This window comes from Prunus avium, chromosome 3 (assembly GCF_965620075.1).
Source record: "Prunus avium chromosome 3, drPruAviu1.hap1.1, whole genome shotgun sequence".
NCBI lineage: Eukaryota > Viridiplantae > Streptophyta > Magnoliopsida > Rosales > Rosaceae > Prunus > Prunus avium.
Window position 1 is genome coordinate 28,510,729 of NC_142286.1, and position 104,659 is coordinate 28,615,387.

The 104,659-nt window shown below is 36.9% G+C and overlaps 9 protein-coding genes, 2 long non-coding RNA genes, 1 other non-coding gene and 1 pseudogene across 17 annotated transcripts in view; 6 read left to right on the top strand and 7 right to left on the bottom strand.

The window, feature by feature from the left end:
- LOC110755148 (receptor-like protein 43) overlaps window positions 1-2,724 on the bottom strand; it is a 4,214-nt gene extending 1,490 nt beyond the window's left edge. The window contains exon 1 of the mRNA XM_088250630.1: window positions 905-2,724. Within this exon, the coding sequence (XP_088106756.1) occupies window positions 905-2,029 (1,125 nt within the window). The 5' untranslated portion in view covers window positions 2,030-2,724. The remainder of the gene's footprint in view (window positions 1-904) is intronic.
- Window positions 2,725-24,162: 21,438 nt separating this feature from the next.
- LOC148295887 (receptor-like protein 6) lies at window positions 24,163-28,533 on the bottom strand (annotated as a pseudogene).
- Window positions 28,534-32,384: 3,851 nt separating this feature from the next.
- On the bottom strand, window positions 32,385-33,924 carry HIPP21 (Heavy metal transport/detoxification superfamily protein). Its single transcript, XM_021956347.2, has 3 exons — window positions 33,797-33,924; window positions 33,609-33,684; window positions 32,385-32,843 (listed from the first exon to the last, which is right to left on the bottom strand). The coding sequence occupies exons 1-3, from the start codon at window positions 33,866-33,868 to the stop codon at window positions 32,548-32,550; spliced, it is 444 nt and encodes a 147-aa protein (XP_021812039.1). The 5' UTR covers window positions 33,869-33,924; the 3' UTR covers window positions 32,385-32,547.
- A 1,218-nt stretch (window positions 33,925-35,142) lies between these two features.
- PDE194 (formyltransferase) lies at window positions 35,143-42,059 on the bottom strand. 2 transcript variants are annotated; one of them, XM_021956274.2, is made up of 11 exons: window positions 41,781-42,057; window positions 41,612-41,674; window positions 40,805-40,939; window positions 40,368-40,470; window positions 39,316-39,386; window positions 39,093-39,197; window positions 37,171-37,204; window positions 36,412-36,512; window positions 36,209-36,268; window positions 35,946-36,149; window positions 35,143-35,435 (listed from the first exon to the last, which is right to left on the bottom strand). In XM_021956274.2, the coding sequence occupies exons 1-11, from the start codon at window positions 41,910-41,912 to the stop codon at window positions 35,316-35,318; spliced, it is 1,128 nt and encodes a 375-aa protein (XP_021811966.2). In that variant the 5' UTR covers window positions 41,913-42,057; the 3' UTR covers window positions 35,143-35,315. The 2 variants fall into 2 exon arrangements, with proteins under 2 accessions (XP_021811966.2, XP_088105944.1); XM_088249818.1 differs by lacking the exon at window positions 35,143-35,435 and having other exon boundaries at window positions 35,964-36,133; window positions 41,781-42,059.
- A 2,739-nt stretch (window positions 42,060-44,798) lies between these two features.
- Window positions 44,799-47,652, bottom strand: LOC110755168 (disease resistance protein At4g27190-like). Its single transcript, XM_088250050.1, has 2 exons — window positions 45,209-47,652; window positions 44,799-45,096 (listed from the first exon to the last, which is right to left on the bottom strand). The coding sequence occupies exon 1, from the start codon at window positions 47,550-47,552 to the stop codon at window positions 45,372-45,374; it is 2,181 nt and encodes a 726-aa protein (XP_088106176.1). The 5' UTR covers window positions 47,553-47,652; the 3' UTR covers window positions 44,799-45,096; window positions 45,209-45,371.
- A 3,287-nt stretch (window positions 47,653-50,939) lies between these two features.
- On the bottom strand, window positions 50,940-54,992 carry LOC110755182 (glutamyl-tRNA (Gln) amidotransferase subunit C). 4 transcript variants are annotated; one of them, XR_015834803.1, is made up of 5 exons: window positions 54,781-54,992; window positions 54,608-54,684; window positions 53,107-53,900; window positions 52,132-52,285; window positions 50,940-51,569 (listed from the first exon to the last, which is right to left on the bottom strand). XR_015834803.1 is itself a non-coding variant. In XM_021956355.2 (4 exons), exons 1-3 carry the CDS (start codon window positions 54,867-54,869, stop codon window positions 53,107-53,109), a joined length of 960 nt encoding a protein of 319 aa, XP_021812047.2. In that variant the 5' UTR covers window positions 54,870-54,992; the 3' UTR covers window positions 50,940-52,285. The 4 variants fall into 4 exon arrangements, 1 of the variants encoding a protein (XP_021812047.2); XR_015834802.1 differs by having other exon boundaries at window positions 50,940-52,285; window positions 52,395-53,900; XR_015834801.1 differs by having other exon boundaries at window positions 50,940-52,285; window positions 52,381-53,900.
- A 719-nt stretch (window positions 54,993-55,711) lies between these two features.
- On the top strand, window positions 55,712-57,053 carry LOC110755146 (mitogen-activated protein kinase kinase kinase 20-like). Its single transcript, XM_021956315.2, has one exon. It carries the CDS (start codon window positions 55,907-55,909, stop codon window positions 56,918-56,920), a length of 1,014 nt encoding a protein of 337 aa, XP_021812007.2. The 5' UTR covers window positions 55,712-55,906; the 3' UTR covers window positions 56,921-57,053.
- Window positions 57,054-60,424: 3,371 nt separating this feature from the next.
- On the top strand, window positions 60,425-62,508 carry LOC110755145 (uncharacterized). Its single transcript, XR_015834654.1, has 4 exons — window positions 60,425-60,549; window positions 60,688-60,886; window positions 61,344-61,567; window positions 61,709-62,508. It is a non-coding gene; the product is annotated as an uncharacterized LOC110755145 (long non-coding RNA).
- Window positions 62,509-66,206: 3,698 nt separating this feature from the next.
- LOC110755143 (mitogen-activated protein kinase kinase kinase 20-like) lies at window positions 66,207-67,709 on the top strand. Its single transcript, XM_021956314.2, has one exon. The coding sequence runs from the start codon at window positions 66,537-66,539 to the stop codon at window positions 67,542-67,544; it is 1,008 nt and encodes a 335-aa protein (XP_021812006.2). The 5' UTR covers window positions 66,207-66,536; the 3' UTR covers window positions 67,545-67,709.
- A 1,936-nt stretch (window positions 67,710-69,645) lies between these two features.
- LOC110755142 (uncharacterized) lies at window positions 69,646-76,093 on the bottom strand. The gene is made up of 2 exons (XR_015834414.1): window positions 75,956-76,093; window positions 69,646-69,995 (listed from the first exon to the last, which is right to left on the bottom strand). It is a non-coding gene; the product is annotated as an uncharacterized LOC110755142 (long non-coding RNA).
- An 88-nt stretch (window positions 76,094-76,181) lies between these two features.
- LOC110755150 (GDP-mannose transporter GONST3-like) lies at window positions 76,182-79,054 on the top strand. Its single transcript, XM_021956322.2, has 4 exons — window positions 76,182-76,451; window positions 77,043-77,312; window positions 77,472-78,634; window positions 78,761-79,054. Exons 2-3 carry the CDS (start codon window positions 77,283-77,285, stop codon window positions 78,615-78,617), a joined length of 1,176 nt encoding a protein of 391 aa, XP_021812014.1. The 5' UTR covers window positions 76,182-76,451; window positions 77,043-77,282; the 3' UTR covers window positions 78,618-78,634; window positions 78,761-79,054.
- A 2,132-nt stretch (window positions 79,055-81,186) lies between these two features.
- On the top strand, window positions 81,187-81,258 carry TRNAW-CCA (transfer RNA tryptophan (anticodon CCA)). Its single transcript has one exon. It is a non-coding gene; the product is annotated as a tRNA-Trp (tRNA).
- Window positions 81,259-82,659: 1,401 nt separating this feature from the next.
- On the top strand, window positions 82,660-84,522 carry LOC110755151 (amino acid transporter AVT1I-like). 2 transcript variants are annotated; one of them, XM_021956324.2, is made up of 4 exons: window positions 82,661-83,003; window positions 83,165-83,775; window positions 83,896-84,168; window positions 84,296-84,522. In XM_021956324.2, the coding sequence occupies exons 1-4, from the start codon at window positions 82,844-82,846 to the stop codon at window positions 84,326-84,328; spliced, it is 1,077 nt and encodes a 358-aa protein (XP_021812016.1). In that variant the 5' UTR covers window positions 82,661-82,843; the 3' UTR covers window positions 84,329-84,522. The 2 variants fall into 2 exon arrangements, with proteins under 2 accessions (XP_021812015.1, XP_021812016.1); XM_021956323.2 differs by having other exon boundaries at window positions 82,660-83,003; window positions 83,896-84,522.
- Window positions 84,523-104,659: the final 20,137 nt, after the last annotated feature.

Sequence of the window (104,659 nt, forward strand, 5' to 3'; positions counted from 1 at the left end):
CGGTGGCGCCACTTGCACCATGCTAGGGCCGTCCCCAGCCATAATAATAATAATGTCTAGATTATTCTCAACATCCCCCCCTTAAGCTAGACTTTTTTCATGCCTTAAAGTTCTCATCTTATTGATGAGCAGGTCTTTCTTCAACCGTTTGGTGAACAAATCTGCCAGTTGGTCTTGGGACTTGCAATACAAAACCTCAACTTCTTTGTCTTTGATTAGCTCTCTAATAAAATGGAACTTGATCTTGATGTGAAACATTGGATTTTTAGAAAGGCATATAGCTAATTTGTTGTCACATAACAGTTTTGAACTTGATTAATCTCTTCTAGAATATACTTTTCAGTCACCTAGCTTGACAACCTGCTGATGCTATAGCTTGACAACCTGCCGATGCTAGAGCAACATACTCAGATTCAGTTGTTGAGAGTGCCACTGTAGATTGCTTTTTGGAAGACCATGATACAGCACTTTAGGCAACGCTAAAGAGATAACCAGAAGTGCTTAATTTTGAAAGTGTCAACAAATATGTCATTAAATAATGTAATGACTTGGCCAGGGTTATCATCTTCATATCATATCTATGTCTAAGATCTACCCAAGTTTAAATATATTTATTTCGTGTTTATGAGCTGAAGTCATTAAGGCTGAAAAGTCTTGAACCAGAGTTTATAAGCCATGGTCCACACAGAGACATTCTTGTCAAGCTAACCATTAATCAAAAGTCTTTCAAAGCTAACAACAGATAGACGACAGAGAAATGAAAGAAACTTATCAAACAGAAAAAGGAAAAATGTAGTTCGTTCCTACGTAGCTAGTCGAGAACTTACACTCAAACATATTACAACAAAAAAATTACACCACCACGCTTACAAGAATTCAAAACAAAAAAACAAATACTAGTCTAATTTCTGTGTCCCCTCCTCGCCCTTGTGCCTCTTGGCTTCTTACTCCTGCTAATCGTCTCTACAAACCATTCATGATTCTTGCTTGTCCAAAAGTTCCCAGCAACCACTCCAACTATTAGACCACTAATAGCTCCTGGCAGAACCACATACCAATCTAGTTCAATTTGAAATCCAGAGTCTTCATCTTCTTCGAAGATTGATGGCGGTAGCGATATTGAGCTCTCACATTTCTTTGACAACGCCTTTCCACACAGACCTGAGTTTCCTTGGTATGAATCTTCTAGGAATGTTTCAAATTGTTGGCCACCTGGTATAGGACCCCGAAGATAGTTATGGGATACATTGAAGTACTCGAGGAAATTGAGTTTTGCCAAATTACTGGGGATCCTTCCTGAGAGCTGGTTTCGGGAGAGATCCAATGATTCAAGATCAGTCAAGTTCCCTAAAGATGAGGGGATGTGACCAGTGAGAGCGTTGTTGGAAAGGTTAAGCGAAATAAGGGCTCTTAGATTCCCAATGATACCTGCTGGAATCTCTCCTTCAAATCTATTACTTGAGAAATCTATCAACCTAAGCAGATAAGGGGTCTGAAAATAATCCAACTCAACACCTTTTTCAAAAGTCGTGATCGAGTATACAAAAGCATAGCCACCTGAGCTGTCTGACGTCGAAGAGACTACAAAATAAGCTTGCTCACTACTCTTGTCAACAAATTTCATGGAATTCCAGTTCTCTAAGTAGTTAGAGGGCAACATACCTGAAAAATCATTGTTAGATAAATCAATGATGCACAACTTTGGGAAGTCATGGTTAGTTGCAGACTTCCCAATCATGCCATGAAATCCATTAGACCTCAAAATGAGAATCGACAATGCTGGAAGTGTCCCTAACCAAGAAGGGAAGATGTCACTTATCTGATTGTTTCCAAGGTTAAAAAACTCTAATAGAGTGCAATTTGCTATTGATCTTGGTACCTTCCCCTGTAACTGATTGTAACTCAAATCAACCATTTTCAAACTACTTTCGCCTGTTGGACATAATTGAGGAATATTGCCGTGAAAAGAATTGCTGTTCAGCGTAAATATTTCCAAACCACTGGAGTTACCCAAACACTGTGGAAGCATGCCACTCAAGTTGTTGTTGGACAAATCAAGAATGTGTAAATGATTCAAGTTGCAGAACGAGGGCGGAATTTCTCCACTATAATGATTTTCTGGGACAATGTAATTTCTGATTGATTGTGGTGGAATTGGCAGTGAACCTTGTATCAGATTTGACCAGAGATTTGTTGAGAATTAATGACTAACTCACTGCCCTTTTAAGATCTTGTTGTTGATGGACTTTGGACAAAGAACTCAATGATGGATGAGTCTTACACACACACACAGAAATTAACCAAGCACAAATGACACAAGTGTTTATAGAGGTTCAGCAAATTGCCTACATCCTCTTTGGTGATCACCTTGAGAAATTTCACTAATGAAGATAGGTTACAACTTTGGTTTACAAAGGAAACCCCCTTAGAACACTACCCTCACAATCTGTTTCTCTCACACCCTTGCTCAACACCTTGATACACTTAGAGAACTCTCTTGCTCTCCCCTTAGTTTTTTTTTGAACACACAACTAAAACTTCAGCTCTAACTCAACTTGGAATACCAGCTTCTTCCACTTACAATTATTCAACTTGTTTTCTCCTCTTGTGTTATCTTACTTCACCCCATTTCCTACACAAGCCAATAGACAAGAGATAAGATATCAGCTTGTCCTCCACGTTCTTCCCTTTAGTCACCACTTAGACTAAATGTCAGATCAAGTAGGTAAATAGAATCCAACTCAGCCACCTCCCACTTACACCAACAAAATGGAGAGTGATATCTTTGAAATAAGATAACCAATTAGCCATGAGTGCTCTCCCAACTATCCAGCAGGTAGTCAACGTTCATTTAACTCAGAAGTGACCCACTAAGCCTCTGAAATCTTGTGGAAAGCGATAGCCATTGAAAACACTGTTGAAAACGCGTAAGAAATCGTCACAGCACGACTGGGACGACCGGTCGCCAGGAACTGGCGACCGGTCGCTTTTGGTTTTTCCTCCAGACCTTGAATCTGCTTCTAAACGACCGGTCGCAAATGCTAAGCGACCGGTCGCTAGCTTCCTGCGACCGGTCGCAAAGAACTGGCGACCGGTCGCTCGTTGATGTTGCTCCAGACTTCGAATCTGCTTCAAAACGACCGGTCGCAAATGCCTAGCGACCGGTCGCTTTTAGGCAGATTCAAAATCTTCCTTTCAGCGCCAAAACCAACCTTGTATCCTTAGGTGAGCCATTTTCCCAACAATCTCCACCATGGCGAGCCTAATACTCCTTGTGGACATCATTGCCTTCTAGGACATCTGTAATGTCTTGAGAATCGTCCTAATAACTCTCAAGAACTCCACCTCAATCTTTAGCATGTAACAAGATTGAGCAAGCTCAAACAATGCTTGAACTTAGCTGTTGTGACTGGCTTTGTTAGGCAATCTGAAGCGTTCTCATTTGTATGAACCTTCATTATTGTGATGTCTCCATCATTCACCCAATCCCTTATCCGGTGGTATCTCACATCAATGTGTTTGGACCTCCCATGGAACACTTGATTCTTCACTAAGCAAATAGCACTTTGACTGTCACTTAGAATCACCACCAAGTCTTGAGCTATCCCGAATTCCTTTGCCAATCTCTTCAGCCATACCGCTTCTTTTGAAGCTTCCGTTAAAGCCATATACTCCGCTTCCGTAGTAGACAAGGCACTAACCGATTGTAACACTGCTCTCCAACTAATCGGTCCTCCACCACAAGTGAAGACATATCCTGTGGTGGATCTCCTCTTGTCTAGATCTCCTGCATAATCAGAATCTACATACCCCGACACACATGCCTTTCCTTGTTGTCTTTCAAACAATATCCCAAGCCTTTTGGTGCCCTTCAAGTACCTGAGAATCCATTTTGCTGCTGTCCAATGTTGCCTTCCAGGATTCGCCATATACCTTGACACCACACTAACGGCTTGGGCTAAGTCGGGGCGTGTGCACACCATTGCATACATGAGACACCCTACCAAGCTTGCATATGGAACTTTACTCATTTCCTCCTTCTCCACATTCGTAGAAGGACATTCTTTTGCACTTAACTTAAAATGCTCCGCCAAAGGAGTAGACACCGGTTTGCAATCCATCATATTAAACCTTTCAAGTACCTTGGAAATATACTTGCTTTGTGACAGCCACAACTTGCCTTCCATTCTGTCTCTCCTTATCTCCATTCCTAGGATCTTTTGTGCAGCACCAAGATCCTTCATGTCAAACTCCCTTCCAAGTAATGTCTTCAAATTCTGGATTTTTGACATGTCCTTACATGCAATTAGCATGTCATCAACATAAAGAAGCAAAAGGATGAAGTTACCATCCTTGAATGCATGAGAGTACACACAACAATCAGATTCACATCTTCTATACCCAATCTTCATCATGTAAGAATCGAAGCACTTGTTCCACTGCCTTGGAGATTGCTTCAGTCCATACAAAGACTTCTTCAACCTGCAAACCAGATTTTCCTTCCCTGCTTCAATGAACCCTTGAGGTTGGCTCATGTAGATGTCTTCCTCCAATTCACCATGAAGGAAAGCAGTCTTCACATCCATTTGCTCCACCTCCATGTCCTCTTGTGCTACTATGGAGAGTAGTAGTCGTATAGAAGTATGTTTCACCACCGGAGAGAAGATTTCATCATAATCAACTCCCTCCTTTTGCAAGAATCCTTTTGCCACCAACCGAGCTTTGAATAAGGTGGCACCCTTCTCATGCATTTCTTCTTTCTTCCTAAACACCCATTTGCAGCCAATAACCTTGCGACCTTTGGGTTTAGGAACTAACTCCCAAACTGAGTTTTGGTGTAGAGATTCCATCTCTTGCATCATAGCTTCCATCCAACTTTCCCGTTCCTTGTTCTCAACAGCTTCTTGGAACGTGGTTGGTTCTTCTTCACTAGCATTTAGGGCATAGTGAACTGCATCCATCTCCCATCCAAACCTTTGAGGTGGTTTGATGGTTCTCTTGGGCCTGGACCGAGCTATAGATGATGGCTCCACCTGTTCTTGAGCCTCTTCTTCTTCTTGAGTGTGTTGTTGATGCTGCCCAGCTTCTTCCTCTTCAATGTCGGACTCCACCTCCTCCTGAACGTCTTCAGTTGGCTGTTTCTGAGTAGTCTTTCTTGACACCTTCTTGAGTGGAACTTCAAAGGTTGTTTCTTTCTCAACAACATCCTCCTTTGCCTCTGAATTCTTGACTTTGTTCATAGGTATGGTCTTCTCATCAAACACAACATTTCTGCTGAGTATCTTCTTGTGGTTCACTGGATCCCACAGCTTGTAGCCCTTCACACCACTCTCAAATCCAATGAAAATACATTCAAGAGACTTTGGCTTCAACTTGGATCTTTCATCACTAGGAATAAGTGCATATGCACTGCACCCAAACACCTTAAGATTCGAATAATCGATTGACCTTTTAGACCATACCTCCTCTGCACACTTGAACTCAAGATTTCTTGAAGGCGATCGGTTAACCAAATAGGCAGCGTGGTTAACCGTTTCTGCCCAAAAAGATTCGGGCAACCCTGCATGAATTCTCATACATCTCTCACGCTCCATGAGAGTTCGGTTCATCCTCTCCGCAGCTCCATTTTGTTGGGGTGTCTTCTTCACGGTAAAGTGCCTCTTAATGCCTTCACTTTTGCAAAACTCAAGGAACTTGCTGTCCTTATATTCACCACCATTGTCACTCTTTAGGATCTTGATCTTTCTTCCGGTTAGGTTCTCTACTTCCGCCTTCCACTCTTTGAATTTGGTGAAGACCTCAGATTTCTCCTTCATGAAGTAGACCCAAACCTTCCTGGAAAAATCATCCAAGAAAGTCACAAAATAGCGAGCTCCACCCTTCGATTTAACCGGTGATGGCCCCCATACATCCGTGTGAATATAATCTAGCACACCCGTGCTTTCTTCCTCTTTGTTTCGCTGCTTGAAAGCTATTTTTGATTGCTTTCCCATGGTACAAAATCTGCAGAACTCAAGCTTGCAACTTTGAACACCTTTCAACAATTTTCTGTTGTGTAGTTCCTGCATGCCCCTCTCACTCATGTGCCCTAGCCTCAAATGCCAAAGCTGAGTTTCATCTTCCGAGTCCTTGCTTGTAGATACAGCTGCTCCACCTATGATTGTTGTACCACACAACCTATATAGACAATTAGGTTGAATCTCACCCTTCATAATCACAAGTGAACCTTTTGAGACTATGAGTTTCCCTCCATTTGCTTTGAATGAATAACCATTCTTATCAAGAGTTCCAAGGGAAATGAGATTCTTACGCAACTTTGGAATGTGCCTTACCATTCCAAGCGTCCTAACAGCCCCATCATGCATCTTTACCTTGATTGTACCGGTTCCTTTGACTCTACACATTGAGCCATCCCCCATCATCACTTCACTGCTATCTTCTTTCTCATACGTGTCAAACCACTCCTTGTTTGAGCACATATGATATGAGCATCCGGAATCCAAAATCCAATCGGAAGAGGAACACCTTGAAGAATTAGCCAATGCATTTGTTTTAACATTGCTATTAACACACAAAAGCTCACCATCACTTTCCGTGACATCCTCCGCTGTGTTTGCTGCATTCTTCCCTTTGTTCTTCTTCTCCTTCCATATGGGGCAATTCTTTTTCCAATGCTCCTTTGACCCACACTCGAAACAACCATCTTTCGCCTTGGATTTGGACCTTCCTCTATTGCCTTTCTTGCCTTCACGCCTCTTTGAACGACCTCTCTCTCCGGTCTTTGCAACTAGACCTTCACCTTGAGAGTTTTCTCCCGAACGTTGAGTCATCCTATGGTGTGTCATGATGTCTTGCACCACAGGCTCAAAATCAAGAGTAACCTTTCCGAACATAAGAGTGGTTCGGAAGTGTTTATAGGACGAAGGTAAGGATGTCAACAACATGAGAGCCTTATCCTCCGGACTATAATTCACATCCATTCTCTGCAAGTCAGCAACACATCTATTGAAACTACTTAGATGTTCCATTAGATTTCCTCCCTCCTCCATCTTAAGATTCAGGAGTTCTTCCTTGAGGAAGAGTTTGTTGGACAACGATTTCCCTGCAAACATCTCTTCGAGCTTCTCCCATGTTTGCTTCGCTGTATCCTTTATCACGTTGATGAGCACCTCATCGGAGAGATAGTTTTCGATAGCTCCTCTGGCTAACTCGTCAAGAACTCCCCACTCATCATCCGTCATGCTTGCTGGCTTCTTCTCCTTGCCAACCAACACTACATGGAGCTGTTGTTGTGTAAGAGCTGACTTCATCCTTCGTTGCCAAAGAGTGAAGTTCTCCTTCCCTGTGAAAGGCTTTAACTCCACCTTCATACTTGCTGCCTGTGGTGGCTTCATATGCTGTGAACTGCTACCACTCTCAGCTTCCATGTCACTTGCCATCTTCAACACACTAGCACTCCAAGAGAAGAACTAGCTCCAGCTGCCAAACACAGCTCTGATACCACTTGTTGAGAATTAATGACTAACTCACTGCCCTTTTAAGATCTTGTTGTTGATGGACTTTGGACAAAGAACTCAATGATGGATGAGTCTTACACACACACACAGAAATTAACCAAGCACAAATGACACAAGTGTTTATAGAGGTTCAGCAAATTGCCTACATCCTCTTTGGTGATCACCTTGAGAAATTTCACTAATGAAGATAGGTTACAACTTTGGTTTACAAAGGAAACCCCCTTAGAACACTACCCTCACAATCTGTTTCTCTCACACCCTTGCTCAACACCTTGATACACTTAGAGAACTCTCTTGCTCTCCCCTTAGTTTTTTTTTGAACACACAACTAAAACTTCAGCTCTAACTCAACTTGGAATACCAGCTTCTTCCACTTACAATTATTCAACTTGTTTTCTCCTCTTGTGTTATCTTACTTCACCCCATTTCCTACACAAGCCAATAGACAAGAGATAAGATATCAGCTTGTCCTCCACGTTCTTCCCTTTAGTCACCACTTAGACTAAATGTCAGATCAAGTAGGTAAATAGAATCCAACTCAGCCACCTCCCACTTACACCAGAAAATGGAGAGTGATATCTTTGAAATAAGATAACCAATTAGCCATGAGTGCTCTCCCAACTATCCAGCAGGTAGTCAACGTTCATTTAACTCAGAAGTGACCCACTAAGCCTCTGAAATCTTGTGGAAAGCGATAGCCATTGAAAACACTGTTGAAAACGCGTAAGAAATCGTCACAGCACGACTGGGACGACCGGTCGCCAGGAACTGGCGACCGGTCGCTTTTGGTTTTTCCTCCAGACCTTGAATCTGCTTCTAAACGACCGGTCGCAAATGCTAAGCGACCGGTCGCTAGCTTCCTGCGACCGGTCGCAAAGAACTGGCGACCGGTCGCTCGTTGATGTTGCTCCAGACTTCGAATCTGCTTCAAAACGACCGGTCGCAAATGCCTAGCGACCGGTCGCTTTTAGGCAGATTCAAAATCTTCCTTTCAGCGCCAAAACCAACCTTGTATCCTTAGGTGAGCCATTTTCCCAACAAGATTTAAAGTAATTAGATTTTTCCATGGAAGAATGATTGGATTTTGCTCAAATCCTGTTAAGAAGTTGTCAGAGAGGTCAAGAGTGAACAAAGTTTCTCTAGTTGCGTTCCACAACCATTTTGGTATTCGCCCATGAATATTGTTTTGACCAAGGTATAGGTCGGTTAATTCGTATTGACTTCTTAAAAACTCTGGAAGCTCTGTTAAGTTGCAGGAACCCAACCTTAGAACTTGAAGCTGTGGAAGAGTAAAACTCAAATTGGTTTTGATATGCAGTGATAACTTGTTGTATGATAATCGAAGTACCTTTAACTTTTTGAGCTGGAAAAACTGATCAAACTGAACTAAACCACTCAAGTTATTATAGGCAAGGCCAAGAGATTCAAGATTTTTGAGCTGGAAGAGAGACCTAGGAATTTCTCCTTGCAAATTGTTTTGCCCGAGCAATAGAGTACTTAATTTGGCCAACTTCATAAACCAAGATGGGATTTGACCAGATATTTCATTAGTGGCCAAGTTTAGATGTTCAAGTTTTGTCAGGTTAGCCATAAAACATAAGAATTTTCCAGTTATGTTAGTTTCTGTAAGGAGCAAAGTGTGGAGCTTGGTTAGCTTTCCAACCCATGACCAAGAATCAATACCTTGGCCTGTGGAAAAATTATTTGAGACTTCATAAAATGAAGACATGTCAAGGTAACGGAGCTGGGTAAGGTTTCCGAGTGAAGATGGAACATGGGGATGAAATTTACAGTTGGAGATGTCCAAGAAATTTAAGGAAAGAAGGTACCCCAGAGAAGTAGGCAGTTGGCCAGAAAACCCGGATAAGGAAAGGTTGAGATATGTTAGGTTGGTGAGATCATGACCCAATCTTGATGGTATTTCAGAGAAATGGAAATCATTATCTGAAAGGTCAAGCCTCTGCAAGTGAACAAGTTGGAAGAGGCTGCTGTTGGAGTTGAGAGAACCATAGAGACAGCTGCTGCTGAGGTCAAGGCCAACAACATGGCCAGACTCCTCATCGCACTCAACACCCTTCCATGAGCAGCAATTGCTCCGATTCTGATCTCCTTCTCGCTTCCAAGATGCAACCTTCGGAAAAGCAAAAAGATGTACAGAAGCAGACTTGTTTACCGTGAAGCTTTCCTTGAATTGAAACAAGGCAGAGCACTCATCAACATGGCCACTTCTCTCTACTGTCTGCACAAATGAAAAACAGTGAGTAACATTGAGTAACAGCAAAACTATACAATGTGGAGAAAAAAGGTTGCCCCATGAAGATCCCATTCCCGTGGAAAGTTTCGTTTGTGATTATCTGTGTTTGTGGATCTTGCAATATTAAGGTGGAGAAATGAACCTCCTTTTATAGACACAAGACAACAACTCATGAAAAATAATCAAAAAAGAGGAGACTAGGAATTGAAAAGAAAAATGAGCCGATCACTAGAAGACTTGGAGTCAAGTCGTCTGCGAGTAGGTGAAGTGATTAAGGCATAAAAGTCTTTAAAGTCATAACTAATGGTTGAAATTTATTATTTCGTGTTTATCACGCTGAAGTGAGTAAGGAATAAAAGTCATTGAACGAGTTTATAAGGCACGGATCACCACCAAATACATTATTGTCAAGCGCATCAAAGTCTTAACGTCCTTCCTAAACCTTTTCAGTATTCTCACTCCATTCTCAAAAGTTAATTTTGGGGCACAAAAAAATATTAGATCTAAACACCTAGGGCCCATTCAGTTCACGGATTGAACTTCTTAAGAATGAACTTCCCATGTCTAATCTCATAAGATAGGAATGAAGGATGTTCATTCCCATGTTTGGAAACGCTAGGAAATTAAGACATGGAAAAGTAATTTTATCTCATTCCCATGTTTGGTTTGTGAAGTATTAGGAATGAAACATTGTTCAGTTTTTCAACAATACCCTTACTTTTTTTTAATATTAGAAGTTATTAATATTTTAACAATAATCTTTTTCTGCTTTCAATACCTGCAAAAACATAAACAAAATAACAAAAACAAAAGTCTAATCATGTGGCCAAATGGATCACAAGGACTATGAAATAACCATGTTCCTATTCAATCAAACTCATATTGTTTGTGCAAATAATGTTGGCCAAAGGCCTTCTGATGCCTAAGTTAGTTCGAGCGTTTGTAGGAAAACGAATAGCTAACAAAAGGGTACGAAGATGTATGTATGGTGTGAACCGGGTGGCCGGAGCCGTGTGGAGAAAATATGGAGAGTGAAGAGGGAGAGAGCTTCGGGTATTTTTCTCGGGTTTTAGGAGTAGGCTTAGATGTACCTTGAATGATGAATGAAGTCATCTATTTATAGGAGCCTCAGAGGCTAAGGTTTCATAGAGAATAAAACTCTTATTAGGAAGGAGTTTATTATTTACCTAAATTGTAGAGATTGAGTCCATTAGGGATTTGATTGGGATCCAAATCTCCTAATTTGATGATGACTATATCTTCTTATTAGGATAATATCTGAATTAATGATATTATCTTATTAAATAAAGATAATATCCTATAATTAAGATATTATCCCTATTTATTAATTGGCCAAATAAATTGGTTCAATTATTAATTAATTTAAGGGATAATCTTCTTTGGGAGTTTCACTAAAATACCTAAAATGAGGGCTGAAATTATAAAAATACCCAACACCCAAAACACTTTATAAACATACCCAAAACTCATCATTACACACACTCAAAACCCATTTATAAACATACCCAAAACTCATCATTACACACATACCCAAAACCCATTTTGGATATGTTTCTATGTTTAAATAGTGATTGGGTATTTTTATAAATACATGTCTAGGATTGGGTATTTTTATAAATATCTAATCTTGTTTTTCACTTAGCGTGCTATGATTGGAGACGAAAATATTTTCTTCTACACATATTCTATATCATATATTATAAAAATATAATACGGAATGTTACGTATTCAAACCGTCTATGTTGTAGATATTCAGTCATATAATATAATACGGAATGGGCTCTACAAGGGTGTCCCTCAAATAAGCTTATTTGAGAGATTCCCTCAATGAAAGCTCTCTCTCTCTCTCTCTCTCTCTAATAAGCTTATTTGAGGGATCCATCAATGAAAGCTCCCTCTCTCTATATATATATTATAGATTTGTTCTTGATTCTTTAGCATTAAAATTGCAATTATATGTCCATTTTTATTACGAGGGGAAGAGATGAGATAACGGCATAAAAGAAAAACAAAAAAACTCTCTCTCCAGAAGATGCACATGTGTGATGAAGAAAAGCAAAAAAAAAAAAAACTATTTTAACTTGGTTGGGTTTGAAGATTCATACAACCATGAGGGGTTGTCCAATTAACCCCAAAAAGGGAGAAGGCATCAGTCAGGGAGAATGAAGAAGATGACGTGAACGTAGAAAGAGATAAAAAAGAAACTAACAGCAATGATTAACGTCTGTTTAGAGAAGAAAAAAAACTTAATGATGTGTCATATTTTGAGTGGTTAAATTACTATAATGGCTAATGCGTAGTCTCTAAATGCTGAGACTCAGATTCCGAAGTAATAATGGTCCATGCTCTCAAGTTATACATTCAATACAGAAGCCAAAAATCCTATTCATTGGTTTTGAACTCTAAGAACACTGAGAGAGTAGAAGATCTGTTATTTTTTGTGTTCTCTAGGAATGGTTTCATCAGGTAATTTTTATACTCATCTTGTATCAATTGGTTCTTGCGATTTCACAAAATTGTGATTCTAATTATCATATTGCAGCTTCCTTCATTTTAGCTTACAACAAACACTATTGAACAAAGTAATACAACCACCACAAACTAATACAAGCAAATTAAACCACCACGCTTATTGTAAAAAAACAAAATGCACCAGGCCCCATGCAAGAATTCAAACAACATCAGCAGCTGCAAGGTACATGGATTTGAAATAAATATTAGTTTATATGTCCCCTCCTCCTCTGTCTTTGTGCCTTTTGGCTGCCTCCTGCTAAACGTCTCTACAAACCATTCATGATTTTTGCTTGTCCAATAGTTCCCAGCAACCACTCCAATTATTAGACCAAAATTAAATTCGACTCTAACACTAGTGATCAAAATTATAATAACCAAAAAAATAAAAAATAGAGGTTAACCAATTTTAAATAATGTAATAAAGATGTGGACTCAAATTATGAGTTTGCATGGTTGGAAAAAAAATCCTATTTGAGTCCAGGCAATACATGAATAATTGTATTTTTGGAGAGTGAAATTTTTAGTTTAGCCCTGACATGGTTGGAGATGGTTTAACAGAATAAAAACAAAATTGAAAAATGAAACCCAGTTTTCTTTCCAACAAATTGTTCTACCTTTCTCAATAAACAAATCCCCTTGATCAAACTTAACCGCAAAACTATTAATATTCAATAAATTGAAACGATAGTTTTTCTACAAGAATAATCACCCAGCCTACGAGAATCAACCCCAAACCAAGAAAAGATTTTTACTTTTTCGAAAGAAATAAAAAGCCACAATTCCACAAACCCTAGATCAGAAAAAAGCAACCGTTTTGTAGAGAAGAAAGAAGAAACCACCTAGAGGAAATGTATAATTTAGATTGAGAAAATGTAAAATTTACTGATACACCTACCTGCAGATGGAAATGTAACAAAAGATTTCGTGGAAATTTGGGGGTTTATATTTACACAGAAAAATGTAATTGACCAAAGAGGTAAGAGCATTTCCAACCGATATGTTAAATTGCCGCACGAACATGAAATGGCAAAAATTGAAGGTTAAAGTTGTGTCACGCCCCAATCCATAAATAAACAATATTCCTAAATTAGGGTGCGTGAATTGAACGAAATAAAATAACAATATTGAAAAATTGGTTAAAATACATTACCCTTACATATATATAAAATAATCTTACAAGTGTACAAGATATAAATAAAAATTTATCACTCTAAACTAATCCAACTTCTCTGGTTTCGTCTTTGTCTTGCCCACTAATTGATTTGAAAGAAACAAAATAGGTGAGGGATGAGCAAACCACCACTCAGTAAGTAGATTATGTAATATGACAGTCAAGTAATGTCAATTTACACATTCTAGAAAATATAATAAAAAGATACACAATCCAAATTATATCACATCATTACTTCATATCTTGGTTATCCTTCACAAATTGTACCCAGCACGTGACCCCTATCGGCCTCACTGCCCTATGTCCCTGTCTGGTACATTTATCCTTCGAATACCCTGTCATTGAAGTTCTCATGTTCCATGAATAATACGCACTTCACAAAAACTCCAAATAATATATATTGTGTGAAATATTGCACAAATTAGACATGATTGACTAGGAAATAGAGAGAAATTTGTAAATAGAATAAATCCATGATAATCCATGATTTTCACATTTATCACAAAATAAGAACTTTTAGAACACACTACATAACCCACTCATCATGATAAGTATGAAATATTACAAGACAAACACACACGTTCTTCATCTTGTTTCTTTTTCTTCCTTCTCTCTCCCTCTCTTAAACACTACTTCATGGTAGAAATCTATTCCAAAGAATTGGAATGAATGATTGAAGTAAGGAATGATGATACTTATAGGAGAGGCTACGGATGCAACCAAATAATATTTATATATAATATTTTAAATCACCAAAAGAACTTGAGGCGTAATAATCTGAATATCAGATTATGAATATTATCTGAATCCTGAATCCCAGTTGTCCATGACCTCAAAGAGATCAAGGAGGAACTTCCACGTTTGACAAATAATATTATACAAATAATATTCCCTTAATTCAATTTTTCCAAATATCTATTCATATTATAGAAGATAAACTCTCAAACATATATTCCATAAAGAAGCAAAAATAATTCAAATAAGAACCAAAATTTGTTTACACATAATTTCTATAAAATACTAAATTCCACAATTAAAATAATAGACTTTCATAAACAACCCTCTATCACCCAATCCATATACTTTAATAATAATCATAATAATATTAAATAATGCTAAATAATAACTCTTAGAGATCCCATATCCTCATTAACCCAAATTAAATCAATTTTCAATCAAAACTTATTTATGCAAGAAATTTCCATAATAGAAGTACGAGGTACACCTGAACACAAACGTTCACTCATTTCCTAATAATTATAGCCGAGCCCAAGGCTCGCTTTGACAACCCACCAATCAAGTATCCCATGCTCATCTATTCCATAATTTCAACTATCAAAATAATATCCAAGAATTTCATAAGATACTATACAACAATCTCATAACCCCAACATAATCAAGATAACTTAAATAACGGTCAAGACACGTTTACACGGTCATTCTAGTACTACCTCGGAAGACTCACAGTCAACTAAGGGTCAAACTGTCCAAACTTGGTCAACCCGGCCCGTGGGGCCCACGGCCTCCGATTTTAGATCTGAAAGTTCCTACGGGTTCAACAAGGTTTAATATACATGTCCTGCAAGTTTGGTCCAAATCAAACGGTCGAATCGCTCGCGATCACACAATCGAATGATCGAACGGTTACCGTTTAACCTAATCTTTGAATCATTGAATTGAAGCATCCGGGACCCCGATTCACGATCCGCGAATTCCTACACGATCCTAGAGATGCCTAGATCAACATATATGAAAATGGAGTCTATCCAACGGTCCGAACATATCGAACTTGGATAACGCCCAATATGCGTTATCCGATCGACAGTCAAACGATAACCAATTTCAAATCCAAGCATACCGTCGTGCTCGGGACGACATGGGGATTATTTTAGGACCCAATGGCCAGCCACAAAGTAGCCCACGTGCTACCGGCGCTTGGGTGCACAAAGTAATTCTGGCAATCGAAAAATCTCCAAACCGCCGATCAAGACCTATACCTACATGATCAGGACAATGAGTGGAGCAACTTTTGTTCTTGGACCATGGCAAAAAGTGACTGGAACTTGCCAGAATTATGAGCCGAAATTCGGCCAAATTTCAAGCGATAAATCGAGTTACAAAACGCAGAAATCGATTTTATTCAACCCAACCATCAGCTAGAATTCATTGAGAGGATAAAAAAGCATACCTAGATCGGAATTGCCGGAACAAGTCGAGCTTGATAGGAGGCGGCAGTTGGGGCGGCGAAGGGGTGGAATGGAGAGAGGAAGTCGAGCTTGACATTTTGGTACCGGTCCCACTGGATTTGGTGGCCGGACGTGGCGGTGGTGGCCCAAAAACTTGGTGAATGAATAGTAACAAAGGGGCTGTTTCGTGCGAAGGGAGAGAGAGTGAGGGAGAGAGAGAGGAATAGGGGTGGCAATTTCCGACTCGACCCGTTACACGACTCGAAACCCGCACGGGAAAAATACGACCCAAACACGGCACGATTATAAATGGGTAATTTCGGGTCAATCCATGGTTGACTCGTTTATAAACGGGTGGGTTTCGGGTCAACCCGTCAACCCGATTAAATACCTGTTTAACCCGTTTATTAAACGGGTCGTGTCATGGGTCGTGTCAACCCGTTTAATACCTGCCAACCCGCGAAAAAAATTAAAGAAATTGAAGCTTCAGCACACCCAATGGGTTTCGAACCCCAGCCAATTCCACCTCTCCTTGCACCTTATCCATCTTGGTGCTGATAACTTTGTGACTATATGTTACAACATTTGATATTTATAATGTCTTTACAAACTGATGAGCACTTAATTATTACATTTTAATCCCTAAATTATATTTGTTAGTAATTATTCCTTATAATTTGAGTTAATTATGTATCTAGGATTTAGGGTTTAATGTTTTAATCCCTAAACCCTAAACCCTAGTCCCTAAACTCTAATCCCTAAACCTAAAACCTAAACCATAAACTCCAAACTCTAAACCCTAAACCCTAAACCCTAAACTCTAAACTCTAAACCCTAAATCCTAAACCCTCAAGGACATGTAACACATCCTTTTGTGAACATTGCAAACGAAATAATCAAGGACATGTTACTAGTGAGGATATTTAATAATTTCATTACTCTATTAGCTTAGCAAAAACCCCAATAAGTATGTGATGCATTGATATGTGAAGAATACACAAATAAAATCCAAATAAGTTCATGGTCATCCTTGCCGAATTGTTGGAGAAGGCTATTTATAATAGTTAAACACTAGGTTCTCTCTTTGATTTCTCCCACTAAAAAAACAATTGATGGTGTTGTTCAAAGTGCAATAATTATTTTCTTTGTTCCTTCTTCATTTTCTTCATTTTTTTAATTTTTTAATTTCTCTTTCTCAATTTTTATATATAGAGAGAGGCAAAATGAAATAACTATTTTATATATTAAAAAATATAATTACTTGATTAAATTATCAACATTTAGAATTTTTTATTTTTTTAAATTTGCTATTACTTAGCGCCGTTAGCGGGTTAATAGGTTAACCCGAAACCCGCACGGGAAATAAATGGGTCGACACGAAACCCGCACGATTATTAAACGGGTCATAACGGGTTGACCCGAAATTGACACGGGAAATAAATGGGTCGACACGAACCCGACACGAACACGACTCATTGCCAGCCCTAGAGAGGAATATGATATTTTTTAAAACCCATTTTGAAATATTTACGGTTATGCCACTATACTTCCTTTGATCGTAACTTCTTCGTTTCAATTCCAATTTGAGCCCACTATGTGTTTACAGACTCATCTCGACTTGATCTACATCACGGTGCCAATCATTTCCCCAAAATCCTTCTGGATTAAAAGGTGACCAAAATACCCCTCCCCATCGGGGGCAAAATTGTAATTTCATAATTTAAAAAAATTAAATAATTTAAATGGGTTTTAATGAATGATTAAAATTTGGGTCGGGGTGTCACAACAAGAACCATCAATATCAAAAGGCTCGATATCAAATATTTTTTTAATATTTTTTTAGTTGTGGACCCTACTATCATTTACTCGCTTTAAAAACTTTATGCATCATATGGCTCCCAGTTGTTTTTAAAATTATAATAAAATAATATGATGTTTGGCACTTCAGTGGAGTTAATTTTTTTTCGAATCAAATTACCACATAAGCCATCTATTTCAAATGAACGCTTGGCATTTAGGAGGGAAGGAAGAAGAGAGTTTGGCAAGAGAAAATGCGGCAGAGGATGGCGTGTGGTGAGCGTGCTTGCCTTTGAACCCGTACACGTGACTCACCACGTGACCTTCCTTGTTTTTTAGTACTTATGATTTTTTTGTTTGTGTCTTTTGGTCAAAGTAATGGTTGGGTTTAGCATCTGGGCAACATGACATCTTGTTTTTCCCGTTTGAAAATATAAACAGGTCCTTCTACACAAGGAGGCATGCGTATGATGGTATCATAATCTGAGATTTTGTAAGCTTTATGATATATGTTTGCGATTATGCTTGTGAACTTTTCATAACGTCAATTTCTTGAGCAGCAAAGTTGAAACCTGTGCATACACCTTCATTTCTTCTATGCAACGCAACAGTCAACACACATACACATCGAATCCTCCGCATCAGATACCATGTCTTATTTTGCACTCACATTGTGAATGCTTAGTTTTAAAAGAAAAAAGAATTGGAGAGATCAAATCAAATGTATCATATCAACTATCACCTAAATATAACAATCAATAATATCGTTTTTCCCCTATAACACAAGGGCCTATATGGCAGTCAAACGCCTTAATAATATGTAATCCAAGACGGATTCCCTACTCCTCAAGTACTTACATTACAATTTACATGTTTTCTGAAAGAAACTTTTTAGTATTTCTGTTGGGTTCATTTTTACACATGATTTATCATGTTATTCACCCATTATTTGAGTTAGTTCTTGACATTTTATAGCTTTTTACTTTTTTTTTTGTGTTTTCATAGATTTTACCTTGGTTAGAATGAAAATGAGCTAAAAATGCCTTATTGGTTATAAATTCTGTTTTTGTTCATTTTCGTAGGTCAACTTCTTGGCCTTGGATCAACATGCTTCAGTGCTCGGATGAAGTGAAGATCTTCATGAAACTTGTTCCAATGGATGTTGACTACAACATATCCGAAGTTGAGCTCCGTTGAACAAGTATAGCCTATCCAAATGATCCAGTATGTTACCACAGCTCTAGAGATTTGTCTTGGGCCAGTTTTTACCTCCATGATGTCATCTTGATTCTTCTTGTTACCATACCATTTGGTAACAAGAACTTACTTTGATGGAGTGAAATTTTCTAAGACAAAGAGCATCTTTGTGAAGACAAAAGCCAAAAATCCCATCATGACATAAGAAAAAGAATGAATATGTTATTGATGGGTGAGTTGGAAAGGAGGAGAGAGAGGGGAGCAAAGAGGCAATCAGCCATGGAATGGGATGAGAGAATGAGTAGACAACAAGTGAAGCGTGGTGCTAGCACCTTCACTTGATGTGATAGATTCAAGGGATTAGGGAGAGAGAGCTTGATGTTTTCTCTCTTCCAATTTCACCAACTTGAAAAACCCTAGGATGATAGGATTCCATAGCTAAACACTTATAGGATAAAAAATGTTACAAGAGTGAAAAAAATGCCCCCAAGCCCTAGTGTAGCCACACCCCCTTTTTGTGTGTCATCTTTTGCTATCTTGGTCCAACACATTAATCCTATAATGTGTCACATATGTGTCTAAGTCCATATGGTCAAATCCCTTTTGAATTTCCAAGTCATATGGTGACAGGACCTGCCTCGAACTCCTTGGAATCCGGGACGAATCCCGTGAAAGTTCCGACATCAAACCAATGTCGGGCCCATTTACTAAGAACTGAGACTCTCTGCCAAAAATTCAGCAGAGTCTCCCCTGAAAATTGGACTTTTCCCAAATTTTTCAACCTGTTAAAAACACATTTAAACATATCCCAACAGGCAGCATGCTTCATAAAAGTTTACAACAAAGGCCTCCGGCCCTACAAATCAAACCCTAACAGGGCGATAACAAAGCATATCTAACTGAGTTCAGAATACAACAGAAACGAAATTAAACAGAAATAAAAAGTGGATAAGAGAGCCCTACAAAGGCTCCGAGCTCAGAAGTTGACTCGGTCACTCGGTTCGAAGATAGCTACTGCCTGAGAGGCACAAAACAGAAAAGTGTGAGTGGACAAAAATAAAGTTAAATTCACAATTGAAACTAATATAGTATAACCCCATTGTTTAGAAAACAATGCCGAAAACTAATATATATATGTACATAAAGTTTGGTCAAAACCAAGACTAAATCCGAAATCCCACAATGAAACTTTATTAAACAGCCCATCCAAACCTTTCCTCATAGTACCAAAACTAATCCCTCGAAATGCGTACCCGTTAGTACGACGAGCGAGGAAGTATCCTCACCGATAAATAAGAACAAATGAATATATATATATATATATAAGAAATTTCATAATTGAACGATATCAAAAATTGCACAACGTTAAAAAAAGGGACTTAACAAAGTTGGTAACTCCAAAATATCATGATATCAAAAACATGTTTTAGTATAAAATAATCAAGATATTGTAATATAATAAACTAACCATAGCTATATACAAAGTTGGTGACTCTCCTATATATATAGGCGTGTTGCCTTGAACAAAGAAGTAAGCTGAAAACTACTGATGTACAGTCTCAAGCAATAAGCCAAGAGTAAAAAGGCCAATAAGCCAGCAAAAGAGTGAAAAGGCTGATAAGCCTAGTAAACAGTTTCTAGTTGTTGAAGGCCAATAAGCCTAGTCTTCTATAAAGCTTTGTACCCATCTATTGTTGAATAAATAAAATTACTCTTTTGTTCACCCATAAACCAACAAAAATGTCTAGGTAGGTCAATTCATATTGATTTTTCAAGAATTATGGAAACTCTGTTAAGTTGCACGAACCCAAAATAGAGTTTCAAGCTTTGGAAGTGTAGCACTCAAATCAGTTCTGAACTGCAGAGATAACTTATTTTTCGATAATGCAAGGACCTTCATTCCAAAGCGGGAAAAATGATGGACAAATAAAGGTGGAGAACTTTTTTTTTTTTTTTTTTTTTGAGGTCCTTTCTTGTTGAGAGGGACGATAGAATACTAAACTCACACACACTAAACGGATGCTAGTACTCGAACCCAAGACCTTGCTTGGAATAAATACTCCAAACCACTACATTAGTAGGCCCGTTGCAAGGGTGGAGAACTTTAACTCGCTTTTATAGACACACAACTACAAAATAATCCAAAACATGTGGATGAGTCAATTATTTGGAAATGCGAAAATTAAAAAAATTAATAAACGGAGAAGGTGAACAGAAATTGCTTGAAGTCAAGTCGTTTGCTCAGAGTCTGTCTGCATGGGGTGTATTCAATTAGGATTCTAGAGCGTTTAAAAAGATTTTGTTTAAGTGCCAGCTTTCATAGAACTTGATGGAACTTTATAATTTTTATAGAACTTGATAGACTTTCAGAAGACTTCTGTATAATTTTTTAATACGTTTTCATAGAACTTATATTGCTTTTATTCCAGACTTATGTAGACAGTATATTTCATTTTATCCCCATCCTTAAAGAAAGAAACTTGAATTTTTTTCAATCAAATTTGTTTTTGTTACCCAAAGCAAAAACAAAAAGTACTTGTTTGCGATGGAAGAACATATGCACAGTTCAAAATGAAAAGAATAAGAAGCAAAGTACCTAATTGACCAATGAATGCTGTGTCAACTAGAGAAGCAATTGGATCGGCTGTGAAAGCCAGTGCAACAAAAACCTGCCCAAAGAAAAGAGAATCCAAGCATTGGTTGTCCAAATTGCAATAAAAAATATTTTGAATAATGGCTCTTGCAGGCAAAGACCACATAAATTCTGAATTGGTCTAGCTTGAATAATAAGTTTAGATTAGCCGATGGATGAAATAAAAAACCAAATTCATAACATCTTTTCCTTCAACAACATGAAATAAAATTATGTTTAACAAAAAGCAAAATTCATAAGAAATATAGTGACAAATGTATTACAAATTTGAAAGAAAAGTTTAAGAAAAATATTTAACGTTCATTCATTATCCTTGATTCTCATTGTTGTCATTGTGCCCAGCATCTCTCCACATATCCAAAGCTATACCAACTCTCCATTCATTAGCATTCTGTCGTTGCTGTTCCTGTGTTTGGAGAACTAGTTCAGGATCCCCTTCATTAACCGGTAACAATGAAGATGAAGAAGATTCATCCTCCAATTCAACAGGAAATTCATCAGATATACACTCTTTTTGAAGAAAATTGTGTAGTCCTACACAAGCTAACACTATCTCTGTTTCTGTCGCATATGGGAATGGAGGTGCATACCTTCACAGATGGAGGAAGGAAGCTGTTCGTCTTCGCAGAGAGAAAAGCTAGGGCAAGAGAAAAATGTCTGATGAAATACTTGGGGGGGAGGTTGGATTTATTTTGGTCTTTGTTATTTATATATAGCTATCCCCTTAAAACCTACGAAAATTTATCACTTAATGAAATCCTTCCAAACATATGACTTTTTGAATACACCTAGATTTGATTCAACTTTTTTATAATCCTAATTGAATACACCCATATTTGAATGGACTTTTTAAAAGTTCATACAAGTCGGAATTGAATACACCCATACTTGTAAAACCTCTTTTAAAGTTTGTATAAATCCAAATTGAATACACCCGGATTTTTAAAATCTTTATAAATGCTTTATAATCCTAATTGAATGCACCCCCCCTACTTTAAGCCAGAGCACATCTTTGTGACGCTGAAGTCATTAAGGCTAACCATTCAAAAGTCGTTAAAGTCTTTTCTAAGAACTTAAATTTCAGTTGGCCAAAAGTTGATAGCAATTTTGTTTGGGATTTGTGTCACGCCCCGGACCCGGGGGTAGGTGGAAATCCCGCGCCCGGTGCGTGAGTAAAATAAAGTAAAAAGAAATACAAAGAAGGGTTTAAAATAAACTTCTGTTATAAAAATAGCTCCCAAAATCTTACAACTTTACAATTAATAAATAAAGCTCTATCACTCTCATCTAATTCAACCTCAACTGGTTTAGTCCTTGTCTTGTCCATTAATTCATCTGAAAAATTAAACAGGGTGAGGGGTGAGCAATCACCGCTCAGTAGGGACATGAGACCTTACTACAGTAGATTGATATAACTAAATTAAGTGACATGCAATCACATAGCCAAATATCACATTATTAGTAATAATGCATGAGTGAATGCTCTTCATCTACTCCTGTTAATTCATATAACTGGACAAGCAGACCTGCACGTCCCATACCATGCTTATACCACTTGGTCCCGAATGCCCATTTATATGAACTAACACCCATTTCAACCGTCCCATAATTCCCCTTTTGTTAGTCATCTTGTCTAACTCCCTTTCGCCAGTCCCGAATCACCCAATAAAAACCATGTGCACTGTGGGATCCCTGAGATCTGGTACCTGCCAAGAGTTAGACTCAACTACACAAAAGATTCTTCCCATTACCCTCTTTTCCATACTTTCTTTATCAATCCAAGAATTCCAACCATCACTGATAACATATGACCATGTCAATATTAATAATATAGATAATTAACAACACTTCAACACCCAATATCAATAATAATCAAATAATAATATCAAGCATAATATAGTGCTCATGAAATTTAATTAGATCAATCCCCGTAAAGGCCCTCGAGAAATCCTTACCTCGATTCCAAGGCATTGCTCCAAGTTAAGAAAATACAAGCTAATTCCTATATCTCTTCCAAAAATTTCATCACTTAACTCTCTCTCTCTCTCTCTCTCTCTCTCTCTCTCTCTCTCTCTCTCTCTCTCTCTCATTTCTTCCCTGTTTCTTACTCTTGTTTCAAATATGAAAGGTCCTATATATACTAGCATAAGTCGGCAACAACAAAAATAATCCTATTGGATAATTGTTTGGCGGCTAAAGGAGATATGCATGGAAAACATATAATATAAAGTAATATTAATCTTATCACAAAAGTAGATTAAGTAACTAGAAATTTGACACATCAATCCTAAGAGATAAGTGATAGATGCATGTGCTCCAGCTCAATATGAAATTGACACCAACATCCATTTAAAGCCACCTCTTGCCAATATTCTAACACCTCATCCAACTAACTCCAACTCATATTAATTCTCACATGTAGTTGAATGTTTTCATTATAAAGATTGATGCCACGTTTTCTAGTTAAAATAATTATAATTAAAAGCTAGGAAGAGAGAGATTTGTATATAATAGAGTAATATATGTAATAAAATAAAATATAAATATTTATTAGTCACAAGACAATATATATATAAGTTATAAACTAAATACGTAACAAAATATTTAATTCCTGAAATATAAAAATACGGGGTTTCACAATTTGCACTTCACCCAAACTTCTACTCCCAATCCAATACGAAACAAAATTTATGCAACACATGTCAAATTTAATTTTCAATTAAAACTAATAACCAAATAGGAAAAATTACAGTGCAAGACGGTGTTGATGAAGCCCCCCCGGCTGATGATGACTCAAAGATTAAGCTTAGGTTAGCTTATTACTGAAATATATAATTTGTTAGCCTCTAAATACACATTACAAATTTGGCTACATATTTGAGTACTAGTTGAGAAATACATTACAAATATATTATTGAACATCTACAAATAACTTACACCACCACATATGCAAAATATACTACACAATTGGTACCACGAAACTTCACACCACAACAACATAATATTCTTTGAAGGCTCAAATACTTCCCTTATGGACACACCAAACATGCATACATAAACACAGATACATGGCCTTGGGCTAAGTTCTGCGTCCCCTCCTAGCCCTTGTGCCTCTTGGCTTCCTCCTCCTGCTAAACGTCTCCACAAACCATTCATGCTTCTTTGTTGTCTATATGTTCCCAACAACCACTCCAACTATTAGACCACTAACAACTCCTGGCACAACCACGTACCAATCTAGTGCAATTTGAAATACAGAGTCTTCATCTTCTTCCACGATTGATGGTGGTGGCCGCGTTGAGCTCTCAGAATCTTCACATTTCTTTGGCAGATACATTCCACACAGACCTGAGTTTCCTTCGTACGAGTCCTCCTGGAATGTATTGAATTGTTCGCCAAGTGGTATAGGCCCGGAGAGATAGTTATGGGATACATTAAAATATGCAAGGAAAGTGAGTTGTGCTAAATTACTCAGGATCCTTCCTGAGAGCTGGTTCTGGGAGAGATCTAACGATTCAAGAGCAGCCAAGTCCCCTAAAGATGAGGGATGTGACCAGTGAGAGAGTTTTTGGAAAGGTTCAGCACAACAAGGCCTCTTAGGTTCCCAACGGGACCTTCCAGAATCTCTCCTTCAAATATATTACTTGACACAGATCTATGAGTCTGAGAAGATAAGGGGTCCTTTCATATTTTAACTCAACACCTTTGCCACTTATTGTAATTCCGTATACAACATTAAAGCGTTTTCCACCGACCACATCCGTATATACTTCAAGATAAGTTTGCTGGTTTTCATCAACATATTTCATGGAATTCTAGACCTCTAAGTAGTTAGAGGGCAACATACCCGAGAAACCATTGTTAGATAAGTCAATGATGCGCAAATTTGGGAACTCATGTTTAGTTGCAGGCTTCCCAATTACGCCATGAAATCCATTAGACCGCAAAATGAGGATCCGTAATTCTGGAAGCGCCCCTAACCAAGATGGGAAGATGTCACTCATCTAACTGTTTGCACAATTAAGAACCTTCAACTGAGTACAATTCATCACCCCTCTTGGTAGCTTCCCCTGCAACTGATTATAACTAAAATCAACAATTCTCAAACTAGTTTTGCTTGGACATATTGGAGGAATATATCCATTAAAAAAATTGTTATGCAGGGCCAATACTTCCAAAACACTAGAGTTACCCAAACATTGTGGAAGCATGCCACTAAGGTTGTTGTTGGACAACTCGAGAACTTGGAGATTATTGAAGTTGCAGAATAGAGGTGAAATTTCTCCAGTATATTCGTTGTTTTCGACATCATATAATTTGATTGATTGCGGTGGAATTGGCGGAGGTCCTTGTAACATGTTAAACCCAAGACCCAGAAAGATCATATTTGTCCATGGGAGAATGCCTGGATATTGGTCAAATCCTGTCAAAAAGTTGTCATATAGACGGAGTGTCAACAAAGTTTCAATAGTTGCATTCCAGAACCATTTCGGTATTGGGCCGTGAATATAGTTGCGAGAAAGGTCTAGCTTAGTCAATTCGGATTGATTTTTCAAAAATTTTGGAAACTCCGTTAAGTTGCAGAAGCCCAGTGCTAGAGTTTCAAGCTTTGGAAGAGTAGCACTTAAATCATTTCTGATCTCCACAGATAACAAGTTGTTCGATAAATCAAGGCTCTTCAACTTTTTCAGCTTGGAAAACTGATCAAACTCAACCAACCCACTCAAGTTATTACTGGAAAGAAAAAGATATTCAAGATTTTTGAGTTGGAAGAGCGACCTAGGAATTGGTCCTTGCAAATTGTTATCACCAAGGGTTAGAGTGGTTAACTGGGTCAACTTCATAAGCCAAGATGGGATTTGACCTGATATTTCATTAGCGGCCAAGTCTAGATATTCAAGTTGTGTCAGGTTAGACACAAAAGATAGAAATTCTCCCTTTATGTTGGTATCTCCAAGGCTCAAGTGGTAGAGTTTGGTTAGTTTTCCAACCCAAGAAAAAGAAACAGATAGCTTGCCTTTGGAAACGTCATTAAATGAATACATGGAAAGGTAACTGAGTTGGGTAAGGTTTCCGATTGAAGATGGAACATTGGGATGAAAATTGCACGATGAGATGGCAAACACAATCAAGGAATGAAGGTTTCCGAGGGAGGTAGGCAGTTGGCCAAAGAAATTCGTGCTGGCAACATCCAATTTCTTGAAAACATTGCACTTGTTAAAGGTGGGAAAATAGCCTGTTAGGTCTGAGTTATAGCTCACATAAAGAGCCTCTAAGTTTGGTAGATGGAAAATGCCAACTGGGAATTCCCCATACAACCCACAATTGTCAAGTTGAAGAGATGTAAGAGAAGATGCATTTACCAAGATATCAGGCACAGTGGAGTATATGTCTACCTCTCTAAGATGAAGCTTTTTTATGTTGGTCAAGTTTTGAACGAGGCTTCTCAGGTTTCTCTTTGTCCATTTTAAATGGCTACTATAAGAAGAGAGATCAAGAGTAGACAACTTGGATAGCTTCGAAATTTCTGACGGAATTTGGCCGAAAAAGGCTGAATATGAAAGGTTGAGATATGTTAAACTCGTCAGATCATGACCCAATCTGTATGGTATTTCAGATCCATCGAAGTCATTATCTGAAAGGTCAAGCCTCTGCAAGTGAATAAGGTAGAAGAGAGTGATGTTGGAGTTGATGGAACCATAAAGACAGCTGCTTCGGAGGTCAAGACCAATAACATGGCTAGAGTCCTCATCGCACTCGACACCGTCCCATGAACAACAGTTACTCCTCTCTCCACCATGTTGAGTCCAAGATGCAACCTTTGCACAAGACAAAGGTTCCCCAAAAGCAGACTCGTCAATCAAAAAGCCCAAAACCTCTCTTATATTAAAATATCAAGGCCCAAGACTTAATAAACATGTGGTCCAATATATAAAGCCTTAGATTTTATCCCAAAATCATATATTAAAAAATTATTGAAATAGATTATGTGTTATAATATATATAATATTGCTATGAAAACCTAGATTTTGTAGGAGTCAGCTATGAAATTATTTTTTACGCCCCCAAATGGATAAATGTCTGGGTCCGGCACTGATTGAGACCCCTAAGATAGAAGGTTTAACTTGATGAGTAAGAATTTATTAAGTGACTAGGAACTTAGCTAGTTCTAAGAAAAATACTAAATTGCCCTTATGAATATGAATTCAAGTTTCGGAAATTTAAGTGGGTTGACTTGGTAAGGCCCAAATCTTGGAAGAGGCCATTTGCCCAAGCCTACATATCATTTAAATGGTTGGTTGGCCCAAATAATTTGTATGCATGTAGCCCATCAAATTCAGCAGTCTCTTTGCACAAGTAATTAAGATTTGACGCATGGAAATGTCTTCTGCTTGGCAGGGGCTGAGTCTTCTGTTTTATCTTTTTCATGTGAAGTTCTTTTACATTTTTTAATTCTGCTTTTCTTTTTGTCTTTTAACTTTTTTGTTTTGGGTGTTCAGAAATTATTGTTGCATGTCCTCAGGATCACCCTTCTTTTGATACACAAAACGGGTTTGAACTCTTTGGGCTTGAACTTGAGCCCTTCCTTAGTACTTAATGCGAAATTCTATAATGAGTGTTATATATGAACTCTTCATGTGGATCTTCATATTAGCCATAAGATTATTTCATTATTCAGATTAATCATGTAGCTAATATAAAAATCCACATTTATGATGACCCTCACCATAAAATGACTCAGTATTTAATTTAGACCTCTAATTAACAATTTTTGTGAGTTCGCCCAACATTCTAGTGCACCTCACTTTTTTAATTAAAAAGTTTATCATTTCTAAAAAAATTCAGCACGTCTTCCAAAGTTGGCTTTATACAAACATAGTCACTTCATAACACACGCTTCAAACGCTCCAAAATTGTACAATTTCTTAGATTACAAATATAAATCAAAATTTTCAACTTTTTTAGATTACTATCATCAGTGCTAATGTTCTGTTGCAATGAGAGTTTGCTTTTAATGATTTTATATATTTTTATCATGCAACAAACAGTCAATTAAAGTTCATGGTTTGTCTATTAAAAAAAAAAATTTTAAAAAAAGGAAGTTAATGATTCCTCTCTTTCTAGACTTGAGGTGTGTACCATAGAACTATGAGCTAAAGATTGCTTAAAGATACACAAAGGTGCTTGGCAAGTAAGTACTTTGTGCCCTTCTCTGGGTTCATTTCAGTTTTCAAATGAAAGGGATCTTTCTTCATCATGATGGTTCAAAACCCTAGTGAATATAATCGCTGGATACATCAAAGGAAAAGAAGGCAATAATTCCTTCCCCTGCCTTCATATTGTGGGCCATCTTTTTGAGTTTTTTGAATCATGAGATCCTGATTGTGTTAAGTTATCACATCAAACTTTTGGGCCAAAAGAGAGTGGAGAATAGAACACAGTGGAGAAAGGAAAAAAAAAGGTATGTTGCCCTAAAGCATTGGGATTAGGGAGAGATTACTTTGTGGCAAGTAGAAAAAAAAAACTTTGTGACATGTCATATTTTATTGAACCATGACAGCATTGTTTAGGGTGTCAATTCGTATTAACGAGTCGTTTTGTGTTACAAATTTGTGTACAAAAGTAGTGAACGTGTTTAAGAACTCAACATTAACCCAACTCGATTATAATCGTATAGTTCACCTAAAAATCTATAATCGTTTGGTAATGTCAACAAGCGAGTTTGGGGGTGGACTAAGGTTGGGTTATTAGTCATATTTAGCAGGTCGTATCATAATCATGCTCAAGTCAAGTGACGATCAATCAAAACCTACTAACTTCGTGTCGGTGGAGTTCGAGTTATACGATCGCTTTGCTGTGTCAAAAACTGCCACTCTTGATTTTCCTTACCAGATTAGATAACATAAACATAATCAATTATTGTTCATCTTCCTTTAATCTTTGCATAAGAAATAATAGATTATATTTCCTAAAAGAGAAAACCACATCTATTTCCTAGAAGGTCCCCACCCCCACCCCCCCGGACTGATTAATATAATTAGTATTTGGTTCGGTTAAGAAAAGATTGTTTTCAAAGAGACATTCGTACGTTTGAACGATATATTTTCAATCTTCTTTGCCATCCCCTGAATACATGGATGTTCCTAGGATCATGTTTTATTTTTATTCATTTTGGATATCAAAGACAAGAACATAAATCGTGTTGACTTGACTTCTGGTCAAAGAAATTCCCCGACATCGGCCGATTGGACGGTGCTAATGATCATCAGTATATCTTATCCTCTTCTGGTAAGATTAATTACTCACAAAATATATTGGAAAAAGAAGAAGAAGAAGATGAATGAATGACAAAATATAATTAAAGTCAAATATCCCAAGAACATATATTTCTTTAATTCATCTAATAATGCTTTTCTGAGATTAAAAAAAATATGATAACGACTTAGTGGGGTGCGGCTTATTTTAATGTCAGTTTGATTGGTAAAGGCAGAGCTGAGATGGCTTTAACAAGGATCATGAGCCTAATAGAAGTTTCCTTTTTCTAGTGGCCTAAGATTTACTCTAATCTTTGTTTAAAATAATTAAAAGATTATTCTAAACAAATGGTGGTGCTTCCTATAATCATTCTCCTTTTTTGGCATTAAGTGAGTATATATCTATTTGCTGTCTCCAATTGTCATTATTTAATCATACTTAGCGGCGACATGCAGCATGCGAAGCCAAAATGTGACACTAATTAAAATGTACTTACCTAATAGCTACAATGATGTAGTGAAGATAAGGTAAAAACTAGAAGCGAAAGTGTTATCAAACGAGCCTGAATCCTTTGTGTTTCGAATTTGTATTAATAAAGCTACTAGATCTTTATCAATTTATATTTTCTAAACAAATACCATGATGTCACTCCATTTATGTTAAAGCCAAAACTCAGGGATGTGTCGTTGAAAGATGAACACCGTGAAGCACATTAATTATTAGGCCAAGCAAAGACTTTTTGTGGCTTGAGTAATGCTCCTTGTTTGAGGTGTAAATTTGTTTGGTTTAAGTATTATTTATGATATCAAGTAAATTAGACAAATCGGAAATCGTTTTGACATCCAATTGTGTCATACAAAATCAATGAACACGGTGTTTTAAGAAAGTACTAAAATTTCAATAACTCAATTGAGTGGTCAAATGATATTCAAGTGATTTTTTATAGAGATAATCTTTAAATGATTATCTAAAAAATAGACAGTTTGGATTAACGGAATACAATGCGGAGTGGGCCCTATAAGGGTGTCCCTCAAATAAGCTTATTTGAGGAATCCCTCAGTGGAAGCTATATATATGGGGGCGGATCCGTGGCACCACCAATTTGACACAAATTTTGACACAATTTTATAGCCTTTAGATGCAAGCACTTTCAAGGGCTAAGATTAAATGTGATTTTATTATTTATTTATTTTATTTCGATAACATAACAAAGAAAATAAAATATTGAACTCACCACTTTTCAAGGTAACATAAATGTAGGCTAAAATCTCTCCATCTTCTCCAATCTCATTTATTCTCACGTTTTGAATTTGAACTTTTTTCTGATTTAATTTTTTGTTCCTTTATCTGGAAACAAAGTTCTGAGTTGATCTCCAAACACGCAAGGATCTATTCCAGATTTTTCCACTCCAACACTTCATGCAATTTTCGCTAAATATTCTGGAGATTGTTTGAAAATCTTAATTGTTAATTGTGCTAAGAAGCTATGGATACTTTTTGCTGCTGTTAGATGCTAAACTGTTTGAGAATGAACTTGAACTTCTCATGGTAAAAGACATTAAGAAATCCACAAATGTAAGAGGAAAAAGAAATTCAAATAGAAAGCAATCCAAGGATTTAGAGACTCAAAGCTCAAGAAATTAACAAAAGAACCAACATACAAGACTGCAAGATAAACCTCTCCAAATTTTGCTGCAAGATGTACAGTAGTTGAACCAAACGCCAAACGAATAAAAAGAAAGGATCAGAAAATAAAAATTCATACTCAGAGAATTAAATCATACCATTTATTTATTATATTGATTGAAATCTTAGGGGGAAAAAATTAATGGCTAACATGTGAAATATGGGAGGGAGAAGAGCTACTTGTTTAGTGCTGGTAATGATAGAAACTGTCAAAGGCAGAAAGAAAAATTGGAAGAAGAAGAAAAAACAGAAGTAAAGGCATGAAGAAGAAGATGACGTGAGAGAAAATGTTAATGCTTTTAGGAAGTTGGGAAAACATAAATGAAGGGAGATAAAATATTATAGTAAGTTAATTAAAATTAATTTCAACTAATAATTATTTAAAGAAAAAGAATCAATTTGTTTAATTTTAACCATTCATTGTAGCCTAATCTAATGATTAAAAAATTGTGTCAAAACTTGTGTCAAATTTGCGGTGCCATGGATCTACCCCTATATATATATATATATATATATATATATATATATATATATATGATATATGTGTTATTCTGCACTCCAAATTTTCAGAACCATCTTGTCCTTAATTAGTTTACCCATTCCATTACCTACACGTAAAACAAATGTTGGTGTGTTTTGATAGTAATAGCCCGTCCAGTAGGATTAAAACAGACCAAGTTAAATGCAATGCTTTTCTTTCTTTTTTCCTTTCTATTTTTGGGATCAAAGCAACATTTGAATGGAAATGAAATAGATTGATTCTTAAACCTTCAATTCTTTATCAATTGGGGAGAAGAAATTCGAGCTTAGGATATGTTTTAATATTAAGAAGAAAAATGCGAATAGAGCTATTCGGTGAATATATACATTAATTAATTGCTCTAATACCATATTGAATATCCATCTTAAATACAACGTATCAAGTGGAGAGACGCGACGATTATATTATATTTTTATTATAATATTGTAAAAATGGAAATTATTATTTAGTATCAGAACACATTGTCACGCTATGTCACAAGCCACTCATATATATATATATATATATATATATATATATATATATATATATATATATATATATATATATTAACCCGTATTTTTTTTTATTAATATGAAATCATAAAATATAAACTCGTCGTCGGCTCATATTATAATACGTAGATCATCGATAACAACACACGACAATTACACACAGACAATTCCATTGCCAATTGTACAAACTAATTAAAACTAGAGTTTACAAAGTGCATGATTATGCAGTTGTTGCCTGAATGAATTATTATTAGGGCTTACTACATTATGGAACAAGCATTGACGTTATCATCACTGAAGAGGGAGACCATGTTCTCCTCAGGGCCATTCATGGAGGCCGGAAAAGCTTGAACCACATTTCTGACGTACCCATTTGGTGCCCTTCTGTCATAAACTCCAGAGGCGTACGGATAGTGTACCAGATGTTGAGGAATGTACGGCCAAAACTCAGCTCTCTTGCCTGTACTTTTTACCCTCTTCAACACCTTGTTTGGTTCAACATACCCACTCACAATCACCCGGCTTTGTTTTCGGTTCACCTCCACGGCTTTTACACCTAAATATTATTATACACAACAGATAAAATAAAACCCTATTAATTGTTAATTGAGCATCGTCAGTTACTCTCTCATCCGGATGTCTGCTCTTTAATTATATCCGTGCAAACGCCATAGTAAACATGGAGGAAAGATGGAGGGATAGTACAAAATACATGGTGACCGCACAATAATAACATCCAAACATCCTCATAGGAGAATTTTCGGTGCATCTGTATGATTTTACAGTTACATATTTTACTTTATATAGCATAGAACAATGAACAATCGAATTAATTTAATAAAACAGTTCTGTAAGAATATAGGAACAAAGCAAAGTTGCTCTTAAATCTTTTTATAAAAGGCATAAGAGAATAGAAAAAAGGAAGACTTATTATTAACGCGCAATTTGATAATGAGCGTGATGATTAATATTTCCTAGGACAATTTGTTGAACACATAATAATTCATTGTCGAGAAATTTTTATATGTTATGGGTAGACCTTCCAAGGATATTTAATTATTTATTTATTTAAGCAATAAAAGAAACTCAAACGAACTCTTGTGTTTTCTTTTTATTTCTCAACTTTAATTAAACCCACCTCCGACTTCTCCAGGTAAGCATGAAATTTGACATGCTCAGTTTCACCATTTCAGAGACTTCAACCTAATGGTTTTGTTTTTTTTTCTTCAACATGCATTTGTTCTGATTGCTTCTCTGGACATGCCACAAAACTGCAACTAAAAGGACAAAAGTAAGCTTTGATATAAAAAAAGGAAGGAACCTTTCATGGAGGTAACAGCGTTCTTGACTCTTCTTTCACAGCCATCACAATCCATTTTGACTTTGATCTCAACTGTCTGAGAGAGTGAAAAACAAAACCCAGATATCTTAAGGATATTCTTCAAAAAAATAAAAAATAAAAGAGGCACTAATATAAGGGGCTTGGTGGGTGATAATAATAATGAGTACCTGCATTGCTTTGCGCTTGCTCCTTGTGCTGGTGACAGTGCAAAAGTTGGAAAGATAATCAAGAGCACCCATTTTTTCTTCTCTGTAGGAGAAAGCAAAGAGAGAGAGAGAGAGAGAGAGAGAGAGAGATGATTGATATGCTGTGAGAGTTTGTATTTATATAGTCACATTCTGGAGGAAGCAATTCTGCTCTCTGAAAAATTGTTTTTATTAAACGTCGTTGTTGGTTATCAGAAAGTGCTTTTAGCATTTTGAAAGCACTCTTTGAAGAGGCTTTGAGAAGATGTATACGAAAAACCAGTACTTTTAATCGGAAATTTTTGTAAAGTACTTTTATGTATGCTTTGCATTAATTTATTCTGTTCAATGACTGTGGCTTTGCTTTTAAATTATTTATAAGAGAAGAGCCCGCAATAATGGGTTCCAATGGTACAATCTATCCAGAATTATAGGGAAAAAAGAGATGGGTTGTAAGATTTGTTTTCTCTTTTTACAAATTTAAAAATGTTCGAAATATCATTTGTGAGACATGCATATTCATCCAAAGGACTAGCAGCAAATGTTCTCTAGAATTTGCTAGGATAAAAATCACATTTAAGAAAATGCGTATAGGCATTTTATATTTTGGGATTTGGACAATGGAAATGTCCATTATTTTGAAAGCATGAATGTGAGGATTGTATCGTTTAAATTTTATTTAGAAATAACAATATGGCCACCGGCCTGCCAAGCTAGCGATACTTTTAACTACTTAAAGAGACACATGAAGCCTGTTAGTGTTAAATGGCATGACTGAGTGACAAAACAATCTAGTTAAAATATGACATGTAATATACCGTTTACGTTGTGTGAGGAAATTCCGGCCAAAGTAATGTGCTCAACTGAAGGGCTGAATTTCGGAGAACTAAGACTTTCAAACCATCGGTGGTTGCAGACGAGCGGTGGATGTACAAGAGGAAGTGAGACAGAGCGACTCGGAATGTCCTCTTACTAAACATCCTCGGTCCCTTCATCAGATAAGCCAGCGGTCAAAAGGGCCAAATCCACAAGAAAGATAAAGCCGGTGGCGTTCCCTTCTTGCTGCCAGCAAGTGGACACACAAAATGTTGCCTCTAAATGGTTGCTTCCCAAGTTAGAGAAAGATGTAGATGTTACATTTGATCAGTTTTATCTCTAGAAAAATACTTGGCTTCGTACACAGAGAGTCATTGCTTCTTACAAAAGTTTGACATGCGTGCTGAAACTTGTATTTTTGTATGCATCAACCTTTGATTTACAAGTAAAGATGAAAGATAAGGAGCCAAACGTGTGCTTATCTTTGTCATTTGCTAAAAACAAAATCACCATAACTGAGAAGAATTACATACATTTCCAATGAAATTAACTTTGAGACAAATACAGGAAAGAATTTCAGTAGATAACATATTATGTTACATGTATTTCCAATAAAATTAATCAAAAGAATTAAATTACCGATAATGACACAACATTACTCGATGAATTTGCTCAAAATTGAAAACTAACTTAAATGATCGTTTACATAAGCAGCACTTAATATCTTCAGCTTTTGACCCCGTACACCATTCCAGAAGGCAGCTGCACTCATTACCTTCTTACCTGGAAGCTGAATCTCCAACACCTAGATAAATTGTCAATGCACGAAAATTATCAGGTCACAAGTATAGTGCACATTTTGCTCGAAAATTGATAAAAAACGCTCATCATTGTATATATGCCTTTTCCAATATGTATTTTAGATTGAAGACGAAGACAAATGCAGAAGATGTATTTTTGGATCAATAATGTTGGGCTCACCAAAATGAATGAGGTGTTCACGTATCAGTAAAAAAAAAAAAAAAAGAGGTTCGAAGTGTGCCCAGATTTGGAAACAAAATTTGGTAAATATAGGGAGGTTAGCAGTACTCTTTTCAGTTTGATTATAGATCCCATAATTCAATGGTAGAAGATTTTTTTTTTTTTTTAAAAAAAAACACTCGAAGACGGTGTTGGAATATAAAACCTTGGACAACAAATATATAGCTCAAAGAGAAATCAGTTCAGCAAATAAAAATGCAAGAGCACATCGACTGCATTTTGACCTCTAAGCTAGCAGAAATACTAGACGATAACAAAAATTGACAGAACGCACCTCAAGGGCTGTGCCCCCTCCACATGGAAATACTAATGCAGGCTTTATAAAAGTGATCTCATCTGCTTGATTGACCTGAATATTGCTACGGCTGCAAACTTTCGTTGTGACAATTTTAAGCTCCGTGATTTTGTCTTGACCACTTTTGTTGTCAACAATTACAACTTTAGCTCGAGTTCCAGGCCACCCTGCAAATGCACGAACCTAAAGAGGTTGCATGTCATGACTCTGTAATCCAATTTAAGGAAAAGAAGAGAGCATACCTTATTATGTAGGACTGGAGCTTCCTCATCAAAGGATAGCCACGACTCCTCAGAAGCAATCTATGTAAAACAAAAAATGAACTTAAACTTAAAATAACCTGTGACCATAGAAAGCATATTGGGCCCCAGTCTGCTGCAGCAGAATAATTGGTCAAATATTGATTATCCAGAAACATACTAGTCATTTCAACTGCAAGGTTTACCTTGGGAGCTAAGGTAGCTTTGGAGTCATCCTGGGGCTGTGCTTTCACTTTAGCCAATCCATCAAATATAGAAGGAAGCTCACGAATCAATAGTTTAGATCCTGCATAATAAAAGAGTAGGTTACGTCATTGAAATGTAGCTGAACCAAAAGATGCACAAAATTGGTACTGGCATAGAGACTAAAACCATGTAGCACAAAAGTGACTTGCTCTTTGAATTTCCTCAGCAAAACGATACATGAGAAACAATAAATGCCAGAGACTAACACCATAACTTAAGTGGCTGACTTTTGATCAGGACAGTTGCACAGGACAATGGCTGGATGTCTTGCAGAGCAAAGGAGGTATCCATAAATTAAGTCTATTTCAGTTTGGTAAGACACCTTTTGTATGGACACTTGAAAACTTCATTGGAACTTAATAATGAAAAAGAGAAAACAAATGGCAACCTTCTTAGAAAGAGGACGGTCACAATAATTCAATTGGGGCCCCAAAATTTGAAACAAGTGGGGGCTCAAATGAGGACAATACGGGAACCTAGAAACAAATAATAAACCAGCTTCAAACCAGAGAACAGACACTAGGATTATTTAGAAAGTTCTCTAATACATGATACCATTCCCTTTGCACGATAGATAGGTGAATAATTGTAATCTGCCACTGATTACAAAAGCACCAACCCACTAGACTCAATATTAAACTATAGTAGAAATAAGTTATAAACTAAAAGATAAGTTTCTTATGAAAAACAAAGCACACCTTCATAAAATAGCAAATCAAGTAGCTCCGGTGCCTGCATGCAAACCAGAATAAATATTATTAAGAAAAAGTTTCTGAACTGGCGGCAACCCTAAAATTATATTGAAAACCATGAACAATTGAAAATGTTCAGATCCAAGACAGAGTGCATTTCGGAGTAGCAGTACTGCCACTCACAAAAGCCAAGCAGAACTATAAAGGAAAAACCCCTCCCAACCCTCCACACCCAAAGGAACGGAGCCCTACCAACCCCCCACACCCAAAGGGAAAAAAAATCAAAAGCATCTTGCTGAAGCCAACGAGTGATGCTGAAATGCATAATATAATAAGGTGAAGAAAATCATGAAGAATTCCCTCCATTCTTACCAAGAAGAGGCTCCAATTGGAAAGCAAGGGAATTGGGGTTATAATTTTATATAATGAAATAAGTCAAGAAATCAGCCACTGCTGCTTCCCCAATGTCGAAAGAAGTTAGTAAGCTGCTGCGGGACTTCTCCTATGTGAATCCTCAAGAACTACCCAATTAACTTCCTCTAGTGCATTATATCAGAGCATGTCATCAACTTTGTACAAGACTACAACTTCCAAAGGTTGCAGACGATTTTATGAATCCAAGTGAAACATGCGGAGTTTAATGGTCTAGTAGATGACTTGCTGATCAAGGATTGATTTATACCAATTTTAGTCCATGTGCTCTCCGCTCCTTGATGATACCGAAATACATGGCATCTGGCGTACGTTTATAAGAAGTTACACCATAAATAACATCAGTATGATTATGCTGGACATGATGCCTGCATTTTCATATGTGCCCAGGGAATAGGTCAAAAGGTTACAACACCTTTGACATAGTGCATTACTCCCTCGGAAGCCCATTGACTTAGTTCCTTTACCAAAGGAGGCATGACCAAATGTTCAAAAGCTCATCTTCCATCTCCCCACAAGTGAATAAGAAAATTCAGGTGTGGGTGATCGGATTATCTCAACTAGAGAGGGTCACCAAAAGTATCTTGTCAAACGGAAAGGTGGACCCCTTTCAGATAGCACTTCAATCATAGATGATAAAAATCATCAATTGAATAATGACATAAATGAAAGATTTCTTGCCCCCTTTTAGAACTTATGTTACCTAGGGTTTTTCTTAGGTTTTGCTTCTAGAAATTGCATCGTTGTAGTTCCTAATAATTGTTGGTGCCATGTATGTATCATTTTATAGTTGGGATTCATGAATAACATTTAGCAGCCAGCCTAGTAAAACTCTATATAATGCTCGTGAACCTTTATTTTGAGACATGAATATACTTACAGAAATTTCCCGCAAGCATATGCTTCTCTCTAGGATTCTGTGATGCTTTCTAAGCCTAGTTAGATGTTCATTTTAGCCCCTATATAAATTTTCCTTCTCCGTAAACCAAATTTCCGAAATTCTCATTGTTACTATTGCAGCTATGTGTGCACACGTGTGTGCATGTCTGCACATTGCATTCATGAAGATCAACCTTTTCCTCCTTTTTGGCTGGGAAGTGCAACTAACTTGTAGGCACCAAAATATATCACAACATGATGTACACAGAAACCATGTATCATGGATCTTGCACCTTAAGGCATGTCAGCTATTACTTGATCCAGACAAATCATTAGACTCAGACACCTAAATAACACAGGTCAGATGAACCCAAAAACATAACATCAAACAGACGAAGATTAATCTTTTCTCCCCTTCTTTTTGGCTAGGAATTGCAATTAACTTGTACGCACTAAGATATATCATAGCATGTATAGAGAAATGGTGTATAAGAAAATCTTGCCCCTCAAGGGCTGTCAGTTACCAACTTACTACTTGATCCAGAAAAATCATTACTGAATCAGACCCAGAAATAACACAGATTAGATTGATCCTAAAAATTTAGAATCATTCATACCTTAATTTGATCTTCAATTTCCATTCTTTCACAGGCAATGACAGGTCCAGCATCCAGTGCACGGACAGTGAATACTAAGGATACTCCTGTTTCTTTAACACCGTCCTAATTCAGAAATTCAAACATGTAGACTTACTTCTTATTCTGAAATTTACAATGTGACTATAAAATAAAATGCAAATATTTTTAACATACGAGATAAGGAACATCGAAACAAAGAAACCTGCAAGGCTCTTTGAACGGGGGCAGCACCACGATATAATGGCAGAAGACTTGGGTGTATATTGACCGTGCCTGAGACAATTGTCACTTTGGATTGAGAAATAATGCTGGCACCAGATCAAGTTTCAAGATAGCAAATATCTCTCAACTTTACTGTCAAGTCATTTATGTTCACTCAAGATATGCAACTAGTCAGTTCACATTTTAAATCAAAGATGTCATATTAAAGGAAAATATCAATATGGTAGACTAAATGCGTACACTGCAGAAATCAACTACATCAATTTCCACATTGAAATAAAACCAGTTTGATTACGAAAATGCCATTGGACAAAATAACTTATACTTTTTGTCAACTACTAAAAATATTTCAAATGCCAAAAGAAAATTTGATTATAATTAGGCTACCACAATATCTTTCAAAGAAAGGTTTTTTTTTTTTCCACTGTTTATTACTGCTATATTTAAAATAAAAAACTTACTATCCAAAATATTCTATAACTATTACAAGAATGTTTTTCTACAAACTAATTTTATATATTTATAATTAATTTTTGAAAGTATTTTTCTACAAACATAGAAATAGAAATTCCTGTTGCTATTGAAACAGAAGGACTATGAAATGCATGATGCAATTGTTTCCTGTTGCTAACATGTATTGGGTTATGGATTAATACTGATGTTTTTGGTATTATTAAAATGACAGGTCCAACTGCTGTATCATAAGAAAATGTGTTCTTTCCTGGTGGGTTCATCCCATTCCCAAGTCTGAAAACCCTGAAATGGGTGTCCTGATTTTATGTCGGATCGATGGACCCCACATTTCTCCTGATTCTTTTACTCTAAATAAATGTTGGAATGAGGAGGAACGTAAATGGTTCCCATTCCGGGTAAGCATGCCCAGATGATAACCATAATTTCCAAAGTCAAACGCAGAATTCAAATATAAATGCACAAATATATTAGTTCAACAAATAAGCACGGCCCATTTTTGTTCATGGAAATTAATTTGTAGCAGAGACCAAAACTTTCAGGAAAGTTGATTCAACTAACCCGATGTCGGGATATTTAGAAACTTGCTAGGTAAAATATTCCCATATGCAGCAGTAATGCAAAGTTCTGGCTGCAAATCTCTTAAGTTGGATAAGAACACATCCTGCACAAACAGTAGATAAAAATGAACCCTTTTCATCTAAATTCTATGAAAGAAACTTTTAGAAACAATGGGAATGCATGGAAACCTTTTTTAATCGTTCCAGTGCAATAAGAAGCAGTATTAGGTTATTGCTTATGGTAACAATTGTTAAGTTATGATCTTCAGCATCAGAATTGCAAAAGTTGCAGCTCCACATCAGGTATACCACCCCAATATAGAAGATACCTACAGTTAAGTCAAGGGCTCTCCTAACTACATCACTAGTGACTACATTGCTCACTCGGAAAGAATAAGTAGGGAAATCATTTCCTACCAAATTATGATAGCAAATTACCTCTCCAGCCCGTTCAGGAGTAAAAATATGGTTGGAAGGGAAGCCTCTGTCAAGAGCATGCTGTGCTAAAGGAGAAGGCATCAACTTTTTCCCCCTAGACTTTCTGGATGGCGGCTGAGTAACAATTGCTGCAACCTAAATCACAACAAATTCAACATTCATACTGCAAGCAATTACTCAGTGTTTCTGCACAATCTAAATAGTATCATCTTTTTGACCGGCCAAGATGAGTCCCTACTGAGATTTTTTATTTTTTATTTGTGTGTACGAAAGATTATTCCTTCAAGGATTGCAATATTAGTAAACCTATACACAATATGCCAAAATTTTAACAAGTTTGACATAAAACTGAACCAATCGATCCCTTAGCTATGCCTGATGACCTACCAACACAATGAAAAGGGATAACTGCAACACAGCCAAACTGATTAAAACTTAACTCCAATTACGATTTTTAACCATCCAATATGACCGCCCCTTCCGCATAATGTACTAAAAGGGCAAGTTACATCTTCTAAATTGTATACAAACCGATAAGACAAACACTAAAATCATCAAAATGAGAAATGCTAGTGGCATCCTAAGATGAAGCCACCATAAAGTGCATCCCAAGCCAATTTTTTCATGCCAACCAAGTGCATTTTATTAGAAACCTCAATTCCCTTAAAGACCAAACATGAGAGTAACATAACAAAAAATAAAAAGTCGAAAGATTTTACCCAAGAAATAGAAAGAAACCCCATTTTAAGCTGAGAATAAAGGGGGCAATTATATAGCTCGACCCAAAGGAAAATTTGTTTCAAATACCTCAAACAAAGAGTCCGGAGCAGTGGATGCATTGAGAAGGGCATCAAGAACAGTTGCAGATACCTTCAGAAAAGTAAACATTTTATGTCATCATGATGACAAATGTACGCATACGTATATATGTAGAGAGAGAGAGAGAGAGATAAGCAGAGACAGAGAGAGATGAGACCTGAGGAGAGCCTAAGAAGACGAGGGGCTTCTTGTTGGAAGCGAAGCATAGAGTAGAAGAAGCTGAAGAAGAAGAAGATGAAGTTGCGGCATTGAAGCACCAGAAGCGACGAAACACCAGTGACGAATTCATTCCAGTTCCTCAACTTATTTTCAGTTTTTTCTCTTTGGCACCTAAGAACAGAAGAATGCGTTATCCGCTTCTTCTAATTTCAGTTTCACCAATCTGCCAATTTGCTCCCTCAACTTAAACTTCTTCCTTACTGTCAATTTGGCCCCCGATAAATTGTTTTTTAAAAACTTGAGACTCGAACTATTTTAATTAGCCAATTTATACTTTTAATTTGGAACTGAAACTGATTTTAAAGGTTTTTATTTTTTATTTTTTGCTTAAAGTTAAGGTCAAAACTGTCCCTGTATTTTATTTATTTGGCCCCTTTTTCTTTTTCTTTTTTTTTGTTTTCTTTTTTTTGTTTTTTTTTTTGGGGCGAAACAGTAGAGATTCATTTAAAGAACAGGACATAAACCTAGGATACAACAGTAAGAACACAGCCCCCGAATGAGGTTCTTGCACTACAGAGACTGTAACAACACCACCAACTAAGCACAAATATTACAAGATAGTTAGCAAACAAATATACAACTTGAAATCCAGCTAATAAGGAGTTACAGATGAGGAGGACCCTAATTCTACAGCAACTAGTGCTTAAATAAGATCAAGACAGAGAACAATCTCTCAAACTTCATGGGACAGGAAACACCCCAAGAGTGGAGGGCATTACCCCAACGGAAAACCTGTGAAACATTGACTGTATCGAAGGGAAGCTTGGCCGGTTTTTAAGCTTTTTATGGCGACTCCGGCCATCGTTTCCGTCGAGTTAGGTATATTTTTTAATCAATTTTCCATGCTCTATCCGTTTATATAAATAGATTGGATCAACTTTGTGGTTTTACGGGTTGATTTAGGCACCCAAATTAGCCGGCTATAGGGTTGTTTTTCCGGCCACTCCGACCACCTTTTGGTCTGGGTCCAAGAATTAAAAAGACTCCCCTTGATAGTCTGAACCAAGGTCTTAAATATCGGAGGTATCGGAAATATCGGAAGTCAAAAAACACGGAAATATCGCAGGAAATATCGGGATATTATCGGTATCGGAAAAAATTGAATAAAAACCACGGAAATTGTAAGAAAAACTTGGAAATTTTTATTGAAACTTTGCAGGATGTTTATTTAGTCAATTATCTATTAGTTTATCACAAAAAAAATTGGAAGGAAATGCATTGCATGATGGATTTAACTGATTTAAGTTGATTATATAGCGAGCTAGCAAACACCGTAAGTGTAGAAAATATGTAGTAATTAATGAAAGAAGATTAAACACACCATAATCATTTATATAAAATGAATTACTACAATATTTTACACTTTATACATTGCATGGTAAGATACATGAGTGACTTAGTACCACATAGAGTTCCTATGATGTTCAAAATTTTCATTATCTTCATCATCTCTATGTGTAGAGTAAGTATATTTTGAAGAGTAGTCATCAAATGATAAATCCCCAAAATAGTTTTGCATGTAATTGTTAACATGCCACTCATATGGATCCGAGATTGGTTGACGTTGTCCATAAGCAAAATCATTTGAAGATTGAGTCTCGGATTCTTTCCATGAGTCGCTTGATTCCATCCCAACAGGAATGAGATATGAAGGGTAGGGAAATGGTTGGTTATGAGTATAACCATAGTTACTACTCATCTCATGTGAAAATTTGTTTCTTGCAAAAAGAATTCAAAACAAAATCATGTATATATATATAAATATTTTAGTATTTTCACAAAAACATAAGTGATATGGTGGTTAAGGTGTTGAAGGAGTAAAATAGTTTTCACAAATACCATGTATATAAATATTTTTGGGTTTCGTATCAGGATATTATCAGGATATTATCGGGATATTATCGATAATATCTCGATATATTGCCCAAATCATTCATAAAAATGTTGAAAATATCTTTCCGATATTATCGGGATAATATCGGGACAATATCGATATATTGACGATAACACTATGGTTAGTTGTTAAAATATCGAACCCCCAAAAATCAGATATTATCGAGATAATATCGGAGATATTATCGAGATAATATCCGAGATATTATCGATATTTAATACCTTGATCTGAACATATTGGTATAGGTATTGCACGTAATTTTGAGAATTTTTCCGTCTTCGGGAACCACCCTGAAGCACCGCCACTGTATACTTACCACTTCATTACTCACAAGTTACCACTCCTCACTCACAGTTTGTATCTTTGAAGGAATAACTTACCACTTCTTAATTTTTTATCCTATATTCTAATGCTTACCAGGTCATCAGGTCAGCAAATCCCAATCATTGAATCCATTTAAGTTCAATCCAAAGGTTATCCATGCCTTTGCACTCAGTGCACGCACGCACTGAAGAATTTTCCGTATTGCCAATGCCTTTCTTATTTGGGAGCATTTTTGCTTACCACTTTAATCATAGGTGTACCCTCACCACCATCCTCAATGCTTGATACGTGTCCATAGATATAACCATAGTTAACTTTTGCTTTGTATTTATGGAATTATGGTTATGTCTATGGACACGTGTCAAGCACTGAGAATGGTGGTGAGGGTACACCTATGGTTAAAGTGGTGAGCAAAAATGCACCCTTCTTATTTCTCTCACATGTCAGTTTTCCTTGAAAATTGAAAAAAAAAGCCTTTTTTTTATAATTATTTTTATATACAAACAATGGCTGTTCAATTGGTATTGGTATAAATTTCTCAATATTTTATTTATTATTTGTGCATTATGAAGTCGTCTTTCTAAATGACAGAGTGTGTGGTGAGAAAATAACAATAAATTTTAACGAACACATTAAACCCTAAAAATGCTTATTGATTCTCGCCAAGAACAGAGAGCCCCCATGCTTTGGTGATTCTCTAGAATGAGTATAGCAAAGAGTAAAGGGCTTTATGCCTTGTTCATTTAAACATAATACGAAGTTGATAGAAAAGAGAGTAAATTCTCCTCAAATTTTAATGCGATAACTGATTCATAAGCTGTCTTACATTACCACTTGAAACAACTATAAATAGACAACATGAAAAGACATCTATTGAATACACATTTACTATAGATAATTACATTAATCCCCTGAGCTTCCACATGGTAACACTAGCACTAGGTATAAACTGACTATAAGAAGTACAAATAGTGCTTTTTCCAAAAACGGCTGCTTAGAAACTTTTTCAATTTGCACACGACTGAGCTTCCACATGCTAAAACAAATTTCAATAAAAGAAGCTTCCTCAACTGATGAAGACATCACAGATGTATGCCTCAAAAATCAAATATAAAAATGCATTTACTTGAATAGGAAAAGGGACAAACCTGACAAACAGATCTAGAATTTCCAGGCTTATCTGCTTCACCTGTTACGCATTACCACTGCAGGCGACTGCAAATCTAATGAACTCCATGATTGGAGGATTGTTTTAGCGATTGACTTCTCCTTCCCCATTAACATGCCAAGAGTTGAATCATTTATCAACACTCAAACAGGGATGAAATGCGCTTCAAGATCCAAAAATAATGAACTTCCATCCCACTGTAATGCATCCCACCAATGCTTCTCTGCTTTAATCTCCTTCAAACTGTACTTTAACTTCGAGTCCATACCAAGCTTCTTCAGATTTCGGCACTTATAAAAGCTAATACATTCTAATGATGGCCAAGCACCTTCCCAAATATTGACCAATCTAGGAAGATGATGAAGTGTTAACTTCTTCAAACTAGAGAGTAAAACAATTTCAGAATCCATGATGTCATCCTGGTAGAGTACGATTACTTCAACGGCTGGACAATCTTCAACTACCAACTCTTCTAGATTAGATACAAATGGAAGCATGGAGCTTGTAAAAACAAATTCCAACTTTGGACATGAATGCACCAGCAAAATTCTTAACTTACTGAAACTGCCATATGGTATATTACCCTTCCAAATCCTCTCCAAATCCCGTAAGTAATGAATACTCAAATACTCCAGAGATGGAAATACAGTTTCAGCAAGTTTATTTCCATCAATAATTGATTGAATTCTAGGACATTCACTCACAATACATAATTTCAATCCATTGATATTACCCACCCCAAATTCAAATAAACTCAGCATGCTAAGGTGATGATCTAAATAGAAAGCAGTAGTACGAGCTAATACTTCACAAACCACATGAGGTACAATTTTAACATTAACAAATCTCAAGCACCGACCGTGTTGATTATAATCGAACTCCACAGAGCTTGGCACCCGTGACACGATGCGCTTGACATCATAACCAACCACAAACTTAAACTTAGTTAAGAGTTGATCATTCCATTTGGGGCAAGTTCGAAGAAAGAGATCAAGAAGCTCTACTTCTGGGAAACAAAAACTGAGAGAAGTCAAATTTTTCAAGCTACAAACCTCCATTGTGATGGCTTTTATGCTCTTGTTCCACCTCTGATCTCCAGGGTAGACACCAATACTAAGCGTTTCCAAAGAAAAGAGTGTTGACACTATGCCAACTGAAAACAATTCATGTGGTAGATAAGCATACTCGTTGGGACTAATAGATCCATAAAAGCATACTTCCAAGTACCTTAGAGAAGCCAATCTACAAATCTCATTAGGTAAGCTGTTAATTTCAGTACCTCGGAGATCAAGCACCTCAAGCTTTCCAAGGGATCCAACTTCAGATGGCAGTTCAACTAAACAATCACAATCACGTAGAATAAGAAATTGAAGTCGTTTTAGCTTTGAGATTGACTGAGGCAAGCAATTGATTCTGGTCTTAGATAGGTTCAAGAAGCTGAGACAAGGCATGGAGTCAAAAAAGGATGAAGGTATCACTCTTAAACGTCTGTTTCTCTCAAGGAACAACACTAGGAGATTAGGTGAACTTGGATTTTCAGGTAGACGCTCATTATCCATCAAAGCAATAATCTTTCCTCGTTCCCATTGCTCCCGTTTTGGAGGTAGCTCCCTCAGACCTACACCGCCTTCCAACAAGAATCCACAACCTTCAGGAATTGACCTGTTGCTTTCAGGGCTTTCAATTGGCTTGTACGATGGATTGGTTCCTAGATTTAATGACTCTGTCGATCTTGAATAGAGTCTCAACATAAACTGTAAGCCTTCTGCCCCTGACATAATCGCTGATGCTAAATCTCTAACCACATCATGCATTTTGATCGCAAGACCGCCGTTAGTACTCTGCAATAGAGAGGCACCTACAAGGGTCTTAACTATATCATGCCCCCTCTGATATGCTTCAGACCAATTTCCCGAAATTAAACCTTCTTGGATACAACATTTTACCAGTTCAGATATATCAACCTCTCGATCTTCTGAAAACAAGGCACAATAAAGGAAGCAACTCTTTATGTCATAAGCTTTCAATCTGCCATAACTAAATTTCATACGTTGCACAACAGCTTCAACATCATATATCTGAGGTGTGCTAGGCAATAAAAATTCCCTTGTTGCATCCTCCCACACTGAAGCTTCATTCACCCCTGCCAAGGCCCTTCCAGTAACAATGATCAACAACGGCAAACCACCACACTCCTCAACAATAATTCGAGCATAGGGTTGTATCTCTGGAGAATCAACAAGTTCACCCACTTGTTCACGGAACAATTTCCAAGCTTCTTCTTTAGAGACTTGTTTCATATCAACCACCCTATCCACTGTCATATCAGCACAAATAACTTACTTGCCGTAGAAAGATGAAGAGAATTCTTGAAATTAATGGAGATTATATGATAATGTTAGGAATTAGGGTTGTACAATATATATATAATTTCATGTGTTAATATATTAATTTAAGAGAAAAAAAAAGAAAGAAAAAAAAGGGGGTAAGTAGAAAAGCTACGGCTGGAGATAGAAAAGGCAAGAATTAATCTTGCCTTAAGTTTAATACAATAAGGGATAGCATGTTTACAATAAAGGGAAGGAAAAAAAAAAACAGAAACTAGCGTGTTTGCATTTTTTCAGAACACTACGTCGTTTCACTTTAAGTTTTTTTTATAAAACACTTCAATCGAAACGACGTCGTTTCGTTACAATAAACCTAAAATTAAAAAAAAAACGGAGTCGTCTTCCTCGCGAAGTCATCTTCCTCGCAGAGCCGCAGCCAAATTGCAGACTCTCAAAATTTCTTCCGGTTCAGATCAAGCGCGCCTTGCTCCGCCTCGCTACGCCTTGCAACGCCTCCTTACGCCTTCCCCGCGCTAAACGTGCAACTCGCTAAACAGCCGACCGCCTCGGGCGTTTTCCTGCCGCCTCGCTCCGACGCGCGCTCCGAAGCGCGCTCAGGCATGCCTTTGAAAACACTGGCACAAACATCTAATTTTCTTGTAGTTAGTATAATACTGCAACCATAACTTGGATTAGGAATACCCAGTGCATCTAGATCAACTCGCTCTCCCGTACATTATCCATAAGAAACAAAAACTTCCTGCTTTTTAAAACTTGAAACAGTTTCAGAGTCTGGTGGGCACATTGATAACTGTCTAAAAACTTCAGTTTGTATCTTTCTTATGCTCCAATACCGCAACATAGTCACCCAAATGATCACATCATACATGCTGTTTCCTTTAAGATGATTGAGCAAGGCTTTCAGCACACTAGTCTTGCCACTGCCACCAATTCCGCAGATGCCAATTCTTCTAACTGTGACATCATTCATGCATCTCAAGACCTCATGTACAGTCAAGTCAATTGAACTCTTGGCATTAACTCCCGGTTCAGGCAGCTCCTCAACTTTTTCATTTTGAAAACAAGTATGAATTTCTGCCTGGTTAATAGTTGGCTCGCTTGATTTCTTAGGCTTCATCCTACCTTTGTCATTATGAGAAGGCAAATTTGTTTGTGCTTCACTTGTTTTCCATGGATTCTCCTGTTCTCCCACTAATTCAGATCCATGCAGGCTCTTTCTATCCCAAATAGATGCAGCTCCAGCTGATGCTTTTGGGGTCTTGACATATTTGTCTTGTTGCATTTCTTTACTATGCACGAGTTCCTTCGCATGTGTTGGTGACATTCCAACTTTTACATTTGCTTCACTTATTTTCCCTGGCATTTCCGTTTCTCCCACCAATTCAAATCCTTGCAGGCTCTTTTCATCAGAAATGAACCTCGATGACGATGATGATTCTGGGGTCTTGACAATGTTGTATTGTTCCATTTCTTTACCCTGCATAACTTCCTTCCCATGTGTTGGTGACATTCCAACTTTTATATTTGCTTCTCTTATTTCCCATGGCATCTTCGTTTCTCCCACCAATTCATATCTCTGCACATCTTTCTTCACATGTGTTGGTGACATTACAATCGTTGCATTTTCTTCACCTTTTGATTCAATTCTTGCTTCCTCGTGCACATAATTATGTTCTTCCACCGGTAGATAAGTCTCATCTTCAAGTACAACCTTTGATACACTATCAAGTGGTTCATAATTCTTTGAAACACGCCCATATGGAGCTTTCTCCAAGTGATCAAAAATGCCACTGAGGATACTCGTCAGATGCCCATGTGGTTGCATGCGGACGTGCACCAAAAAGGCAGAACTCTCCTCTTGTTTCTTCAACATGTCATTCGCTTGGCCTTCAATTGCTACACCAAAATGTGTCCAACACACAACCTTCTGAACAAAGATGGTCTCCCTTGTCCTCCAAGTATTTAGCTCCATATTTCCAGTTGAAAGGAATGGACGTGTGTTAAACTCTGCCTATGTCCTTACTCATGTAACTCCTTTAGCTGTTTTATCTTTGGCACTAACAGTGTTTTGCTTTTGGCCCATGTTAAATTTGGTTGGTTTTTAACCTTGGGCACCATGTTGTTTCCCTTTGTGGCTGGGGCCTCTTGATCTGTAGCCTTGTAGCAGTTTCTTTGCCGTCTATTGAATGCAACACTTCAGTTAAATAAATAAATAAATAATGCCGCACCTATCACTTGGCTTCTCAAAGAAACTACTTCAAATAGCTTTCAGCTCATCCAAATTAAATTTGAGTTGGCAAATATAAAACAACACAATGCAAAAGGTGAGGGGGTTTAATGTTGGGCAATAAGTCAACATTCCCTTCATCAACGAGGTCCAATATGTAGATTGACTAAAACATCCATCCATGTGAGGGGCACTTGATAAGTTTTAATGGAGAAATGAAAAATGAAAGATATTTTACGTAGATAATAAATTGTAATAATTTACAAAATTCAGGTGATTAATAGTAAAAATTAAAATTCGGGTAGTCATCCTGCACATACTTAAAAGTAGAGGTGGGCATGGTTTGAATTGGATAGGTTTCATCCTTAAAACCATGGTTGAACCAATTACAATATAATAGTTTGATTCGGTTCAATTTTGACAAAAGTCATTAAGAAAACCAAACCAAACCAAACCAATTTAAGATGGTTTGGTTCGGCCGGTTTGGGCCTAAACCCAATTCTCTTTCTTTTTGCATTTTTTCCATATTATTAGCCCAACTACAACCAACAAATCCATAACTGCTCCATACTTGAATTATTTTCTAGAGTATGAAACCATCCTAAAGCTTAACATGCCGTAAAACTTCAAATTTCAATTATGAATATAGCTCAATTCAAATATCCATATATAATTATTACCTAATTAGAATATTACACATGTAAAATATAATATAAATAATAAATATACACATAAACGGTCTGGTTTAGTTTAAGCCGATTTACAAAAGTTCAAAATCAAATCAAACCAAACTATACATGGTCCGGTTCGATTTTTAAACCGTTTGAATTTTTCTTCTTTAAAACCAAACCAACCGGTAATTATAATTTGATTCAGCCAGTTTTATTGGTTTGGCTGGATTGATGCCCACTCCTACCTAAAAGTTCCGTCGGCATTTACACGTGTTGTGAATTCCTCGTGAATTCATGATTTAATGTTGCCTTGATATGTCACAAAAGGCGGAGCTGCGCAAGCAAGACACATTTCTCCCACACATATTATTACTTCAGGTAATATGTTGCCTTGACATGTCGAAAAGGCGGAGTAGATCAAGCAAGACATATTTCTCTCACACATATTATTACTGCAAGTAAATATTACCGTAAAAACAAATTACATTCATTTCTTAAAAAGAGTTTTGAAATTTGACTGAATCTTACATATCCGCTAGTTATAAGAATATGACTAAATTTACGCATCTGGCATGACATTTCCATGGATACTGTCTTGTTGGATTAGCAAGACAACAGAACCCCAACACAGGAAATGGGGAAAGGAGGAAAAGATTGAAGGATTTGACTTCAATTGGAAGAAAAAGAAAAAGAAAAAGAAAAAGAAAAGTAAAAAGGCAAGCAAAGCTTCTTCATTGTCATTTTTCGTTTGAGTGTGACTAATCTTTGTCTGTGCCTTTAAGTTGCAGCTTGCAGAAGGACCCCATAACAGTCGCACTTAACAACGAAGAAACGGAAAGAAAAAAATGCAAACGAACAGAGAGCCCCACAAGTAACGACTACTGTTCCAACATTGACCAGGCCCTTCTACTTTGACTTTGTGCTGATCTTTGGATTACAACTGCAAATTTTTAATGGAGTTCTTGCTGTTGCTGGGTTGTTTGTAGGCCGAACAACAGGGTCAAGCATAGTTGCCTCCAAGTACGGAGGAGGAAGGAGCACTGCTTTATCAAGTTGCAAGTCTTCAGAGCCATCTAGACCAAGCCATGCTAAGTTCTGCAGAATAAGGACAAGACCCTTAGCTTTGCGTTAATTTGTTTTCTGCAAGCAGGCGAGAGATACCATGGCTAAAGTAACAGGAGGTATAACCAGTATTTTATGTTTTCTAAACTTATCTTAATATAATGTGTCCAAGATGCAAACGGCAAATGAGTAAAAAAGTAATAGCTGCACAAGAACAGTATTCACTGCTTCCCTCAAGGTCAATACATAAAGGAATCACAATATATACAGTATCTCATCAAACTCAAATAGGACATCAATAGTTGCCGCATCATGTAATAAGTGGAAATTTCCAAACACTTCAGCAGACTAACCTTTCTATGGAGGTGACTTAGACCATATTACTTACTTAATTGAAAGCAGAAACAAATGGTTTTGCAAAAGACATACCTTTTCCAGCCTGTTGCAAACAACTTTTTCTAGGACAAAACTACATACATGGTTTTAGACTTACAGGGAACATGATCTGATGGAAACCAGAAGCCACAATTCTGAAGGAAGCAATTAAATATTGAAAACAGTATACATTGTATATGATTTTCCTGCATCAGTGTACCTTCACCAGGTTCAAGAGATCTAATGGCATCAGTATGCTGTCAAAGCAGGAAACTTGTGGACATAATTTCCCTACAACAGCCTCAGGATTTGAAATGAAAAATTGTGACAGAATTACCCCATCTGTTAAATACTCAGGATGTTCAAGGAAATACCTGAAAAATCAAAAGCAGCACAGTTGTTAATCAAAGAGGCTAGCTGTGATTGTGAAGAAAGACAAGCTAAGCTATACAGAAAAATTGAAACGTACTTATGGATATCTACCATATATGAAGCTTCTTGGCTGAGGGTACTTCATTATACCAAAATATTGAAAGGGGCACACTACAAGATAGTTGTGTGTGGTAAAGATGATCATGGTGATGAAACATTGATTAAGAAAATCATGCATACAGGTCAGCAAACGTGGTGTTTCCTTGACCTCTGATCCACAATAAGCATTGTACCCTAGTGGGGACTGCACATTGTTAGGCTTACAGATTGCCCACAGCTGGCTCTCGCCTGGATAGGCGTCTGGAGGATCATGACATGAAATGCGAGACCACAATCGGCGTACAGTTTGCCAATAAAAGGGTTGCTTTAGAACATATTCAGAAGCCAATGTGAATATGGCATTCTTGAGCAGACAAAGATGAAAAAGGCTCGAGTGCTGTATAAAATAAGGGTGTCTTGGTCTTTTTAAGCCCAAAATGAGTGACTTTTCTAAATTTTGGAGAAATGGGTTGGTTTCCTGATGAGTCTATGTTTTGGGTAATTCTTTTGAAGTCACTCTAGCATCTTCCAAAGCAAAATAACGTAATTGACACAACAAACATGTGTGGAACCCGACCACTAGTATAACTGGATGATAGATAGGCCAACAAAGAAATCGTATATAGAATTCAGAAACATATATCAAAATTTCCAGAGTTTGAACGATACACATGTTACACTTTCTAAGTTTGACAGATTGAAACAATAAAGAGGAAAGAGAAACCTAGCGCTTTTGTGCTTTCCTCCGCCTAGATTGTGTCTTCTGCCATTTCTTTCTACGAACTAGTTTGCTCTTTGGTTTCAACTTTAACTCAGGTGAGAACTTATAATTTGGATCTCTCATACGTGCTTGTATATCCTTGAAAAACTGAATATTTAATTTCTTAGGCCCTCCCTGTCTAAGCTCTGCATATTCTGGTCCTGAAACTATATTTTCAAATGCTCCTATTAGAATATCTAAGTCACTCATGACCTCCCATACATTAATGTATCGACCATCTGGCCCTTTCTTCAACTTTTTCAAGGCATTCTCAACTGCAATTTTCCTAGCTTGCTTTCCGGGCGACAATTCTTCCGGTTCCTGCTCAGCTTTCAATAATTCTGAGATTGTCCGATACTTTGATGTTTCCTCAAACTCAAATAGTTTATCTATATGTTTATCACTGCTTTCATTTGGGTAGGGTTCAGCAGGAATATCGTCATCATCATCACCTTCACTACCAGTCCACAGAGACTTCTCCTCATCACTTCCAGACCAAACACTTCTCAGCTCATCACTGTCATCAGCATCAATCAGGTTAGAGTGCTCCCTTGCCTGCTGTCTTACTTTTCGAATCTCTTTTTCCAGATGACTCTTTTCATCCTTTTCATTGTCACTTTCTTCCTCACTTCCAGTCCATAAAGAAGCATCTTCATCAATCTCTTTCTTCCAGGCTTTCCTAAAGTCCTTATCACCAGGTTGTCCATTTCCAAAGAGATCATAAGGTTTATGCCCACCACGGGCATATGATCTTGAAGCTGCAACATATTCAATAACGTCATACAGGTAGCAGAAGCATAAAACTCAGAGGGAAAACGTACGTGTTGCAAAGCTTTATCTTTATCTTTTATTATTTTGTGAAAGTAAAGCTATATTTTGTCTGCAAGAATGAACTAGCAAGAAAACCTATTAATATAATAGGAATAAAATATATAGATAATGCATGGTCATGCATCTAATTTTACTGAGACAGAACAAAGTTGGCTTCAATGTAACCGTAATAGTTTAAAATTTAAATCAACCAAGCCAAAAAATCCAAAGTTCAAGAATCCGTTCTCTTTAAATGAATTGGATAGTAATCTTGTTGCGTTATAATTTTGACCACGGAATGAATCCTCAGGCTAAAGGTTGTCCATAATGACAGACATGTCAATGACACCAGTCCAAAGTACAAAGACAAGAAAGCCTCTATCAAACATAAATCCCGTAACCCTTTTTTTCTTTGACACATAACTTCATTCTAAGAAGTTGAAATGGTAATGGCACAGTTTCAAGCAAAGAATTGAGTCTTCTATGAGAACTTTTATCAAATACGTAGACCACATATCACAATTCTAACATCACGCTAACCACAATTTTTACGAGGGAACAAAAATGTGATAACTTGATTATGAACATATACAAATCATAGAGACATGCACAAATACACATCATTAACTATGAAATTCAAGAAATGGAAGCAAACCTTGAAATTTTGGGCAAAACCCACAGCAAATTTGACTTGTTGAAGTGCTCAGAGCAGAATCATACAGAGCTTCGAATCTGAAAGAGAAAAGAGACAAATGGGTTTTCCAGAATCTGATAGGCGAATTTTTGGTACCAACAGTTTATTAAAAAAAAGAGAGTAAAGACTGTGACCTTGGAGGAAGTGAAAGCTGCAGTCGGAGGTTTGCGACTTGGCAAATAGAAGAAAGGAGGGAACGGCGGGAACAGAGCCTCCGAGCCATTATCTTCTCAGCTTGTTGGGGGTTTTTCGGTCAATAAACACAATGAAGGCAAAGAGAGATTCAGGGATTTGGGAACGGAGGAGGTGAGAAGGGAAATGGAGCTGTGTTTGCTTTCGATTTTTTTAAGTTAATTAAATATCAAATTCAGTCCTAACATAAAAAAAGAATTTTGAAAAATAAATAAAATGATTAATTAACTCTCTAAACTCTTATTTAATATCTACATTAAAAAAAATTCTTTTTTAATAGAGTGATGATTTCCCCACTCCAATTTTATCCACTTACACTCTATTTTATAACTAAAAAAGGAGTGTAAGTTGATAAAATTGGAGTGGGGAAATTAAAAAAAAAACTATTTTTTAATAGTTTAACTTAATTTGTTGGTATTTCCAATTCTATATATATATTTTTTCCATTTTTCAATTTCTATGTTTTAAGTTAAGTTAATTAAATATCAAACTGACCCCTAAAATACAAAAAGAATTATAAAAGTACATAAAATAATTAATTAATTCTAAGATAAAATTTTATATTTAATTTAGTTTTTTTGTTGTTGGAATATTTAGTTTCATATTTAATTTAGTTAAAAAATCAAATTAAGGCCATAAATCTCCCTAAATCAACGGTCACTATGTGTTCTCAGCTTGTAATAACAAGAGTCGCTTAAGATTTACGAAGTATATTTCAAGTTCTTTGTAAATTTTATTTTTACTGGATTATTAATTGAAGCGAAACGAAAAGCCGCGAAAGAAAAATACGACCGTTTGAAGTTTACGCGTTGAACTACATCTATATAAACCCAATCCAACCAGCAAAAGGAAACTCTGATTTCCAAACCCTCATTCACTCACGAGCTTCAAACACAGCGTCAAGAATACGCAGAGAAAAACACTTAGGGTTTGAAAATCGAAACCCTCTTTTTCATATCCTTCTCTTTCTCTCTTGCTACCCAGTTTCTGTTTTTCTGCGTCTCTTTGCTTTCGTTTTGATAGACCCAGAAACCCTATTTCATCAGAAAGCTTTTTGTTTTTCAAACAATGGGTCAGAGTTCAAGGCCAAAGAAAGAACAGAGCTTGTCGGTTGCTGGGCGCGAGTGGGTTCGAGGCCGGATGCTCGGCAAAGGGGGATTTGGGTCGGTGTATTTGGGTTGGGTGAAAAAACCCAATATGTGCGCCGATTCCTTGCCCTCAATTTTCGCAGTGAAGTCGACATTATATTGTGATGCGCTTGAGCTGGTGACGGAAAATTCAATTCTTGGCACGTTTAGTAGCTGCCCATTTATCATTCACCGCTATGGAGATGATGTGACTGCTGGTGTTGATGGTAATAAGGTATTCAATATGTTCATGGAGTATGCTGATGGAGGAACAATGAGGGATTTGATTAACAAGTCTGGGGGTTCTGGGTTGCCTGAATTTCAAGTAAGGAAGTACACAGAGGCGATTTTGCAAGGGGTTAAGCACATTCATGAAATGGGTTATGTGCATTGCGATTTGAAGCCTGAGAATATTTTACTTGTCACCAAAACTGATTCTAGTGGTTCTGAATTTGTGCCTAAAATTGGGGACTTGGGTCTGACAAAGAGGGTTATAGAGGAGCGTGCTGGAGGCACTACAATGTATTGGTCTCCAGAAACTGTCATTCAAGATATTCAGCAGCAACCTTCTGATATTTGGGCTCTAGGGTGTGTGGTGCTCAACATGTTGACTGGGAAGCAGCCATGGGATTTGAAAGCTGGGGCGAGACCTTGGGACCTCATGCTTCAGATTGCTTCCAAATCTCCCACCATTCCTGTTTGGTTATCAGATGAGGCTAAAGATTTCTTAGGAAAGTGCTTTGTGTGGAGCCCTTCTGAGAGGTTCACAGCTGCTAAGCTATGGAATCATCCATTTGTGACTAATCTGGATCCAGTAGAGGAACTCTCTTCAGTGTCGTCATCGTCTTCTAAGCAGCAGATTCTTCCTTTGGGTTCCAAGACCTGTCATTCCAAAACAAACCACTGTTTGCCAAAAGCCACCTGCTTTCCCTATAATTGGTCCTGCTTAGCTTGATCCTTAAGTTTTGTATTTGCTTTTTCGAAAGTATCTCTCACAAATTGGTGTAATACTTCATTATCCTAAATTTGTAATTTTGTGTAATTTCATGTACATTCTTTGATTTCATTCATTATTAATACAGAGCTAATGCCACTTTCTTTTACATATTTCTTTTGGTTCCTTTTTTGTAATTCATTGCATTTGAGATCCATTAGGTTTATAGAAGATTAGCATATTCAGAAACTGAATCTTTTATGCATCAAATAAAGTTATCTCATGCAGTCTCAGAACTCAAAAAACTTATATGAATACTTAGACCTTTAACCAAGCATTTCAAGGGAATTGTCCCATCTGTCTAAAATTAGCAAGGAAAATTTACAGCAGTGCTGTATTTTGTATAGCATCCATCGTCGTCAATTTACATCCTCGGGTCATCCAACATCTAAACCGTAGGAGTAAACTGTAGTGGTTGAATGGTAGGGGATGAGAGAAATTAACAGCCAAAAGGTTAGTCAACTTGGAAATTTGACTCTTAATTTCTTTATTTTCTTCAACCAATTGACTAAGCAAAGTATCATACCTTTGATTTTGCTTTTGTTGTTCATGCATAAATGTGTGAAGAGTATCGCTCAAAGATGCCCTAGCATTGAATGTATGGTGCCTGAAACTGATTATTGGAAGAATTCATGTCACTTACCTGAGGTTGTGACTCATTGCTCCAACGAAAGTTTGGATGATTCCTTGTTGCCGGATTATAAGTGTTGGAAAAAGGAGAATACGGTTGTTTGAAGTATCCAACAATAGCACAACGCTCCTCATAAGCTCCTTTCATTTCCTGAAAAATTGGGCAATTTTTAACAGTATGACCAATCTCATAACAAGAATCACATACTTGATTAACATCAGCTTGATAAACAGGTTGAGGTAAATTTGATTTTTCCATTTTCAAAGCAGCTATCTCTTTAGTCAAAACCTCAAATTTTAATTTCCAATCATCTTCTTCTTTTAATTGATAAATTCCTTTATTAGTAGAAGATGTGGCAATTCTTGACCGATCAGTGGTCTCAACTGGACTTGGGACAGTCCATTGATGAGCTTTTTCAGCAATTTCATCCAAAAATTCTAGGGCATCATCATGGTCTTTTTGCATAAAATTTCCATTACACATAGACTCAACAAATTGGCGATCACTACGGAGAAGTCCCTCAACAAAGCTTGAGTCATTTCCGCCCAAGAACCTATGGACCTAGCCCTTAATGAATATAGCCAACTTTTCCCCTTTTCTTTTAAAAAAAATGGAAATTTTTTTTACCTTATGAAATTAATCCTATCGAGTTGACCATTATAAAAGGTGCCAATTGCTTCTTCAAATTTCCTAACATGCACGTACGGATTTTCACTTTCCACACCATGAAAAATAGGTAGCAGTTAAATCATTCCAGGTTTGAAATCATAATTTGGCATGTTAGGTGGAAACATGATGCATGAAGGATTTGGTGCACGAATAGGATGCAATAATGTCTCTAAAGTTCTAGGGGCAACTACTTCTTCTCTTATTTCATTATTCACAATCTGAGCATTAACCACTTGTTCATTATTCACAATTTCTTGTTCATTATTCACAATTTCCGTCAGGGTTTCAGATTTATTAGATGTTTCAGTTGAAGAAGTTGAAGCAGAATTAACAGTTTCAGACTTTTTGACAAATCTTCCTAGATGATCTATACACTTCTCTCTATGTGAAATTCTTCACATCTGGTACACTCTTTCCAAACTTATCATTTTTTTGTTCTTGTTTATTTATTTATTTTCTTTATGCGACCTAGCTATAGATCATCTAGGAAGATTTGTCAAAAAGTCTGAAACTGTTAATTCTGCTTCAACTTCTTCAACTGAAACATCTAACAAATCTGAAACCATGGCAGAAATTGTGAATAATGAACAAGTGGTTAATGCTCAGATTGTGAATAATGAAATAAGAGAAGAAGTAGTTGCCCCTAGAACTTTAGTGACATTATTGCATCCTATTCGTGCACCAAATCCTTCATGCATCATGTTTCCACCTAACATGCCAAATTATGATTTCAAACCTGGAATGATTCAACTGCTACCTATTTTTCATGGTATGGAAAGTGAAAATCCTTACGTGCATGTTAGGGAATTTGAAGAAGCAATTGACACCTTTTATAATGGTCAACTCGATAGGATTAATACAAAACCAAGGATGCATTAATAGATTAACTTGTATTCCTAACTACCATAAATACATGATAGAAGTGGTGAAAAGAAAATTAACCTATTAATCATGTGAAGGTGAAGTTATAAACATTGAAAAATATAATAGTTGGGAATTTAAAGATAAAAACTATAACTTCATTTCATAATGGTATTTCCTCCTTAACATAATTTTAACTAGACATAAGTGAAAATAAAAACAACATGAAAAAAAACTAAAACAAAGAGGAGAAGGAAAAATTCCATCATCAACCCCTTAGTTCCTTGCCTCATGGCTCCCCAAAGTTCTCTCCAATTATATTGCCATTTTTCCTCTCCCTTTGGTGCCCAAGAATTACATATTTTCTGCTTAAAAACTCTACAAAAATTTGCACTAATTCTCTGCACACCTCTCTTGGTTTCTAAGCTTCTATTTATAGGGAAATGAGAGCAACTAAAGCATCATTACATTCATCATCTTCATGTGCTGGCTGCTGCAACATGGTGGCTGCCCATCCTTCTTTTGCTGCTGTAAATCATGTTATTCATCCACATGTTATGGCAGCCTTTGCTTGCCTTTGGCATGTGCAAACCTCCGAGATGTTGGCTTTCATCATCTCTTTGCCAACCCATGTGGGTTTCTCTTCTTTAGCTGCTGCACCTCAAGCTTTCTTCACATGGGTTTTCAAAGGTGTTCAATTGTGGCTGCCTTTTGCTGCCAACCCATGTGGGTTTCCTTTGGTTGCTGGAAAAAAAATGATTTTTTTGAACTAGGCTTAGTGTAGGAAGGCCTGAGGTTTCAATATGTATCCAATGAGGCTCCAATTTGGATATGTTATAATAGACACCCATTGGAACAACTTTTATGAAGAATGTATTCCCATATGAGCAGTACAAATGTATGTTTTGGGCCTTGAAAGTTGACTGCCAAAAATAGACTGGAGTTGGGGCTTCATTTATTTTCTCTCCTTGGGCTGCTGCACAAGAAAGAGCTACCAATTAGATAATTCAATTGAATTAACCTTTATTTCAATGAAGTGCAATTGGATTTGTAAAATGCAATGTAACATTCTAATTGGTTCAAAATTCATTGAAATAAAGTACTAACAAATATAGATTAGAGATAGAAATTGTAATAATTATGTGTTTATCAAATAATTAGACCTTTTACCAAACATTTCAAGGGAATTGTCCCATCTGTCTAAAATTAGCAAGGAAAATTTACAGCAGTGCTGTATTTTGTATAGCATCCATCTTCGTCAATTTACATCCTCGGGTCATCCAACATCTAAACCATAGGAGTATACTGTAGTTGTTGAATGGTAGGGGATGAGAGAAATAAGTGTTAAAATGATGGCGTCACACTAGAACTTGGGTCACCAGTATCACAACCACAGGAACTGCAAATGTTGAGCGGCATTGATACTCATGTAAACTACCATCAACCCAGACACACATGCTTTGCTCTGTTTTGTTGCTGAGAAAATTTAAGAGAAAATGGAAATGAAAGCAATATGGTTTTCTGTCAATCAGTTAACACTTAAACACTTCGTTAACTGTATCTTCAGATGTTTTCAGTTGGCCCTGCCTTTAAAGGCATAAAGATGATTTGTCCTGGTCCTCATTTTGTGTACTATAGCTCATCCACCAGGTAAGCTCTTCTTAGCAGAGAATAGATTAGCCAGACTGACCTTTCTCATGTAACAGGTAAGTGTTCGTACGTGGGATCGACAAGAGGAAAGATTAGCCAAAGTAACAGAAGAAGAGGTTTGTATTCATGTTGGTTGTATCATTGTCTTACTCAAGGAGTCGCATTTTCCATAATATGGATCTACGTGATTCCCACTGAATGTTTGATGCTATAGATTGAATTTTGTAACCTCAATAGAAGAAGTTGCATAAATCTTAAACTTCATAGAAGAAGTTGAGGCAAATATCTGATACTTCTAGCCTAGTACAAACCAACACAATATAGTACGAATTTTGTTTTTTGTTTTGTCATAAAAACTTCTAAGAATAAGATTGCGTCGAACTCTAAATAGGAAACTTCTTACAGGAGAAGTTATATTTATAGTGGCTACTTGGAACTCTACATTTTGATATTTGTCGGATACTTTTGTTTATGTTGTTCAGGACTGCTTCAGATGAATTTTGTCCAAAGGATTTGTATAAGATTCGTTCTTGTTGTCCTAAACAACCTTTGAATTTTAAATGACTTGTACAGAACTCATTGGAGGAGAAATTACTGTTGCATCTGAATCTACAATGTGTGTAAACACTCCTAACACAACGATGGAGAAAGCTCTAGGTGAGTAGTTGAATGCTGGTAGGTTCTCAACACCCAGTGACAAGTCTCAGACGAGAGGATTTTACTACACATCAATTCTCCGCGTTATCAAATGGAAAAGAATCCGTGGCCAACAATTTACTTCTTTGAATCTTGACAAGGTAAGAAGCACCTCCCTCCTCTTTTAAGTTGTATTGTTGAGTTCTTTTTTAATGCTTAAAATTAGCTGATTTGACTATATCCTTTCACTAGTATTTTTTTTTTCATCTTTTTTGTGGTTGGACTTTCACTGATCTGTACAGACAAAATTATTAGAAAGTGTTCTACTAGAAGACTATGGAAGTTCTGAGGACTTGCTTCTTGCGGAGCTGCAATTTGCCTATATTGCCTTTTTGGAGTGTAGACAATGAAGACTCCTACAACATTTTATGTTAAATAATAATCTGAGATGTTTATGATATTTTGAACTTATGCAGATGGAGCAATCACTTGAAGCACTTCTACAGCGGAAATCCTTGGTCAGTCTTTTATTTGATAAGTTAAGAATGAGGTTGTTGGCTATGGGGCTAGCTAAGACCCAAGCTAAGTTGGCTAAGGGGGCCCACTCAGTCTATGAGGCTTGTAGATGCTCGTGCATCAGACGGAAAATATAGGTGCAGTATATGCAGCCAATGAGGTTGTTGAAGAAGCGAGGAAGAAGAAAAGCAGGGGGTTGTTTGCATGATAGATTATGAAAAAGAAAATGAATGTGTGGAATGGGACTTTCTGGAATTATTTTGGAAGTTGAATGTTTTCGAGAAAAAATGGAGGTTTGAAAGGGCGTTTAAAATTTGTAAATAGGAGGCAGAGAGATAAATTTAGGCCATCAATGGGTTAAAGAGAGAGGGGGATGAAATTATATCGTATGGTTTCTAGCACCTGAGAGTTTAGAGGTATCACATGTTTTTCAAGTAGCTGGCTTGTCCACTATAGTTTTTTGTTTATATTTATTGTAATGAAATGTTTGTGTTTCTCATAAGAAGGAAAAGGAAAAAAAATTCTAGGTTGATTGTTGTGTTTTCTTTCTGAAGAGAGTAACATGTATAAACTGATTTTGTTTTCCAGTAAACTTGCACTGAACGGTACTTGAATTTTTTTTCCATTTCATTTTGCACAGATAAATGAAATGTGATGGGAATCTCACAGTTTATTTGAGTCATCTACTATCAGTTGAAGCATGGACTTCAGAAACATTGAAAAGACACAAACAGTGGATCATCTTTGCTAGATGATTCATGGTTTTCTGCAGATAGCTTTTTGCACCGTCTTTTCAAGGTGCGAGATTTAGGTGCTTGATTCTGCTGCTGATGTTCTATTTTCGAATTACACCGTCGTGCTTGATTCATTTTTTCTTGTTGGTTTTGTTGTCATTCAGTTTGTTTTTCTAAAGAAAAAGAAAATCAAGAGAAAAGCATGATGTAGTCATCTTTCTAACATCCATGGAACTTTCTGTTCATCACAAACTTGATGACTAACCTATAAATGGGATTCCAGGAATTTTTTATGCTGGTGCAAGAGGCCTCAGTTGTTGATGGAGATCTTTTACCATGACCATTATAGAACCATCTGTAATAGAGATTGGTGATTGATTATATTGAGTTTACCCTTTTCTCTCACTTCTCTCGTCCTACTAATCCTTCCTATGGGCCTTTGATGTGTTTTTCATTTAAATGGAGTCCTGACTTGATTTCTGCTACTTTATATGGCATTGCCATTGCTCTGCATAAGAAGCATTTCGTGTCACTCTTTTTGTATTTGTTTCCAAAACTTTGCTTTACGAGAGATCGTAGCTCCTCTGTGTGCTTCCTTTGGTCACTTTTCATGTTGCATTTCATATGAAAACTTGGTCTGTGTACTACTATTGGATAAGTAATACAATATATATGTGTCTAAATTCATTATATAAAAAAACCCCTTCAAGCTTGAATTACTACAAGTGCTTGTTTAAAGCTTGAATTACTACAATATATATGTCAAGACGGATCCTCATTTCCATGGTTCTCATTCTTAAAGACAAGGAACTCGAGGTTCTTGAAAAGAATCTTGGATGGGAATGGGAATTCCACCAAAACAGTTCAGTTGATGGCATGTATTTTGAAGATGATGATGAGGTCGGTCTTTATTTGTTTTCAAATTTGAACTGTACTCACTTCTTTTTTTGTTTTTTTTTTTTTTTGTTTCAAGGAATGACATGTCATTACCATAGAGTTTTACATAAAGGCCTAATACAAAAGTGAGAAATATAAAACAAGGGCCCAACTAAACAAAATAAAAGCCCAAAACAACCAAAAAACCCCAAAATACAAAAACCCTAGAATTTCCACCTGTTTTTCTTTCTCAAAAGTCAAAACCCGTAACCGATGAGGGTGTGCTGAGGAACGTCGAGGAAGAGAAGCGTCAGGCCATGCTTCACAAGCTCCATCGCCGTTTCAGCATCCATTTTAACAAAGTTAGAAAGACAAGTTTCTTCGGTTTTTTATTTGAAAATTCTGGCTCTGGGTTTTGTTAGAACTATGAGTGAGAGTAATGTGAAGAGTCCATAAGTCTCTTTCATTCATTTATTCATTTATTTTCGGGAGCATTCCTACTAAATTCTAAACAAAAAATTAGATTTTTTATTTGTAATTCATTAATCCAAATCAGGCGTATAGTTTCTCGGAGGAGAGCATAAACCTAAAAAATGTGAAGAAATCCATTTAGGAACAAGAAAATTACATCGCGATTTAAATTGTATCTCGATGAAATAGGATGGCCTGAAAATGGCCATAAACAAGTAAAGAAAATATGTATTTATAGTGGGGTATATCTTGATTAAACTCTTCCACCTTCACCCATGTGGGTGGAAATTCCTAGACACCGAACGAATATTTGTGTAAACCTCCTTCTCAAATCGCTTGTACTAAAAAAAGGATTTCAATTAAATATAATGCGTTAGAAATAAAATTGAAGTTTGATGTGTTTATCATGTGGAGATGAAAAATCAACCTTTTCCAACAGTGCTCTAGATCCTAATAAATCATCGTTTATGATAATACGAGAGTAGTTAGGTTCATCGACACTTTAAAAGATCATTTTTGCCTCTGCCGTTTTTTCCACTTGATAAAAAAAACGTGAATATTTCCATTTGTCAATTTAATTGTTCTTAATTGAGATCTTAAGTAAACTCTTCACTTGCTTCAACTGAAACTATAAGTTCTTAAGTGAAAGATTTACAAAACTAGGACTATAAATGTTTTTTTTACAAATTTTGCATTGTGTGTTTCATTAAAAGCTTTTTCTTTGATCTTCCCCTCTCATGTTGAATTCATCTTCCTCTTACATCTTTTGTTGGAGGAGATTCCAAATGCAATTCCCCACTCCTCCATGGATCTAAAAAATATATATTTCTTTTATTTTCCGTGAAGGTTATGTGAGCTGTTTTCAATTCTTTAACTTAAAATTCAATAGTTTCATGTCATTTTGTGTATTGGAATAAATTTTAATTTAATCAAAAATCACGTTAAATCATAAAAATTTGAAAATATGTAAAATGACTACTTAATTCTAAGGCAAAATTAAGGCCATAAATCTCTGACCTGGTGGAGTTCAACTTTCTTGTTATCATTTTTCATGTGCTTTTGACACATGTCCTTTCACTTAACCCTAAGTTGTTAATTTTTAATTAAAGGGTTTTTTTGCCAAATATCCTCGTGAAGTTCTGCATTTGTTGAAATTGCATAGAAAGGTGGGCTAGGTTTGCGTTGGTTCGATTTTAGGCTCAACCCGAACACCGAACCGTAGGCCTCGGTTTGGCTATTTTGAAAACCGAAACCAAACCATAATTGATGAAAACCAAAACCAAACCATAATTGATGAAAACCGATGACTTCGGTTAATCGGACTTGGCAGGTTGGTTTGGTTTGATTTGAGGTTTTTTTGGCTTTCTGAGAGAGAGAGAGAGAGAGAGAGAGAGAGAGAGAGAGAGGAGAAGAAAAAAAAGAGGGAGAGATGGAGAAGATGAAGAAGAAGAGGAGAAAAAGAAAAGAGAGAGAGAGAAGAAGAAGAAGAAGGAAAAAAACAAAAAGAGGGAGACGGGGAGAGGGAGTGAAGACAAACATAAGAAGGAGAAAAAAAAGAAAGAAAGAGAGGGACTGATAGAGACAAGACAAATGGAGAGATGGAGAGAGAAGAAAAAGAAAAGAATAAAACTATGTATTTTATATATATTTTTTTTAATACCATCGGGTTGATTTGGTTAAACCGTGGTTTTGAATATTGCAAATCGTACACTGAACCGTATATTTCGGTTTGGTTTGGATTTAAACTGATGATAAAAAAAAATTGAAAATAAACCAAACCAACCCTAATAGAAACTAACGGCAGAGACTAAATTGACTCATTTGAAATAATCTGAGAATTAAATCGACTGAAAAAATAATTGAGGGTGATGATTTTGAAAATCAAAAACAAAAAACCCTTGATTAAATGACGGATTGGATGGGTGTGAGTTTGGTGATTGTTGGGTATTTTTCTTTCATTTTCTTTAATTATTAGTTTTTGTTTTTATTGGGCACAGGAAAATGGTAACAGGAGAGTTGAATTGAAGTCAACCGCGTCTGCCCTTTATCATCAGATCTTCCCAAATCAACGGTGATGACAGCTTGTAATCAGAGAGAGCGGCTTAAGATTTACGAAAGATATATCAAATCCTCAGTAAATCTTTTCAGTGGATTTCAAAAGTAAATAATAAATACTTGATTAGATTATTAATTGAAGCGGAAGCAAAAGCCGCGAAAGAAATATATGACCGTTTGAAGGTTACGCGTTAAACTATATAAACCCAACCCAACCAGGAAAACAATACTCTGATTTCCAAACCCTCATTCACCAGCTTCAAATCACAGAGGAAAAACCATTGAGCGTTAGCAATCGAAGCCCTCTTTTTCACATCAACATTTCATCGTCTTCTTTGTTGATCACCGACTGCTTCAACGAGTTCTTCTCTTTCTCTCTTGCTACCCAGTTTCTGTTTTTCTGCGTCTCTTTGCTTTCGTTTTGTTAGACCCATAAACCCTATTTCATCAGAAAGCTTCAATTTTTGTTTTTCAAACAATGGGTTCGAGTTCAAGGCCAAAGAAAGAACAGAGCTTGTCGGTTGCCGGCCGTGAGTGGGTTCGAGGCCGGATACTCGGAAAAGGGGGGTTTGGGTCGGTGTATTTGGGTTGGGTCAAAAAACCCAATTTGAGAGCCGATGTTTTGCCCTCAATTTTCGCGGTGAAGTCGACATTATACTGTGATGCGCTTGAGTTGGTGAGGGAAAATTCACTTCTTGGCATATTTAGCAACTGCCCGTTTATCATCCGTCGCTATGGAGATGATGTGACGGCTGGTGTTGACGGCAATAAGGTATTCAATATGTTCATGGAATATGCCGATGGAGGAACAATGAGGGATTTGATTAACAAGTCTGGGGGGTTGCCTGAATTTCAAGTAAGGAAGTATACAGAGGCAATTTTGAAAGGGGTTAAGCACATTCATGAAATGGGTTATGTGCATTGCGATTTGAAGCCTGAGAATATATTACTTGTCTCCAAAACTGAGGCTGGTGGTTCTGAATTTGTGCCCAAAATTGGAGACTTGGGTCTGGCAAAGAGGATTATGGAGAAGCGTTCTGGAGGCACTACACTGTATTGGTCTCCAGAAACTGTGCTTCAAAATATTCAGCTGCAACCTTCTGATATTTGGGCATTGGGCTGTGTTGTGCTTATGATGTTGACTGGGAGGAAGCCATGGGATTTGAAAGCCGGGGCGAGACCTTGGGACCTAATGCTTCAGATTGCTTCAAAATCTCCCACTATTCCTGTTTGGTTATCAGAAGAGGCTAAAGATTTCTTGGGAAAGTGCTTTGTGTGGAACCCTTCTGAGAGGTTCACAGCTGCTAAGCTATTGAATCATCCATTTGTGACTAATCTGGATCCAGTAAAGGAACTCTCTTCGGTGTCGTCGTCACCTTCTGAGCAACAGATTCTTCCTTTGGGATTCAAGACCTGTCATTCCAAATCGAACCGCTGTTTGCCAAAAGCCATCGGCTTTCCCTATAATTGGTGCTGCTTAGCTTGATTCTCAAGTTAGAATTTTGTATATGGTTGTTTGGAAGCGTCTCTCACAATTTGGTGTAATACTTCATTATCCTAAATTTGTATGTAATTTGATGTACATTCTTTGATTTCATTCATTATTAATACAGAGCTAATGCCACTTTTTTTTAATACATATTTCTTTTGGTTCCTTTTATGTAATGCATTGCATTTGATCCATTAGGTTTATTTATATAAGATTAGTAGTTGACAAGTTGCAGTAAATCAGTAAATGAAGATGTGCCAACTTCTTAAGCTCATTCAACAACAGTAAAGGGATTTAGGACATTTTCATTTTCACCTATATATGTACCAACCTTTTTGTTTGGTCGAAATATATGTACCAACTATCAATCAAACATGCTAATCAAATCATAAAATCTATAGATGAAATTAAATAAATTACTATCAACTACATTTTAGTTCCAACAAATAAAAACTAATCAACAATAACCTGAATGACAATAGAGCTGACAAGAAAAAAAATGAATCAAGCACTGCAGTGTAATATGAAAAATGCACAGCGGCAGCAGAATCAAGCACTCAAATCTCGTACCTTGAAAAGACAGAGCAAAAAGCTATCAGCAGAAAACCATGAATCATCTAATAGGGATGATCCACTGCTCGTGTCTGTGCAATCTTTATGAAGTCCGTGTTTCAATTGATAGTAGATGACTCCAATAAACTGTGAGATTCTCGTCACATGTCATTTATCAGTGGAAATGAAATGGAGAAAAAGGAAAGTACTGTTCAGTGCTAGTTTACAAGAAAAAAATATAGTTTAAATCAAGAATTGCTGAATGTGTTACTCTCTCTGGAAAGAAAATGCAATAACAGAATCTAGACTTTCGATTTCAAGTTTCCTGTAGTTCAGTATTAATTATCTAAGATTCAATCATCATTCGGAAAAAGCTGAATTCTAGAATCAAAAGACTCAACTCAAGGATATGCAGTGAGGGACTCAAGAAATTGTTTTCTCAAAACATCAACTAGTATGTCAACATTATAATAAAAACTTCAGCTTTGGGTTAAAAGCTTCTTTAGGATCCCTACTAGGCTATTCCCAACTGTCTCCACCTGAACACACACCTCCCTTTAATCCAACATATGTTTTAGTAACTAGAAACTTATTAAGAAGGATTATGTCTATAGTCTGGTATAAATTTGAAAATTTAGCATTCCTAAAAAATGTTAATGCTAGTACCAGTAAAACAGTATTCAACCCAAAGAGGAGGGAGGGGGTTCTTACCTTGTCAAGATTCAAAGAAGTTGGTTGTTGGCCATGGATTCCTTTTTGTTTGATAATACGAGGAATTGATGTGTAATAACACCCTCTCGTCTGAGACTTGTCACTGGGTGTTGAGAACCTACTAGCATTCAATTGCTCATCTATCTAGAGCTTTCTCCATCGTTGTGCTAGGAGTGTTTATACGCATTGTAGATTCAGTTGCAACAGTAATTTCTCCTCCAATGGGTTCTGTACAGTACATCAGTCATTTAAAATTCAAAGGTTGTTTGAGAAGTGAAGTTTAGACAAATCTTTTGGATAAAATTCATCTGAAGCAGTCTTTAGCAACATAGATAAAAGTATCCAAGAAATATCAAAATGTGCAAGGATACCAGTGTATTATGGAAACTCCTTCATTACTTCACCATACCTTTAGATTTCAATTTTGGTTATTTCATCATTCTCCAAGCTCACAACCAGTGCACTTAGATATCATATGAACTCCATGCAAGGAGAAGATGCACCAAACTCTAAGTTTACAGCACATGAAGTCATAACAAGTACTTTGTGGAAAATTAAAGTTCCCACCAAATTTGCATTTGAGAACTTTCCTTAAGCAAAACATTCTTTTAATGTCCATTATATAATTGTATAGCAATGTTCCCACGCCACAGGTGCCCACAGTATAAAGCAATCATCAAGATTAAATTTTAAAATTGAGAGAGAGAGAGATGGGACAAAAATGATCGACATAAAATAAAAATATTAAACAGAACAAAGAAAATCACTACTGTGCTCTGTTGCAGCATAGAACATGTTTGGAAAAAAAAAATTGCTTAGATTCCCCCTTGCTCCCTTTATAATGTAAGAGCTTCATTAATACAATAAAATTGGACAATAATTAATAGTTACATAAAAATATATAAAAGATAAATTGTGATTTTCATGAAAATATATTGACCATATTTTCTAACTACTTTGTAGTTCAGAAAGTAGTACATCAGCAATTTGCTGACAACTTCAGAGATTGCCTCAACTTCTTTTATTAAGCTTATTGGAGATTGAGGTTACACAATTCATTCATTGTTGTAAATCACTTTGATTCCATATTATGGAAAATATGATACAATCAACATGAATTCAAACCTCTTCTTCTGGTACTTTGACTAATCGTTCCTCTTGTGGATCGTGCTTACGAACAATTACCTGTTAGATGAGAAAGGTCAGAAGTGCTGACCTGCATTGATATCATGGCACAAGCAACTTACAGTAAAATGTTAACCCAAAAGGCCAGTGGCCACAAAACTAACAATAAAAGATTGGTAATTAACTTCAAATGGCCCAGCATCAACAAAAAAACCCTATAACTGGTGAGAATTCCTTGTCATCTCTGTACTCAAAAAAGCCAAACATATTTATAAAAATTTTATAAAAAAAAACATCTAAAGCATACTACAAATAATAAAGTTTGGGAATTTATAGAAACTAAAAAATACAATCAACCACAAAACACTCATAATTCAATAATCAATGAAGAGCAACTAGTCAGTCTATTCTTCTCTGCCAACAATCAACAAACACATAATGAGCAAGAAAAGGTAACCTGCCAAATATAGTGTAATTGAGAGAGTTGAGAATGTATAATAAGAAGAACAAGATAGGTTTTGCAGAGAATTCAAATCTGCCAATTGAGTTTCTTACTTAGTGAAGGGTTAGATATACAAGTATACAAGGTGATTATTAGTTACAAACAATGCACAAGACATGGAGGGAAACATGGAGAGTTTCCATCCCTAAAACAAGGAATATGAAAACAAGGAAAAGTAACAAGGTGGTAGACAAGCCATTTAGGGATGTCTATGTTTTGTCTTTGACTTTACTAACACTCCCCCTCAAGTTGGTGCAAAGATATCACGCATGCCCAACTTGTCCAGTGAGTCATGGAAAACTTTACTTGATACGGCCTTCGTCAAGATGTCAGCAAGTTGGTTTTCCGAGTTTACAAATGGAAACTTGATTATACCCCTTTCTAGTTTCTCTTTGATGAAGTGTCGGTCGACTTCCACATGTTTGGTACGGTCGTGTTGTACTGGGTTATGTGCTATCTCGATAGCTGATTTATTGTCGCAGTACAAGTTTGTAGCTTTCAATGGTTTAATTCCCAGATCCTTCAGTAATTTCCGTAACCAGAGCAATTCACAAACTCCTTGAGCCATTCCCCTAAATTCTGCTTCAGCACTTGATCTAGCCACAACTTTTTGCTTCTTACTTCTCCAAGTGACTAAGTTGCCCCCCACAAATGTAAAGTATCCAGAAGTAGAACGTCTATCTGTGATGGATCCTGCCCAATCCGCATCTGTGTATCCTTCTGGGTTCATATGTGTATGTTTGGAGAATATCAACCCTTTGGCAGGGGCAGCCTTCAAGTACCTCATGATCCGAGTTACTGCATTCATGTGTGCCTCACTTGGTTGATGCATAAACTGACTCACCATACTCACAGCATAAGCTATGTCGGGGCGTGTGTGTGATAGATAAATCAGTCGCCCAACCAATCTTTGATACCTTTCTTTGTCAGTGGGTGCTTGGTCTGGATACATCCCTAACTTGTGGTTCTGCTCAATAGGTGTGTCAGCTGGCTTACAATCAAGCATTCCAGTTTCTGTTAACAAGTCTAACACATATTTTCGTTGGGATAGAAATATGCCATGTGTTGATCTAGCAACTTCTATGCCAAGAAAATATTGTAACTCACCTAATTCCTTCATCTCAAATTTACTAGCAAGGAGCTTCTGCAGATTCTTCATTTCTTCATTGTCATTACCGGTAACCACCATATCATCAACATAGATGATAAGGGCCGTAAGTTTGTCACCACGACGCTTTAAGAATAAAGTGTGATCCGAGTGGCTCTGAGTGTACCCAAAGCGCTTCATAGAATCTGTGAATTTTCCAAACCAGGCTCGTGGTGACTGCTTTAGCCCGTATAATGATTTTCTCAGCTTGCACACGGTGTTGGGACCAAGTGCCATGGAGATCCCTGGTGGTGGTTCCATATACACTTCTTCTTGCAATTCCCCGTGAAGAAATGCATTCTTTACATCATACTGCAAAAGTGGCCAATCAAGGTTTGCAGCCAATGACATGAGAACACGTACGGTATTGATCTTGGCAACAGGTGCAAATGTCTCTTGGTAGTCAATTCCATATGTTTGTGTATACCCTTTGGCCACTAATCGAGCTTTGTATCGATCTATGGATCCATCAGCTTTGTATTTAATGGTGTATATCCACCGACATCCAACTGGTTTCTTCCCTTGTGGCAACTGGACCATTTCCCATGTAGAATTCTTTTCCAGAGCTTCCATTTCAATCGCCATTGCTTCAGCCCATCTGGAATCTGTTATAGCATCCTGCCACTTATTTGGAACACATACAGTAGATAATTGATTGACAAATGATGCATATGACTTTGACAATCTATGAGTTGAAACATGGTTATTAATGGGATATTTAGATTTGGCAGTAAGGTCAGGACAATATTGAGGCTTGGGTTTTCCTCTAGTGGTCCTAGGTGGGAGAGTGTATGGTATAGCATTAGGTGCTTCGGGAATTACCTCAAGTGTTTCCTCATCACGAGACGACTGGTCCGATGGTTGAGAAGAAGGGGTTGTATTTTGTTGTTGATCGCAGCAACCATTTGAATTGTCTCCTCCGGGATCTTCACCAAATAAGAACGACAATTTTCCAATACCTTCATCGCTGTCCAAATTTTGAAGTTCACTGGTGCTTGGCGACCGGTCGCTGGATTCTGTGCGACCGGTCGTTTTGTCACGACGACCGGTCGCTTCTGGATTACGACCGGTCGTTTTGTCACAGAGTCGATCTTCATCATCGCTGGAGCAAGGCGACCGGTCGTGGTCAGTGCGACCGGTCGTTTCAGGAAAGCGACCGGTCGCTTCTGGGTTGCGACCGGTCGTTTTGTCACAGAGTCGATCTTCATCATCGCTGGAGCAATGCGACCGGTCGCTGTGGTCAGTGCGACCGGTCGTTTCAGGAAAGCGACCGATCGCTTCTGGGTTGCGACCGGTCGTTTTGTCACAGAGTTGGATATTTTCTTCCTTTTCTTCCTTCTCTTCATTCCTTCTCTCCCCCTGAAGAGAAGGGGGCATAGCAGCTTTAAAGTAGGATAAATCTTCATGAAATGTGGCATCCATAGTGACAAAGAGCTTACGAGTAGGAGGATGGTAACACTTGTATCCCTTTTGAGTTGATCCATACCCAACGAACACACATCGAATGGCACAAGGGTCCAGCTTACTTCTTTGATGAGATGGAACATGAGCATATACAACACAACCAAATATGCGAGGAGGCAGCTTGAGGACTGTAGGAAGAGAGACATGACGAGCCAAGGTGTTCAGTGGAGTTTCAAACTTCAAAACACTACTCGGCACTCGATTAATTACATATACTGCAGAAAAAAGGGCATGTCCCCATAAGTAGTGAGGGACCGATTTATCCAGCATGTAAGCACGAGTAACCTCAAGTAATTGTCGATTCTTTCGCTCTGCGACACCATTTTGTTGCGGAGTGAAAGATGTGGAGGTTTGATGAATGATGCCTTGGTCTCGAAAGAAATGTGCCAAGACATTGTTCACATATTCCCCACCATTATCAGACCGGAATACTTTGATGGAAGCTTGGAACTGTGTGGTAATCATAGCATGAAATTCACGGATTGCAGCGGAAACGTCACTTTTATGAGCTAGTAAATATACCCAAGTCATGCGAGTACAATCATCAATAAATGTAATAAACCATCTTTTGCCATTGGAAGAAACTTTAGCAGGACCCCAAACATCAGAGTGAACCAAATCAAAAGGGAATTCCGTTTTATTATCACTTAAGGGAAAAACAGTTCGATGGCTTTTGGCCAATACACAGGTTTCACACTGAAACTGAGAATGATCTAGGCCACGAAACAAAGACGGAAACAAACGTTGAAGATAGCCAAAGGATGGATGTCCTAGACGACGATGCCAAAGCCAAATCTGATGTTGATTGCGAGCTTGTGAGCTGGAACCTTGAGTATGAGCTGCCCTTGGTGGTGAAGAGACCGTCAAGGAATACAACCCCCCTCTTCGTTTACCATGCCCAATCGTCGCGTGAGTCGTGAGGTCCTGAAAAAGACAATGGGAAGGATAGAATGTGGCATAACAGTTATGTGAGTCAAGTAATTTTCCAACAGACAGCAAATTGCAATTGATGGAGGGAACAAGTAGTGTATGAGATAAAGATAAGGAAGGGGAAAGTGATATAGTTCCTTCACCAGCAACATTAGAGGGGACTCCATTGGCACTAGTGATGTAAGGATGACGAGACTTAGAAGATATTGTGGAAAACATAGTAGAGTCAAAAGTCATATGATCAGTGGCACCTGTGTCAATTATCCATGTAGTGGGTTGTGTACCTGATTCGGAGTCGGAGAGTAGGGTGGAAGATGGAGAGGCATCGGTAGTTATAACACATGCTGCCTTGGGTGTTTTGTTGCGGGATTTGAAAGCATCCCACCACTCAGGATAACCATGAAGCTTGAAGCACTTCTCAACAAGATGATCACCACCACAATGAGTGCACTTCTCAGTTCCCTTTGCATTGTCAGTTTTGGGACCCCGGGGGGGAAGTCCGGAGGACGTACGGTGTGGTGGCCGATATGGCTTGACCGCCATTGCACTCCCACCGCCAAGCATGGAAGATTGGCGATTATCTTCTTCTACCACTAGTGCATAAGCTTCAATGACTGCTGGAAGCGGATTCATGGCAAGAATCCGACTACGAACGGAATCAAAGTTGGGATCGAGTCCTCCCAAAAAATCGTACACACGTTCCACCTCAAGTGCTTGTTGGTGAAGAGCCACATCATCGGGATTGGTATGTTTGCAGGGACGGAGGCTGTCAATTTCCTGCCATATTATGTGTAATTTTTCGTAGAATACATTCACAGGTTCACCACTTTGAGAGGTGGTGACTGACTGACGACGGAGTTGGTACAACTTGGAGCTATTCTGTGTGACAGTATATGTCTTCCGAGCTGCGTCCCACACCGCATAAGCCGTTGAGCAGTGATCAAATAAGGCACGTACATTTTTGGTCATGGAGTTGAGGAGCCATGACTGCACCAAACAGTTGTCTTCATCCCAAGCTTCATAGCTAGGATCATCAATGGCAGGGGCAATCTTTTTACCATTAATGAAACCAGCCATACGACGAGCAGTGATGGCCAAGCGAACACTACGAGACCATGCAGGATAGTTGGACCCATCCAACTTATCAGGAGTAATTGGAGAGTAGTCATGAGAGGACCGGGGTGGTGGTGGTGTTGTGGAGTCGATCTTGGTGGAGTCGATTTTAGAGGAGTCGTCCGTGGAGTCGTTGATGGAGTCGTTGGTGTCACCCATGAGGTAAGTATATAAAAGGATGTAGAGGAAGAAATAGCTTAAAACTTCAGCAAACAAGAGCACAAAAAGGGCTTGTGATCAAGACCAATTTTGAGGCAAGGCAAAGTATGAGGTAGGAATAATATAACAGCAAATTATGGGCAAGGATAGGTAGAGATTTAGGCAAGAACAAGGTTATGCAGAGGCAACCAAAATCGATTGCTCTGATACCATGCCAAATATAGTGTAATTGAGAGAGTTGAGAATGTATAATAAGAAGAACAAGATAGGTTTTGCAGAGAATTCAAATCTGCCAATTGAGTTTCTTACTTAGTGAAGGGTTAGATATACAAGTATACAAGGTGATTATTAGTTACAAACAATGCACAAGACATGGAGGGAAACATGGAGAGTTTCCATCCCTAAAACAAGGAATATGAAAACAAGGAAAAGTAACAAGGTGGTAGACAAGCCATTTAGGGATGTCTATGTTTTGTCTTTGACTTTACTAACATAACCTGGTGGATGAGCTATATTACACAAAATGAGGACCAAGAGGGATCATCTTTATGCCTTTAAAGGTCAGGGTCTACAGACAGAAAACATCTGAAGATACAGAGAGTCAAGAGAAAACCAAATTGCTCTCGTTTTTATTTTCTCTTGAATTTTCTGGGCAACAAAACAGAGCATAAGCATGGGTGGGTGGCTGGGTTCGTAGTAGTTTACCTGAGTATCAATGCCGATGAGGATGTGCTGAGGAACGTCGAGGAAGAAGCCAAGCTTCAGAAACTCCATTGCCATTTCAGTTTTTTACTTGAAAATTCTGGCTCTGGGTCAAATTCGGGTCAACTCTCCAAGAGACAAATATAACCCGTTTCATAAACGGGTCAAACTCCACCCTTACCTGTTTAGTTTTTAATAATAATAAATTCGTGGCAGGTATTAATTGGGCTGATAACTCTGAGACGCCGTGTCTCTCCTCTCTCGGATCGCCATCGCTTCTCTATCAGTAACTCTCAGTCTTAGCCGTAATCCCTAATTTTCATTTCCTCAGCCCCAAAGCTCTCTTTTTCTCTGCCTATCTCAGCCTGTCTCTGAAACTCTCAGTCTCCATCGTTTCTGTCTCTACATCTCGAACTTAAGCCCTAACCCAAACTGTCTCTCTCTCTCTCTCTCAAACTTGCAGACGTGTTTGACGTCAACCGGGGTCACCGAATAAGAGGTTAATCAAATTTGAAACATTTTTATTTTTATGCTTAATTTGCTGATGTTGTGATTAATTATGTGTGAATGACTGTTTTGTTATGCTGATGTTGTAATTAATTATGTTTGAATGACTGTTGTTATGTTGTGTAATTTGATGTTGTGCAGCGATGCTAATTTGGAGATTTTGTTTTGTTTTGTTTTCTCTTGTTTCTGTTTCCTGCCATTGTGTTTCATAGATCATAGACCCGCATAGGTTATCTGGGTTTTCTGGAGTTTCGGGGTTTATGCCATCGTGTAATACATTCTGTATGCTTCAGTTTCCTAGTTGTTTTTCACTATTTGATTATTGGGTTACTATCAGACCCAGAAAAGAAAATATTCAGTAAATATGTCATTTATCAAAATGGGAAAGGGTTTTGCCATTTGAATCTGTTAAGTTTTGAGGATCCCTAATTTGATTGCAAGATCATATATGGGTACAATATGCTATAGGATCTCTAATTTGGTTACAAGAAAATGGTTTACCTTTATTTAAAAGATTGTCACTACTTTATTTTCTGTCTGTTTCTGTGAGAGTCTGATTTTCCCACCTTTCTTTCAACTTCAGGTGATGCATTCTACGGGGTCCTGATTAAAAAACCATAGGACTTGCTGATACTGAAGTTTGAACTTTCCATACATCAAAAAAGCAAATGATTCAAAAAACTAAAATTCCGAATCTTGATTCAAGCATTTCCTTGCTAATCGTGATCCGCTGTCAACTGAGAAGTCTGAACCGTTGTCTGTTGTGGAGGAAAAGTTAAAGAAGTTGCTTGAATAAGTGGAAGCCCTTGGTGAAGCTGGGAAGATGGATGAAGCTGAAGTGCCCATGAAAAAGGTGTTGCTATTCTTGCCTGAGTTTTCTTTTAAGCATTTGTTTCCAAATTTTGCAAATAATTTTCCAGGAAGTCTATGCACCCTGTGGCCCTGGCAGCCAGGTTCATTTTCCCTATCTTGAATTTTTTGGTGGACTAACAAAATTTTGGTCCTATGATAGATGCCTAATAATAATGGCGTGGAGAATCCTGAAGTTGTTCAGGGCCCTCAGGCCCAGGGTGGTTCTAGTGCCCCTACTCTCGTCAGTAATACCCAATCAAACTGGTATAGTGTCTTACTCCAGCAAATCTCAGTCTATGGTATTGCCGCTGGTTACTGCTTATCTGCCTCATTGCTTTCCATCATCAACAAATGGGCTGTCATGAAATTTCCTTATCCTGGGGCACTAACTGCTTTGCAGTATTTGACAAGTGCTATTGGTGTCCTCGTTTGTGGCTGGCTTAAGTTGATAGAGTATGATTCGCTCGACCTACTTACTATGTGGCGCTTCCTACCAGCAGCAATTATATTCTACCTCTCTCTCTTCACCAACAGTGAGCTGCTTCTCCATGCTAATGTTGACACTTTCATCGTCTTTCGTTCAGTTGTTCCGATCTTTGTTGCAATAGGAGAGACAATCTTCTTGCACCAACCATGGCCATCAATTAGGACATGGACCTCACTTGTCACTATTTTTGGGGGAAGTGTGATTTATGTTCTAACAGATTACAAGTTCACAGTAACGGCTTATAGTTGGGCTCTAGCTTACTTGGTAAGCATGTCCATAGACTTTGTCTACATAAAGCATGTGGTAATGACCATTGGTTTAAATACATGGGGTCTTGTACTGTATAACAATCTCGAGGCTCTTCTACTGTTTCCATTAGAACTACTTGTAATGGGTGAATTGAAGAAGATTAAGCATGAAATCTCGGATGAATCAGATTGGTATTCTCTTGAGGTGGTTTTGCCAGTGGGGTTATCGTGTTTATTTGGTTTATCCATCTCTTTCTTTGGGTTTTCTTGCCGAAGGGCAATTTCTGCAACTGGATTTACTGTTCTTGGTATAGTGAACAAGCTATTAACTGTTGTGATTAATCTGGTTATTTGGGACAAGCATTCAACCTTTGTTGGTACATTGGGCCTGTTGATATGTATGGTAGGTGGTGTTATGTATCAGCAATCTACAAGCAACAAGCCTAAGGATGTGAATCAAGCAAAAGCACAAGAGACTGAAGAAGAAGAACGGAAGTTAATTGAAATGGAAAGCAGCGTAGAAAGCAATTACAATGAGAAATTGCCTGTTGAATCTGAAGGAGGAAAATGACGGAAGGCTTTTTCAAGGTAATATTGTTCTGGTCTTTTGTTGCATCTGGATTTCATTATTCTCCAGTCTAGATTTATTGATTGGTAAGTCACTTGCGGCAAATTCTCAACGAGATGACTTAAAAGACAGTTTGTGTTTAACAGAATACTTGTGATGCGCATATGGGTTAAGATGAGTATTGGGCATGACAGGTTGGTTAAATGAGTTATTCTTCAACAACAAAAAATTTCTGTACTTGATAATTAATTTCTTAAGCCTGGTCTGCAGCATTTATTCGACGACCTGGGAACACCCTGTCAGACGAAATATTGCATTCTTTTGTTCTGTAATCTTAGATTTGATCAAATAGTCCCAATAGCAATGCCTTATTTGTTGCATTCTTTTGTTCTGTAAAGACATGCTGCCTGCTTATATCAGAATTTTATCTTCCTTGTTTATCCGCAATGCTTATTCTTTTACCGTGTACTTGTAAAATTATGGGATAGTGTTGTAAGCAGTTGGCAAAAGTAAGGATTTGTTTTTACTTCTCTGTAACATTTTTGAATGAGGATAAAAGGGTTTGATATTTGCCAAATATAAGGAATTTCCTCTTCCCCACCCTACCATAAATTTAAAGGAAAGAAAAGGAGAACTTCTGGATTAAATAGACCATATGGTGGTGAAGTGTTAGTTTCTCTCCAAAAGCTGTTGAACAGTTGCCCATTCCCTATGGTCTTCTTTTTGTTCAAGAGCTGGTTATCATGATCTATTTTGGACTGATCTTCTTGCTGCTGTGCAAATGGTCTTGGCTATGGAGGAATGTATGGCAATATAAAGGAACATCTCAAGAGTTTCCCCAAGCCATTTTATGTGTTGAATACTTAACTTTGAATTGGGTTTGAAAAATGAAAGAAGCAAATATCGAAAGGGGAAAAACCAGAGAGATGTAGTTTATGTTCTACAAGTGAAGCACCCTTTTAAAAAAAAATTGGCTTAAGTACTGTTTTACTCTTTGGAACGGATGCTCGTTCTCATTTTACCCTATGAAAATGAAATTTTCTCACTTAACTTCTAGAATCTCCAAAAATTGCTGAAATTTTCTCACTTCACCACTTCCGTCCATTTTTGTTTGCTGCAATTTTCTCACTTTACCACTTCCGTCCATTTTCGTCTACAAAACCATTAAAAGTGTGGCATGTTCATTTTAGTAATTTTAGCTCCTCTCTAACTCTCACTCCCTCTACCTCTCTTCTTCTCACCCCCTCCCCCTCATCGACCCAACCCTCATCGCACCTCCACTGCACTCAATCCTCTCTCTCTCTCTCTCTCTCTCTCAACCCAACCCTTCCTGGAATTACTCAACACACCCAACTTACCCAGGCACCCAAACCCTACCCTCATCACCTCCCACGAAGCAATCCACTCCAGTCATCTCCATCATCACATCATCAGACGCAACCCCTGACTTTAATTTTGTTTGATGGCGTCAATCCATCATATTCGAGTGGGTTTTTTACTGAAATTGAAGGAAATGAAAGAGGGAAGGGAGGCAGGGCTGGGCTGGGTTCTTCGGGGATGGGGGTGATTGAAAAAGAAAGAGGGGGAAGATGGAGGTGAGGGAAGAGTTGGTTTGTTAACCTTAAAAAAAATTAAATATTTAAAATATGTTTTTTATGTTTAACTTGGATTTAAAGTTTTTTAATAGTTAAAATTATTAAAATGCCTTGCTACATCAGCATCAGTATACTCAACGGTTTTGTGAATGGAAGTGGTGAAGTGAGAAAATTCAACAATTTTTAGAGATTTTAGGAGTTAAGTAAGAAATTTCAATTTTAGGAGTAAAGTGAGACCGAACATCCATTCTAGGGTAAAACAGTAATGATGCTCAACCATATACTTGATTTGAGTGCCTACTTTTTTAAAAGTAAATAAATATGAGATTTTCTATTTAAACCCCACACTTCTCTTAATTCACCTCATGTTCTAAGTTCATCCCATCTTTTAATTTAAATTTTCACAATTTCTATGAAAACCCCACTATCTTCCCAAACTACCCTTAAATACACCCCAAACTAAAAAAAATAAAAGAAATAAAAGAAATAAAAGAGATTTTCTATTTAAACCCCACAATTTTCTCTGTTCCCAGTAGAAAAAAAACACAAACAAATGGAACCCAAAATCCGAAATTTAATACTTTCTAGAGAAGGCGAACAACTTTACCTCTCTCTAAGAATTGTAACTGGAATTCCAACACTTGGGTATTGTTGAGTTGAGAACATGAGAGAGAGAGAGAGAGAGAGAGAGAGAGAGAGAGAGAGAGAGTTTGTAAACAGGAAGTTGGAATGAGCTTGTGGTTGGGGAAGGTATGGGATAATAATATGGCAATAGGATATAGAGGAATTTGTATTTTTCTAAAACTTAATATGAAGAGTGGTGCGGTGTGTGTATAGATGTACTAGGGTTAATTATTAAGTTGGATGACTTTTTTTGTCATTTTACACAATAATAAAACTTGATTTAATTATTGGGGTGAACTAAGAGAAGTGTGGGATTTAGTTAAAATATATTTAAAATGCTTCGTTTATCACAAGGATCCGTGGCGCAATGGTAGCGCGTCTGACTCCAGATCAGAAGGTTGCGTGTTCGATTCACGTCGGGTTCATTTCATTTTAATTTTTTTTTTTTCCAATCCTTCTTTCTAGTCTTGTACCGCATCGTGTGATATGGCTTTTCTGGTCAACTGCCAACCCCATTTTGCCTTTTCAAGTGTGCAGTCAACTGGAACTTCGCTTCCTCATGTACTTTGGGAAGGGTGCTTGCTTTTCCATTGCTTCAAAACGCTCAAATTTGGTTTTTCCTTGGGATTAAGTCTGTCAAGCTGTTCCATGATTTGAAACCCTAATATTGTTCCGGTTTTTCTACAGTCCTCCTATGTACTAATTGAAGATGCACCACAACCCCCTCATTATAGTATTTCCGTTAGTTTCTAAGTTCACTGCACTTCTGTTGGTTAAGTTACATAACACGTGTGTCGAATAATTAGTAGAGAGACACAAAGGGGACACCAAATTAAGTACAAAGGATTAGCTCAGGAATAGCAGCACATTCTTGTCCCCACGTCGGAGGATATGGTATTCCAGACATTTCCTGCATGTTAATATTGAACGACCGCTACACATCTCTTTCTGGAGAGTGAATATACGTACGTTGACAGCACAAGGTAATGACCACCATCATCATCAACAAACTAGCTAGGTTAGTTAACCTTAGCGTAACTTACCACCAACCATTCAGCTGTCAAGATCCCCACCATCATCAAGACCTTGCCAGTGAAGTAAAACAAGGTAATGACCACCATCATCAACAAACCAGCTAGGTTAACCTTAGCGTTACCACCAACTATTCAGCTGTCAAGATATACCCACAGTCATGCAAGACCTTGCCAGTGAAGTAAAACAAGGTAATGACCACCATCATCAACAAACTAGCTAGGTTACCTTAGCGTTACCACCACCAACCATGCAGCTGTCAAGACCCCCACCATCATCAACACCTTGCCAGTGAAGTAAAACATTGCACCTACGGTTCAACCAATAAGCCAAAAAGAAAAGTGGAAACCTGTAAATGAATAAAAAATCTACTACTCAATATTCAAAAGGCCCACGCAACTACTTTTATAAGTAAAGTAATTAAGACTATTCACTCTTGTTTGTTATGTCGGTCGATTCTCCTCTTCTCAAATATCGGTAGTATTCAAATACAAATTTGCTTAAAAGAGCTTCAGTCGGGAATATCCACCATTTTCATTGGCCCGACAAGAACTGCTTAATCCATTAAATTTGAGGACTGTCGATTTTGCACAGTTGAAAGAGCCAACACGCCTAAAAATGTGCTGCAGAAAATAATTAAAATTAAAAAGTGAACCTGTACGTGTATAATAAATAAATGATCATGTGCAGAATTTAAAATATAGTCAAGTAAGATTCGATTTTTTATGCCGGATCATTGGATCAATATATCATACTTCTCGTGTTCCACGAGTATGCACTCATCCATTTATATATATACATAGTTGCTTTGGCAACATCTTCAACTTTGAAAAAGTAATAAACAAAGAAGTCTTCTAAGAATATATATCACATGTTCTTTCTAATTTAAGCTCTCAAGAGTTACTTTAAACTTTCAGCAGATCACAAACCCTGCTCTCTCTCTCTCTCTCTCTCTCTCTCTCTCTCTCTCTCTCTCCAATGGATGCTGCTGATGTGCTTGATCGATCATCGTTGACCTTTCCTCTTGTGTGTGAAGAAAGGCAACAATATGAGGAAGTAGAGGCAGTTGACTGTGATCACCAAACTAAAACAACCTCTGTTTTGAAAACTTGTTTCAATGGACTCAATGCCCTATCAGGTACTTCTCCTTGTTATATATACCAATTGCTTCAACATTTTTATATATATGTATGTACATAGGCAGCTGAACCTCATCTTAATAAATTTAATTTCTCTACCATTTCATTACTTAAAGCAAATTGAATGAACCAAAATTTTCTCTTTTTAATTTGGTTTCAGGAGTTGGGATGCTATCAGTTCCTTATGCACTCTCATCAGGAGGGTGGCTAAGCTTGATACTTCTTTTTGTAATTGCTGTTGCTGCCTTTTACTCAGGCTTGTTAATTCAAAGATGTATGGATGAAGATTCTACTATAAGAACTTATCCTGACATTGGTGAACATGCATTTGGGAAAAAGGGAAAAATAGTTTTGTCAATTTTCATGAACACAGAACTCTACTTAGTTGCAACTGCTTTCCTAATTCTAGAAGGAGATAACCTACACAACTTATTTCCAGAAATGAAATTGCAAGTGGCCGGATTAACAATTAGTGGGAAGAAGTGCTTTACAATACTTGGTGGACTTATTGTTCTGCCAACTGTGTGGTTTGATAGCCTGAGCCTTCTTTCTTATATCTCTGCAAGTGGGGTTTTTTCATCTGTTATCATTATTGGGTCAATTTTGTGGACTGCTGTTTTTGATGGAATTGGATTTCATCAAGAGGGATCTGTCCCACTTAATTGGAGTGGAATCCCTACTGCTGTTAGCTTATATGCCTTCTGCTATTGTGCGCATCCAGTGTTCCCTACGCTCTACAAATCAATGAAAAACAAACGTCAGTTCCCGAATGTAAGTACAAAATGTAAACTTGATATACATTGTTGGCCGATTTCCTAACATCTGAATGAGATTTAGCGTATGCATGCTTTGCTGCTTACTAATTTTCAATCTGTTGTTTCTTTGCTGCAGGTCCTCCTCGTGTGCTTTATTTTATGCACCCTTGGTTATGCATCAATGGCAGTTTTAGGGTACTTAATGTTCGGGTCAACAGTCGAATCACAGATAACTTTAAACCTCCCAACTGAAGAACTTAGCTCAAAAATCGCAATATGGACCACCCTTATCAATCCATTATCCAAATATGCTTTAATGGTTACACCAATCCTAAATACTGCCGAAAATTGGTTTCCAAGTCACTGCAAAAAAAGTCGAAGCTTCCGCCTATTTCTCAGCACTTCCTTGGTAATCAGCAGTGTTATAGTAGCTTTGGCTATACCCTTTTTTGCTTATCTCATGTCTCTGGTTGGAGCATTTTTGAGTGTCACAGCTTCACTTATAATACCATGCGTTTGCTACCTTAAAATTTCAGGTACTTATCGAAATCTCGGATGCGAAATGTTGATTATAGGGTGTATAATTTTGATGGGAGTTGTAGTTGCCATAGTTGGTACTTACACATCTCTACAACAAATAATAGAGCATTTGTAAATTAATGCACCCACTTCCCTTTTTTTCATTTTTGACAATGTATATTAATTCTTTCGTTTCACCGGCTTTTGGCTATCTATGATAAAAACTCAGTTTCTTTCCTCATAACTTTTGATCTACGATCGCTTATGTGCTCGTCCCATAACTAAAGAATTACTAAGCCAAAAGTGAAACTCAGTGGCAAGGAGAGAAAGATGTAGCAAGATCATTTCTCTCTCCGTCATATGTTAAACCCTACGCTAAGCCAAAAGTAAGGATAGGATTTTTGAGGAAAAAAAAAAGGTTCAATTAAACAGCAAACGTGACACGCGACGCAAAGCATAAGAGTTTAGATTGCACATATTCCAAAAGGTCCATATTCCCCACCTATTTGTGGCAAACTTTCAAATCAATCAAACTTGATTTTTGGTTCACACAATTTTTTTGGTCAATGTCACCGCATTCTATCGAAACCTTCGCTAAATGGGTTCCTTGACCAACTTTATTAAAGAGATGTTTCGGTCATTAAGAAATAAACCCATACAACTAAAATACTCTAGACAATAACCCATATTTTATTACATTTAAATAAAATCCAATTTTGAATTAGATGCCAAAGTGTTGGTGTATTATGACATATTTACAAATTATATATGTCATTAACTCCTCTTTGTTGAGAAGAATTTACATGTAATGGGGATGCCACTGTGACGATAGTCCAAACCTATCATATGTTGCCATGTCGAAAAGTTGCATTGTCATATCAGAAAATTAAAACACATGAATAGATGATTGACTTGGAATAATGTGTTGCGTAGATTCAGCTGCACCAAAATGGATTCAGCTGCATCCTCAACTTGTGATACTCGCAAGTGCACGAACCGTTGGTAGTTTAGCGTATGTAAGTGCGAGGTCGATTCCACAGGGATTGGTGATTGAATGATCCAATTCAGTTTTCCTACACAAAACAGAAACAAAAACAAAGAACATAAAAGAAGGAAGAAAATAAGAAAGTAACTCAAGCAAATAAGTTCCCAAGTTCAATTTAGATTAATGGATTGATTCTAGCTAAAGTATGATTAAGCCATGGTGTGTGGTCATAACCTTGTGTTCCTAATTCCCTAATTTGATCATTTGTTGTCTAACCTAAAATTAAGCATTAGGAACCCATTAAGCATAGAATAACATTTTAAACAACCAAGCATGTATCTAATCCCTGTTGTCGAATGTCCATACATACTCTTCCTATTCATAGTTCAATTCGAATTAAAGCATGGTGTATACTCTTAATTCAAACCAAGATAGCTAACATGCAAGCCTAAATGGTGATCAATCATTCAAACTAACATATTAACTTATAAGCATAATGAATAAGAACAAAAACCATAATTGAAACTTGGAAACTAATTAAACTTGAATACTTAAGAAAGAATGTACATTACAAGAAAAATAAATTACAACTAAGAAAACATTAAAGAAAGCTAGAATTGAGAACTAGAAAGCAAAACTAAGAGAATTTGAGGGAGAGAAGGGAAGGGAGCTCTAGAGAAGTGTTTGAGAGCTCCCCCCCTTGTGGTGTGTTTACAAGCTTAGAGAACTTCCCTATTTATAGGCCTAGGGGAAGTGAAAATCTGAATTCAATATGGCTAATGCATACAACACTTGTTTTATAAAATCTGAAATGGTTGATGCACTTGTATTAGAAAATCTAAATTGGGTGATGCACTTGTATTAGAAAATCTTGAATTGGTTGATGCACTTCACCAATAGATCCCACCAGCAGCCCTAGCTCATCTTCATGTCACCATGACCAAGCTTCCAACCAGAAATGATAGCTCATACCTAGCTCACCATGACCAAGCATCCAACCAGCACATGCTGAGGTCAGCATGACCAGCAACTTCAAGGGCTTACAACTTGGGCTTCTCTTAATCAAATTAGGACTTTAAGCACTCAAACTTGAAGTTCAGAATGTCTTCTTTCCAGCCATATGTTATTTGGGCCAATCCAAGGTCGGAGGAAGAAGTTAAGGCCGAAACAAATTGCTAACTCATTTTCCGCGCTGATAAGATCCATCCTGAGCATGGTTCTGTGTTTGCTAGGTAACGGACTCCAGAGTTATCCAATGGGGCTGAATTTTGGATATGTTATAGTATACACCAATTGGAACAACTTTCATGAAGAATGTGGCCTCATTCGAGCTATGTAGGTTGTTGAAACAAAGCTTGCAATATGACATACGGAACTGGACTGGCAGGGGGCTGTAGCCAAAATGAGTTTGTCTTTAAGCTCTTCATCCATTCATCCAAATTAGGCCTTAACATGCTTGAATTGCATGAATTATGTTCTCTAAAGCCATCATTATTACCTAAAGCTCAATGAACTGAAAGATAAACACAAAAAGGATTAAAAGCACAAGTTTAACTCAAAAACATAACCAAATCATAAGCTAGAAGGGTATAAAATGATATACAATTATGAACCGATCATAATGCCACAACGGTATCCTCAGAATATGTAAGTTTTTCTCCTCTTTGTTGCTAGATGTTTTCTCCTTAAAAAAATCCCTTAATTTAAATATTGCAATAATGTTTTAGTTAGGCATTCAACGTATTTCTATTTATTTATTTTAATCAATTTCGTTTTCAGCCACAAGAAAAAATTAGAATTTAGTGAAAGGCCAAAATATTTCCAAAAAAACATAAAGGTAGGCCCCTCATCTTTAAGACTAAAGACATGCAACTCCAAGCCTATATCTCTTCCACAAAAGACCAAAACAGCATCCTATAGCCTTGTTTATGATTGCTTTGTTTCTTTGTTTATTATCTGTAATACCCCGAAAAATTCAAGGTTGATTTTCATATTTTAGTGAAAAATAATTTAATGGTGGAGAATGATTGTGGGTATTTTATCAAGTGATTTTGAATTTGAGATTATTAAATTAAGTGGGGTTTAATTTCAAGTTAGACAAACATGACCAAAATACCCCTATGTGTGAAAGATTACCAAAGTACCCTTGTAGAAAAAAAAGAGAATGAGGCAACGTGTAAGCCAAGCATTTCTTCCCTCCTTCATTCTTCCCCCCTTCCCACTTACTTTGTCTTCAAAAAATCTGATTTTGGATGAGTTGTAAACCTATGGGGGTGAGTTACCTAGTCTAGCCTAAGATTCTTTCTCATCCTCTTCTTCCCATTCATTGTATTATCACCCTCTTCCAAAGGGATGACTCACCTGGTCTAATTAAGGCTTTTCAATCATAAATTCACTCTTATCCTCATCATTCATTGTATCATCCCTTTCTTCCTCATTCTTCTTTTGTTCCTCTTCAAAATCCAAAATTCGTCACTTTCTTGAAGCTGCTGAGAACTCATATTTCGGAAGCTCAAATGAGAAAACGTCCTTCATAAAAGTTGTTCATTTCCATGATTCCTACAACATACTCAAATTTCAGCTCAATCCGACTAGTATAGGCTCTGAAACGTTGGTATGATCACAATAAGTTTACCATTCCCTGATTTCACTGCAGTATGCTCGGTTTCAGTTTGTTTCTGCGACTTCATGTACTCAAATGACTTTGGTTCCTTCATCAAAGTTGTTTGAAATGCTGTCTATTATAACATATCAAAATTTCAGATTGATCGGACTTCTCTAGCCACCTTGGGAACGTTTAGAGTGGAACTTGTTTATAGTCTTCAACCTTGGCTCCTTCCCTCGTTTTCAGTCCAAAACACTTATTTCAAAAGCTCAAAACACTATGGTTTCTTCATGATAGTTACTCCAAATTCTCCCCTTTATAACATATCCAAAGATCATCCAAAAGTAATCATTATAACTCTCTAAAAATTGGTGTGCACAAAACTTGTTCAATTGATTATGTTGAATCTCTTGTTATAGATGTGTACTTTCTCTTAAAGGGCTTGTTCCTTATCATTCAATTGCTCCAATTAGCCACTAGCATCTCAAGTAAATGATTCTTTGAAAGCTTGAAGCTCTTCTTTTTTTTGTCTCTTTGAGTACTAGTTTTTAACCCAAGTTTTGGTTGGAATGCCTCAAGTATATATATATATATATATATATATATATATATATATATATATATATATCTTTCAAAGTGTGTTTTTTGTGAAGTTCTAGATTATTTCATTGTGATTTTGTTCCAATTTCATTTTGGGATTTTGGTACATCAAAATGAATATCTCAAGGGTTATTTCAAAGTTGGTTTTGTGCCATTTGAATTTAAATTGATTTTTTGTGAAATTTCAAAGTAGAGACTATCCTACTGGAATTGTTTTGATTCTGCTGCATATAGCGTATGTAAGTGCGAGGTCGATCCCACGAGGATTGGTGATTGAATGATCCCATTCATTTCTCCTACACAAAACAAAAATGAAAAAAGGAAATAAATAAAACAAGAAAAAGGAAATACCTCAAGCAAATAAGTTCCCAAGTTCAATTAGATTAATGGATTGATTCTAGCTAAAGTATGATTAAGCCATGGTGTGTGGTCATAACCCTGTGTTCCTAATTCCCTAATTTGATCATTTGTTGTCTAACCTAAAATTAAGCATTAGAAACCCATTAAGCATAGAAGAACAATTTAAACAACCAAGCATGTATCTAATCCCTGTTGTCGAATGTCCATACATACTCTTCCTATTCATAGTTCAATTCGAATTAAAGCATGGTGTCTACTCTTAATTCAAACCAAGATAGCTAACATGCAAGCCTAAATGGTGATCAATCATTCAAACTAGCATATTAACTTATAAGCATAATGAATAAGAACAAAAATCATAATTGAAACTTGGAAACTAATTAAACTTGAAAACTTAAGAAAAGAATTTACATTACAAAGAAAAATAAATTACAACTAAGAAGCAAAAGGAAAGCTAGAATTGAGAACTAGAAAGCAAAACTAAGAGAATTTGAGGGAGAGAAGGGAAGGGAGCTCTAGAGAAGTGTTTGAGAGCTCCCCCCCTTGGGGTGTGTTTACAAGCTTAGAGAACTTCCCTATTTATAGGCCTAGGGGAAGTGAAAATCTGAATTCAATATGGCTAATGCATACAACACTTGTTTTATAAAATCTGAAATGGTTGATGCACTTGTATTAGAAAATCTAAATTGGGTGATGCACTTGTATTAGAAAATCTTGAATTGGTTGATGCACTTCACCAATAGATCCCACCAGCAGCCCTAGCTCATCTTCATGTCACCATGACCAAGCTTCCAACCAGAAATGATAGCTCATACCTAGCTCACCATGACCAAGCATCCAACCAGCACATGCTGAGGTCAGCATGACCAGCAACTTCAAGGGCTTACAACTTGGGCTTCTATTAATCAAATTAGGACTTTAAGCACTCGAAATTGAAGTTCGGAATGTCTTCTTTCCAGCCATATGTTATTTGGGCCAATCCAAGGTCGGAGGAAGAAGTTAAGGCCGAAACAAATTGCTAACTCATTTTCCGCGCTGATAAGATCCATCCTGAGCATGGTTCTGTGTTTGCTAGGTAACGGACTCCAGATGTATCCAATGGGGCTGAATTTTGGATATGTTATAGTACACACCCATTGGAACAACTTTCATGAAGAATGTGGCCTCATTCGAGCTATGTAGGTTGTTGAAACAAAGCTTGCAATATGACCTACGGAACTGGACTGGCAGGGGGCTGTAGCCAAAATGAGTTTGTCTTTAAGCTCTTCATCTATTCATCCAAATTAGGCCTTAACATGCTTGAATTGCATGAATTATGCTCTCTTGCTCTATTTGCCTACAAAACACACAAAGAGAGGCAAATAACATAGAAATCTAGGAAACTCAGCAAAAGAAGTAAATAAATTTGGGCATGTATATGTATGAAATTATGAGCTTAACACACCCCCAAACTTAGATTTTGCTAGTCCTCGAGCAAAACAAAAGAAAAACAAAGCTAAAAACAAAATAAGAAGTTAACTAGACCACTTTCGTAGGTAACTCGATTGCATTGAGCGTATGCAACAAGCCTTTAAACCTCTAGGCATCCCTAGTAGGAGGAGTTGTGTCTCCTGAGGGTTTAACAGATACGATACCCACAAACGTTTTTCTAACTAAACAAAACAAAACAAAACAAAACAAAACAAACAAAAAAAAAAAAAAAACAAAAACGTTAACCTTCCAACCGGACAAAAATGTTAAACTTCATAGACATGGCTCAACAAGGAACAAAACAAGCACTAAGGAAGTTCTAAACATTATTCAAGTGCTACCACAATCTCACAAAAATCATGCTCAAGGTGTGTGTGTGTGAAGTAGCCATGAAGATACAACTCATGCTTCTCAAACAACGATATAAATTCTTGCAAGAATGAACACAAGTTTGCCAAGCTAAACCAAGATCAATAGGACTTTACTTATGGATGTAATGGGGTTATGGTAATGGTTAGACAAAGAATGGATATTGGAACACAAAGTCTAAGGAACAAAGTAGAGCATGTCATATAAACAAGATCATTGACATTTGAAATGTAAGGCACAAAAATTGAAAAGCTCACAACACCAGATTTTGCAATTGAATCACTTCACAATTTGATTTTGACATTTACACACTTTGTATAATATTTGGCCCAATTTTGCGGCTCTTTACCCTAGATCACCTTTATTTCTCCTTATATCACCCTAGGGTTGTGACTACATTGGCCACACTTCTTTTCTCTTTTTCTTTTGATTTTTTTTTATAGCTCATTTATTGCCTTGAATACAATCTGAAATGCAATCATACTCTACATGTTCCCTAGATGGTAGGATGTTTAATGGATGATAAGGTGATAGAAAGAAATGGCTAAGTGTTTGAGCACAAAGGGGTTTACAATGGAATATGTATTGTATGGGTTGATGGAGGAAAAAGAAAGAGGCTTAACAAAGATGGCCTAAATCATATCTTAGTTATAAACTTGACATTCCAGTGAATCACACAAGCAAAAATGCATACAATTGGGTAAGACATGCAAGAGTTGTATAATCATGGCTAAAGTGCATAAAAAGCTCAAGCATAATTATGTGAGACTTAGCTAGCAAAAGAATAAGATTCAGACCTAACACAATGCTTATCAAATTCCTAAGAGCCATATTAGAAGTTAGACTCAAGATTTATCATTGGTGTGGGAAGGAAAACTGAAAATGACTCAAAGAAAAGAAACAGAAAAGAAAAACGAGAGGTTTCAAATTGCAAATTGAATATTTTATTTTTAATTTATTAAAACACACAAATATACAAGTAACTCAAGGATGACCAGTTAAGGGCCTCAGAAAACACAGCCAGGGGATCCGGGAAGGTTGGAGGGGTCACAATGGTCCCGCTTAAAACCCAAACTTCTTAGACACCGAAGGTGTCGCCTAAAGAACTCCTAGACACTGTATTGACGGAGACGCTCACTGGAGTTACCACGAGTCAGCTCATATAAAAAAAAAATTTAAATTTTTTTTTTTATATAAAAGAAACATAAACTTAAAATTACTAAAATAAAAACAAAACAAGTAAAGAGAAAGGATCGAAATACTTCCCCTTGAAGCGATTAGGTCGAGCGTGATGCATTTGGAGGTCGCGACTTCTCCCACTACTCCACACTTCCTATCTTTGAAATTGCCTTCTTTCTCCCTCTTTATTAACCTGTCATAAATTTCTTAACAAACACACAAACTTGAAATGGAATTAAAAGGATTAGGAAATAAAAACTAAATTGAAAAGGAATATCAACACACATCCAATTCCATGCTTCAAAGCAACAAGCATCAATGGGTTGTGTAAGCTGGGACTTAAACCCAGTTCTCTTGCTTGTTGGGCAATTGTCCTTTTCTGTTGGACTACAAACACAACTGGTCCATTAACATCATTAACTTTAAAACTTGAAATTGTCTAGAAAAACATGAAAATGAAAAATAAAAATAAAAAAAAGTAGGGAAAAGAAATAGAACCAAACTATGTTGCCAATCCCCGGCAACGGCGCCAAAAACTTGTTGCGTAGATACAGCTGCACCAAAATGGATTAAGCTGCATCCTCAACTTGTGATACTCGCAAGTGCACGAGCCGTTCGGTAGTATAGCGTATGTAAGTGCGAGGTCGATCCCACGAGGATTGGTGATTGAATGATCCCATTCATTTCTCCTACACAAAACAAAAATGAAAAAAGGAAATAAATAAAACAAGAAAAAGGAAATACCTCAAGCAAATAAGTTCCCAAGTTCAATTAGATTAATGGATTGATTCTAGCTAAAGTATGATTAAGCCATGGTGTGTGGTCATAACCCTGTGTTCCTAATTCCCTAATTTGATCATTTGTTGTCTAACCTAAAATTAAGCATTAGAAACCCATTAAGCATAGAAGAACAATTTAAACAACCAAGCATGTATCTAATCCCTGTTGTCGAATGTCCATACATACTCTTCCTATTCATAGTTCAATTCGAATTAAAGCATGGTGTCTACTCTTAATTCAAACCAAGATAGCTAACATGCAAGCCTAAATGGTGATCAATCATTCAAACTAGCATATTAACTTATAAGCATAATGAATAAGAACAAAAATCATAATTGAAACTTGGAAACTAATTAAACTTGAAAACTTAAGAAAAGAATTTACATTACAAAGAAAAATAAATTACAACTAAGAAGCAAAAGGAAAGCTAGAATTGAGAACTAGAAAGCAAAACTAAGAGAATTTGAGGGAGAGAAGGGAAGGGAGCTCTAGAGAAGTGTTTGAGAGCTCCCCCCCTTGGGGTGTGTTTACAAGCTTAGAGAACTTCCCTATTTATAGGCCTAGGGGAAGTGAAAATCTGAATTCAATATGGCTAATGCATACAACACTTGTTTTATAAAATCTGAAATGGTTGATGCACTTGTATTAGAAAATCTAAATTGGGTGATGCACTTGTATTAGAAAATCTTGAATTGGTTGATGCACTTCACCAATAGATCCCACCAGCAGCCCTAGCTCATCTTCATGTCACCATGACCAAGCTTCCAACCAGAAATGATAGCTCATACCTAGCTCACCATGACCAAGCATCCAACCAGCACATGCTGAGGTCAGCATGACCAGCAACTTCAAGGGCTTACAACTTGGGCTTCTATTAATCAAATTAGGACTTTAAGCACTCGAAATTGAAGTTCGGAATGTCTTCTTTCCAGCCATATGTTATTTGGGCCAATCCAAGGTCGGAGGAAGAAGTTAAGGCCGAAACAAATTGCTAACTCATTTTCCGCGCTGATAAGATCCATCCTGAGCATGGTTCTGTGTTTGCTAGGTAACGGACTCCAGATGTATCCAATGGGGCTGAATTTTGGATATGTTATAGTACACACCCATTGGAACAACTTTCATGAAGAATGTGGCCTCATTCGAGCTATGTAGGTTGTTGAAACAAAGCTTGCAATATGACCTACGGAACTGGACTGGCAGGGGGCTGTAGCCAAAATGAGTTTGTCTTTAAGCTCTTCATCTATTCATCCAAATTAGGCCTTAACATGCTTGAATTGCATGAATTATGCTCTCTTGCTCTATTTGCCTACAAAACACACAAAGAGAGGCAAATAACATAGAAATCTAGGAAACTCAGCAAAAGAAGTAAATAAATTTGGGCATGTATATGTATGAAATTATGAGCTTAACAATACCCTGTTTTGAAGTAAGTGTTTGAAAACTTCCAAAACTTGGATTTTCATGAAATTTTAGTATGTTTTACTTTCTCGTATTTTCTTCAGATCTGGAAAGTTTTATCCAGTTTGGTTGTAAATTGTAATTTTGGTGATTTTTCAAAATAAAGTGTACAAACCTGAAAAAAAAAAAAAAAAAAACGTTATGCAGCCTAGTCTGTTTTGGGTTTCTATTTTGACATGCTTCCTTAACCCTAATTTTTATCAAATTTTGACATCTTTAACGTTTCTATGTCTAGTTGTGATATGGAAAGTTTTACATTATTTTAATTTAAACTCAATATTTAGTGAATTTTCAAAGTTAACGTGTTCCAACCCAAATGTTTAGCAAAACTGAAATTTTAGTTTTAAATTGATGTTTTAAATTTTCTTTATGAGTCTAAAGCCGAACCACCTGATTTTAAACATCCCAAATAGTAGAACTATTATAAGAGGGGAATAGATTAGTTTTTCCTTAAACGCTTGGTTCTATGCTTGCTTGGATGTGAGGTTAAGAGAGTAACAATTGGGTCAAACAACTTGTCAAATGTATTTTGGGGTTTTAGGTCTACGTGCGCTAGTAGGACACTCAAATTTGTTTCCTTATTTCCAATAAATTTTAATCAGTAAATTATCTTAATTAGGTGTTCTACTCTGCGTACTTTCGAGGACGAAACTGCACAAGGTTAAGCTAGCTGGACTTGAGGTAGGGTTTCCTGATTTCCCGATGATTGGGCTATGTCACTTTTAATCCTGGTGATTATATATAGTACTATAAATATTATTGTTGTGTTGCTCGGTGAATACTATTTGATGTTATGTGAATATTATTGTTGATGTTTCTCCGTGGATATTATTTGACGTTGAGTGAATGTTATTATGCATGTGATTAAGCCTGGAATATTATTGTTATTATCTATATTATTATTCTGCAGAAATAAATGATGTTTGCATTGCATTACATATGCATCATAAAGACAGTGGTGTTTGGGGTGTGTGTGTGTCGTTTGAGATATATCTAAGGGGTGGGAGAAGGCTTTAGATATATCTGAATAAAATGTGGAATATATTCAGGTGATGGGAGCATAGCTTGAATATATTAAGGTGATGGGAGCAGGGCCTCTAATGATAAGTGAAAGTTGAGAAATTCGTAAACAAAAGAAAAATGGGTTAAGGGACGGATGGGCGCTAGTTCATATTTTAGGGTATTCGGAGCCACAGTGGTAAAACGCATGGTATGGGACATGCAGGCTTGTTGCCCTAGGATATGAATTAGTGGGATTAGAAGTGAGTGAGTTCATGACATCATCGCATATGCAAATTTATTTATCTGGTCTGATTACATAATTATCATATATCTTGTGTTGCTTGATGCATGACACTTTGATTAACTGTGATAGCTGACTTTGAGGGGTTTGACGGTACTCTACTGGGCATTAGAATGCTCATACCCTAATAGATTGTGCAGGATTCAAGGCGAAGTGTGGAAGCGGGTTTCAACCAAGCCGCTAGGTTTTTGTTGTTGATTGTGTAATTCATATTTGTAAGTAGTCAACCGTTTGTTAAAAATCCTAGTGTGTAGTTAACTACAAGCTACTGCGACTCTGATTTTGTAATGTTAAGTAAATTTGTATTTTGTGGCTCTATTTCTCATCATATCATGGTTGTAGGATTTTATTCTTATGACTATGGTATGACTCACGCCATAATTCGGGAATATTCTTTATTTTCGAATCGGGTTGTGACATTACCCATGTGAAAACTTTGTTTGTTTTGTTGTATACATGTGAAGTGTAAGAGTGCATGTGAAAGTGTGTGTACAGAACTGTGAAGAGTGCATGTGAAATGTACAGAAGATTGAAAGTGTGTATAAGGGATAGAGAAAGGAGAGGTCTTTCGATAGAAGATGAAGATGGTTTTTGTATAAAAGTAATCTGATGAAGGAAGAGAAGTACAACACCAGAGAAGAAAACATCTCAATACTTCCTCCTTCAGTTTTCAATCAATAAAACTCCATTTGTTTATATACTTTCTCTTATTCTACTCTCTTACTCTAATCACTGTTAAATACCACCATCTACTGATTAATATCCAGTGAATAACAATTCCAGCAAAAGCAATTAAGTAAATCTTTTTTCTCTTTTATTTTTTATTTTCTTTGTAGACTTTTTGTCCAAAACAGGGAAACACTTTTATAATTATGTTATTATATTGCTAAACTGAAGATCAATACTTTGGTTGAGCACTTTGTCATGTTTTATATTTGTCATAACAATAATTGGATATTTGTTAGGGAACCTCTGGTATTTGTGTGATAATGGAATGATAAATTGTGTGCTTATTTGACTGGTCGTACTTCAAGGTAAAGTTAGTGAAAACAAATACACATTTTGTGTGTGTGCGAAACTTATTTAGGATTTGTATGGCATATAATTTTTTTATTTTGGTTTCCCAAGCTATCCCCAAGCATGGTACAGGCCTAATCCTCCGAGGTACTGTCGGGTGCATATGCGGGGACCTCTCCCAAGAAAATTTTCTGCATCCACAAGGGCTCAAACCTGAGACTACTTGCTTAAACGACCAGAGCCCCTTCCACTCTGACCAACCTTCATTGGTGATTTGTATGGCATATTAGATTGTGATGAAGTATGGATAATATGTCTACCCCAAATTGGAGTTGTTGGATTTCTCATAAGTAAGCAAAAATAGGTTATACGGTCTGTCCCGTGTTCTAAATATCTTGCTAGATTTTGAAGCAGGTAAAAGTCCAACAACAACGTTTCAAGAGAAGAACCAAAACTGCCATAAACTCTTATTCTCATATCAAACTTTCATACTATTTGATACAACTGAAGTAACACAGCTACCAACAGGAGTTGGTCCAAGTGGAAGGGGCTTGAATCCTTTAAACAAGAGGTCCTGGGTTCGATCCCAGGCGCTTGCGAATAGAGCAGACTTTGTTGGGAGAGGTCCCCGCTTTGCGCCCGACAGTACCTCGAGGGTTAGTTCCCGCAATCGCGCGGGGGATACCTTGGTTTTCACCAAAAAAAAGTAACACAGCTCCTCCTTCTAATGTTCATCCCCCAAATTTAATGCTAATATATGAACCTAAATTACAATTAATCCATCTTTATCTCTTTGACTCTCAATTCATTTAACCACATGCTAAATGTATTTACTTATCTACTCAATTAAGGAAAAGTCTATATTACTCTCAACAGATTTTGCTGTGTTTTTTGAATTGGCCTTAGTCCATATGAAAGCTATATGTAAGTTATGCCCTTGACTGTCTTGAAATATAATGATTGCTTGATTCCAAATTCCAAATTTGTCTGTATCGTAGCCCTTCCCTTATTTTCTCACCTTCCTTGAAGTGTATAAGCCATAATTGCCTGCCCTGTGCATCTTTCCTGATCCTAATTTAAGTTCGGCCTTTTTTTTTTTTGGAACTTTTATTGCTGGAATACATTTACTTGTCAGATTATGCTTCTTATTTGAATGCTTAATTAGATATGACACTGTTGTGCCCTTTATTATTTATTCTTCCACACAAAAAAAAGAGAGGAAGATTGCTTCTTTTCTTGTATGCCAAAAGCTTCTAAATGGTCTGTTTTTTGTACAAATTTTTGTGATGACCTTCAATGATTCCTGCCAAAAGCAAAAACCTTTTATGATTATTCCCTAATGAAATAAATTTAGACTTTATTATAGTTTATGGCAAGATTTCTTTTGACAATGTGCTTTACACAATTTTTACTTTAACTATGTGATAAGGTCTGTCTCTTGAACAATTCAAGATTGTAATTCCTAAAATTCCTGCATATTTCACGGTATGAAAATCTCCTCTTTAATTTTTATCAGCGAAGTTGTATTCATAATTCTACTAGGACACAATGAGGAATATCCTTTACACTTTACTGTTGAATACTGCAATGAACTGATGTTAGAATATATATATATATATATATATATATATATATATATATATATATATATATATATTGTTTGTTAGTTCTATGTCCCTTAATTTTATCTTTTTGCTAGTTTGAACCATTTATGAAGATGTTACTTTATAACATATTAGAACATAACCTGCCCTATTAGCCTTGTTTTCTGATCTATGATTTTTACAGTGTGACTTTCTAATTTCTTAATCGGATTGTATGCAATCAGTTAAATGTTACCTTTCCAATTAAATATACCCACTCAACTACTTCATTAATGGACACCTGGATGGCATCTCATTTGAATAAAAATTGGATTTCTAAAGGATGCTGATTTCATGTTTAGAGCATATTGTTAACCATCTTTTTTAAACTCTTAGGAGAAAGTACTCATGTTTTTCTTTGACTTTTCCCATTGTTCTTATTTTACTGAATAAAAATCAGGAGACGTAGTGCCAATTCCCATACTGTATTTATGTTTAAATTAACTCAAGATTTTTGGGGTTTTACTTGGAGATAAACAGACAGGGAGGGACAATTAATTTATGTGGCCAAAACCAAAAAGACACAAGGGATTCCTTCTTCATAGTTTATACTGACTTCATGATGGAGTTGATTTGCTAATCTTGCATTACCTTATGGGATTAATGACTTAATTATCCTAATTTAATAGCGTTGGATATGTAGTTGGGGACCCTGGGGTAAATTCCAAGCTTCTTTTTTTTCGTTTGTTTTTTTATTTTTATTTTTCTCAAAAAGTGCCTAAGTCTTTGTCTTTTTTGGTCAACCGAGTCTTTGTTTTCGGTTGAGGAGGTCATGACGTGATTTTTAAGTTCCGTGGATCTTCCGCTCCGCTACAGTGAATTTCAGGATTTTGCCCCTGATGTAAATAAGACAAATGACAGTTGGTTAAAAATCGTCGTTCTTACAAGAGGGAAATTTTTAAATTAACAATTTTACACCCTCTAGACGACGGTTTTAAGGTCAAATTGTCGTTTGATAAAGTAAGAACACAATGTTTATGACTTTCGTCATCTATTTAGTGTCGTCTATTCTAGTGAAAGAAAATGGCATCAACTTGTTTTTTTGGTTGGTCTTTTGGTGTTTTCACAAAATATATGAGGGGAATTTGGATAGAAAATGTCCATTCTAATTCATCCATGCCCAATACCATCTCCCCTATCCGGAATGCCATTGCTTGCCCCTATATTAGGAATCAAAGTCACGATTACATGTGAGCCCCGCATCACTTTTCATTCCAACATGCAAGTAAATAAAGGAGTGGTCTGGAATGGGAATGACTTCCATTCCTCTCATTCTCTTTCTTGATAAATACACATGCCTATGCCAATTTAATTTCACATTTGAAAATAAAACACTAATGAAATGACAAACATTAATGGCAATTGAATTGCAGAGAATATGTTTAACATATATTCAAGACAATAAATGGAGAAAACTCAAATAACAAAGTAAGTGGGGGTATTTAAGGGATCTAAAAAATATTAAATCTAACACATTAAGCTTGATTAGGTAACTTGTTAAGTTGGATTCTAGTCATCAGACTTTACTTATAAAAATTAAGTTTTATTTATAGAAAAATAGGGTCATGAACCGCTGGTAAGAAAAAATTATTTTGAAGGGGAGAAGTCAAATTTTCTATAAAACGTAATACATGAAGTTATCACTAAAGTAGCCAATACATAAACTTATTTAACATGTTGATATCAAAGCCATATAATGATCCAAATATGTGTTTTCTGTCATTCACAATTTTGCATATTAATTCGTATCTAAGACTTGAGGATTTTACATAGGAGCGAGAAATTAAAATGAAAAACTGTACATGAAAGTGACGAAGCCCGAACAAAAGTAAAAGAAGAATGAAGCATGACATGATATAGTTGATGACATAAAAAGGCTTTATGTGGCCGATCTCATATAGATTCTTCCATACATTCCTTTCACAAATATCAAACGTGGAAGTTCCTCCTTGATCTCTTTGAGGTCGTGGACAACTGGGATTCAGGATTCAAATAATATTCATAATTTGATATTCAGATTATTACGCCTCAAGCTAAAGTAATAATTTAAGTCTATTTGCAGAAGTGCAGGAGATTATGAACATTTCTACCCTTCGCCAATTCAAAATCAATTTGATGAATTGAAGTACCTTTGCGGTCTTAGTAATACTACATGACGGTATGACAGTTATATTTTAAAATTTTCTCATATTGAATCATTTGTAATATCAACTTTTCAGATATTTTAGGAAAGCTTTTTTTTTTTTTTTTTTTGGTGATAGGAATATTTTAGGAAAGTTCGTTAGCATCTTTTTAACTAAAAGATTTATGTTTTGAAGGGAAAAAAAAGGACAAATTAAATTGCAAGCGCATGTCAACGGATCCAACCAAATGAAAAAGGGTCTTGACTTGCAGACTGGTGGTCTCAAGTTTAAACCCCCGTGGCACCTTATTAGAGTGTGAGAAATCCCTCCCCTTATAATTTCAGACTATCACTTGTATTTAAAAAAATATTGCCTATGCATAATAAGACCCAAAAATACATGACCATGCATACGTCCATCTACTTTCAATAATTTTTTCACTAACTTTTCTTGTGCGGACCCAAAAGTGTTCACATCAATAACAACCTCACAATAAAATGAGAAGTCGTACTAATCAAAAGAGAAGTACTAACTAAGATCATACAAATAAAATGCGACCAACTTCGGTTCTAGAATAGAGCATTATATTAGATTAGTAAAAGAGGGAAGGAGTATAAATTTGTTTCCAATGTAAAACTTTGGAGACTCGTACAAGATTCAAGATGCATCTTAATTTTTGAGAACTCACACTGAATACCGATTTTGATTTGTCTCTTAAGTTGATTTTTGAGACAATTAATTGTCTCCACTAAATAATAGAGACTATGCGGCCGCTGTTTTGAAATCAGTATTCTAGTTTGGGGTTGCTATTGCTTATTGGGTACAATTTTATTAGTACTCAGTCCTTCAATATTTTCAAATAAACAAATACATTATCAGCCAAACTATATTGAATTCTTCCAAGCCGTGGTGTCTTGGGAGGGTTTGATATTTGAAATGGTATCTTCTAACATCAGTCCCCAATTGCATATTGTTGATGCTCAAAAATGATTGGACACTTTTGGGTCCAACTTATTGATGATGTCACCTTCGGCCCCGCATGATCTTTGGCAGAGCGGTTGATTTGCAAGACAAAAAACGCTCGATAAGCCTTTTGGCACTGGTGTGGTACCGGCCGAATGCTCTTCGATGCTTAGATTAGAATAAGTATGAAGTGAATAGTGATCTGGACAGAGTAATGGTTGAATTGCCGAATGTCGCAGTTACCTCCTTTTTGGGACTTGTGCCCCTTTTTATAGACTTTGGGAGGTGTGCATCTTGAGTGGAATTTCAATGTGGGACTCTGGACATTATCTGAGGAGGTGCCACGTGTACTTGTGAGAAATGCCTAACAAAACGAGTCTTTTGCCATGATCGGCAATCCTAGGTGTTGAGGGCTCTCCCCTGTCGATGGTGCTTTGTGGGGTGCAATTGATTGCCGGTTTTAGCAGATCATCTTCGTGTGTCCCTTTTTTCAAGTGCCGTCTTCTGATTGGTTGGTCAAATCTGGTGTAAACACATATAAATACTAGTTTTAAATTTCATTATTATAATATTGATTCCTTTACTATCCAACAATGCCAAATGTTGATTTTGATTTCTTGGGAGGGTCTGGAATCACTTTCACTACTAATAAAACTCCTCAAACAAATATATTCAACAATTCCTCCTTTTGTACCAGAAATAGTAATCAATATTTCTGCACATTAATTTTTTGAGAGGATCTCCAACTGGACTACTAAGAAAATAAATTCATGTACAGGGGTAGCCTGGAGCAAACACAAACTCTTCTGGCTAGCCTTCTGGAACCCTCTATCCTCTCTATAAATTGATCCAACCCTGAGGTGGTTTATGCACATTAAAAAATTCTTACACTTTGTTTAGGGATTCATTAGGGATTTTAGCTTCTATTGATTAAGGAGATGGTAATTGGGATGTGTAGAGTAGCTCCTGAAATCCTAGATGAAGATGAAGACGATGTTGATAAAGAACCTGACGTTCTCAAGCATCAATCAAATTGGTGATTCACCAGAATCAGGTATGTTTAACTTAAACGTCCCTCTCAGCATTTCGTCACTTCAATCCGTGCTTAGGGTTTGGTTCATTTCTATTTTTATTTTTTATTTTCTTTTGTCTGGTAGAGTAGATAGATCTGATGATATTGTATTACTAGATCTGAATCTCTGATTAACAAAAATCTCGAACCTGTTTTAATTCTTTTCAGGGCCAGCCTTGTGGCTCGGGTTTTCGGCAAGTCTTGATGTTGGTGCTAATCCCAGCCAGGAACCTCTCCTCCATAGGGTAGGCATATCGAGAAGAATTCGAGAAACATCAATCAGAAAAATGAAGGGCGGTTTAGACTTGTCCCCAAATTGGATCGTAAATGTAAGCCACAATAAGCTCGGTTCTACTTTCGTACAGTGGCGGAGTTAGAAATTTTATCAAGGAGGGTCAATCTTAAATAGCAAGAGTGAAAATTTTGCCTAATTGATTGGCTCATTTGATTAAAGAAATCATGAGAAATCTTACGAATTATAAGGTGTGTTTATGTGATGTTGTGTTAGAAAAAAGATACGACTAGAGCCAAGAGGGATTGTTTGCACTTGGTTAAACAAAGAAAATAAGAAAATAAGAAAGCGAGTAAACTGAAAAGATGAGAAAGGTCAGTCATGTAATATAGAAAGTAATTGAGTAAAATGCAACAAATGCAAAAACAAATTATCAAGGATGAGGGGTCAAGTGACCCTTGTAGGCCTCAATTGGCTTCGCCCATGCTTTCGTACAATCACGGATACAAAAGAATAAATCTTCATAAAATAAAATAAAAAGAGTAACATGTTTACATACCAAATGAACATATTTACCAAAACACAGGAGAAAGTAATAAGCGAATAAGGAAAAAACGTACAGAAAATATTTAAAGAAATCCACACACGCACAAGCAGATACAGGAGGAAAATAACTCCAAAAACCTAACCATTCACAAAGCAAAAAAAGGAAAAAACAGAAAAGACTTGGCCTGCCCATTGTTTTCTTGGACGGAATTGGTAGCCCATTGTTTCTCGAAACCGTTTTAAAACATTCTTTCCTACCTATAAATATATCCAACCATGAGTTTGTTTCTGCATAAACAAAAACTCTTACCCCTTGCTTGCGAGTTACTTGGTAATTAGGATGTGTAGGGTAGCTTCAGAAACCCTAGGTGGTGAAGATGAAGAGGAAAGCGACGCTGATGATGAAACTGAGGGTTTTCATAAATCGAATTTGTGATTCACCAGAGGTATATACACTTATATATAGTTAAACACCAGAAGCCGTTTTTAGCTTTTTTTGGTCTGATTAATTTACAATTTGTTTATTGTTTGATAGTATCTATGAGGTCGCATGCATGTGGAGATCAATTGGAACAACCGTGTGCGTTCCGGAAATATAAGAGCTCATCATCACCTCCTTTTTAACTACAACCTTCATCATGTCAAAAATACAAGTGCAGGTAAATAAAGGGGCATACAGATATATACAATTTTATTTTCACGTTTTTATATTTTACTTTTAATTTTCCCCTGATCATTTGTTGTTTGATGACTAGACAAGCTTACTCCTTGGACATGCGGCGACCCAGTAGAAAACCAAAGGTTTTTCTTTTTGTCCCAATCAAGTTGGTGTTGTTAGAGGCTGGCTTCCAATATGTTGGGACTGCTAAGAGTATTTGTCCTTAATTATATTGAAAAGTTAAGGGATACAGTATGAGTATAAGGAGTTGGGCTACTACTCCTCATTACTAATTGGTTTTAGAGTGGAACCTCAACTCAACTTCCTTCATGGTATCAGAGCAAAAATGATAATCAACCCCTTTTTTGTCAATAAATTCTATGAGTGTAATTCGACATTATACTAATTTTCATATGTCATGACAAATTTGGATTAATATATGACTAAGTTGGCAGAAGAGGGATGCCTATTTGTCTTGTTAAAGTAATCTTAAATTAATATATACCCAGTCGACATCATCTTTTGTGACCCGATTGTATTCCAAATCTAAAGCAAAAGGTTGCTGTTTGTACAAGATTTTGCACTTGTTGGCTAAATTCTTTATTCTAGCTAAAATACATGGTTTAGAGGACAAATCATGAAATATACAATTTTGCCCAACGTTATACAGAGGTTGGAGATTGTTTACACCATAATTAACCGAGCATGTCCAGCCTTAAAACAACTAGCACCAAGGCAGACTTGCCTTCTCCCCTGCCGAAGGAAGACACTCTTCCAAGATGCCAGACACCTGCCAAGGCTCCCGACTGCTGAAGGTCCCAATTGCTGAACCTAATCTCAAGGACACGTGTCGCCACCACAGCGCTTGGACATAGTCCCACATCGGAAATCTACACAAACCTCTCATTTTCACTTCCTTATAAGTAGGGAACAATACCCTGGTAACTGGGGGGACTAAATTCTCACTCTTACTGTTACTCTGTCAAAATTACCACTTACAGCTGACTTAAGCATC

Bases quoted from the DNA above. Each gene is read 5' to 3' on its own strand.
- LOC110755151 (XM_021956323.2), top strand. From the start codon at position 82,844: ATGGATGCTGCTGATGTGCTTGATCGATCATCGTTGACCTTTCCTCTT. The intron at 83,004-83,164 runs GTACTTCTCCTT...ATTTGGTTTCAG, and splicing joins TGGACTCAATGCCCTATCAG to GAGTTGGGATGCTATCAGTT. The intron at 83,776-83,895 runs GTAAGTACAAAA...TCTTTGCTGCAG, and splicing joins ACAAACGTCAGTTCCCGAAT to GTCCTCCTCGTGTGCTTTAT.
- HIPP21 (XM_021956347.2), bottom strand. From the start codon at position 33,868: ATGGGTGCTCTTGATTATCTTTCCAACTTTTGCACTGTCACCAGCACA. The intron at 33,685-33,796 runs GTACTCATTATT...TCACTCTCTCAG, and splicing joins GCAAGCGCAAAGCAATGCAG to ACAGTTGAGATCAAAGTCAA. The intron at 32,844-33,608 runs GTTCCTTCCTTT...AATAATATTTAG, and splicing joins CGCTGTTACCTCCATGAAAG to GTGTAAAAGCCGTGGAGGTG.
- LOC110755150 (XM_021956322.2), top strand. From the start codon at position 77,283: ATGGATGAAGCTGAAGTGCCCATGAAAAAG. The intron at 77,313-77,471 runs GTGTTGCTATTC...GTCCTATGATAG, and splicing joins CTGAAGTGCCCATGAAAAAG to ATGCCTAATAATAATGGCGT.
- PDE194 (XM_021956274.2), bottom strand. From the start codon at position 41,912: ATGAATTCGTCACTGGTGTTTCGTCGCTTCTGGTGCTTCAATGCCGCA. The intron at 36,513-37,170 runs GTGTGCTTTGTT...TTTATTATGCAG, and splicing joins TGATTTGCTATTTTATGAAG to GATCTAAACTATTGATTCGT. The intron at 35,436-35,945 runs GTGCGTTCTGTC...CAATTTATCTAG, and splicing joins GAGGGGGCACAGCCCTTGAG to GTGTTGGAGATTCAGCTTCC.
- LOC110755146 (XM_021956315.2), top strand. From the start codon at position 55,907: ATGGGTCAGAGTTCAAGGCCAAAGAAAGAACAGAGCTTGTCGGTTGCT.
- LOC110755182 (XM_021956355.2), bottom strand. From the start codon at position 54,869: ATGGCTCGGAGGCTCTGTTCCCGCCGTTCCCTCCTTTCTTCTATTTGC. The intron at 54,685-54,780 runs GTCACAGTCTTT...TTTCTCTTTCAG, and splicing joins CAGCTTTCACTTCCTCCAAG to ATTCGAAGCTCTGTATGATT. The intron at 53,901-54,607 runs GTTTGCTTCCAT...AATATGTTGCAG, and splicing joins GTTTTGCCCAAAATTTCAAG to CTTCAAGATCATATGCCCGT.
- LOC110755168 (XM_088250050.1), bottom strand. From the start codon at position 47,552: ATGACAGTGGATAGGGTGGTTGATATGAAACAAGTCTCTAAAGAAGAA.
- LOC110755143 (XM_021956314.2), top strand. From the start codon at position 66,537: ATGGGTTCGAGTTCAAGGCCAAAGAAAGAACAGAGCTTGTCGGTTGCC.